Below are 101096 nucleotides of genomic sequence, written 5' to 3'. Positions count from 1 at the left end.
ATAAGAATATCCTGTCACCCCTTTGTTCTGCAGTTTAAAGTTGAGTATCATCTGCAAACATGATGACAGAACAAGCGTGAACACCCAATCCTCTCACAGCTGAAAAGCTCGGCAGTAGAAATGTCAAACGTCCGGAGCATCGTCGTGACACATTTGATGCTTTTCAGAGGAAATGTAACCTGACGTTTTCAAATGTTACTCACCTGACATGTCTAAATGATAATCTGAGATGTATGTTTGTCTTGACCGTGGTTATCTCGTGTATCCCGTTTTAGGTGTGAAATGTAATGTGTCATCATCATAATATGCAATTATTGCCATAGCTATATGCTGTTTTGTACTGAGCGACTGGTCTCTGTTTGTGGCACTTTGTGAACCTCACGCTGTCCCGCGAGCACCGACACCGGTTGTCGACACTGATGCACTTTTTTTGGTCGTCTGTCGCCTCTGCATGACGCTGCTGTCTGACACTTGTTTCTTTGTTCAAAGGAAAGACTGAAACCGAGCTGACTTTGCCTTGCTTCTTGAATATCTCTGAGGACTTTGAGGTTTTGGTTCTCTCTAAACTTTTACTACCTTCTGCTGTCGGTCACATGTATGTAACGACCGCCGGCGTCCGTGCATGAAGAGCACCTCAGTGTTAAAATGGTACAAAGTCTTTATTAATATCATGTATGCACTGTTTTGGAGATTTCACAATTCTGAGGAAAAAGCTTGAGAGAAACCTTGTAGTAACCACAGATATACACATGTTCTTAATTTGTTCTACACTTATTGTCAGGAATGAAAATTGTATCAGCACAAAGAGTATTTATAAAAAAAAAAATCACATCAAATGTCAAAAATAAATTATTTTATACTTTGTACCTCTTGTAGTTTTGTTCGGTTTGTTTGGTTTTCTAGTTTCATTGAACTCATTTTGACAACTGACCATCAAAGACAAGACGTAACTCACAGAGACAAGATATAAACAGAACATATAACTGTGGATACAGCAGTTTAATGTGTAAAAAAAAAAAGTTACATTTGATTATGCAAAATGTAAACTTACATTTTCTGAGTGATCTAATAAAAGAAAACAGAGCAGATTTTAGAATAAAACACTCAGAGAAACCAAATCCTGCAAGTTGTTGGATGGTGGGTCCAGGTGGTGAGGGGGCGGGGCTTAGTTGTGACATCACAAAGTGACAGGAAGTCCTGACGGCTGGTTTTAAGGCTCAGTTTCTGAATACAGGCTGTGTGCATTTCTCTGTGGACTGAGGCTTTGATACTTTCACAGTATTAATATAGAACCTAGAGCTGCTTTATAATCACACTACACATGGACATCTACCTTTATACTGTATGGAGCTTTAACACAAACATCTACCTTTATACTGTATGGAGCTTTAACACAAACATCTACCTTTATACTGTATGGAGCTTTAACACAAACATCTACCTTTATACTGTATGGAGCTTTAACACAAACATCTACCTTTATACTGTATGAAGCTTTAACACAAACATCTACCTTTATACTGTATGGAGCTTTAATACAAACATCTACCTTTATACTGTATGGAGCTTTAACACAAACATCTACCTTTATACTGTATGGAGCTTTAATACAAACATCTACCTTTATACCGTATGGAGCTTTAATACAAACATCTACCTTTATACCGTATGGAGCTTTAACACAAACATCTACCTTTATACCGTATGGAGCTTTAATACAAACATCTACCTTTATACCGTATGGAGCTTTAACACAAACATCTACCTTTATACCGTATGGAGCTTTAACACAAACATCTACCTTTATACTGTATGGAGCTTTAATACAAACATCTACCTTTATACTGTATGGAGCTTTAACACAAACATCTACCTTTATACTGTATGGAGCTTTAATACAAACATCTACCTTTATACTGTATGGAGCTTTAATACAAACATCTACCTTTATACTGTATGGAGCTTTAATACAAACATCTACCTTTATACTGTATGGAGCTTTAACACAAACATCTACCTTTATACTGTATGGAGCTTTAATACAAACATCTACCTTTATACTGTATGGAGCTTTAACACAAACATCTACCTTTATTTTAAAGGAGCTTTAACACAAATAACAAAGATTTAAAGGCTTTTACAAATATATATAATATTGTTCATGTGAACTTGGGGTCGAAAATAAATAAATAATGAAAAACACGAATTCCAGGAAATGAATAAATGAATCGCAGCAGGTGAAAAAAACCAAAACAAAAAAAACACCTTTGATTCTGTGATCACATCTAATTTCACCTCACGGTTAATTAATCAACTGTGTTGCTATGGTTACTTGCAGTTAAACTTCCTAATCACAAGCTCTGATTTGGTGAAACTATTTTTGATTTGTCCAATTAGAGAGCAGTTTTGTGTTTGTGTGGTCATGGTTTAATTGTCAGTCATTGTTTCTAATGTGACTGACTGTGTTTCTGCAGCAGCACTGGAAGCTTCAATCTCAAGGTTATTGTGTGTTTTTTTTCTTTTTTCTTTCTTTTCTTCTTTTTTCTTCTGTGTTTTTAACCGTGGACCTGTTTCCTGTCTCCATCTGTCTCTGCTCCTGAGCTCATCTCCTCTCCTCCTTCTGGATCTTTTCCAAACCAACAGGGAATCCCTGAACCTGGAAAAAAAAAGCTGCTTTCTGCAGAGCCGGCAGCTCCCTCCCTCCCTCCTCTCCTCCTCTCCATCCTCTCCTCCTCCCTCCCTCCCTCTTTTCTTCCTCCTCCTCCTCATTTGATGATCTGCATTGCAGTGCCAGCCGTCCTCCCCCTTCCTCCTCCTCCTCCTCCTCCTCCTCCTCCAGGTTGATCTCTGCAGCAGCGAGTGAACAGCAGGGTGATCCTCATCCTCTCAGCCTGGGACTCAACATGCCTCCTCTCCTCTCCTCTCCTCTCCTCTCCTCTCCTCCCGTCTTCCTCCTCCTCCTCCTCCTCTCTGCTCTGCATCATCCTGAGGCCACAGCGCCCTCTGCTGACGCGGCAGCCGACACTGCAGGTTTCACCCTCACACACACACACACACACAAAATCAGACAAAATCAATGTGACGTTAATGAACAGAGGAAAAAGTTTCTGGACTTTAATAATGAAACTTTAATGAACTCACTCACTGACCATTAAATCACAAAGTTCACAGGATCATAATAATGATGCAACTGGACTCAAATGACCTTCAGGATAAAAAAAAAACAAAGCGATGGCTTTTTTACATCCCCCCCCAAAAGGTCAAAGGTCAACTGAAAATGGCCTGATTGATCCTGGCAGTTTGACTGAGTTTGAAAAATCCACATGTGCAAGAAAACAAAGAGCTGAAGCTCATGATATACTATGAATACATAAAAAACAGTAGAATATAAAGCTGCCGGAAGAAAAAAAAAATGAAATGACATAAAATGAAAATAATCAAGTAAAGAACAAGTTCCTCAAAACTTCATCCAAAAGTTCTGGAGAGTTTTGCAAATGTTACCTGATGATTTCATTTCATTTCATTTCGATTTATTCCGTTTCATGGTTTACATACTTCACATGATTGCACAGGAGCAGAATGGAGCAGGATGAAGAAAAACATATAGTACCTGTCCCTTTCTGTAGTTATAAATGCATTGGCTTAGTATCAAAACCAATATTATACACTATTTAAAAAAAAAAAAATTCAAGATGATGAAACATATAATAATAACAAGAAAACAAAAAACAAGCAAAATGTGGCGCTGGAGACAAAGCCGGAGGACTGATGAGGTCATCCTGAGGGGAACATGAAGAAGTGCATCATGGGAAACCGACCCGAAGAAGACTTTATGAGCAGGAAACAAGATTGATTTCAAAATAAAAGTTGCACCCACCCCACATACAGCTTTAAGTTCCTTCTGAATGTGTTGGGGGTCAGGATGTGACAGAGCCCCCTGGTGGTGGAGGAGGAGTCTAGTTCTTTCACTGCAGCTACACAACAACAACATCTCTTTACTTTTTATTTTGTGTGTTTTTTTCTGTTCTTACTTCAGTAAATTGACCTAAACACAGACGTCACACAGATTTTACTCGAACGAACAACCTGGATGTTCACAGTCTATGATAAACTTGAATTATCTATCCTTTAACATCAACACTACAATAAGTCGCGTTTTTAACTCTGCTTCCTCTTTGTAGATGATGTTCAGCAAAAAACCTCAAAACTTCACTTAGGAAAATGAAAATGGCCGTCGATCGGGCCCCAAAGAAGAGCTCATCACCACAGCTCAGAGGAGGAGGAGGAGGAGGAGGAGGAGGAGGAGGAGGAGGAGGAGGATGGATGGTAAGAAGATCAAATTAACATTCAGTGTAATAATATGAAGCTTTAATCATCACAGAGAGATATGAGCTCAGATCCTTCAACAGCTGAATCTTCATCCGACGGTTCATTAGTTTCATTAGCGTCGCACTCGTCTGCTCCATTGGCTCATTAAACAGTCTCATTAAAACGTCAGCGCCATGTTATTCCTATTACATAACATTGTACAGAACTCTTTGAACTAACGTATTCATTCCCAGACCAATCAAACGGTTTCAGACTATTAAAGAAGGAAACAAAATTACATTTATTTTGAAAAATCAGTGTAGTTGGCGTCACATTTTGATTAAAAAGAAAAAGTTAAAAAGCAACTGTTATTACATGAATTCTCTCAGAACCACAACACCTGGACACCTTTATAACATCTACCTTTATGCCGTATGGAGCTTTAAAGTGATACGCCAACATTTTTTTTTTCGTGTCTTGCCTCACTCCCGAGTCCATGACCAGCAGATAGACACCATCCTTTCAACTGTGTGTGCAATAACAAGGGAGATAGAGCCGTATCGCCCGTAATTAGCTTAGCTCAAACACTGGAAGTGTATAGGTAGTGTTAGCCTGCCTCCACCTAAAGTCGCTAATTAGCTTAGCTCAAATGCTGGAAGTGTATAGGTAGTGTTAGCAGGCGCTCCTGCTGAAAATTAAATGTCCTTGCTCTGTGCTTTGGTTGGGTTTAGGCAATGTAGAAAGGAGTTGGTTAAGTTTAGTAAAAAGATCAGGTAGAGGCCAAGACAGTCTCTGCTAATATGCAGCTCCTCCGGGAGTTGAACCCTAATCTACCACGCTGGAGGTGCATGCTCTAACCACTGTACTACCAAAGCATTCACTGCAATGTGTGTACCCAGTGCCTTAAACCTTTTAATGGCGGACTTTTTTCAGGTTCGGAATGGCAGCTCTTTTCCATAAATAGTTAAGGGCCGGCATTCCGACAAATTAAAGTAAACGTTCGGAAAGGCGGCCCTTCGGAATGGCACCCTGGAACCCTCGGGAGTGAGGCAAGACATGAAAAGAATGTTGGCGTATCCCTTTAACACAAACATCTACCTTTATACTTTAATAATATATGACCTTGGGAAACTAGGTCCAATTAAAATCCTTGACAATATTAAGAATTTCTAAGGAACTCCAAACCATATTCGTACAAGATTAAACTAATTAACAGGACAAAACTTAAAGCTATCAGTAAGCGATCCGGTGGTTTTAGCTAACTTCCTGTCAGCCGATGGAGTTAGGGTTCTACCGCCCTCTATGTAAGTGATTGCTGTCGGAAGATATAATTATTTAAGACTTATATTAACACAAACATTCCGCTTACTTCTGCTTTAAACTGAGTCCGGAGAAAATTTTTAAAAACTTCATAGAATATCTTTTTTTTTTCACACAACATTTATACAAATGTCTTGTTCTTCTTGTTTAAATGATGATGATCACGATCTCATCTGTATCTGCACTGAGCAGACAGGATGCTGCTGTGTGAGACTTGTTGCAGCCTTCAGGCCATAACCTCCTTCTTCACTCCCCAACAACCCCCTCCCTCTCCTCCCCCCTCCCTCCCTCTCTCCCCAACATCTTTTTATTATACCGGTCACTGCCGGGCGTCATGGCAACAGGTGAAGTCTGCTCCCTGATTGGCCGTATACACCCGTTTTGCCGTTCGCAGTCAGAAGTGCTGAGTGGACCCTCCTTTTTAAAGCCCCCCCGACCCCCCCCACCCCCTGCCCCACCCCACCCCGCCCCCTTGCCCCCTCCCTCTCCCTCCCTCTCTCTCTCTCTCTCCCCACCCTCTCTCCCAGTTCACGGCCTCCCATTATTTAGCAGATTTTGTTTTTGCATCCTGGCTGAACCTTCTAGTGTGGGAGGAAAAAACTGCAGCGGGATCATATATGTGCCTCTGCAGGGACGCCGGGGGCATAACCTAACAAATGTGTGGGGTCAATTGGTAAGGACTGCTTTCTGTTGTGTTCCTTGTGCTGCAGAGGTTAGGGAGCGGAGGTAGAGTTACTGCTAAGTTGTTACTGCTCAGGAGGAGGAGGAGGAGGAGGAGTGGAGGTGATGGAGAGCTCGGATGTGGAGCACGTCGACGGGGACTCCACGTTCCACCTGTAGATCGTTTTCTCTCTTTCGAAAAACTCGGTGAATTTCACGGCCTCACGGTCACAGTGAGAACTTTGGGAACTCCTGATGAATTTAAGGCAAGTGTTTCGGTTTTACTCGTCGTTGACGTTGACGCCGCAAAAGTTGTTGTTAAGAGATCTGAAAAAACAACTTAGTAGTACCTCTATTCTCTCTGCCACGTAGTACAACGTGTGAGTGAGTGTTTGTGAAAATAAACTTCTCACCTGGATCACTAAGTTTTGGGGATGAATGGTTCTTTTCATGCTGGAACAGACAGAAGGGAGCGATTGTGACGTTGCTGATGATGATCTGTCAGCTTGTTTGTTAGGTGACTCAGATATTAAGAGTGAGCTCCTCTTGCTCGCTGCTACAGGCCGGACGGACGAGGAGAATGTCAAAGTTACCTGGTTCCTCTGACTCTAAGGACGTCGGCGACCGGTCAGTAACAGAAAACAACAAAGATGTCTGCTGTGGAGGAGGAGGAGGAGGAGGAGGAGGAGGAGGAGGAGGAGGAGGAGGAGGAGGAGGAGGAGGAGGAGGAGGAGGAGGAGAGAGGTTTGGTACAACTTGACCAGAAGGAAAGAAGAGCTACAAAATGGATTTGTTTGGATTTGATTTGGATTTGTTTTTAACTTAAGAGCTGCAAGAAGGTAAGGAAGGTAGAGAACCTGCTTTTACTAGATGGATCTACAGAGGAGAGGAAAACTACCAAGGAAAGAGAAAACATACAAGATAAAGGTGGTTGTTGTTTCTTTTTCTTTTTCTTTTTTTTAAAAGAGACAAGAACAAGAGAAAATGAAACGAGAGAAAACAATAGAAGAAAAAAACAAAAACAAGAGGAGACAAAAGGAACAAGAGAAGACTAAAGAGTGAAAGGTAAAGACGAGGTCAGCAAGAGAGCACAGGAACAACGCTGCATCGTGAACTTCCATTCATCCTGAAGAGGAGGTGAAGAGAAGATGGCCGCCGCCGCCATCGACCACAACTCAGTTAAATGTCAAGAAGTCAAGAAGACAGTTTCTCCTCTTCCTCCTCGAAGACGAAGCTAAAAACCGGAGCTAATTCATGAGGATAATGAGGGATAAAGGGTAGAGGGGGGGGGGGGGGGGGGGTTAGAGGGGGGGGGGGGGGTAGAGGAGGGGAGGGGGGCACGGGGTCAGCTACACAAACAATGTTACCCTCGCTACATTTAACGTCAAGCCCTCATGCAGGCCACAACAATGGCGTCAGCGCGGCCCGTCCACGTCTGAACGTTGCTAGATTTCTCTCTGGCTGGTTTCAACGTGCTCGAACAGCAAAGTGCAAACAATTGAGAGGAGAGGAGGGTTTTTTTTTTTTTTTCTGTTTTCCATCGCGCTCAGCAGCCTCGCCATACTCGTATAAAAACACAAAGGTCCGTCGCAGCAGCAGCTGCCGTGGCAAACAAACAAACAGACCAGACAGACAAAGAAAGAAAGAAAGAAAGGATTCAGTTTGTTATTTCTCAGAGAATGTGAAGCCGAAGGAGCTCGGAGTCTGAAGGAGGTTGAGACCTGGTGGCCATGAGGCTCCGGTGAGGAGAGCAGCTGGGTGAGACGCTCTAATCCAGGGCTTTACCACGTAGGGAGGAGAGGAGGCGACTGGCCGGTCCGTTGGTCCGTTGGGTCTTGGACCACAAGGCGCCAAATCTTGGATTGAAAGTTTAACAAAAAGGTCACAGGGTCGGGGTCAGGCAGGAAGTCGGCTTTCTGTGCAGCAGGAAGAACGGACCGATTGATTGACAGTTTCTGCAACTCTAGAGAGTCGGTTCATTCTTTATCATCTTAATGCACTTGGTTCCCAACCTTTTTTTGGCTCGTGACCCCATTTTGACATCACAGATTTCTGGCGACCCCCCCGGCCGCCAATCATGTGTCAGCTCAGATATTTGTATATGCTGCATTTTATATGAACTCGATTTATATTTGAGAAAGTGAAAGTATAGAATACAGTTGTTTAAGATTGTGTGTGGCGTTTTTAATCATAATTTTAAAAGGAATAATAATTGGTTAAAAGAATATTTTTTATCAATTAGTAGACATTTTAGGCGACCCCATGTGAAAACACTGTCTTAATGTGATAGTGAATGAAATGGGGGGTTTGGAGACATTTCACTTCTTTTTATTTATAGATTCTTAAGTGTAAAAACTGCAAACTTAACAATTTTAGGTGTTTTGGCTCTTGGCTGCAACATCTTCATCAGCTGCAAAATTAAAAGAAGTGTCAGATGCTACTTCACATATACTTCCTGTCAGGCCAAGTGGCGTTCAAGGATACATCAGGTTTATTACAAGTCGGGTCTGAACTTTGCTGCTTTTTTGCTTCATATTTCTGACCCATGTTGTTGCAGAGAAGGTCGAGTCTGAGTTTCTGAGCTGAAGGTTGATCGTTGTTGATGCTGACGTTCTGCAGCTTAACGTAGAAGTATCGTACAGGACGTAAAGTTGTTTAGTTGGTGTTGAAACTGCTGCTGATGTCGACGGATGTTTATGTTTCCACATCGACATTATGCTGAGTTGTTTTCCACTGGTTTCTGTTCAACACACAAAAAAGAATCTAGAGACTGATTTGAGAGAAGCATCAAAAACACAATTTCCCATTAATGTGACTGGGATTCAGCATTTTCTGTTTGTTTCCCATCTTCTCTCAGTGTTCTTGATCATAGCAGAAACTCACCCTTTAGTTTAGAGCCACAGTTAAAAGCTGAACGTGTCAGATCTTTGGAGTCTCTGCAGCTGGGCTGTTACTGAACCACAGAGTATTATGTATCTGCTCAAATTCATCTGTAAAATCTGCTGATTAGACGTAAACACAAAGTACAACAAAGGCTGATGGGAATGTCATTAGTTTTGCTCGAATTTGTCCTTTTGACCCACAACTGGTCAAATTAAAAATCATCATCAATGTTTAAACCAAATTTCGTCCATTAGCTGTCGAGATATTTCATTATCGTGGCCTTAGACTCAAACATTGAACGTGAACGTGCTTGAAGTTGTGTTTGACTCTAAAGGTCCAGGAGGGTTTCCTGTTGTCTTTGTGATTTCATGAACCAGCACCAAGTAGAACACGAGTGATACGTGTACGTGGATGTGAGCCGAGCTCCTGGTTGTAACTGTCCGCTGTGCTTCCCGCAGGTTTCCCAAGGGGACGCTACTGAGAAGCTGGCTCACCAAGTCGCGGCCCAGGTTGCTGCTGCTGATCGCAGGGTTGAAGAGGCCTCAGGTGACCCTCATGAGGAGGAAAAGGATGAAGCGCACAAAAGTAGCAAAGGCCACGTAAGCGGTAAATATGGCTTATGTTGCATGGAGGAATGCTGAACCCCACCATCAACGAAAAACACAGGAGTTCGGTAGAAAAAAGGAGGAAAACGCGACGTTTTACGCAGCAAAACCAGGTTTACGCCAACTCAACAACTGGATTAAGTAGAGTCGGTTGAGCCTGGTGGAAGTTCACGATAGGAACTAGGACGACTGTGGAGACTCGTTGGGTTGAGGTTTCACTCAGAGGTTTTCTGATAGTGTCGTGTCGTGCTCAGACTGATGCACCTTGATGTCAAAACTACTCCAATTAACGCCAGTTAACGAGATCTTTCCGTCGCTGTAACCTCCAACAGCCACACCGGAGATACAGCCTGAAGACTACCGGCCTTTAACACCATCTCTGATTGGTGCATTAGTGGATAAACTCAGATTAGGACTTGACAGACCGGCTCTAACCGGTCAAACCTGCAGATATGGTTAATATGGTGTCTAATATGAGGACCATGAGAAAGTTGCATTATGACTCGTTTGAAGCTTTACTTTTGGTTAATCAACAGCTTCAAGTTACACAACTCTGAGTAAAAACCCTCTTGTAATGTCTTAAAAATGGAAAGAAAGGATTGAAATATTCTTAATGCCAGAGAAAGTTTCACTTTTACCCCAGAAAAAGCTGCTGCACTGCAAAAACTCAAATATCTTACCAAGAATATTTGTCTTATTTCTAGTCAGAATGTCATTTCTAGTCAAAACAAATCTCATTCTACTTAAAATAAGACTCATGACATAAAAAGCAGCTTGTTTTTAGACACTTTTTACTTCTTTCAAGCATATTTTCACTTGAAATAAATAGAAAAATCTGACAGTGGAGTAAGTTTTTCTTCCTTCACTGGCAGATTTTTCTACTTATTTAAAGTGAAAATTTGTTTGAAACAAGTGAAAATGATCTAAAAACAAGTATATTTTTAGGTGATGAGTCTTATTTTAAGTGGAAAGAGATCAGTTTTGACTAGAAATGAGACAGATATTTTTGGAAAGATTCCAAGTTTTTGCATGAAGCCTCTTTTCTTCTTCTTCTTGGATGGGTATCACAGGGTAACTTTCCAAACAGCGGTCTGTCCATGTGTTTCCTGTTCAAAAGTCTCAACTAGAAAGAAGTTTGAAACAGGATTCACTGACTTTCTCAACATGCAAAACCAAAAAGCAGCATTAAATCTAATCTGACCTCTTTGAAAGAACCAGATAGAAGACCTGAGGTACCATTGTTCTTCGAAGGACTTTCATTGGTTTTAATGGGGTTTTGTGTTCGGCTTGTGGTGCTTTAATAGACTAGTGTCCAGTTGTTAGAATCACTGAAGACTTCCCACAGAAGTACGTAGAGTTTCTGTGTTCCCTGTGTCTGTCCGTTTGGGTTTTCTTGCTTGTCGTCAGTATGAAAACGAGATAAACGATGATGTGGTCCATTAAAAAACCAATCCTGCTTCCTGTTTCCTGTCTTGTCCCAGAACCTGCAGCCGAATGCCCCACTTCACCTGAGTCCTTAGCGGAGAGGATCTCCTCGTTAGATATGGAAGACTTAGAAAAGGAAGACCTGTGTGTTGGATCTTTTCCCCGGCAACGAACTAAAATCCACCAGGAACCACAAAACAGAGTGAAGCCAGAGAACAAACCACAGAGACCGAGACCTCCAGACTAATCCGGATTACACCAGACCTGGACCGCCAGCTTCACCCCCCCACCTTCTCCAAATGCACATCTGTTTTGGCTCATTAGACTGTAATGACTGTGGCCTGTACATCATTCCTCTCCAAAGGGAAACTGCTGCTAGCCTATAGCACACGCCCAGCTTGTCCCCCGTGTTCTTTAGTTCAGACTCTTCCAGGTTTCCAGGTTGATGTGTTTGAGTCTCAGAGGAGTAAAAAAACAAACAAAAAAAAAAACAACAGCTGCTGATTAAACTCTTAAATCTGATGGGACGCCAACTCCTGCCTCACATTCTTCTGTCAGACCAAAACTTGTCAAGCTGCTCACTTCCACGCGACACCAAAGCTTTATCACATTTCACCAAGGAAAGAAAAACCTTTCCACATCCAACACTCGATGATACTCAGATGCTAATAGGCTGCTAATCATGGCATAGTTTGAATATAGAAATTTGCTTAATTATCTGTACTGTTGCTGCAGGATATGAACTTGAAGTAGTCTGAAGAGGTTTTTTTTTTCTTTTCTTTAAGTTTTCCCCCCCATTTTATTTTTCATGAAGTGGGTAGAACAAGTTTTGGAAGAAGAAGAAATCACTTCATTTTCATTGTGTTTGTCTGTACATGACTGTATAACACAACTGGCTCAACCGGTGCAGTGTCTGGAGAAATTTTTGCTTCATGTGGGATGATTGGATTTCTTAAAGCCAGGGACGTCGGTGACTGATCCTAATATTATCTTATATATACAAGCCTCAGGAAATGTGGGGATTGTGATGTTTGTCTTCCAACAACAGCTGCCTTGTTGTTGATGGTACCACTCAGATTTAAAACAACAACGACATCTAGCTGAAGATATACTTTCATTAAAAACTGAATTGGTCGAGGAGGGTCCCAGTCAGAACTATCAGATATTGGAAAGTCAGAGATCTGTGTAACGATCTTACTAAAACTGTGACGTAATGGTGTGCTTGAAAACTAGTTTGATTTATTTGAAGCATTATATGGAGGAAAGAAAGTATTAAATAAAATGCAAACAAAATTTTCTTTTGTCCAAGTGAAGCCTTCAGCGTCTCATTTTTGTTGTTTTAGCTTCAGTGCTGCAGACACGATGGAAACGCATAGATGTAGCTTGTCAACTGTTTTTAGGCTAGCTTCATCTTCTTTGAGTCCGCATCGTGCTGTGATGAGGTCAAAAGTGAATGAAAAACATCAAAGTGATCATAGTAACACACTCTAACGGTGCGACACTGATTACTTGTGTTTTGACTTGTTGCTAAGCAGCTATGTTGCTACATCTTGTTAAAAACCAAGCGTTTCTATCAGGGAAGTAGCTTCCTAGCATGAAACTAACCGCTAACAAGTTAGCTTTTTCACCACAGTGTTAACGTACATTAGCTTTATAGTCATAATTACAGTCATAACTAAAACTGAAACATCTGGCAAGTTAGCATAAACACCGTGTTTTAATGGTTCACTGATGTTTAGGTAGCGAGCTTAGCAAAGAAGGTCCCAAATAGTCCAGGCAAAATAGCGTTTTCCGACAGACTAATTGTAACAGAATGTTTTTCACCATACATCATTTCTTTGAGGTGTCCAGAACAACATACTAAAATTCCTAAGAAATCCTAGTTGGGGAAATATGTTTAATTCTCATCGATCCAACATTGATTTACTGTATAAAGTCTATGGTGCCAATAAGGCCAGACAACAATACACCCCAATGGGGATATTTATTTCCTTTACTCCTATCACAATGAAACTTTACACAATGAAAGTATCTATGAAATGTAACATTTTTTGTATTACAAGTTTCTTTGAAAATGAATTTGATACTAAATAATTTGATACTAAATAGACCGTTGTTCTGGACACCTCAAAGAAATGATGTATGGTCAAAAACATTCTGTTACAATTAGTTCTATTTTTGGGGTCCAAAATGAGCTAGATTGCCTGGACTAAAAGATTAATATTCAAATTACACACACTTGGTATTGAGTTATGTTATTCTACTGTTATCTAACTACAGAAACATACACATTTTTTGTGTTTTAAACTAACTCAGTGTTCAGACCTTTGGCTACAGTGAGCTAGCCGTAACTAGCTTTATTGCTCACACCCACGAATGAGGTTAAATATGCGTTCCTGTTAACTGATTTATTTGTGTGGAAACAGGCACATGAACCCATAACTGTTCTTGATAAATATTTGATTTTTTTTAAAAAAAAACTTCATATTTTATATAATAGTTTCTATACAACATTGTTTAGTTTTATAAGAACTGCAGTGAAAACTGTTTTTTTTTTAAAGAAATGTGTTGATTTTTTTTTTTACGATGCCACGAGTTGTTATACTTTTAATACTTTTATGGCATTTCAGTTTTTGTGAGAAGATAAATGATAAATCTCAGTGTCATCAATTGAGATCTGACGACCTGATAATCAACACACACACACACACACACACACACACACACACACACACACACACACACACACACACACACACACACACACACACACACACACACACACACACACACACACACACACACACACACACACAGTGAAATCACGTTTTCATTAGCATTGGTAGTAATTTATTACATTTCACAATTTTATAAATTAATTTACATGGTTAATTTACAGTATTATACACAGAATGATAATTACATTACTGTTTCTACTTGACGGAGAGTTTCTGTCGGATGTTTGCGTATCGCTGCAGCTCCTGCTCCGACACCGACGGACTGAAGTTTTCCAGAGCTGTGGAGAAATCCTGAGCTGAGAGGAGGACGGGGGATTCCTCCGAGTCCAGACCTGAGACAGAGACAGAGAGAGAGAGAGAGAGAGACAGTGAGACTGGACAACTATGGTCACTGTGAATTCAAGGGATAGTTCAACATTTTGATACACAATCCAACAACTCCACAACGCTCTGGTGGACAAGTTGTGAGCTGCACATTCACCACGCTATGAGATAATAACACAACGTTACCACACAGAGTTGTTTTAGAGGGAAATTCATGCAAAACCACTGATGCACGTTGCCTTCAGGGACAGTTTTTCATCAACAGTCTCTGTATTTCCCTCTAAAACAACTCTGTGTGGTAACGTTGTGTTATTATCTCATAGCGTGGTGAATGTGCAGCTCACAACTTGTCCACCAGAGCGTTGTGGAGTTGTTGGAAACCAAGAAATCCCATAATGACCCTCCGTAGCGTAGCTCTGAGCAGCTCACGGCTCTGCTCCGCCGTTCTAAAAACAGCTTGCACCGACAATTAAAGGTAACGAACCTACTGCTATGACTATAGGGATTATGGCAATGGGCCGATTTGACAAAATGTTGAACTATCCCTTTAATGATATGATATTAATAATATGTAAGAAACATAAAGTGGCACAGCATGAAGAAGATTCAACATCTGGCTTCTTTGTGATAATTATAAACAGGTGTGTGTGTACATACATACCAAATATCTTTCATATATACAATATTATCCCCCTATACACTGACTCATAATTCCTTAAAAATATGTATACCGGTATTATAATATGGGGTATGTGATATAATAATTAAATATAATGTATATTTTATTTTTTCTAACCCAATACTTCAAAATATAATACTGCTACTAATACTACTAATAATAAAGCTTGTCCATCTCCTATCTAGTTTCTCAGCTCTAGGGATGTCACGATTACAAATTTTCTTAATTTCACAACACTAATGAATGTGTAAAATCAAATATAGTTAAAATATAATTACATTATTCATTGTTTACACAAAATATTTCAATTATATATTAATATATGACCAATTATTAACCCCCCATGGGAAGCGTTTGAAATATTCAGGTCATAAATTGTCATCTATACCAAATCTTATCGTTAATTTTAATTGTTTTTTGTTTTATCACGCTAACATTTAAATTCCTACCAATTCAATGTAACGTTAGTTAAATGGACCAGTATCTGTGCATTCACCTTTACTTTAGTGCACATCTGCCAATACGGTTCCAACATCATCTTCTTTGGAAAGTGACGGTATTTATGAATCTTTACGATTAATTAATTGTGGCTTTTAATACCACGATTAATTGTGAAAACAAGTAATGGTGACGACATCCCCACTCTGCTCTGTTGAGTTCTGACTCTCTTTGTTTTCTCACCGTCGTCGATCAGAGAGATCTTCCTCTTGATGGCCGTCGTCATGGCGTCGGAGCAGAGGGCGTAGAGGTCGGCCCCGGTCATCTGGGCCGGACACAGATCCACCACCTGCTGCAGGTTCAGGGCCGGGTCCAGCTGGAACCTGCAGTCCACATCACAACAGGGTTTTGTCTCGTTGTTCACAAACAATTATAAAACGGAAAGGTGGAATCCGGCGATCTGATTGGTTGTTAACCGTGGTATAGACCGAATTGCCTTGTTGTTTACATTCTACTTCCGGGTAGAAAACCAGCACGTAATTTGAATGAGATCAATAGTAACGAACGAGAGTTTAGCTATATATCATATTTTTCACGCCCTATCACCGTTTAGACAAATCTGAAATGATTGAAGAAACATTACTATTTCTGTGTGTGTGTTTTGTGTTGCTATGTGTTGTATTTATTCAGTTTGGGGGAATCACGGTGTCTAGAAAGCATCAGTGGCTCAGCTGACAGGGACAGCTAACGGTAGCTAAGCTAACGGCGGTAGCTAAGCTAACAGCGGTAGCTAAACTAACGGCGGTAGCTAAGCTAACAGCGGTAGCTAAACTAACGGCGGTAGCTAAGCTAACAGCGGTAGCTAAGCTAACAGCGGTAGCTAAGCTAACAGCAGGACGTCAGCTGTTAAAACCCTCCCATTGTGGGACACGACATGAAACTACTCCAGTTAGCTCAGTCATGTTGGAACTCAGATATCCGCTGGAGAAAATATTTTTTCATGGAGCGTTTATTGAGTCACTGAGTTATTAAAGTTAAACAGGTAGCTAACCGTTAGCCCAGCTAATCTATGCTAACCATGACTAATTACAAAAATGTGCACACAGAAATAGTAATGTTTGTCCAATCATTGGTTTTATAAACTTTACAAACATCAGATTAGTCTAAACGGTGATATAGTGACATGAAAAAGTAGATATAGGCTATATAGCGAAACTCTCGTCCGTCACTATTGTTCTCATGCTGGTTTTCTACCAGGAAGTAGTTGTAAACAACAAGGAGATTCGTCCTATAATGAGCATATAGACTGTTTCAGAGAGTATAAACAAACACAGGTGTTACCAAGGATACTAATTAAGGCTCCATTCCATTTAGTGTACCAGAGCGTTTTCTAATGAGCCACACCTGTCTTTGTTTATACTCTCTGAAAGGGTCTATACCACGGCTACTATTCTAAAGCCTTATCACAGCGTAGGCTATCACTCCGCCTCAGGCACGTATGACTGGTATGAATGGAAGTTGTTGTCATGTATCCATGACAACGGACTGTTGCAGTCCGTAGCAACAGACAGTTGATGTTTTTACGATGTTAAAAATGTAGTAAAGTAGTGTAATTGACATGTTGGAGGTGAACTTTGACCTCCAGAGGGTTAACAATGGTAGAGGGGACTGAGACCAGATGCAGAGCTACTTAGAGCTAACGTCTGGACAGCTGGGAACAGCTTTTTATTGGATAATATGTATTTGAATAAAACTACATTTGATTGCGTATCCCTCTTTCATATTGTCATTATTGGTAACCGTTTTATAAAATATATCACTCCAGTCCGTGGTATAGACTAAGTCGGGCTGAACAACACATTAGCCGTGGTATAATGAGCATTGACCACGGCCTGTCGTGATATATTGCTTAAATAAAAACTGAGTCAGTGACGAGTTTCTGTTTTTGTTTGTACTTTCTTTCTTTCTTCTTTTTTTGTTTCTAATTTCTTTTCTTTTTTTTTCTTGATTGTTATAATGTATTCTATAAATGGTGATCATAATAATGATGAAAAAGAGACTTGGTGGATAATAATAGTGACTAGTAAATGTCTAGTGAATAGTGAATAGTTGTCATAATAACAGTATTGGGGGAAAAAAATAGTAATAAAGATTGAAAAAATAAATTAAAGCAGATATCAGCTTCACGGCCGTTTCGGCTAATGCTGCGTTCAAGGCAGGCTTTTGAAACCGTAAGTTACAGCTTCAAGTCACAACTACGACTTGGTAGCGTTCCAGGTAACCCGTAGCTCGTGTTTTTACCATCCTGTTGTCTGTGAAAGTTCCCTATAACGGCCACTCGTAACTTCCGACCCGTGAACTCGTACCAGATCGAACTGGTATGACTTCACAGGAAGGAAAAACACAAAGTACGAGTTTCTTTGAACGCACCATGAGTTAGCAGCCCCCGCCCTTGTCAGGCATCAATTGGTCCTCGTGCTACGTCACCACATTCACGCGCATCCCTTGGCTGCACACACAGCCCTTCATGCCGTTCTCTCTCCTCATTGGATAACACTTGTATCCCACAAGGAAAATTTTCTCCTCGGGTTACAGCAGAGCAGAGTGACGGAGAGACTCGTGTTTAGGCTGAAATACTTCATGTAAGTGATTGCTGACGGAAAATAGGACTATTTAGGACTTATATTAACAAAAACATTCCACTGATATCTGCTTTAACAATAATAATAGAAAATAAATAAATAACAATTGTGACAGCAATTGTGACTGTTCGTACTTCCTGAGGACGGCCTGAAGAACCTGCAGCTGAGACGCTCGGTCCTCGCTCACGCCCACGTAAACCAGTTTGTCGAACCTGTGGACGACACAGAGACGTTGCAAACACTTCACCTGTGTGTGTAAGTGTATGTGTATGTGTGTGTGTGTGTGTGTGTAAGTGTGTGTGTGTCTGTGTGCGTGTGTGTGTGTGTGTTTGTGCGTGTGTGTCCTCTGACCTGCCGGGCCTCAGCAGCGACTGGTCCAACAGGTCCGGACGGTTCGTGGCTCCGATCACAAAGACGCCGACAGACGAGCTGAGAGCGTCGAGTTCGGCCAAGAGCTGAGACACCACTCTGCAGAGATTCAATACAACTTTATTCATATTCATTACAACCCAGAGTATGTAAATAAACTGCAGGTGTGAACAGGTGAACTCACCTGTCCATCACTCCTCCTGAGTCTCCACTGCGCCCCCTGCTGGGAGCCAGAGAGTCCAGCTCATCGAAGAAGACGACACAGGGAGCGGCAGAACGCGCTCGGCTGAACACTGCAAATACAAGAAGAAGAAGACATATATAAATACAGTCTGATTTAACCAATATAACGAGGTATAAATACTTCATTCATTCATTACTGTACTTTTTCTGTAACTGAACTTTGTCTCTGACACGTTTCACATGTATGAATTTAATTTTTTGGTGAACTACTCCTTTAACTTTAACTTGAGTTTAAGTCGTTTTCTGGTCATGTGTGTAACATTAATACATGTGTGTAACATTAGTACATGTGTGTAACATGTGTGTAACATTAGTACATGTGTGTAACATGTGTGTAACATTAGTACATGTGTGTAACATTAGTACATGTGTGTAACATGTGTGCAACATTAGTACATGTGTGTAACATGTGTGTAACATTAGTACATGTGTGTAACATTAGTACATGTGTGTAACATGTGTGTAACATGTGTGTAACATGTGTGTAACATGTGTGTAACATTAGTACATGTGTGTAACATGTGTGTAACATGTGTGTAACATGTGTGTAACATGTGTGTAACATGTGTGTAACATGTGTGTAACATGTGTGTAACATGTCTGACCTTCTCTGACGTTCTCTTCGCTCTGACCCACGTACATGTTGATGAGCTCTGGACCTTTGACACTAAAACCAGAACAAACTGAGAGTCACCAAACAAACAAACAAACAAACAAACAAACAAACAAACAAACAAACAAACAAACAAACAGGAGTGGGAGGGGGGTGAGGAGGAAGAGGAGGGTAAACCCACCTGAGGAAGGTCATGCAGCACTCTGTGAGGAGGAAGAGGAGGAGGAAGAGGAGGAGGAAGAGGAGGAGGAAGAGGAGGAAGAGGAGTGAAGCCCACCTGAGGAAGGTCATGCAGCACTCCGTGGCCACGGCCTTGGCCAGCAGCGTCTTGCCGGTGCCCGGCGGTCCGTACAGCAGCAGCCCGGTCCGGTTCAGGCCCAGACTCAGCAGCTCCGGACGCTGCAGAGGAAGCTGCACCGTGTCCAGGATCTCAGCCCGGACCTGCTGCAGGCCGCCCACGTCCTGCCAGCGCACCGCCGGGATCTGGGGGGGGTTAGAGTGACGGACTGATGACATCACTACACCTCTGTGGGACATTGGACCTCATTCACCGAACTCGTATTTTCTTAAATCCTTTCTTAAAGTTCTTAATTCACAAACATGTTCCCAGCTGTGTTCTTTAAATTATTATTATTATGAAATTATTCTTAGTTAAAGGGACAACGAGGAGTTTCTCCATCAGCAGAACGAAAAATTCTGCGACAATAAAAAAGTCTCATATTAATGTGGATGAATCTCCGTTACCACTTGTTAATGGTCCATTTTAGATAAATCTATGGTTTTGTCTCTATGGTTATTTTGTTATTATTAGTGGTGGTGGAAATGCTGGGCGAGCCGACCAGCGTTTCTTTACTTTCGGTTTCGTGGCGAGTCATGAGAATAACGCCGCCGAATCTCCGTTTATGGTGGGAACTACGACGGTATGTGATCGTCTTCCAACCTCTGACTTTAATTCTTGATGAATGAAAACATGAGTCTGTCTTGCACCGGTCAAAGAATTTCATGGTGCGGAGGCTCATAAATGTAGTGTGGAAACACTTCGCTTTCCAAAATTCCTCGTTGTCCATTTAAATTATTTTATTCCCGTTCTAGTTAGCCCAGAGCTAAAGCGGAAGTTAGCCGGCTAGCTCGGCGTAGCACTGGCTCAGTTGAAGTCAGTGCGCCCACTTCCGGTTATTTCCTGAATACGAATCCGAATCCAAGGTTTTTTTAAAAAGCCCGAATCTGAATCCGAATTCAAATAGAGCACTGGCTGTACACCCCTAGAACTGATGACATCACTACAGCTCTGTGTGTGTGTGTGTGTGTGTGTGTGTGTGTTCACCTTCGGGGCTCCGGCGGCCTTGGACTGAGCGTCCTGCAGCGTCTCCAGGGCCGAGGTGAAGTCCTGGTTCTGGACGGTCACTCCGCTGGAGCAGAGGTCCTCCTCCTCCCGACCGCCACTAGACACACACACACACACATCCTTGTAATGCTATCTTCGTGAGGACACTCGTTGACATAATGTATTCCCTAGTCCCGTACCCTAACCTGAACCATTACTCTTAAACCAACTTAAACCTAGTTATAACCTAAAGACTTAACACTCAAAACAGCCTTTGGAAGTGAGGACCGGCCAAAATGTCCTCACTTACAAAACATGTCCTCACTTGGCTGGTAAAAAAACTCTTAATGGTCCTCACAACGTAGGAAGTGCAAGAACACACACACACACAGAGGAGGTGAACTATGGCCCTATTAGTCCAGGCAATCTACCTCATTTTGGACCCAAAAATAGAACTAATTGTAACAGAATGTTTTTCACCATACATCATTTCTATGAGGTGTCCAGAACAACATACTAAAAGTCCTAAGAAATCCTAGTTGGGGAAATATGTTTAATTCTCATTGATTTACTGTATAAAGTCTATGGTGCCAATAAGGCCAGACAGCCATACACCCCAATGGGGCTATTTTTTTCCTTTACTGCTATCACAATGAAACTTTACACAATGAAAGTATCTATGAAATGTAACATTTTTTGTACTACAAGTTTCTTTGAAAATGAATTTGAATATGCAAATGACCAATACACTAATGGAATATGCCCAAAATATACCCGAATGGGCTTGTTTTTTTCCTTTACTCTCACCACAATGAAACTTCACACAATGAAAGTATACATGAAAAGTAACATTTTTTGTATTACAAGTGTCTTGGAAAATGAATTTGAATATGCAAATATTCAATATATATATATATATATATATATGGTCAAGAAGCCATAAAGCCGCAAGCAGCAAAAACAGGGGCCAAGTTCTTAGTCCCGCTCATATGTTGTTGAACATAACAGCATATTTAACATAACATCACACACATTAATGTATTCTGACTTTCTTCTGATGTTCTCTGCAAATTGGGGGGAAAGACATTAAAGCAGAAGTGAGTGATATATTTGTGTTAATATAAGTCTTAAATAGTTGTATCTTCCGACAGCAATCACTTACATAGAGTGTTTGGACCGAAACACGGGTCTGTCAGTCCCTCTGCTCTGCTCTGAGCCGAAGAGAAAACATTTATCGTATCCTACAGTTTTTATCCAATGAGGAGAGAGAACGGCATGCAGGGCTGTGTGTGCAGCCAAGGAACGCCGTGAATGTGGTGACGTAGGGACGAGGACTGTTATGGTGCGTTCAAGGAAACTCGTGTTTTTCCGACCTGTGAAGTGGTACCAGTTCGATCTGGTACGAGTTCACGGGTCGGAAGTTACGAGTGGCCGTTATAGTGACTTTCACCGGTAAAACAGGTCGGAAAAACACGAGTGGGTTGCCTGGAACGCTACAAAGTCGTAAGTTGTGACTTGAAGCTGTAATTTACGATTTCAAAAGCCTGCCTGGAACGCAGCATTAGCGAAAACGACCGGACCACTCACTTCTGCTTTAAGTAAGGCTTGTTTACTAATAAAATTAGGGTGTATTGTTGTCTGGTCTTATTGGCACCATAGACTTTATACAGTAAATCAATGAGCATTAAACATATTTCTCCAACTAGGATTTCTTAGGACTTTTAGTATGTTGTTCTGGACACCTCATAGAAATGATTTATGGTGAAAAACATTCTGTTACAATTAGTCTGTCGGAAAACACTATTTTGCCGGGACTATATAGCAGAACCAGTCCGGTCCGGTCCGGTCCGGTCCTCTGGTCTCACCTGGTCTGGATCAGCCTCCTGCAGGCGGCCCGGCCGGCCTCCGTCACCAGAGCCTGGAGGTCTCCCAGGACCAGACCCTGAGAGGAGAGAAACCATCACTGTACTGGTTTATACTGGTTTATACTGGTCTCCCAGGACCAGACCCTGAGAGGAGAGAAACCATCACTATACTGGTTTTAACTGGTTTTAACTGGTCTAACTGTACTGGTCTGACTGGTTTTAACTGGTTTTAACTGGTCTCCCAGGACCAGACCCTGAGAGGAGAGAAACCATCACTGTACTGGTTTATACTGGTTTTAACTGGTTTTAACTGGTTTTAACTGGTTTTAACTGGTCTCCCAGGACCAGACCCTGAGAGGAGAGAAACCATCACTATACTGGTTTATACTGGTTTTAACTGGTCTCCCAGGACCAGACCCTGAGAGGAGAGAAACCATCACTGGACTGGTTTATACTGGTTTTAACTGGTCTCCCAGGACCAGACCCTGAGAGGAGAGAAACCATCACTATACTGGTTTTAACTGGTTTATACTGGTCTGACTGGTTTTAACTGGTTTTAACTGGTTCTAACCGGTCTAACCAGTCTAACTGGTTTTAACTGGTCTAACTGGTTTTAACAGGTCTAGCTGGTCTAACTGGTCCAACTGGTCTAACTGGTTGTAACCGGTCTAACTGGTTTTAACAGGTCTAACTGGTTGTAATCGGTTTAACCGGGCTAACTGGTCTGGGTCTAGCTGGTCTAACCAGTCTAACCGGTTCTAACTGGTCTAACTGGTTTGAACCGGTTCTAACCGGTTCTAACCGGTCTGCCGTACCGCGGTGACCCTAGCCAGTCTCTCCAGGTCCATGTCGACCCCCAGCTGCAGCTCTCGGCTCAGACCGGCCAGGGTCTAACTGGTCTAACTGGTCTAACCAGTCAAACTGGTTCTAACTGGTCTAACCGGTCTACCCGGTCTAACTGGTTTGAACCGGTCTAACTGGTCTGGGTCTAACCGGTCTAACTGGTTCTAACCGGTTCTAACCGGTCTAACTGGTTTGAACCGGTCTAACTGGTTTGAACCGGTTCTAACCGGTCTGCCGTACCGCGGTGACCCTAGCCAGTCTCTCCAGGTCCACGTCGGCCCCCAGCTGCAGCTCTCGGCTCAGACCGGTCAGGACGGAGCGGCGCTGCTCCTCACTCAGACTCTCCACCTCCACCTGGTGGACGAAGGCGGCCATGACGGCGGCCGACAGCGCCCGCGCTCTGCAGACGGTCGCCAAGACAACCACCCTGCACCAGAGAGAGCGAGGGAGTTAGATCACTGTAACACCTCGTCATCATATACACAAACAGTCTAATCTAAAATATATTATTAGGTACAAAGAATACATCATACATCACATTACAGTACCACAACAGTTAAACCCACAAATAAATTCCTATAATAAATTATTATACGTAATATATTTCTTACTCATTGATTTCAATTTATTTAAAAAGTCTATTACTACCTTTTTAAAAGTGTGTTTTGAGTTAATATTTTTGATGTTATTAGGTAATGTGTTCCATCCTATAATGGCTCTGTATATTACAGTACGTTTTAAAAAGTTTGTTCTTGGTGTAGGTGCCAGTAAATTATCATATCTTGTAGGGCTGGGACGATACGCTTTTCTCCCGATTCAATTCTTCTACGATTTTTTGGATGGCGATTCGACTTAAATTGCAATTCTACGATATTGCCGATTCTCTCGATTTTTAGTCTGCACTTTTAACATTTATCTGCACACAAATACTGTAGGAGCCTATAAATGAACATACTCCATTATAAAGTGAAAGTGCTATATAAAGTGCTTTTAAAACCTGTACTCTCTTTATGTAAAAAAAAAAAAAAGGCTAACAAATGCACATTGCACAATATTTTAAAAAATTCAAAAAAAAAAAATCAATTTAAAAATCGTCAAAAAAGATATTGCGATAATTATGTGAATCGATTTTTTCTCCCAGCCCTAATATCTTGATTGTCTGGTTGGATATTTATTGACATTTCTGGTGAACACGATCTATTGTGTGATATTGTGTTTTTTTTTACTGTTAATCAAATTCCTGACATTGACTTTGTATGTAATATTATGGGCTGGTGTTTAGCACTGTGAGACTCGGCGGCGGTCCCTGACCTGGTGGGGGCGCTGCTGAGCAGTTGGCAGAACGCGGCCCAGACCCTGGCGTCCTCCTCGGCGGCGCCGCCGCCTCGCGGCCGCAGCAGCAGCTGCAGGTTCCTGAGCAGCAGGACGCACGGCTGCAGCACGTCGGCCCGGTGGAACCACGACGTCAGCTTCACCTCACAGGCTGCAGCGGTGTCAGCACACACACTCACACAGTCCACCTGCACACACACACACACACACACACACACACAGGAAGTATTTTCAAAATAAAGGCAGATGACACATTTTTCTCTATCCTGTGAGCCCCACAACGCAGCATTCAGATTTTTCCGACTAATTTTTTCCCCGTTTTTCGCAGTCATTTTTTTTCTGACTTAACGAGATTTCAAAATCCTGTGAGAAGCTCCCACCTGCAAGTAACATTTAAAGGGATAGTTCAACATTTTGTCAAACTGGCCCATCACCATAATCCCTATAGTCATAGCAGTAGGTTCGTTACCTTTAATTGTCGGTGCAAGCTGCTTTTAGAACGGCGGAGCAGAGCCGTGAGCTGCTCAGAGCTACGCTACGGAGGCTCATTATGGGATTTCTTGGTTTCCCTCATCAAACTCATCAAATACACAATCCAACAACTCCACAACGCTCTGGTGGACAAGTTGTGACCTGCACATTCACCACGCTATGAGATAATAACACAACGTTGCCACACAGAGTTGTTTTAGAGGGAAATTAATGCAAAACCGCTGATGCACGTTGCCTTCAGGGACAGTTTTTCATCAACAGTCTCTGTATTTCCCTCTACAACAACTCTGTGTGGTAACGTTGTGTTATTATCTCATAGCGTGGTGAATGTGCAGCTCACAACTTGTCCACCAGAGCGTTGTGGAGTTGTTGGATTGTGTATTTGATGAGTTTGATGAGGGAAACCAAGAAATCCCATAATGAGCCTCCGTAGCGTAGCTCTGAGCAGCTCACGGCTCTGCTCCGCCGTTCTAAAAACAGCTTGCACCGACAATTAAAGGTAACGAACCTACTGCTATGACTATAGGGATTATGGTGATGGGCCAGTTTGACTAAATGTTGAACTATCCCTTGAAGACATTACATTTACACATGTAATAACAACCATTTCATATATGTGTGTGTGTGTGTGTGTGTGTGTGTGTGTGTGTGTGTGTGTGTGTGTGTGTGTGTGTGTGTGTGTGGGCTGTGGTACCTTCAGCAGGTGGAGGTTCAGTCTGCGAGTCGCCGCCTTCACCGCCGTCACCTTCCCACTCCCTGCGGGGCCGTGCAGCAGGATGGTGCAGCTGGACAGAGAGCTGCTGCAACACACAGACACACACAGAACGCTGATGTCACTCAACACATCTCCCATCATGGTTGCAAACTTTGTGCAATATTGGACACACATCTGCATGTGCAATCGTGTGCTATGGGATAGTGCAATTTAAGTCGATCCTGCACTTTATTGGGGCATCGTGCAGTCAGATTAAATTCAATCTTGCACCTATACACTCGTCACTTTAGCACATAGCACTTTAACTAGCACTGTAGCTCTTTATAATTTCTCAGTAATCTATTACCCACTCTTTTAACCGTCTTTGGTCAGTTAACTGGTGGTTTATGTATGTCCTTCATATACTGTATGTTTTGTGTAAGATGTCAAGGTGTTTTATTGTCCTAGTCCTGCCTCTTGTACTTTTTACTTTTTGTACTTTTTATCGTCATTGTTTTCTATGTCTAACATCAACCTGCCAATGGGACTGGGGATGGAAATAAGCCACTTGGCTACAATCCCACATATTTACATGTCAATGTCCATCAATATGTACTGTTCCCATTAAAAAAAAAAAAAAATTCTGAAATCTGAAATCTGAAATGCCTCCGTCTCAGGTGTGCAGTTACCTGTGGTGCAGGTGCGGCAGGACGATGCTGCTGATCAGCTCCACCGTCCTGCTGAGGCCCGGAGGAGACAGACTGGTCCACAGAGACGCTCCGTCCACCGGGCAGCCGGGGACGGCGCTGCTGGTGGACGCTCCCTAAAAGGAGACACAACACAGACAGATGACATCACCGTCTCCATGGCGACAGACGAGCTGTGGAATCGGCCGTTTCATCCTCTGACACAACAACGTCGTTTTATCCTCAGTTCAACATCTGGACTTTTCCACTGCAATGTGAAACATCTGGTTTTTATCTCACACACTTTATGTTCATATTTATGTTTCTAATGTTTCATCATGTCACAGTCAGTAGAGACTTGATCACATCTGATTTAATATGCATCTCATTTGACCTTTAGGAAAAAGTCAGTCAAGTGGGTGAAAAAGTCAGTTAAGTGGGCGGTCCTGCAGAAAAAGTCAGTAAAGTGGGCGGTCCTGTAGAAAAAGTCGGATAAGTGGGTAGAAAAAGTCAGTAAAGTGGGCAATCCTGTAGAAAAATTAAGTGAAGTGTGTGGTCCTTCAGAAAAAGTCAGTAGAGGGGGCGGTCCTGTAGAAAAAGTCAGTAAAGTGGGCGGTCCTGTAGAAAAAGTCGGTAAAGTGGGCGGTCCTGTAGAAAAAGTCGGTAAAGTGGGCGGCCCTGTAGAAAAAATCTGTAAAGTGGGCGGCCCTTTAGAAAAAGTCAGTAAAGGTGGCGATCCTGTAGAAAAAGTCGGTAAAGTGGGTAGGAAAAGTCGGTAAAGTGGGCGGCCCTGTAGAAAAAGTCGGTAAAGTGGGCGGCCCTTTAGAAAAAGTCAGTAAAGGTGGCGATCCTGTAGAAAAAGTCGGTAAAGGGGGCGGTCCTGTAGAAAAAGTCAGTAAAGGGGGCGGTCCTGTAGAAAAAGTCAGTAAAGGGGGCGGTACTGTAGAAAAAGTCTGTAAAGTGGGCGGTCCTGTAGAAAAAGTCTGTAAAGTGGGCGGTCCTGTAGAAAAAGTCAGTAAAGTGGGCGGTCCTGTAGAAAAAGTCAGTAAAGTGGGCAGTCCTGTAGTAAAAGTTGGTAAAGTGGGCAGTCCTTTAGAAAAAGTCGGTAAAGGGGGCGGTCCTGTAGAAAAAGTCTGTAAAGTGGGCGGTCCTGTAGAAAAAGTCAGTAAAGTGGGCAGTCCTGTAGTAAAAGTTGGTAAAGTGGGCAGTCCTTAAGAAAAAGTCGGTAAAGGGGGCGGTCCTTTAGTAAAAGTCGGTAAAGCGGGCGGTCCTGTAGTAAAAGTCAGTAAAATGGGCGGTCCTTTAGAAGAAGTCAGTAAAATGGGCGGTCCTGTAGAAAAAGTCGGTAAAGTGGGCGGCCCTGTAGAAAAAATCTGTAAAGTGGGCGGCCCTTTAGAAAAAGTCAGTAAAGGTGGCGATCCTGTAGAAAAAGTCGGTAAAGTGGGTAGGAAAAGTCGGTAAAGTGGGCGACCCTGTAGAAAAAGTCGGTAAAGTGGGCGGCCCTTTAGAAAAAGTCAGTAAAGGTGGCGATCCTGTAGAAAAAGTCGGTAAAGGGGGCGGTCCTGTAGAAAAAGTCAGTAAAGGGGGCGGTCCTGTAGAAAAAGTCAGTAAAGGGGGCGGTACTGTAGAAAAAGTCTGTAAAGTGAGCGGTCCTGTAGAAAAAGTCTGTAAAGTGGGCGGTCCTGTAGAAAAAGTCAGTAAAGTGGGCGGTCCTGTAGAAAAAGTCAGTAAAGTGGGCAGTCCTGTAGTAAAAGTTGGTAAAGTGGGCAGTCCTTTAGAAAAAGTCGGTAAAGGGGGCGGTCCTGTAGAAAAAGTCTGTAAAGTGGGCGGTCCTGTAGAAAAAGTCAGTAAAGTGGGCAGTCCTGTAGTAAAAGTTGGTAAAGTGGGCAGTCCTTTAGAATAAGTCGGTAAAGTGGGCGGTCCTTTAGTAAAAGTCGGTAAAGCGGGCGGTCCTGTAGTAAAAGTCAGTAAAATGGGCGGTCCTTTAGAAGAAGTCAGTAAAATGGGCGGTCCTTTAGAAGAAGTCAGTAAAGTGGGCGGTCCTTTAGAAGAAGTCGGTAAAGATTAGATTAGATAGATTTATTGTCATTGTATGGTTGATACAACGAAATTACATTGCACTCAATATACTGAGCTCAGTAGCAACAAATAAAAACAATTAATTACTCTAGTAAAATTAAAAAGTATACTCATCCATACATCGTCTCATCCATTCAGTCACATTCACGTCATCGTACATCACACCATTTACTCAATACCTTGTATGCATTAAAAACGAGACAGTGAAAGTGCATATGCTGTGTAAAGTGGGCAGTCCTACGCAAATATTTGTTCTGAGACTGAATAACGTTACTTTTTTTGTCAATGTACATTCAAATTAGGGCCAATGGTCTGAATTTTTGGAAATATTGTAGAGAAATTTCTGGAAAAAAGTAGTACAAGGGTTAGGCTAACCTCCTAACCGTTTTAAACACTTTTTCTACATGAAAACAAAATAAACTGTGATGAATGATTTTCTCTTAAACATCAGATTCAATCCTGATAAACAAAGTTCATAAGGTCAAAGGTGAAAGGTCAAAGATCACCATGTAGAGTGAGGTGTGATGTCTGTCAGCCAGGTAAGCTCCTCCTCCTCCTCCTCCTCCTCCTCCTTCCTCCTCTTCTCTCTCTGCAGACGAACAAACCTTCTGCACCTTGAAGAACAGCACTGGACACCTGGCAGAGGACAGAGGTCAAAGGTCACAGAGGGGACAAACCTGCATCATGTGGATCAGAGACGACGAGGACGTGGCTGAGGACGGACGGACGCGTGTTACCTGTGGACGCCGTCACAGTTGTCCTCCAGCAGGTCCGGATGCTGCTCAGCTGGAACAGAGAAGACGTCGCCCAGGGCAACCAGTCTGCACAGAGAGGACGGACTAGGTGAGACTGGTGAAGACAGAGGGACAGAGGGACAAAATTTTCCCTCCGGGGACATTAAAGTTTATTTTGATTTGGTTTGATTGAAAGACAGAGACAGAGGGACAGAGTCATAACCTGTGTTTCCATTACAGATTTTCGCAAAATAAAAGCGATATTTCTGAAACTGGCAGTGGCCACAAATAAGGGCGCACTCACACTAGGGCCAGTTGTTCTGTGCCTCCGTTGATAGAGGGATTATTTGTTTACCAACACGGCGGATGTGCGCTTTAACCTGACTGCAGAAAGAACGGAGCCTTTTAAACACCAGGGGTGATGAGGTGGTTGTGTCCACACACCCGTACTTGTTTATGTGACTAAATTGGACATGTTCCACACACCCGTACTTGTTTATGTGACTAAAGGGGACATGTTCCACACACCTGTACTTGTTTATGTGACTAAAGGGGACATGTTCCACACACCTGTACTGGTTTATGTGACTAAAGGGGACATATTCCACACACCCGTTCTTGTTTATGTGACTAAAGGGGACATGTTCCACACACCCGTACTGGTTTATGTGACTAAAGGGGACATGTTCCACACACCTGTACTTGTTTATGTGACTAAAGGGGACATGTTCCACACACCTGTACTGGTTTATGTGACTAAAGGGGACATGTTCCACACACCCGTACTTGTTTATGTGACTAAAGGGGACATGTTCCACACACCTGTACTTGTTTATGTGACTAAAGGGGACATGTTCCACACACCTGTCCTGGTTTATGTGACTAAAGGGGACATGTTCCACACACCTTTACTTGTTTATGTGACTAAAGGAGACATTTCGGCGCAGGAGGGAGTGGGAGTGTGGATGCGAGCCAATCTCCTTCAACCATGCACGGAAAAGGGGAATGATAGGAAAGGTTTTTCTAATTTAATGAGAAACAATGCCCAGCAGGTCAGCAGCATGACAATAAACATGTGGTTCATTTGTCCCCTCAAGTTACATAAACCAACACAGCGTGGACACACACAACTCCGCTGACGCCGGTGACGTGTAGAAAAGCGAAAAAAGTGTTTCCATTACACTTTTGCGATACATGTTTGTATCGATACGTCTCAAAAACCACCTCATGAGAGCATAAAAACTTTTTTGCGATATTTGAGAGTTTTTTCGAAATGTAGGTGTTTCAATTACCAGTTTTTGATTTCGATATTTAGGTTTTGCGCATTTCAAGGGGTAATGGAAACGCACCTATAGACAGAAGGACAGAGACAGAGGACAGAGACAAGGGACAGACTGGACCTGGAGGTGGAGAAGTGCTGGGACAGCAGGGAGTCGTAGCAGCCGACGTTGTTGGACAGCGGAGACGTCACCGGTTGGACGTGGAGTTCAGTGGCGAACGGAGGAGAAGCCGAGCGACAGAAGCTGTCGGAGCGACCGCTCGTCTCCGAGGGCGACGGTCTCCACCTCTGAGACGGAGACAGAGACAGAGACAGAATGACCAACCAGAGACATTTCATCTCTCTTTGCCAATAATAAAACTCACTATTAAGATCATTGATCACTGCAAAAACTCAAAATCTTACCAAGAATATTTGTCTCATTTCTAGTCAAAACAAATCTAATTCTACTTAAAATAAGACTCATCACATAAAAAGCAGCTTGTTTTTAGACACTTTTTACTCCTTTTAAGCAGATTTTCACTTGAAATAAGTAGAAAAATCTGATAGTGGAGCAACTTTTTCTTCCTTATTACAAACACAAAAAACTTACTTTCACTGGCAGATTTTTCTACTTATTTCAAATAAAAATGAGTTTGAAATGAGAGTGAAACCAGTGAAAATGATCTAAAAACAAGTTAATTTTTAGGCAGTGAGTCTTATTTAAAGTGGAAAGAGATTAGTTTTGACTAGAAATAAGACAAATATTCTTGTAAAGATTTTGAGTTTTTGCAGTGATTAATTGTTTCTGTTCCCACTCACACCCTGTGACACGGAGTTTTTACTCTGATGTAATAATAATCAACTAGAAAATTTCCTCTGGGAAATTTTGAATGGGCCACGGGGCTACTGCCGGTTTTACCATCTCTGTCAACATGGGAATCAAACCCACGATCTTAAGGTCAAGACAGAGCTGATCAGACAGACACATGATCATCTTTCTGGAGCTGAAGCTGGTTCTGGAGTCTGTGTGTGCGTGTGTGTGTGTGTGTGTGTGTGTGTGTGTGTTATGAGCTGCATCCTGTGTCAGTCTGATTTAGCTGTGTCGGTGTTTATAAACATTTAAACGAGCGCCAGGTGGATTGTTTATGAAGTTAACGAGCTCTGGCCTGAGGATCAAAGAGGTTACCACGGCGATAGGGGCCCCCCAGGCTGAGACAGACAGAAACGTGGAGAAAAAGAGCGATTTTCTGCCTCTGCACCGGTCTCACATTTAGGCTTAGGGTGACAAAACGGTAACTCCTATCAGAACAAAACACAGATCAACGTTGCTCTAAGGACTTCCTGAAAAATGTGGTACGATTTGGTGTTTCTACAGTAAATATTTTGGCGACGCTGGCAGTTTTAAAACATCAGGCCGTTCTGCTTCTCTCAGAAAATATTTGTATTGGAGTCTATGAGGAGCAGAGACAGACGTGGCCGCACTAAGAGGCTTGTTCTGTAAATTCTGTAAGTCTCTCTGATATTTTGAGCACATGGTGAGAGACAGAACAAGTTTGTCTTACAAATTTTGAAAAAATTATGTGTGTAGAGTGTAAATTGTGGCCGGGCCGAGTGTGGGAAGAGAAAAAATCTGGAGTTTTTCTGGCCTCTCTCCCACTCTAACCGATGATGTCACGCACTCTGACACGAACATTCCGTGCAATACACACCCTTTATAATCTCATAATTTCTCCAAAAATGATCATGGTCATTGATCAGGGATTGATCAAAAACTATACGACCTATCAAAACGTGGAGTAATACGCCAATACACAAGACTTGTGTCTACTGTTTAAAGTTTAAATGGAGTCTCTAGGTGAAAGTATGCCTGAGCAGTAGACGTTTCCAATGATTGGTCTTTTTCGCTCTTTTTTTCCGTCCGTCCCATTGACTTCAATGCAAAATTTTGCGCAGTTTTACGTAAACTGTTGAGAAAAGTAATAGCATACCGATCCCAATCAAGATGCACGTTTTGATATATAATTTGCTAGTGGTGAATCGAAATTTGGTACGGAAGAGGAATAAGAAGAAAAAAAAAAAATCCACACAATAACAGTAGTGCCTACTGGTCCCATAGCTGTGGGGACCAGTGCCCGGTGCGATGGCCCGTGGCCCTAATAACGGTGTGGTCACCTTCATCCTCAGCGTGCAGCTGTTCACTGGGATCATTTCTCCTTCCGTCATGTTGAACCACAGAGTCGCTGATATGAACCCGGCCTCGTCCTGGTTCTGCAGGTCTGGACTCTGAGCCAGATCCACCACCACCACAGAGACCGGCCGCTCCCCGCCGCCGGCCGCCCGGGAGGCTCCGCCCCCCACCCGGGAAGCTCCGCCCCCCACCCGGGAGGCTCCGCCCAGCCGCCACAGCTTCACCCACTCCCGGTTGAAGAGGCCGAGCCGCAGCAGCAGCTGTTTGCTGACGAACACGCAGCTGTCCACGTCCACGGCCGCGTCCTGCTGACCTCTGACCTCTAGGGGTGGGCGATATGGCAAAAATATCATATCACGATTAAAAACAAAATAAAATAACAATCTCGATTTTATCACAATCTTAAATCGAAAATTTAAAAACAGACAATTTAGGTCAAAGAGCCTTTCTGAACAGATTTTAATGGGTTCTTTGCACAGCTCCACTACTTCCTGAACTTAAGCCAGCTCCTTTATTTCCTGTCTTACATTATTGGACAAACTGATTAATCCAGGTGTGTCTGACCATTGTGACTACCCAGACACACCTGGATTAATCAGTTTGTCCAATAATGTAAAACAGGAAATTAAAGGAATAAATCTGACCGGGGGGGGGGGGGATCGTAGCAGAAATAATGAAAGTAATGGCAAACAAACACTGCACACTGCTTTTTTTTGTAAAAGTAACATTATAGTGACATTATGCAAATAGTTAAAGTTATAGCTACATACTGACTTATTTTTCACAGAGTTATGAATCCAGGCACGTGCACACATAGGGCCCAAAGGGTGCTTGAGCCCCTGCCCTTTTTGCCTCGTATTAAAAAGTGCCCTTTTTTTAATGTTTTATTTTCAATAAATGCATTCCTGTTGTGCATGAGGATGTAAACAACCGCGCTGTAAAAATGCCACGGTTATCTACCGTACGCTTTTCCTTGTAATATACACGGTATTGTGTACGTTGGTGTGTGTGTTGTCCGCTGCTGCTCCGCTCTGTCTCTCACTGAGGGGCGGGGTGGGGGTGGGGGGCTGCCCCGCGGTGCGCGCTCCCTCACATGCACGTCCAGAGAGAGAGAGAGAGAAGTAGAAGCTGCTGCCTCATTGATAACTCTGTGTGTGCCGCACGTATGAGACGTGACAGTGGAGCGACTTGTGTCGAATCTCGTGAGTTATAAATCCACCAACATCACTTCCTTGTCGGTTCTGACAAGTCGCCGTCCACTTATTCAACGAGCTTATGAGTCATATTTCAGAAAAGCGCCCATTTGTGTTTGTTTAGCTGACTGCTTGTTAAGAGTTAAGCCCCACCCCGTCCTCTGTCTAACATCACCTGAATGTAGTGTAACAACAACAGCAACAGGAGGAATCACTCACTCAGCTTGATTTCACTGACTATTTGTTTCCAGATATTGAGTTACTGGTAATTGTGACTTTGCTGTTGGTAAATATTGCTGCTGTTCTGAAATATGCACAGTAGCAGTCACAGTAGTCATTTCTTGGTTTTGTGTGTGTAGCCTGTAGGCTTAGCCTACTTCTATTTTGCACTTGCACTCACATGATTTTTTTTCTGCAATGTTAATGTGCCCCCAATACCCTATTGGCCTTAGCCACCAGTTCAGAAGTCATGACTCTGCTTCGGGAAGTTGGGAAATTGGTCCAGCATGTTGACTGCAGTCCTGAAGGCGTGCAGGCTTTCTCTACCAACTAAATAGTAAATGTAATTTATTTTTATTTATTTATTTTGATATTAAGGCCTGAAAGAATTGTAGATACTGCCCTTTTCTGATGTTGAGCCCCTGCCCCTCTATAGTCATGTGCACGTCCCTGTATGAATCGTTGTTTTAGTGAAGATGACTGGATCACCATCTACTGCACTGGAACTGCAGCAGAGTCAGAGCAATTTGCCCGTTCCAATATGGCCGACTGTGAGCTACGCCTGCGTGTAGTCCCACCCACCCCCTTGGTCATATGGCCCAGCCCTACCTGTGACGGCGGCCCAGCGGCGGGCCTCCACCACCCGGACCTCCAGCCGACACTCCAGCGCCTGCAGGACCTCAGAGAGACCGGGTCCCAGCAGCCGCCGGCCGTCCAGCAGCGAGCGGCCTCCTCCCAGCCCGTCGGCGTAGTGGGCGAAGTCCGACACGCTCAGTCTGAAGGGTCTGCAGGCCGGGGGTCCGCCGGGTCCGCCGGGGGGGTCCGCCGGCTCCCAGCAGTCCGTCAGAACCACCGCGGTGTCGGCCGTGATCCGGCCCTGAGTCACAGGACTGCAGTCCAGCACCAGCAGGTCCAGGAGCTGCTGCTGCACCGACACACAGAGAGAAACACCTTAAAGACCAGAACCAGAACCAGAACCAGAACCAGGTCCTGGTTTCTGCAGCTTCAACAGTTAACAGTACTGACCAGTATGTATGGATAAACATTACTATTTTTATTGTTATGATTATTGCTTGTGCTTACTTGGAGACATAAACGCAAGAATTCCTAAGTGCCTGTACTGTGATGTAGGCTACTTGTACGATTGGCAATAAACTCTATCTATAATTCAGATTTTAAAACAGTAACTTCTTTAGGCAAAGCAAGGCAATTTTATTTGTATAGCCCGTTTTTACAAACAGTTTGTCTCAAATAGTAATAAGGCAATAATAATTATTATTATTGTAAATAAAGTATGTATGTATGAATGTGTTTGTTGTATGTATGAATGTGTTTGTATATGTTTTTATATGTATATGACTATATAGAGAGATAAAGATTAGTAATCATATGTTAGAATAAATCTATATGTGTATAAATCTAATAATATATTAGAATAAATCTCATATATTAATTTATTGTATAGACTATAATGACTAGATAACTTGATAGATAATTTATGAATAAGGGGTGGGAGTAAATAAGTTTTACTTCTTCCCACTCCTTTTATGTTTTATTTCTTTTAACATGTCCGAAATAAACTAAACTAAAAAAAGTTAAAAAAATAAATAAAAAATAAAAAAAATAAAAAGTTATATTTCACTAATTAGTGGTTAACTTAGCCTACAGTTAAAACAATAAAAAGGCCTAAAATTTTATTACTAATTAATTATTAATGAGATGTGGCTTGTGGGAGTGTACAGTTGTAGCTACTCTGTATAACAGTGTATTTGGCTTTGAGCCTGACCTGGCCCTGCTCCTCCCCCAGTCCCGGCAGCAGCAGCGGCTCTCCCCGCCGGGCCAGCAGCCACTGTCCCGGGCTGCAGAGCTCCAGCAGTCCGCCTCTCAACCGCTCCTGGTCCGCTGCGGCCACACGGAGGAGGTTCTGTCTGCTGCTGCTGCGGGCTCCCAGCACCACCCGGTCCAGGCGCAGCGGCTCCATGGCCCGCACCAAGCCGGAGCTACTGAGCCGGTCCAGCCCGTGGAGCCGCAGGAAGAGGCGGCTGGTGAAGAGCCGCAGCCGGTCGCTGCTCCCGCCGCTCCCCGCCGCCTCCTCCTCGGTGGTCGGGTGGACGCGCAGTAAGATGCCCGGCGGTCCCCCGGAGCCGTGAGGCCGCTGCTGCTGCTGCTGCTGCGGGACGAAGAGGACGGTCGGTGGGTCCGAGTCCGGGTCCTGGAAGACCGCGTCCAGCTGAGAGCGCAGCACCAGGACGTCCAGAGGACTCAGGTGAGAGGGGAAACTGTCCAGACAGCACAGGTCCACCTGCACCGCCATCTTGGAGCTGCGTTTGTTTTCCTCCTTGTTCTTCTTCTTTTCGTTTTACGGCGGTTTGCATCCAGCTGTTTGGTGCATCACCGCCACCTTCTGTCCTGGAGTGTGAGCCAGACAAGACTTAGCTACATCTACCCCATAGCATACATAGAAAATAAATAGGATAAATCTATGCAAAAAAAAAAAAAAAAACACCCTCATCCTGCACTCCCTACAGCTGTGATCAATACCCTACCTTCTATTCCTGCCTGTCCATCAGATTCTATAAAACACCCCTGCACCTTAGATTTAATATTGAATTAAATGAATGTAGCTACATTTTGTAAAAATGAAATTGAAACACAAGAACATCTTTTCTTCTCTTGTAATGTTTCTATGTTATTCTGGGATGCATTTTGTCATTGTTTTCTGAATAACAACCTGTCTTTGTCAAAATTAACGTACAGTAACATAAGGTTTGGTGTTTTTCTGAAAGACTCGAAGCTGGAATTTCTCTTAAATAACCTCATAATATTGGCAAAATATTTTATTCATAAATGTAAATTTCTAAATGTAACCCCATTGTTTTCTATTTTCTTAAAAGAGCTCTCTATTTTCTGTGACTCACTCAAAAACATTAAGTCCAAGAATGCACAATATCAACATTTATTTGATCTCTCCCTTCATCAGACCCCAGAAAACTAATGTGAGGTATATGATCCTAATTTTCTATTTTTGTAAATTTTCATTTATGTTCTTTGTATCAAATATCTATTTATTTGAATTTTTACCTCAAATTATAATATATATATATATATATATATATATATATATATATATATATATATATATATATATATATATATATATATATATATATATATATATATATTTTTTTTTTTTTTTAATTGATTTCATGGCTTTCCTGTTCCATCTGTTACTGTGTTAAACCTTTATTGAAATGCTGACATGTTAAGCTCATTTTCAAAATGTATTTTATATTGAAATTTGCTGCTTGTAAGATTTGTATTTCTAATAAAAATATATATATATATATATAAAAAAAAACATTCTACCCCATATCATACATAGAAAATAAATAGGATAAATATATACGAAAAACAAAACAAAAAACACCCTCAACCTGCACTCCCTACAGCTGTCATCAATATCCTACCTTCTATTCCTGCCTGTCCATCAAATTCTATAAAACACCCCTGTTTCCTTTAAATAGCCTAACAGAACAAAACTCTAACCTGCAGCCCTAACTCCCTGATCCTGCTCTTCATCACCTCCCTCTGCCTCCCAGACCTTCTACCTGCTCCACTGACTCCTCCTCCTCCTGACACCTTCACATAAACCTGTCTGATGCCTCCTCATCACTTTCAATGTTGTATTCAACAAGCTGCGTTTGTACATACATTCTCAAACAGGAAACTGTTGCATTCTTTTTTTTTTCCAATCCAAAGAAATTACTTTTCTTACAATAAAAATAGAAAATTAAGGCTTAGTACTGAATAAGTAAATAGCTATTTTAAATGTGTGAAAATAAATAAATAAATAAAATAAAAGATATAACACAAGTTGAAGGCATTGTACTTATTGGGACTCTTCATAAATAGCCTAAACAAATTACACCGTATTGCAATTTCCATCATACCATTAATTTTTTCATTTCCATCTGCCAGTACATTTAAGGAACTAAAATATTTGTTTAGTTAATTTTTAAAACAGATTATTGACGGGGATTTATGTTTCCATTTACAGCAGTGTAGTATATGGTATTTGCCCAAAAGTAATACTATATTTAACAAATTTTACATTTTTGAGGGAGCATCATCTTTGATGTTGGAGCTGCGTCATCAGCGCTTCTGCTGCTTCTGCTGCTTTAGTTTCCGGTGCTTTACTGCCTCCTAGTGGTTGAGCAGCGGAACTACAGCACACCAAACTCATCCTTTGCTGCCACAGTGCTTTTAAACTCTGACTACAGTTAGCCCATTAGTGTTGTAGAAAAGTAAAAAAGATAATTCAATATCAAATCTAAACCATATTTAAAGCAGAAGTAAGCGATCCGGTCGTTTTGGCTAATGCTGCGTTCCAGGCAGGCTTTTGAAACCGTAAATTACAGCTTCAAGTCACAACTTACGATTTTGTAGCGTTCCAGGCAACCCACTCGTGTTTCTCCGACCTGTTTTACCGGTGAAAGTCACTATAACGGCCACTCATAACTTCTGACCCGTGAACTCGTACCAGATCGAACTGGTACGACTTCACAGGTCGGAAAAACACGAGTTACGAGTTGCCTTGAACGCACCATAACAGTCCTCGTCCCTACGTCACCACATTCACGCCGTCCCTTGGCTGCACACACAGCCCTGCATGCCGTTCTCTCTCCTCATTGGATAAAGGTTGTAGGATACAAGAAATGTTTTCTCCTGGGCTCAGAGCAGAGCAGAGTGACTGACAGACCCATGTTTCGGTCCAAACACTCTATAGAAGTGATTGCTGTCGGAAGATACAACTATTTAAGACTTATATTAACACAAATATATCACTTACTTCTGCTCTAATGTAAACTAAATATGGATTGAACAGAAGAACACAGCATAGAACCTGCTGAAGTCTCCTCCCACTGTTGACAGTGGTGACACCACATTGTTCAGGTGGTTACACAACTTTAGTACAACTATTTTAATTATCTTAAAGTTATTGAATTACATCGAGTGAGTGACCGAGAGACATTTGCAGTTAAAAAAAAGATGTCGCTGCAGCTTGTGGTCTTGACTGGTCTAAACAAAAAATCCCAAATCCAGCTTGACCAAGACTGAGACAAGACCAAGACCTTGAAAATGAGTTGGTACTACAACACTACATGACATCCTGAACAGTATTTAGAAAAGATAAAACAATGGATTTACACTGTGTCAAAAGCTCAATTATAAATAACGTTTACATTTATTAAAGGCGTATTAAAGCAACACAGTGTAAGATTTAGGCTAATATACTCTGGTTGAGAAGGGCAACTGTCTGCTACCTGTGTTGTTAATTCTGTATGCTTTATCCCTAGAGATACATAGTTGTCCATGTGAATTTGGTGCCTGAGCTCTGGAAGGGAGGCTGGCCGGCCGTACATCTTTAATGCAGATGCGACATTTAAAAATGCACAGTGACATGACAGTTCAACCGACTTCAGCCTGTAGCCTTACTATAGTGTTGTCATTAAACTTGTACAGTAAACTCAACTTTGCTGTTCTTTGTTTCTATGACGTTTTGATTTAACTTTTGCTCAGCTACATTGTAATACTGAGTTAAAATAAAGTTTGAATGAATGAATGAGGTTACTAAGGCCATTTAATGGGGCAGTGCTACAGTCTCATTCTTCTGTACTCTTACCATAATGAATGAACATTAATAAGAACACCAGACATTAACAGCATTTTATCCACTTTGTTTCACTGTTCAGCATAAGTTCCTGTCAACAGTCTGGGTGTGTTTTTATTTTATTTTATATATTTTATGATTTATATTAGGGTAAATATGCTTAAATTAAGTGTCCTAACTAGTTTGGCCATGTTGTATCTTGTTCCACTCTATCAACGTTAGTTTCCTTAGAGACCAAACATCAGTTACACAAGTAGAATCTGGAATAACAAAGCTATACGACTCATTGAAAATAAGATAACTCCTAATGTCACACCCACATTACAGTTCTCTAAATCAGACACAATCTTGATCTTTTGAGTCATATGAGTGTGGACCATCTGTACCTGGGGGGACAAAGGTATCAGTCACAGCCCAGGCCATGGAAATACAACCTTAAAGAGGGTATGTCTGAAAATGTTAACGAGTCAGGAGTCATACTGATTTCTGTAAAATGTGAATAGTAGCGGGATTAGAAGGATAAAGAAGCTTCAACGAAACACCCAAAGCAGAAGTACTTAGAAATGAAAATGCTTGACTTGTTGTCTTAGGTCCTGTCAAAAGTTGGACTTGTACAGTAAATATTCTGATCTGGGCTTCAATCATTGTTGAGTCTGGATCCAGACCAGGTCAGATCTTTGGGTTTTACTGCAAACCAGTGAGAAAAAATAACGACAAGAAACCCTTCCACATGATCAAGACTTTACTTCACAGCTCAGTGCCCTTCAACCCTTTACAAACACAACATGGGCTCCAATATCCAGCGGTCCTTTTGCACTGTCAGCAGAATCCAAGCAGGTATAACTTCCTCTCATGGTTAACCCTGTTTTTCTCATGCGTTAAAAAACAGGCATAGTGCCAACACATTGGAACAGAAGGTTAAAGACTTGAAATTTACACTTTGCTTGGCAAGATAAAAAATAAAGATGTCTTTATGGGAAATGATTCTATTATATACAATTCAGAGCATAAACAAAATAAAAACACCCAGAAAATAGAATGATTAAAGCATGCCCATTGTCACACCATGAGGAGGAGGCGAGGCCGAGCGATTTAGTTTGTGTTCACATCCAACTTTTCTCATCATCCAAGACTATAATGAGTACAGGATATACCTAGGTATCTCTTGCCATTTTATAATTATTCGGGCATTCAAACCAGTCCAATTTGGTCTTTTTTGGCCAATAGGAAGGGGAGAACTATATCAAAGAATTTAAAGGTACAGATTTTCGTACACATTGTTTTCCCGTCTACAGATTCAATGTATTTGTGATATACTTCACCATGCAATGTGAACCAAGCAGGGTACTGTCGATAGAAGAGTAGTATAGCTGTGGACAAGCTGGGAGTACTGTGTAAGGTGAGTGTCTCTGAAACTGGACTTGATGGAGGGCCATGATTCTCAGCTCCAGAAACCAGTTTAATCAGGGATTGACCAGGGAGCAGCAGATGTATCCATAGCACCATGGCAGCAACGCTCTTGTACGACAGTCAGTCAAGATTACTGGAAGCCCATGAAGATTGTTCAGTAAGCTGTCCTTGGAAAAAATTAAGAGGTCCGTTTACATTAATGAATTGAAGAGGTCATTGTAACATCACAGTCTAATATGGAATCAGGTGAGAACCTTTGAGGCGTAGCTTGTCCGAAGACTGATTATACACAAACATGTCTCAGTGATGAGTCTCTTTGTATTATCTAGCGGGCACTGACTTCTCCCTGGTATTCGGTTTCCCCTTAGTAGTTGTGCCAGCTGGTTTTGGCCTGGTCCTGGTGGGCATGGTGCCAGAGGAGGTCTGAGCGGTGGCTTCCTGTGAGGCGCTGCGCCGCATGGTTGTGGTAGTCCTGGGCGGTAGCATAGGGACAGTTGGGGCTCGAACCGAGAGGGGCTGCCTGGACGGACAGACTCTCTGAGGGGAGGGGCTGTCAGTCCTGCAGTGGGTGGAGCTAAGGCTGCGGCGGGTACCAAACAGAACTCGCAGGGGCATTCGAGGGCTGCCTGATGGGGCGGGGCCGGTGGAGGGACGGGGGCATGAGGAGGAGGACCTGGCTGAGACAGGTTTGGCTTTTCGTTGGGAGCTGAGAGTGCTTAGTCCGATTTTCTGATTCCTGTGGACAGAAGAGTAAATTGAACATGTTATTTCTATACATTCTCTGGAAAAAAAAAGTATGCAGAATGAAAACCAAAGGGAGAAAGAGATTCATACCCATTGGAGAAGGAGGGAGCTCCTTTGGGTGTGCTGGACTCTGGCAATGAAAGAGGAGAAGGAGCGGCGGCGGCAATCCCCACTGAAGGTCTCTTTATTGGGGTGACGGGCCTGGGGATCCTGCTCCTGCACTCTTTGGAGCCCTGCTCCTCGGTGGGTTTGAGACGTGAGCTTCTTCTGGACTCGTCCGAGGTATGCGTGTCCTCTTCCGAGCCAGTGGTCGACAAAGTTTCAGAAGCTCTGCGACGTTCATCATCCCCAGAGGACAACGATGACGATGTCCCAGAGAGCATCCTCCTCCTCATCCAACGACCCTGTTGCTTCTGGACCAACAGACGGGCCAAGTCCAGCTGCTTGGCCCGCTGCTGAAGCCGAGCCCGAGCCGAGAGTGACGAGGACTGCTCTGAGCCTGAGTCCTCTTCGGAAATGAGCACTGGGATTCGGCTTCTGATTCTGGGCTTTATGGCAGCCGGTAGATCCGATCCAGTTGTCTCAGGCTTGGCAGCTTCTTCACTGGACGATGGCTGTTTCTGAGGTTCCTGTGACAGATCTTTATATTCATGAGCTGGTGACATCGCTTCTTGCACAGGCTCCAAAGCCTGGGCCAGTGCAGTTGACAGACCGTTCTCAGTTTTGTGGTCCTTGTCAATTGGTGCTGTTTGGTCTGGCACCTCTAGAGACTCTTCTACCACTGGCGCTGCCCCCTGCTCATGGGTGTCTTCCTCGCCAGCTGAGTCTTTCATGATGGCAAGAACTTCCCGGTCACTGTCCCTGGCAGAGTGACCATTGGAAGACATGACATTGAGGTGCGATGTCTCTGCAATGTGGATGAAAGTGCGCTCAACTTTGGTGAATGGCGGTGATGCGGGAGCAATGGGAGTGGAAGGCCTCAGGTCTGACCTGAGCGCCGGGGACAGACGGCCAGTTTCAGAAGTTTCAGGCTGAATTGCTTCCCCACCCAGGAGACGGTCGTTGCGAGAAATGGGGGCAGAGGGTGTGGCCAACTCACCCTCTAGCACGTGATCCCCACCAGAGGGAGACTTGCGAGTGTCTCCAGGTGAGAAGAGGACGAGGGTTTTGGATGCGTCCTCCAAGTCGGGGTCTGCATCAGCAGCTGAGGCGTGCTCCCGCTGTGCCCTCTGGTCCTCAGCCATGAGTGTTGAAGGTGCTGCTTCCTGGCTGCGTTCGGTGCTTTTCTGGCTGGCCTCACTGTTGGACTCGCTCTTTGTGACGTCGTCATCCTTTGGTCCTGAAGGTTCAGGAACTTCTTCTTCATCTGGCGTCGTGAAAGTCCTCCGCTGAGGCAAGGTACCGGTCAACATGACGGTGAGGAAGTCGGCCCTCTTGACCTGCAGCTGAGGAAGGATGTGGAAATGCTCCTTCTCATCACTCTGACCCTTTGTTCGGTAGTCTGGGGAGGGTGGCGATGGGGTGCTCTGCTCCGTGGGCGACAACACCTGGGAACAGTTTAACAACACTTTTTGTTACTGAATTACTGAATCAAAGACAGGACAGCAGTAAACATCACAGCCGTTTACAGAAGGAGTTTGTCATCACAATGCAAAAAACAGGAAAAGCACTGACCAACTGAAAAGTCTACCAGCCTTGTTTCCCTGGTAATGAACAATGAAATTCATATTGGTTCCGCTTTTAAGCATGGTGATTGAAGTTGTGTTAAGACAAAAAGAAAAAGACTGTTACTGATTTTTAAGAAGCTAATGTGTGTAGGATTCCTTTGTGCTCATGGTCTTTCCCAGCAAGAACAACCAGAGGAACGGATGTTATTTCCCCCCAAAACCATTTTAATGTCATTTTGGTTGTACACAAGCTTTTCAAGATTGTCTAGATTACATACATTGATATAAAAGGCACAAAAAAATGCATTGCAGAGTTTATCCTTAGACAGCACGCAGTCTGATATCAGGTGATTTTCAAGTGTTTCCCTTCGTAAAGATTTAACATACAGCCTGTACATACTAAACCCCGCTAATTATCATGCTATTAGAGATTAACTGCAAACCTAATTGCTTTCTACATTTCTGTATATATGTACACTGTAATCATTTGGATTTACAAAAAGTTTAAAATACATGCTTTACCTGTAAATTATACAAGCAGTACTGTACAATCATATAGTGATAGAAAAAAAATGCTTACATGTATTATACACGTGAAAGACACTCACGGATCATCACACAGAACTAACACTGTGAGCTCTTCAATCCTCTTTACCTCGACTATCTGCTTTTATTGCAAAAACTTTAAAGGAACATTCAGACATTTTGTGAAAATCTCGTCCTTAGAGTCTAATGGGAGCTAGTACAGACATAGGTCCAGGAAGTGTTTAGCCTAGCTTAACACAAAGACCGGAAGCAAGGCAAACATTGTAGATTGCAGAATGTCATGGGTTAAAATAGTTGCCTTGCTAAATTAAAGCTAACATTAAGACAGAGTCCACTGTCCAACCACTCTGTCCAATTCTCATGTGGTATGTTGTTTTATGAAGAAACTGAAAGAGCATGTGTTGAACTGGAACCACTCATTGTGGGACCGTTGGTTTGCTGTTCTTTCTGGACCTGTCTCTGGACACTGGACACACAGACATGAACCTGACATCCATCTTCTCTGAGGAAAACTAACTTCAAAGGATTTCCAACAATACCCGAATGTCCCTTTGTGAATCAACTACTAGTGACACGAGTGACTTTATGTGGCGGCTTTGACTGGTGATGAGTTCACTAGTGAATGTGGAGTAAAGTCTAAACAAAGCTAACATGGACACGAGTGTTCACCTCTAGAGAAACAATGTCTGTATGTAATCTGTACAATATCACCCTGTTATTTCATAAAGTTCAGCAATATCAAATATGCAATGAAATGTCTGCTGGGGGAGGAGCATAATACTTTTTTTTGTTATATTAAATATAACATAAAGTTTAATCCTAGTGTGAGAGTCATGAGGTATACATTTTTCAGGGACAGTTTCTGATAAATGAAAATCTAAAGATAAAGGATTCAAATTTGCAGTTATGTGGATGTGATGGATACATATTCTATTACAGAAAACCATTTCATTCAGGGGCTGAGAAATACAGCCCAATTCCTAGTCTGACCACAGAGCAAAGCTTCTGTTCACCATCACATTAAATACTGCACTTATTACACTACATATCAGGGACTTCTAATCAATAGAACTGGAATACATTTCTCTAGTTTCTTCAAAGTCACTGTACAAGTTACAGTTGTAGGTTTAATATCTTCCTGCTGAAATCAAACAAACATATACAGTATATTTTTCAGTTTTAACATGAGTAGCAGCGGGTCGACTAACGTGACACTCCAAACAAAACCTTAATTTTCTTATGGCCATAAAAAGGTTTGCAACACAGCACGATGGGTTGCTGAAATTTTTGGCCATGTACTCTTGTTGCTGAGATTTTGGACTTCATTTAATGAATAGTTGAAGTCACGGTATTATCATGCTCACAGCACCATATGGAGAAGCAGTTAAAAAGCCTTACGAGCACCTTTTGTTTGGAGTGTGCTGCTAGCCTTGGACATACTTCCCAACTTGTTCTACACAAGTTTGAAACACAGGGTCTTATTTTTGTTGTTTTGGCCATAGTTCCCATACACCGCAACAAATGCCTTTTGAATGGTCATCTGACCCTTCAATCCTGCTTGAAGTCTAGCATTAATTAGCTTAATATTTGCAGTGGACAGTTCGTATTGGTTTTGCTGATGCAGAACTGTGCTTCAAACTCTGTCAGGACTGTTGGGGATTTTGTCCAAAACAGCAAAAGTGAGACCTAAAAGTTGTTAAAACAACTGGTAAACTACGATGTTTTAACAGCATCATGACCTACTCCACTTCAAACAGAATAAGAAACACGATGAAAGTCGATGGATTCTGTAACTATCAGGACTAAAAAAGGCTCCTGCTGCTTCTTGACATTTTAAAGTCAGCGACGAACTCGACAGCTCTGATCCGTGAGTATCCTCTCTTATAACGGTGTGAATTATTTACAAAAAACATCACAGACGTTTTTTTTTTTCAGTCAGAGGTGTATATTCACTGCTTTTGTTGTAAGTACAGTACAGTGCTGTTTTTAGTCATTTTACAGTCAGAGGTGCGTGTCGTACAAACAGTAGATCTCATGCAAAGAGTGGCGACAGTCGGTAAACAGTCTTTGGGTACGGCAAACTGTTGTTAATGCTGCAGATCGTTGTTTTTTTTGTGTGTTTCTCAGCAGAATGAGCACGCTGAGCTTCCTACTGCCTGTTTTTACGTGGATGTGGCACTGCGTTCATGGTGACACAGGACAAAACATGTATCAGTGACAATCTTGTACGGTAGGTGAATCATTTTGCAGGCGTGCAAAATAAAGTTCAGAGATAGCAGCTGATCCACTTCATACATTCTCTAAGTGGTTGTACTCTAATGCTAAGCTAAATATATAAAACGGGCAGGACGTCCTGAAATCAGCATGAAGCAGCATGAAAACAAACTCAGGTCGTGTCCACATCAGGCCGGAGCCGTAACGAGCCTCAGCACTGATGGGCATCTCCTGATCAGGCTAAGCAAATGCTAACGCCTCAGATAGAAGCTCAATGAAACAGCGAGTGGTGCATATTTAGTTAATGTAGCCCTTTAACACATTTAGAAAGCAATAATAGTTTGGCTTTCATTGCACAAAATGGCCGCCCCAGCTCGTCTCATGTGGCGAGGTTTGAAAAAAATGTTGAACAAATTGAGGAGACGAAGCTCAGACTTAAAAAGCAAGTTGTTCTGATGACGTTCAAAGCAAAAAGCGTAACCACACACGGCTGCTTTGGTTTGACGGTAGCAGCGTTCGATTATTGTTTTTACAACTCAACACTCAACCATGACAACGGCTCATTGATCCTATAGGAACATCGTGGAAACTACAAACCGACCAATCATCTCGAGCACTGATTTCTCTCGTTTCTGTAGCACAAAACATCTCATTTATTGAATTAATCAATCAAATCTATTGATGAACGAAACTGAACGTGACAAGTTTCTTCAAACCTCTCGATTTAGATTTGGATTAAAACACTCTCTGCTTTTCCTGCTATTTGTTTTAATGGCTTCTCTGCTGGGCCAATCAAAAGCACATAGGAGGTAATCTCACATTGAGCCCGTCTCTTTTCTCTCACTCGTTTCCAGATCAGTGTTAGGACGTCCCGAAAAGACCAGAACCCAAACATCATAAAATTCAGATTTTCACAGTTTGGTCGATGTGATGGAAGATGTTTTGTGTGTTTACTCTGGACTGTTTGTTGGATGTTGGTTGTTCACGCACTCCCACAGTTTTCTTTTCAGAATCACTCACAAAATGACAAACTTTTACTAAAACCAACAAACGACACTCCTGTGTTTTCCCACCGGCCGACACGGCACTGAAACAACAGACAGGCTACATTTACTACGCGTGCCCTTACAATAGAACTGGTACTGACTGTAAACTCATTGTGAGATGGAGAGAGTGGCGATTAGCGTGGTGAAATGAGAAGCCCCTCCCTCTGCTCTAATGGGAAACATCATTTAATCATTCTGTTGTTTTCCCTTTATATTATCCTCTTCATTAGTTTTGGTTCCTGCTCATCAGTTTTTAATAAAAATCTTTATTCACATTGTTTTTTTTCCTTCTTTCTTTCTTTCTTTCTTTCTTTCTTTCTTTCTTTCTTTCTTTCTTTCTTTCAGCCATAGGTTCAACAATCGCCTTGTAGAGACCTGGAGATTAAACTTTACTTTATTTGTTTATTTAGTCGAGACAATGCATATTAATGGACTAGTGCTAGAGTACCCACAGTAAATACACCGGATTTAGCACATATGCTAAATTACATCCGTAGTCCCCAAAACAATACAACAATTAACATAAACCATCACATCCTCCTCATTATCTCGGTCGATGGTGAGTTCAAGTCTCTGCAAGTTGGTTGAACTGGAACCAAAACCTAACGATAGGATTCGAGATCATGCAAACCACCATTTAAATAAGTCTCCCTTTTTTCTTTTTTTTTTGCTTCAACATCGCCCATTTCACTTATTGCATCTATGTTTTGCATCCATGTAACGAGACCCTCGGCCCGGCCTTAACCCCCCACCCCCCACCCCCCCTCCTCCTCCTCGGTTATAACTCAGTGATAAAGTGCAACAGTAAAGTCCAGCGGTCGGACACTGGTGATGGAAGAGGAAGCACAATGGAGATAAGACTTTGACTTTGAGACAGATGACGTTTGAACCACCATGTGACCATGTGAATATCCAATGAAGCTCAAGAGTTGAACTGCCCCTTTACAAAACCAAACATCTCAGACGAGACGGCCAAGAGAGCAGATGATGATGATGATGATGATCTTCACTGGAGCAGCAACACGACTACATCTACATTCTGCTGAGACGCTTCAGAGATCTCCACCAATAAAAACTGAAATCTTCTTGATTGCATTTTTTTTTTTTTTACAGGTAGCCTAGTGCTCGTGAATGAAACGAAGAAGAATCAACCTTGTCCTCTGGAAGAACTGGATTTAACTCCAACACAACGGCCAACATATTTCAACGGTAAGAGATTAAATCACCACGACAACCGGCTGTGGTTTCTGAAAGATTATGGCTTCATCATTTCATTATGTTGAGACAATAAAGTGCCTCTGACAGTTACTGTACTGTGTGACGTGTCGGCCTCTCGTCGGGTCTCCAGACTGAACCAAACAGGAAGTAGCCTCGAGATAATCACCGTGACGACACATTTAACTCCTGATCGATAATAAACTATCTATACATAAATAAATCTCTGAGTAGCAGTTGTTTACAGCCACGCTCAGACAGTGAGCTGCTGTTAGCTAAATGCTAATTCTAAATTGTCCACAATGACAATGCTAACATGCTAACAAGTTCAGCCGGTATAATGTGTATCACCGTGTCTAGTGTGTTAGTTAGCACAGTACAGCTATTGACCTGAGGATGGCACCAGAGGAAAACTCAGATGGTCATTTTGATTATTATTATCATTATTAATAACGTATTTGGATACTTTCCTCTATGAAAATGTGGATATCTGCACTAAGTCTCGTCACAATCGGTGCAGCAGCTTCACCGCATTGTGAACGACTGAAGCGGATCTCATGTTGGATCGTCTTAAAATAATGAAAGAAACTGAGCCATAATCTGAAAAGATACAGATCGGATAATGATAATAATAATAATCATCATAATCATTATCCTTAGTATGATTGACAGCAGTTCAAACAAAAGATGCAACAATCAGATGAAAAACTGATGGAAGGACCAAAAAAACAAACCAAAAAAACAGATCTGTGTGTATGACCAACAACAGCCAATCACACTGTGACGTTTCCCAATTTAGAAAATTAGATTTAAACAAACGGAGCAGGCTCAGGGTGAGACGAGGCAGGTGAGCACCCGCTTGTTGCCTTTGCAAAATAAAACATTTCAGTTTTGATAAAGAATTCTCGACCTTCCAGCAAATAAAAACTGGTAATTTGCGACATTCCGCTAAAAGTTTTTTAGTTTTCTTTTTGTTCCTTAACGTGTTTTTGAAGAACTGTGCCTGTTGTTTTGATTTCTATAGGGTTGAATGTGTTTGTGTGTGTTGAATCTATTACTGTCACTAATGTTTTTCATACCTTTTTGAAACATTTATATAAACATTTAACATTTATATAAAATTAATACTGTGATGTCCTTAAGTTTGTTTTATTTCTGCTCTACTGTCACGTTTTGCTTTTTGTGAATTTATTTAGTGAAATTATTATTTTGTCTTTTTTATGTGTGATTTCGTTTTGTAAAAATGTTGCCACGTTGTTGTTTTCTTTTCTTTTTTTGCGAATTTTTTTTTTCTTATTTAATATTTGCACCTTCGGGCCACCGTACTTCCACCCAGAGACCCAGCACAGTAACAGTTTTTGTCAGACCAAAGCGATAGATCGATCAATCGACCTTCAGATAAATCTTTAAACGACGCCTTCACGCACAACGTTTTACACCGCGAGAATCGGAGCGAGGCGTTCAGGTCACTGGTTTTATGTCGGTGAAGACGAGATGTGAAGCGGCGGCGGTGAGTCGGCGTATTGCGATCGAGGGGGTTGAACGCCAAACGTCTCCAAAGTCTCGGTGCAAAAACTGGATCGCCGTGGACGACCTGCATTCCTCGACGATCAGCGGGAAAAGCGGGAAAAACGACACAAAAAAAAACAAAATACATAAATAAATAAATAAATGCACAGATACTGTAAAGCTTAACAGTCTGTTAGCAGCCCCACTCTGTTCACGCTCCTCCTCCTCCTCCTCTTCCTCCTCCTCCTCCTCCTCTTCCTCTTCCTCCTCTTCTTCACAGAAACAAGAAGGAAATATTCAGTTTCACATTATTTCCAGCAGTTTGCCAGATGTGTGGCAGGTTTGCAGGAGGCTTCGTAGAGTTTATTGCATGGAAAATATTTCCTGTCGTCAGCACTTTAATCCTCTTCTTCTGTTCCTCTGCTTGAAGTTGGTAGAGCTACGTGTGTGTGTGTGTGTGTGTGTGTGTGTGTGTGTGTGTGTGTGTGTGTGTGTGTGTGTGTGTGTGTGTGTGTGTGTGTGTGTGTGTGTGTGACAGTAATATGGCTTGCTGTGTTTGACTAAAGTGTTGTTATCTGGCTCTCAGTGTCTGTTTTAATGTGTGTGGTCATATGTGTGTGAATTTTGGGTGAACTATCCCTTTAATGTGTGTGTGCAGAGTCACCAGGGGCTCAAAACCAGCAAATAAACATATGAAATCAATCATTTCTTTGACATTGTGTCCACATTGTGACACTTCCAACACTTCCGCACTGGTTGCCATTTCAAAATAATGGCATTAAAGGGATAGTTTCCCTCATAATCTCCTCCCCCTCGTGTGGACTAAGGGCTGGGAGAAGTTTCAGAGTCTTCTCTGAGTTACAGGGGGTCTCGGCGTAGCAGTGCATGTCCATATAACGGTTGCAAATGGATACCAACTGTCTTCGTAACAAAAAGACACACCAAAAAACATCCAAATACCTCCATGCTGCTCGTATGTAATGTCCGTCTTGTATTGAAGCCCCAAAATGCAAAATTGTTCCGAAAAAAATTATACAAGTCTATATTTCAAGAAGCTTCCGCTACAAACAAGCTTGAAATATAGACTTATTTAATTTTTTTCAGGACAATTTCTCATGTCGGGGCTTCAATACAAGACGGACATTACATACGAGCAGCATGGAGGTATCTGGATGTTTTTTGGTGTGTCTTTTTGTTACGAAGACAGTTGGTATCCATTTGCAACCGTCATATGGACATGCACTGCTACGCCGAGACCGAGACGGAGGACTCTGAAACTTCTCCCAGCCCTTAGTCCACATGAGAAATTTCAATTTTGGGTGAACTATCCCTTTAAAACTAATAAATGACTTTATATTTCATGAGCAGCTTAACTAAATGAGGACATGAATTTTCAAGTGTTTCCTCAATTTCATAGATTAACACTGATAATTATTTATGAATTAATTATCAGTAAATATTTCTTGCATTTCTTTTTACTTCATCTTATTTTTTTTTTCAAATGTCATTATTAATTCATAAATAAAACTTTGTATTTGTAAATATTTTTATTTTTTTAAATATCTATTTAAACATGAAATTAAGTAAGTGCTTTTTTTTTTTTTTTTTTTTTTAACTTTTCCTGTGGCATCCCTGGTCCTCCACATACTTTATGACCATTTCTGACAATAAAACAAATTTAAAGTTTTGCAAATGGATCAATAATTAAATTATTACCGTCGTCAACTGATGCCATTAATTACAGTGGATCAGTAGGTGATCAACACTCTACACACTGCAAAAACTCAAATATCTCACCAAGAATATTTGTCTAATTTCTAGTCAAAACAAATCTAATTCTATTTAAAATAAGACTCATCACATAAAAAGCAGCTTGTTTTTAGACACTTTTTACTTCTTTCAAGCAGATTTTCACTTGAAATAAGTAGAAAAATCTGATAGTGGAGCAAGTTTTTCTTTCTTATTACAAGCACAAAAAACTTGCTTTCACTGGCAGATTTTTCTACTTATTTTAAGTAAAAATTAATTTGAAACAAGTGAAAATGATCTAAAAACAAGTTCATATTTAGGTGAAGTCTCATTTTAAATGAAAAGAGTTTAGTTTCTGTAAAAAATTTGGTAAAAAAATTTAAAATGAGTGAACGGAAAATGTTAATTTAAGAAGGGTAGGCAAAATAAGCTGATGCTTCAGCCTCTTACACCTTTTCGGTCAAAGTGAATTGTTTTGCTTGTTGTGTTTTTGTTCTGATTTGTTTTGTTTTGTATTTATACCTTTATATTTGTCTATTGTATTTGTTTTTATAAGACCGAAATAAACACACTAAACTAAACTAAAACTAGTTTTGACTAGAAATGAGACATTTTGACAAGAAATAAGACAAATATTTTTGGACAGATTTTGAGTTTTTGCAGTGTAAATGTACGGGGACAAAGAGTTCCCTGGGCCACAGCAATGGTTTGATGCACCCTGCATGTGTGTGTGTGTGTGTGTGTGTCAGTCAGTGTGTATTTCACATGTGTGTGTAGGTCACGTGACTGAGTCCGTGTCTCTCAGTTCTCTCAGCTGTTGTTGTTCTTGTTCATGAGCTTGGCTAACATCTGCTGCAGATGTGTCCGCGAGGCGTTCAGGTACGAGTGTCTGCTGCGCGGGCTGCCGGGCGTCGGCAGCGTGCCGTGCCGCCGCCGCGCCGAGTTGGCGGCGCCGGCGGCGGTGATGATGTGGGCGGGGCTGCTCTCGGCGGAGCGGCTCCTCTGGATGAAGCTGCCTGCTGCTCCTCCGTGGGGATACTGCTCCGTCTCCAGCGTGGAGGAGGAGAAGACGTAGGAGGCCAGCCGCCGCAGCTGATTGGGCCGCGCCGCGTGGTGCCGCTCCTCCTCCAACTGCAAACACACCAATCACAGAGAGGGAAAAGAAGGGAGGGGCGGGGTTAATATAAGCAGGAAACAGACCTGTGTGTACAAAAAAAATCAATGCTATGTTGTTTTCCTACTACGGCTACTTCTTCCCAACACTCTGGTTTGACTTCCTGCCCCTCTCACTGCAAAAACTCAAAGTCTTTCCAAGAATATTTGTCTTATTTCTTGTCCAAATGTCTCATTTCTAGTCAAAACTAATCTCTTTCCACTTAAAATAAGACTTATCACCTAAAAATTAACTTGTTTTTAGATCATTTTCACTTGTTTCAAACTAATTTTCACTTGAAATAAGTAGAAAAATCTGCCAGTGAAAGCAAGTTTTTTGTGCTTGTAATAAGAAAGAAAAACTTGCTCCACTATCAGATTATTCTACTTATTTCAAGTGAAAATTGGTTTGAAAGAAGTAAAAAGTGTCTAAAAACAAGTTAATTTTTAGGTGATGAGTCTTATTGTAAGTATAACGAGATTAGTTTTGACTAGAAATGAGACATTTTGACTAGAAATAAGACAAATATTCTTGGTAAAATTTTTGGAGTTTTTGCAGTGCTCCCGCATCTAAAGCCTTCAGCTGATTGGTGCTCTCACTGTAAAAACTCAAAATCTTTCCAATAATATTTGTCTTATTTCTTGTCAAAATGTCTCATTTCTAGTCAAAACAAATCTTATTCTACTTAAAATAAGACTCATCACCTAAAAATTAACTTGTTTTTAGATCATTTTCACTTGTTTCAAACAAATTTTCACTTGAAATAAGTAGAAAAATCTGATAGTGGAGCAAGTTTTTCTTTCTTATTACGAGCACAAAAAACTTTTTCTACTTATTTCAAAATAAAAATTAGTTTGAAACAAGTGAAAATGATCTAAAAACAAGTTCATTTTTAGGTGGTGAGTCTTATTTTAAGTGGAAAGAGATTAGTTTAGACTAGAAATGAGACATTTTGACAAGAAATAAGACAAATATTCTTGGTAAGATATTTGAGTTTTTGCAGTGCTCCCGCATCTAAAGCCTTCAGCTGATTGGTCAAAGATGGCGAGGGGGGGCGGGGCCTGGGGAGAGTGTTGGTGTAATATCTGGCACCCTGTCTACAGCTACACATGATATCACAGACTAGATACAGATACAGATACAGATACAGATACAGGAGGAGGTTAACGGGAGCTAATAGACTGCGTTCGTTAGCTGCTGGGTGGGTTGCCAGATTGGTCAGACTAGCATCCCCCTATCTGGAAAAATGATGATGACAATATTTCTCCCCCACAAAGAAAGAAGCACTTTAAAAAGACACAAAGTCACCAGCACGAGCACTGCACATACTGAATCATCACTAGTCTACAACAACAACAGTCTGAGCCTGGACAACTGACAGAGTGAGCGTTTGATTTCTGAAGGAAAACTAAACAAAACAAAACAAAACCAAACAAAAAAATAATAGAAATCTACCATTGGAGATGCAAAAAAGAAAACAGGGAACACAAAAGAAGAGATGGAGTCATCAAGCACACACAACACAGACACACAACGGAGGAAAAATAAAGGGAGGAGAATGTCTGAACAGAAGGAAAAAGGAAGAGGAGGAACAGAAACTGAGTGAGAGAACAGAGGTAAAGGACTATTCCTAAACTGTGCTTACCCCGAAACATCACTTTATTTCTTCTCGTGTTGTCCCAATGGCACCCTCGCACCTTTTCTCTGTCTCCTCAGGTGAGTCAAACTCGACATACTGTGTACTTTTAAAGCGATAAAGTTGGGGGGGCAAAGGCGTCAGTAGTTATGTGGAAGGGGGGAGGGGTGGGGGGAAGAATTGGAGAGGAGTAAAAAAGAGAATGGCAGCCAGCCGTCGCTCCGAAGTTGTTAACGGTGGTGACAATTTCCGACAACGGAAAATAAATAAAAAGGAAGGAGAAAAAAAAATAGAGAATCGAAGCAGAGCTGGACTAGTGTCGCTAACAGAGAAGACGTTACTCTGCAGGTAAAGTGAAATATCAGTGATGATGGAATAATAATAATAAGAATACAGCAGCCACCAGTATGGAGGATCAAACCTGACTTAACCATAAGTGCATGAATAAAAAATCAAATGGTCACATACATGTATTTAAAACAAACAAACAAACAAAAAGAAAAGAAAGAAAAGCAGAAATGGATAAAAGGAAATAATAAATCACACTCATGAAGAAAATTCCTGCAGAGGGAGAATTCAATAGAATCTGAAAACATAAAACGTCAAATAAATGTGAAATTCAAACAATTCCACATTCATTTCACCAGCTGTGGTCGAATCCTAACGACTCCCACGACCCCTGACCTTTCCTCCGGGACAACGCCTCCAGAAAATATACACAAGTGCACACACACATACACACATTACAAAAAAAAAAAAAAAAAAAACACAAAGAACAAAGCAAAAGTTCAAAATCTAAATGTCATGAAAAATGTCCAAGATGAAGCTTTAACAACTCTCTAGCGCCACCTTCAGGACAAACGCTAAAGACACTCATCAGGATGTTGTTTGTTCATATTGTTGTTGTTGTCATCAATTTTTCATTTATTCATTTATTTCACTTTTTTTTATTTTTTTTTACATGTAGTCAGTTTTGATCCTCCATAGAAAATAGCTCATGTTTTATTTGTTTTTTAAGCTGCTTCGCTTTCAACTTTTTAAAGTAACTATTTTGAATTCTATGATTTAGATGACCTGTTTATGTATTTACCCCATTATTTAATATTTATAGATATTAGTTTTTCCATAAACTCTTTTCTTTCTTTTTTGTGTTCACCTTTATTTTATGGAAGCCCAGAAAGTCCTGAAAGATTTGATTTAAAAATATATATTTAATATTAGTTGTTACCTTTCAGGACCTTCTAAGGCCTCCGTATTAGTTTGAAACAAATGATGAAAGATTCAAATGTTTTCTAAGTTTTTCAGAGAAGATTTGTGGAGTGTTTATTTGGACAGATGTTATTGTCGCTGTTGCAGGTTTTCATCAGAACAACATGAGTTTCTGGTTTTCATTTCTAAACCATGCTCATAACGCAAAGTTCGTGTTGATGCAAAGACCCAAACATTAACGTCAACATCACAGAGACCAACGGATCGAGCACATGAACCATGAAGAACCATCAGGAGGTTGTTCATCTACAACTGGTTGACACGTCTGACGATAACAATAAGGACCGGTCCAGTCGTCGGTTCAACAAACACTCGGCTGCGAAGAAAGTGACTCAACATGAAGAAATAACACGGTTTGTGTTTGTAAAACCTTCTCATGACCTCTAACACCTTCAGCTCCTTCTACATGATGCAAACATGTTGTAGTGGTGACAAAGAAACTGGCTGAAATCTCAGCACTGCGTGTGTTTAAACTGTGACCAGTCCAGCAGACAGCAGCATCTCACATCCGGCCACGACTAAAACCTGAGAAAGATCTCTCGTCTTATTCTGTTGTGTCTGTAACTGACTGAACGGACTCTAATGGATCATGACGACGAAGATGTTGTTGAAACCGGTCTGTGTGTGTGTTAAGCGCCGACGCAGTTTGCAATAAAAAACAATGAGAAGGACACGAGTGCTGCTGGCCTTTCTTCTTTTTCTTTAAGTGCAACTTTTGGCCATGCACCTCTTCAGTTTGTTCCTGAAAGTTTTTTGGAGAGTGCGTGTTTTTCTTTGTTTTTAAAAGAAACTGGCCCCCCCAGCACTGCATGTGTTTAAACGGTGACCAGTCCAGCAGACAGCAGCATCTCACATCCAGCCATGACTAAAAAAACCTGAGAAAGACCTATCGTCTTATTCTGTTGTGTCTGTAACTGAGAACTGAACATGACGACATCAAACCATCTTTATTTAAACTGCTGAATCTGAGCTGAACTGTTGTGGGTGTAATATAATAGTAGGAATCCACGGCTTTGTTAGAAGAAGACGGAGGTGGAGTTCACACAGAAGTTCAGGGAAAATAAGACTCAAGTCTAAAAGCAGGAAATCTTATGGGAGGATTATTGAAAACAAAGACTTGCAGCACAGTGGGAGAAATCTTTTCAATGAGATCAGGATGGGTGAATTAAAAAAACATCAACTGCTATGACCAGGCGATGTCAGACAAGCCAGTTTAAAGTCTCCTTTTCAAACTGCCCACTGCCTAATGTCACCTTTTACAACGTTGTTTCTTTATTGTAAATCTGTGTGTGTTTTATATTCTTACTTTTAATTTCCTTCATCTGTTAAATGAGCTGCACAAACACATCAAACATACTCTTATCCACCAACACCGTTACTTCTCTAAATCAACTTAAAGCCCCAGTATGTAGGAATTCCTCCCATCTAGCGGTGCGGTTGCATATCTGAACGTATTCTTGATGTTGCATTCAGGTGAAATGTGGCAGACGTCAGACAGACAACAGACACTGCATGTAACAGGATAAACAAGTGGTCCGCCAGCACGAGGCCAAACAATACAGGCCTGACAACATGTTGTCATGGTGATGTGGTATTGTTTTACCGTCTTTCTCTGGTGGAGTAAAATGACATCCGGTTGGTTTGCCGACGGCCGTCTGCCTGACTGCACCTGAATGCAACACCAGTGCCTCCGTCCTTCATCACACTACACAGTGGTGACAGTTTTAACAGGCCGAGCCCACAGCTCCGTTCAGTTTCCGTGGTTACCTACGGTCACAATGCAACATGGCCGCCTCGGTTCGGTGCGTCGCCCACATTTGTAACGACTTGTAACAACTCATTCTAAGGTACCAGAAAGCTTTCATTTGTATTCGACTTCAGTGAAATACGTATTTATGAAAGGCATGTTTGATTTTTGATAATAAAAAGACAAATAAGTTACACACTGGGGCTTTAAGAGGACTGGTCAAATCTTTTGAAGATGCTGAACTTAAGTGTTGAAGCTCCAACGCTTTCAGAAAAAGGCTTTTCAGCTTCTACATCACGGTCATGGAAAATAAACTGATTAAACCACTTGGTTAAGAAATTCTGGTCGTGGTTGAGAAGCTTCAGGTCTGAGATGGAGTCAACACCAACAAACGCCAATGTTTTCATTACCTTTTTATGGTAAACTGTGTGTGTGTGTGTGTGTGTGTGTGTGTGTGTGTGTGTGTGTGTGTGTGTGTGTGTGTGTGTGTGGTGTGTGTGTGTGTTTGTTAGTGTTGACTCTAATGTGTCAGAGAACATGGGAGAACATAGCAGAACCACAAAGGATGAGAGCGTCATCAACACATCGGGTCTTCCTCATCCACTCCTTCAAAATAAAACAATGGTCCAAAGCAAAAAAAAAAAGTCATGGAAAAAATAAAATAGAAAAACAAAGAAATGGAAAAAAAGATTTTAAACTCAGCTCCAATGACAAAGGAGGAGGAGACGGCAGCAGCGTCCCCACAGCTGGACGGAGGACAGATGTTGACGTGTCACAGGCAGTCGCGGGACAGATCCAGATGTTTCAGCTTCTTTTTTATTGACTCAAACTGAAACATCTGGATCTGAATCTGAAGGAGTCTGATCAGCTTCAGATCGTTAGCGGGTTTGCGTTTGTTGGACTGCGTGTGACACACGGTGCAGCTGCAGGACGACGCTGCCGTGAACCTGCAGACAAACTCCCGGGAGCAGGAGCCCGTCTGCCTTTAAAGGACACTTCCAGCCTGAATCCACATGCTCGCTGCTCGTCGCGCTCCTCAACCGGACCGTTGATGTCCAGGTGCTTTCACTAAACATTTATGGACTGTTTTATGTTGTTTTCTGTTTATAACACCGTATATAAGGGCCGTCAAAGTTAACACAATACTAACCACTATCTGTTATTGTGACCTCTAACCAGAGATGGACAGAGTACTCGACCCCAGTACTTGAGTAAGAGTACAAATACTACTGGTCAAAATTTACTCCGATACAAGTAAAAGTATCTCAGTCGACATGTTACTGCAGTAAGAGTAAAAAAGTACTTGCTTTTAAAGGTACTTAAGTATCCAAAAGTACATGCTTATAAATGTACTTTAAGTAAAAGTAAGAGTCAGAGTAAATGTCTTATTCTTCACATCAATGAGTGACTCTAATTGTTTGTAAATGAATGTAAGGAGCTTTTAACTCTTGTTAGTGAGAATGAACTCTTTGAAAGCAGCTGCACTGATGTGCTGCTTTTAGGGGTTAGGGTTTCCTTCTCTGACAAACACAGCTTGTGTCCAATAGGATTTTAGAAAAAGACCTGAAAGTAACCAGTACTTTTCAGCCTTCCTACTAATTAACTCCAGTAAAAGTACTAATATTTGTCTGGGAAATGTATTCAAGTAAGAGTAATAAGTACCAAAGAAATCTAATACTCAAGTAAAGTACAAATCCTCTGGATATGTACTTAAGTACAGTACTCAAGTAAATTTACTCCATTACTGTCCACCACTGGAGATAACCCACAGTTTAAATCCGTCGGTGGGAACCAATCAGCTTCAGTCTCAGTCTGTATCATCTCTGCTACAGTTTCCACTGATGGAGGCATCAAGGTTTTTATCAATGGAGCTTTGAAGCCATTGATGACATATTGACAATATTTGTCATTGGTTTATGTATAATAAAGTTGCATTTGCATAAAGCAGCATGTTTGTCCATTATTGACACTTGGAATATATGAAAAAGCATGTGATTTCCTAAAAGTAAAACAAGAAAATGTCAGGGTAAAAATAGATGCTCGACATTTAGCCTTCAGATATGATGTAGTTATACTAACTTATTCTTCCCTTTAAAGGATTGTAACAACTTCTATATTATTATACTTTTACTCTTCAGATATTGTTTCATCTATATTAGTAATGGTTCAACAATGTTTTCAAGCCACCAGTTTTAAACTTATTGGAGTAGACTCAAGCTTTTCAATTCATTCATACTATTCTTCGCTAATTCAAGTAATTACCACCCATTTCATACATCCTCCGTCTTTCATCTTCTACATTTACTCTTCAGATATTGTTTCATCTATATTAGTAATGGTTCAAAAATGTTTTCAAACTGTCAGTTTTAAATATATTTAAGTAGACTTCAGACCGTCAATTTCTTCATACTAATCCAAATCCAACAATTCAAGTAATTTCCAACCATTTCATACTCTTCATATCGTTTCATCTCTTCAAGATTGCTTCGGCAGTTTCTTCACTTAATTCAGCATTGTTTCAACAATTTATTCAGCTCATTCAGCTTCCAGCTTTCAGCATTCACCCGTATTTCCTTCAGGAAATGCATTCCCTATTTCTATTCCTGCCTAGTGACGTGTTTCTGTAGCTCCACTGCAGCAGCTGGCGGTGTGGTAGTGTACTAGTGCCTTGCTCAACAGCAGGAATCAGCAGAACGCTGCGATCAGGCTGGATTTGTCCTTTAAGCTACATGCTGACGGACGGATGAAGGAGGCGGAGCAGCTGCCCAGTTATAAATCATAACGTCGGAGCAGCGGCCGTCCGCTCGGCTCATCTGTCCACCAACATGCCGTCAGAGAGCTCAGCTCTCCTCTGATTGGCTGGCTGGTTCTCTTACCGGTCTTTGAGGTCCAATGGGCTCCGACTCTCTCCGGCGGGGTCGTCCTGACGGCAGCGAGTGACAGGGCGACTGGGCGGGGCTTCCGCCACTCCTCCTCGATGCCTCCTCCTCCGTTAGTGTTAGCATCCCTCGGCTGCTCTCCCTGTTGTGAGTCTTTGGACGAACCGCCAGCTCCCCGGCTTCAGGAAAACAAAAACATCAATACTTTTATGTGTATGGACTGGAAATGTACACAGCATGAATTACATCAAATAACATGGTCCAGATGGGTATCATGGTAAATAGCTACAACTTTTCAAACAGCATGGTCATCAATAAAGACTTTCTCCTAGCTAGCTAGCCCTGCAAGAGAGAAATAATCCGCCTTTGAATGACTCTGATTTTACATGTTGTAGTTGTTTGTCAAACAAGTGTGGAAATCAAAACAAAACAATGAGACCTTGTTGTTTTAGCAGCAGTTAGCCGGCTGGAGCTATCTGCTGACCAACGCCTTGGAGCTGAAGCTGATGGTTTGACCACTGTCCTAACAACCTAGCTCAGCTTACCATGTCCTGGATCAACTGAAAACGCGCTACACTTTATTCTGTCGTTATCGTATCATATAACCGTATTGTCTGCGACTGTCAAGGGACGACGGATGGAAATTAGCAGGCAGCTATGAGCTTCAAATAAAATTAAGAGTGATTGAAAATAGATAGAACAACAAGTTCTGTCTGACAAAACTGTATTTGGTGGACTAAAAACAGGTACAACTGGAGCTCCCTGCCCCCTCCCCCCACCAGAAGCTGCCTTCATCAACTCTTGTTAACATTTCCATGTTTCTCACATTCTGTGTCACAAACTATAAACTGTTTTCTTGTCTGTAACAACATCTCTGTCCCGTCTGTCCATCCTGGGTGAGGGATCCCTCCTCTGTTGCTCACCCTGAGCTTTCTCCTGGTTTTCCCTGTTAAAAGGGTTTTCCATGGAGTTTTTCCTCAGTGGATGTGAGGGTCTAAGGACAGAGGATGTTGTTATGATGGGATGTAAAGCCCTTTGAGACAAACTGTTTGTAAAAACGGGCTATACTAATAAAACTGCCTTGCCTTGCCTTAAACACTAATAACACTAGTCATGTAATAGCAGTTAAAACAAAGATGTGTACAGGAGCTCCTACCTCCAGCTCTGAGCCTCCTCCTCTCCTCCTGCTCCTCCAGCGGGCGGAGCTCCTCAGGCTCCTCATCAGTCGTTCCCGATGTGGTCGGCTGGAAGTCTCGCAACTCCGTCTCTTTGTCGATGATCACCCACTCTTTGCTGTCGAAGTCCTCCTCCTCGGCCAGCGGGACGGAGCGGATGAAGGCGTTGCTGTGCGCCTCCTGGTCAACGGACGCCACCGACACCTCCTGACGGCCGCTGATGTGTCGATCGCCACGGCAACCTGGATCGACGGACAGCATCTGAGCCGGCTGGGAGGAGTAGACGTGGCGAGACGGAGAACCCAGAATGTCCATCCTTGACCTGGAGGACACAAGTCCAGTCATGCATGCCATCAAGTGAAGACTCAAACAACACAAAGTCCAATCTTCAGTCTTTAAAGACAAGTTCAGATTATGTCTCAAATGAATGACAAAATCAGGTCTCAAGTCCCCCAAGACAAGTCCCAGTCAAGTCCAAGGTCTTAGAAGACAAAGAGGTTAAAGTCAAACGTTAGTCAACCCAAGTCCAAATTTGGTTTGGAAACCCTTAGAGCAAGTGTAAAGTTTTAGGTCACTGGAGCAAGTTTTGTCAAAAGGAATCTCAAGTCAAGACTCAAGTCGGTTCAGGTGAAATCCAAAGATCAAAAGTCAAAAGTCGTATGTACTTAAATCATGAACTAGTCAAGACACAAGTCTTCTCAGAAAATGAGTCGAATCTTTGGGCTATAACTTACCAAGTCACAAGTTTTGTCAAAAGAGTTTCAAATCAAGACTCAAGCCAGTTTTAAGTTGAATATTAAGTCTCAAGTCAGTTGAGACAAGTCCAAGTCAAGTCGGGTGACAAGTACACAACTTTGAGAACATGCCCAAGTCATTTTAAAGTCCTTCAGCTCAGCCATATCAAGTACTCAAGTCAAGTCCCAAATTCTGTGAGAGAAGTTAAACTCAAGCCAAATCAAGTAACACAAGTCATTGAGTGAAAGTCTGCATCAAGTTTCATCTTAATTAGCAGCATGGAAGTCTTCACTCTCCAAGTTCAAGTCTTTTCTTCCATCTGTACACCTTTATGTCATCAGGAGCCTTGTCGTTGTTGTTCCTTATCTCAACTACAATCTTCCTTCCTCTAATTGACACCTCTGTTTTAAGAAAGCAGTGTTTCCTGTAGGTTAACGTCACCTCTGTCCGTAGGCGTCGGCCCGGCCCTCTGCAGCAGACAGCCGGTCGGATTCGGGGCTGTTGACCCGGCGGTACCGCAGAGACCGACCCTGGCCTGTCGGCGACTCCGGCACTCCGCCTCGAACCGGCGACACCGGACACACCGACCGACCTCCTCCATCCTCCTCCTGAGCCCCCTGAGGGAGAACAAGAAGGAATGTCTTACTGTGCGTTCACACCAAAAGCTTCCAAAGCGTCAAAACGCTGGAAGTTAATTCATTTTCAATGAGAGCCCGGCGACACTGAGCGTCTGAAGCGTCAACAGGCGTCGCCGTGCTTCCAAAGCATCCAAAGCGTCCAAAGCTTCCAAAGCGTCACCAGATGAGAAGTTGAGCCACGGTTAACTTTAGGGTAATTAGCTATGACGCGGTTAAGCGGCAACCGGCGGCAACCTGTCAGAATAGAGAGGTCCGTCGGCTGCCTTTTTTTTCTTTTTTTTGTATTTCGGCTCCCCAATGACCACCGCGATCGAACTTTGATGTCAGTCACGTGACGAGCGGCCAAAGCGGCTGAAAATATTTGCCGTTTTGGAAGCTGTCTTGTCTGACGCCCAGCCTCGAGCGTTTTTGACTCTTTGGAAGCTTTTGGTGTGAACGCACAGTTATGGGTAGATTAAGATTTAAACCAACAGGGTCAGAACCTCCTAAAACTGTTCAGTCCAAACCTTGTTCAGGCTGATCCTGAGTCTGTTGCGATTGAAGTCCGTATCCTCCCAAGCCTCTCCTGTTTCTCCGGCCTGCTGGACACCCGTCTCCCCGGGCGGTCGACTGGGCGGCGCCGGCGGGGCGTTTTCTTGATCGCTGAGATGTTCGTCCTGCAGAACGTCATCGGTGTTCTCCCGCTGAAGATCTCCAGGAACTGGCGTCACGATGGCTCTGTGGACGGGAAACATCAGAGGGTTTCACTTCAGAACAGGCTGAGGATTAACCGAGTGTACCAGAGAATAAGGACACAGAAGGAGATTAGTTGTGTAAATGTCAGAACTGCATCTCATTAAAAAGATGCAACATTTTTTTTTTCGTGTCTTGCCTCACTCCCGAGTCCATGACCAGCAGACCACACCATCCTTTCGACTGTGCGTGCAAATAACAAGGGAGATAGAGCTGTATCGCTGTAATTATCTTAGCTCAAACACTGGAAGTGAATAGGTAGTGTTAGCCTGCCTCCACCTAAAGTCGCTAATTAGCTTAGCTCAAACACTGGAAGTGAATAGGTAGTGTTAGCCTGCCTCCACCTAAAGTCGCTAATTAGCTTAGCTCAAACGCTGGAAGTGTATGGGTAGTGTTAGCCTGCCTCCACCTAAAGTCATCAGAGAAACTCTTCAGCAACTCTAAACGGAAACCGGCGGGCCGATCTTCGTCTCAGAGCTGACAAAACTCTCCGGTAAGGCATCTTGAGCGGTCAAATGCCGGTAACGGGACCAGATCGGTCAAATCGGAGGGTTCAAGCAAAGACGCTTTATTTTGGTTCAAGCTAGCTACATCGAGGGTAGGTTAGCTTCCTATTTCAAAGTAAAAGCACAAATTCTATCGTCATGGTTTTCTGTATGTAAAGGGCAACGGGTGTTTTACTTTGTGAAAGTAACCGGAAGTGCGTTGGTCACAACGGCTAGCTTGAGTAGTGCCGACTTCGTCTTCAAAGTTGTAAACAGCTGGTATTTAGACAAATTAACGACACACTGCTGATCTAAACGGCTACTTTCTCACCTAAACATGTTTGAAATGTGGATAAAGTGATATATTTACAGAGTTTAGAGCTAAAATGAAATCAGCTTCTGACTGCTGATTTTGGCTCAGGTAGGAGGCAGGCTAATACACTTGTGTTTGAGCTAAGCTAATTAGCGACTTTAGGTAGGAGGCAGACTTACACTACCTATACACTTCCAGTGTTTGAGCTAAGCTAATTAGTGACTTTAGGTGGAGGCAGGCTAACACTACCCATACACTTCCAGTGTTTGAGCTAAGCTAATTAGCGACTTTAGATGGAGGCAGGCTAACACTACCTATACACTTCCAGTGTTTGAGCTAAGCTAATTAGTGACTTTAGGTGGAGGCAGGCTAACACTACCTATACACTTCCAGTGTTTGAGCTAAGCTAATTACGGGCGATACGGCTCTATCTCCCTTGTTACTGCACGCACAGTGGAAAGGATGGTGTCTATCTGCTGGTCATGGACTCGGGAGTGAGGCAAGACACGAAAAAAAAAAATGTTGGCGTATCCCTAACCCTTTCTCTACCACCAAGAGTTTGTTCAGTTTGGATTTATAAATGATCAACTCTGAGAACTCCTTCTCCTGTTTGCTTCCGGTTCACGAGGCGTTCAGGGTCTTGGTTCTGGTTCTTACCCCACCATGGCGGCGGTGGGTCTGGTGTTGTGCTGTGGTTGGGTGGAGGCACTGGTTGACAACGTGACATCACTTCCTCCCTTCTCCCAGTCAAAAGGCTCATTCTCGGTGATGATTCGCTCCTTCATGCTGTTCTCAAACACTGACATCAGCAGCTGAAACAACAAGGACAAGATGGAGTCAATGATCTGAAGCCGCAGACGTCCTGCAGACGGACGGATGGACGGACGGACAGGTGTGGTACCTGGTAGTCTGGTTTGGTGTAGTAATCGAGGGCCAGGACGTGGTCCAGGAAGATATTAAACTCTGCAGGCATGTGTTTGAGCAGCATTTTATGGTCATAACGCTCCTTAATCTGACCAACTTGTTCCTGCAAGACAAGAAAACAAACAAAAAAAACAACAGAAAAACACTTTGAGCTGCAGTGAATAAATGAGGATCCATCAAAGTGCTTCAATCTGTGACCATGCTATTAATTTTATCGCAAATGTAACTGGTTTACCAAAGGGCGGGGCATGAATATGTCTCACACAAACAAATAGTAATTAATCTAGTACAATGATTTCCACATGGCAGCAGAAAAACCTGTAATATTGATTCTTTTTAAACAACTTTGGAGCCACATGTGGCATCTACAAAATAATGTACTACTATAACCTACATATGTCTCTGTAGCATTTGTTATCTGTGCACGTTATGTCCATGATTAGTCTTTGTATGTAATAACATGTTTAATACAGTGTATGTTACTGTTATATATTCATATAGTTTAGAAAAACATCATACATAATGTGTAAATTATCCAGGCTTAATAAATGATTTTACTATGAAATTCTTATTGCAAACTGGTCTCATATTGTTTATAACATCAACATTATATAACAGGCAGTGGGATGGATTTATGTTTATGTAATACTGTACATGCAATATCAACAACTACATGTTAAACTATTGCAATTTCTAATGAATACAATTTAAAATAAATATTTATATTTTGTGTGTACATATGTTTCACACATGGAAATTGTATATGAGTACATATATAAGTGAAACTCTCTGACCTTATCTTTGATTTTTCGCCATGGCAACTGTCCGACAGCGAACTCCACCAACATGTAAAACAGTGACCACAGGTCGTCATGGCGACCCATTTCCTGGAGCGGGGGAGAGACACACATGGTTCAACACTGCAAAAACTCAAAATCTTTCCAAGAATATTTGTCTTATTTCTTGTCAAAATGTCTAATTTCTAATCAAAACAAATCTCATTATACTTAAAATAAGACTCATCACCTAAAAATTAACTTGTTTTTAGATCATTTTCACTTGTTTCAAACAAATTTTCACTTGAAATAAGTAGAAAAATCTGCCAGTGAAAGCAAGTTTTTCTCTCTTATTACAAGCACAAAAAACTTGCTTTCACTGGCAGATTTCTCTACTTATTTCAAAATAAAAATTTGTGTGAAACAAGTGAAAATGATCTAAAAACAAGTTCATTTTTAGGTGATGAGTCTTATTTTAAGTACAATTAGATTTGTTTTGACTAGAAATTAGACATTTTGACTAGAAATAAGACAAATATTCTTGGTAAGATATTTGAGTTTTGCAGTGAAATCACTGTAACTTTAAATTGAACAGTTAAGAGGCGATGAGCGACACTCACCTTGTTCTTGTGAGCGTTGACGGAGGCGTAACGAACTGTCCCTCTGAAACCCGCCACCGTCCTCGGCTGAGCAACGAGACAGAGCAAAGTTAGCGAGCGCTCACGTCAACGAGCATCACACAAACAAACGCACCAACACAAACAAACTGCTCCAACCACCCAAGGCTGGGTTTTAATGCTGCGTTCAAGACAACTCGGAAGTCGGAAAAAAACAAGCTCCGAGTTGTAAAAAATGAATTGAACGGCGTCGAACTCGGAAATTACAAGTCGGAAACTCGGGTATCATATCAGAGCTCCGACATCAAAACATGGCAGCCCTCTTCTTAAACGGTTAGAATTTAGACATTTTAATTTATTTGTTGAGGTTTGAATGCATATTTTTGTGTATTATTGCAGTATAACCTATGTGAAATACGTTTATATTAAGCTGTGATTGTTGTATGGTGTGAAATTGTGTTCCTCATATGTGATGGAAATAAGGTATAACTGTTATCAAGGCTGTAACATTATATGTGCACTCATCTGCAGCGTCTCCTCTCCTCCAGAATAAACATAATTTACTGCTGCATTGATTTTTCCTGTTCAGCGATGAGCCACAATACGCCAAACTTCCTTCAGGTATCCATGTGTTTTTTTTTTCTCCCGAGTTCCTGCAGCGTGAACGCAATTATGTCGGAAGTCGGAGATTTTCGAGTTGGGATTTCCGACCTCTGAGTTGTTTTGAACGCAGCATTAATCTACATCCTGTTCATCGCTACATGTCGTTCTGCTGCTCAACAACTTGAATGAAACGGCAGCAGAGGGTCACGCTGCGTCCACACAGCCACGAGTCCACACGGTCATGGAGGGGGAAGGGGAGCGGGGTGTGTAGGGGAGGGGTCAGTTAACACGTCACCATGGTGATACCGTTCATCTTCATGTGGCGAACGGGATGCTGTGACATGCCTGGGTTACCATAGCAACTGGGTTAGACGTGCCTTGAATTGAAAAGTGGACATACGGAGGATCCACTGTGTGTAAATTTAGATCCGTCTGCGTGACTCCGTCGGTGAGTCATGACACCACGTCGCTGCAGTCTGCCGCTTTGTTTTCATTTCAATCCTTTATTCAATATTTCATCTTTGAAATAATTAATTTAAAATCTGATAAATCTACTGGACAGGAAGCAGACCGTCTCTACTGTTTCTACTGGAGCCTCAGCTGCTTTCACACTGATGTCACCTCAGTCATACAGGGATAGTTCAACATTTAGTCAAATTGGCCCATTGCAATAATCCCTATAGTCATAGCAGTAGGTTCGTTACCTTTAATTGTCGGTGCAAGCTATTTTTAGAACAGTGGAGCAGAGCCGTGAGCTGCTCAGAGCTACGCTACGGAGGCTCATTATGGGATTTCTTGGTTTCCCTCATCAAACTCATCAAATACACAATCCAACAACTCCACAACGCTCTGGTGGACAAGTTGTGAGCTGCACATTCACCACGCTATGAGATAATAACACAACGTTACCACACAGAGTTGTTTTAGAGGGAAATACAGAGACTGTTGATGAAAAACTGTCCCTGAAGGCAACGAGCATCAGCGGTTTTGCATGAATTTCCCTCTAAAACAACTCTGTGTGGTAACGTTGTGTTATTATCTCATAGCGTGGTGAATGTGCAGCTCACAACTTGTCCACCAGAGCGTTGTGGAGTTGTTGGATTGTGTATTTGATGAGTTTGATGAGGGAAACCAAGAAATCCCATAATGAGCCTCTGTAGCGTAGCTCTGAGCAGCTCACGGCTCTGCTCCACCGTTCTAAAAATAGCTTGCACCGACAATTAAAGGTAACGAACCTACTGCTACGACTATAGGGATTATGGCAATGGGCCAATTTGACTAAATGTTGAACTATCCCTTTAAGGGAAATCTCATCATCGTAGTGTTATTTGAATATTATTAGGACTTTTCTGAGGAATCTGAGTGATTCAGCTCTGAAACACACGAAACTCGTAGGTTTGGACGTGGACGATGGGGACGTGTCTCCAATGTTTGAGTCAACTTGTTTGAATAAGTCGTATTAGATAACTCAGATGTTTCTTCTTGAAATGGAAGTGTTTCTGGGGACACAATAAAGCGAGGGACCGGTCTGGGGCCTTTAGTTGTTTGACAATAAGCTGAGTTTGTTTGGTTTATTAGAATGTCAATATCACATGGACTGTTAGCTTAGCATTACTAGCCTTTAGCCGGCTCCCTCACTTTTATCTCCCTAGAGACATTTCCCTTGAATTTTTGCAGCTCATGTGTTTTCAAACTGAAGAAGTTGTTTTTCTACTTTTCTGACCAGTGCGTTAGTTAGTTAATTAATAAAAATGTGTTGACGATCTGATAAGCATTATCACATTAGCCTCCGACGGCTCAGACGATTTTACGTTTTCTGCTTTGGTGGTCGTGCTGGCGATGCGGCTGTGACCCGTCTGTTGCTATAGAAACCACTCACATCCCTGGGTAACCATGGAGATGATGGAGAAACGGGAGGCATGCACGTCAAAATCATAAGTCCAAAGGAACTGCAAAGAAAAACAAAAAACAAAAAGACACTGAAACGGAAAAAAAGATGAAAATTATAAAACACATTAAACATTGAACATATTTAAAACAAGAAAAACAGAAACAGAACATAAATCATTGATCAAACAAGTGATGACAGGTGATCAATATAGACTGAACATCATGCAAACTCAAACTCAAACTCAAACTCAAACTCAAACTCAAACTCAAACTCAGGGAACGTTAATCCAAGCTAGGATGGATTTTATAAACTCCATAGCTTCTTCTCCCTCTGTCCTTTATTTTCTCTCTGGAGCTCGAGTTACAACCGGTCGGTTTCAGCCAATCAGAAGAGAGAAGGCTCTGCTCCTTTGAGAATAACTTTTGGGCTGAATTTATGGAACAATGTGAACAAATCATAGGAGGTGAAAGACAAATGGACAACAGCTCACTGACAACGAAACATCCTGATTGGTAGGAAATGTCTGACTTTTTAAACTGATCAATTGATTCAAAGATCAATTTCCTTAGTGAAGCTTCAATGACGTTGAAACTTCATAAACTAAACCTGAGCTAAACCTGAATTAAACCTGAATTAAACCTGAACTAAACCTGGGCTAAACCTGACTTAAACCTGGGCCAAACCTGAATTAAACCTGGACTAAACCTGGGCTAAACCTGGGCTAAACATGACTTAAACCTGGGCTAAACCTGTGCCAAACCTGAACTAAACCTGGGCTAAACATGACCTAAACCTGGGCTAAACCTGGGCCAAACCTGAACTAAACCTGGGCTAAACATGACCTAAACCTGGGCTAAACCTGACTTAAACCTGGGCTAAACCTGGGGGGCCAAACCTGACTTAAACCTGGACTAAATGTGACCTAAAAAACAAAAAACAAAAAACAAAGTAAAAAACAAAGCTAAATGTGACCTAAACCTGGACTAAACCTGACTTAAACCTGGGCTAAACCTGGGCTAAACGTGACCTAAACCTGACTTAAACCTGGACTAAACCTGAACTAAAGCTGGACTAAACCTGGACTAAACGTGATTTAAACCTGGGCTAAATCTGATTTAAACCTGAACTAAACCTGACTTAAACCTGAACTAAACCTGGACTAAACCTGACTTAAACCTGGACTAAAGCTGAACTAAACCTGACTTAAACCTGGACTAAAGCTAAACTAAACCTCACTTAAACCTGGACTAAACCTGACTTAAACCTGGACTAAAGCTGAACTAAACCTCACTTAAACCTGGGCTAAACCTGTTTTAAACCTGGGCTAAACCTGGACTAAACCTGTTTTAAACCTGGGCTAAACCTGGACTAAACCTGGGCTAAACCTGATTTAAACCTGGGCTAAACCTGGACTAAACCTGGGCTAAACCTGGACTAAACCTGGACTAAACCTGGACTAAACCTGGGCTAAACCTGGGCTAAACCTGGACTAAACCTGGACTAAACCCGGATGTCGCGGTCGTGTAATGAAGAGACAGAGAGGATGGAGTGAGCAGATGTTGGAGCGGGGAGGAGGGAGTGTTGCTGAGAGAAAGGATGGAGGGATGAGACAGAGGACGAAGCAGCAGGAGGAAGAGTGGGGGAGGGAGAGAAAAAGGGCGATCCGCTCAGATCACTGAAGCTGACTCAGCTGTAGAGAGAGAGAGAGAGAGAGAGAGAGAGAGAGAACAGGCAGAGAGCCTAAGGTCTCTCGCTCACTGACGCATGTAAGAGCATCAAATATTCATCTCACTGCTGCAACAGAAGCAACGCAACACTGCAGAAGGAGAGGAGGAGGAGGAGGAAAAGAGGAGGAGAGGAGAGGAAACAAGAGGAGAGGAAACAAGAGGAGAGGAGAGGAGAGGAAACAAGAGGAGAGGAAAGGAAACAAGAGGAGAGGAGAGGAAACGAGAGGAAACGAGAGGAGAGGAGAGGAGAGGAGAGGAGAGGAGAGGAGAGGAGAGGAGAGGAGAGGAGAGGAGAGGAGAGAAGGAGAAGAGAGGAGGGGAGGAGAGGAGAGGAGAGGAGAGGAAGGTTGGGGAGAGGAGGAGAGGGGAGGGGAGGAGGGGAGGGGAGAGGAGAGGGGGGGGGGAGGAGAGGAGATGAAAGGAGGAGAGGAGAGGACGGGAGAGGAGAGGAGAGGAGAGGAGAGGAGAGGAGAGGAGAGGAGAGGAGAGGAGGGGAGAGGAGGGGAGGGGAGGAGGAGAGGGGGGAGGAGAGGAGAGAAAGGAGAGGAGAGGAGAGGAGAGGAGAGGAGAGGAGAGGAGAGGAGAGGAGAGGAGTCTGACAGTAAATGGAGGCAGCTCACGTACTCACTGGTCTAAAAATAGCTCAGAGTTCAGTCTGATAGAGAGACACAGGAAATGAATGAGAGAGAGAGAGAGAGAGAGAGAGAGAGAGAGAGAGAGAGAGAGAGAGACTGACCAGACCTCGAACTGTTTCAGACTTTTCACAATAAAAGCCTTTTCAGACTTTTCACAATAAAAGCCTTTCAACCTAAAACACTGGATCTTTAAAACTCTGCTCTGTCACGTTTACTGACAATAGCTGATCAATGACGATGATTGATCACCAATCAGTGTGAATTACTGCACAGACAGGAAATGCAGCACACACACACACACACACACACACACACACACACACACACACACACACACACACTACTACTCAGTGTGTGATCTGTTGAACTAATGTGCTGCAATGCAGCAAACACACCCCGTCTCCGTCTCTTTTATCTCTTTACTATTCACTTTGTTATTTTTCCTCTGAAGCAGCTTCAGGAAACTGAACCAGAAACACAACAGAGGACAGTGAAGGTCACAGGGAACATGTGTGTACGGAAGACAATTTAAAACTAGTGAAAGAAATGTGCAAAAAATGAAGAATTGATAATAATTAAAAAAATAACATAAACTTCATTCCCATGGCCTTGAAATGTTACAATGAATTGGATTTAAAAGTCAAAATTACAATTCAGACGAAGCTCTGGAATAAACAAATAAAAAAAACAGTGAGTGAATTCCTGCTCAGCAGCGAAGACGAGGCGACATCGGCGTGGATACAGAGTCTTACCGGTCGGACCTCTCCGGTGGTGTTGGTGTACTGTCGCGCCAAACCAAAGTCCAGCATGTAGCACTTCCTGTAGGTGGAGGGAAGTCGTCCCATCGCGAAGTTGGACTGTTTGGACAGAAACAACAGGAACACATGAGCAAAACGTCATGAACACGTCATATTCTATTCTACTGTAGAGTGCTGCAGCAGCCTGTGCTCCAGTTACCCAGTGTCCTGGACGGAGACTCTGGTGGGAACTCAGAGTCCTCAGGGAGGTTTTTACAGGTTTTTAATTGATGTTTAAGTCGTCGGTTTGTGGCAGAAACTGTGGAGTAATTAACTCCATGATGAGTTCTGTGTGAACGATAACGTTCAAACTGACCACTGTGTGAAAAATCTCAGAAAAACTTCAACAGAACTTTGGTGCAAATTTGGACTTGCAGCTTTGGAGTAATTGTGATGGTTTAATAAATTGCTTGACTTGTTACGAGGGAGAATGGAGGCTCTCTGCCTTCCATGTGTGTGTCACTTAGTGTGTCTCTTGGCTGAAAATCAACCTTGCAAGATCAGTGACGCCACCCCGGTGTCCCAGCTCTCATCTCTGAACACGCCCCGTAACCCTTAAAGGGACAACGAGGAGTTTTGGAAAAGTGAAGTGTTTTCTCACTACATCTATGAGCCTCCGCACCGTGAAATTCTTTGACCGACGCAAGACAGACTCATGTTTTCACTCATCAAGAATTAAAGTCAGAGGTTGGAAGACGATCACATACCGTCGTAGTTCCCACCATAAACGGAGATTCGGCGGCGTTATTCTCATGACTCGCCACGAAACCGAAAGTAAAGAAACGCTGGTCGGCTCGCCCAGCATTTCCACCACCACTAATAATAACAAAATAACCATAGAGACAAAACCATAGATTTATCTAAAATGGACCATTAACAAGTGGTAACGTAGATTCATCCACATTAACTTGAGACTTTTTTATAACCAAATAGAAACTCCTCGTTGTCCCTTTAAAGAGCAACTAAGCAGGATTTCTACCATGGCTATGCTACATTTTTACCTTCATTAAAAAGTTCCTGAGTAATTGTGATCGTTAACTACATGACTTGTGACTTGTTACGAGTGACAACAGAGGCTCTCTGTCTTCACCTGGCGTCTCACGGCTGAAAACCAACCATGTAACATCAGTGTAGTTACTCAGCCGCTGCCCCGGTGTCCCAGCTCTCGTCTCTGCACCGCGACACAAACGCGCTCCGTAACCCGTAATCTTTTGTTCATGACGGTTAAGACTACACAAACACACACGCCGTAACATTGTTTATGTTATGTAACGTTATCCACCGCTCCATTTATTGATTTTTCGCCAGCTTCGTTGTAAACAAATGCACATGGAGGAGAGGAGCGTAACCAAAACAGCTGAAAAGCGAGCAGACTTGCATAGTTCCCCTTTAATCTCTTGTTTATGACAGATTAAACTACACAAATATACACTTTCTAACATGATATATGATAAATAACATTACTGCTCCATGAATTGATTTCTCGCTGGCTTTGTTGTAAATAAATGCACATGGAGGAGAGGAGGGTTAGCGACACAGAGGAAAAGCAACTAGACTTGCATAGTTCCTCTTCATAGATTAATTGATTAGATTTTAGTGACTAAATTTCAAAGGTCAAGGTCGTACTAGTGACCTCACAACATCTGGTCAACATCTTTATATTTGGTGCAAACATGGACTTGGACTTCAGAATGAATGGATTAGATTTCAGTGGCGAAAGCGACAACTACACACTACACTGGTTTGTATCACTTGTTCTCATGAATCCGTCACTGAAATGAATGAGAGTTTTTCACTGCTGTTGAAATGGTTGAAATCAAGTCCAGTTAGAGCAGAAAGACAAACTGAACATAGATGCACTGGGTTGTTTGATCTTCTACGTTTCATTTTTGATTTTAATGCACCACATTAAATATTTACTTCACAGTTGTTGTGTTTCTCATCAGAAAACAAGCAGCAGCTGTGAAGTGAAACTCTTCACCCTCAGCAACACTTCAGGGTTGATGAGAAACTGATGAAACTGATGAAACAATGGCGCCGACATCGTTAAAAAAACATTTAAATCTTTAGGTTGTTTTCTCCCTCAGGTCGACGCACACACATCACACAACTGAATCATTTAAATCACAGTAACAGCAGCAGAGAAGTAAACAAACTGTAAACGAGTACATGTTGGACTCCTGCAGCAACGAATAATCCAGCACTAAACCAGTCTTATTTCACAGAATCCTATTTATAGCACAGAGCAGGAAACCCACTCGTTCTGCTGGGTTCATCAGCAGCACATTCAGACTTCCCACCTCCCCACCCGGCCTCCCACTGTGCCACCGCGTCACCAAGATACCGAGGCGCTCGGTGAAAATCACCTCAGTGCGTCAACGGCAACGCCTTTCAGTTTTCACAGATTCAAGGTGACTTCATCTACGGCTGAAAAAAAACTCAACATGAGAGGAATAGATGAAAAGGGCAGAAACATCTGCAGCTCAAGGTCTGAATGAAGACACAGGAGCAAATATCTCCTTATTAAATCATCTCAATGGTTTGATGGACACAAGACCGTTAGGACAAATGAGACTTGAGGAAGAAAAGTCTTGGACACGGGACCTTCAGTAGAAACGAGACCTTGAGAAGAAACTAGAGATTCAGGACAAGCGAAACTTCCAGGACAAATGAGACCTTCAAGACACAAGAGCTTCTGGACACAAGAGCTTCTGGACAAATGAGACCTTTAGGACACAAGATCTTCTGGACAAATGAGACCTTCAAGATACAAGACCCTCAGGACAAATGAGACCTTCAAGATACAAGACCCTCAGGACAAACAAGACCTTCAGGACAAATGTGACCTTCAAGACACAAGACCTTCAGGACAAATGTGACCTTCAAGATACAAGACCCTCAGGACAAATGAGACCTTCAAGATACAAGACCCTCAGGACAAATGAGACCTTCAAGATACAAGACCCTCAGGACAAACAAGACCTTCAGGACAAATGTGACCTTCAAGACACAAGACCCTCAGGACAAATGTGACCTTCAAGACAAACAAGACCTTCAGGACACAAGACCTTCAAGACATAAGACCTTCGGGACACCGAGACTCTGAGCTGAACCTCTGTCAGCTGTGATTTGATCTGATGAAACCTGAACCAGTCAGATGTGATGTTCATGAACTGGATTAGATGAAAATCCACCGTCAGTGGGATTTGGGTCCTCGCTCGTCCTGATGCTCCTCACTGCTCTGTGTCTTTGTCCTGCAGCTTTTGTTCCACTTCAGCTCATTAATATGCAAATCTACTCATCCCCAGAAATCCTCTTAACTTCGACATGTCCACACTCTTTCTGCTCTGTCGCTCACACATTCTCATGTTTTGTCTGTTTCCTTTGTAGAAAAAAAAACAGAAACAGTTTTAAATTCTCCCTGTTCATGGTGCTCGTACCGGTTTGATGTCGCGGTGCAGGAAGCCCACGGAGTGGATCGCCTCGATGGACTCCAGGATCTGCTTCCCGAGCCGCAGCGTGGTGCTCATGGTGAAGGTCCCTCTGGGCTGACTCCTCCGCAGGTCGGCCAGGTTGCGACCCTGCAGCGACAACAAGGGAGAAACATTGCTCAGATACAGAGCACACTACAGACGAGTGCAGCTGTCACCATGGTAACGCATCTCTGTACAAAACATTTTGAATTTAAATCCCATATAGAGCCTGTTATAATTCTGCGTTTTTGTGCATTTCATAAGAAAATAACAAATAACAGGGAAAAAATATTCAAATTTAAATTCCTGATTTACAGCAATAGAGGGTATGCACGCGACGTCACGGTAGGCTACTTGGAAGTCGCTGTGGAACGTCCACTGAGCGGCAAAAAACAACGCAAGTAACGAAGCGATTTTCTCCGAGCCCATACAAGTCTGACATGTCTAGCTTCTAGCATGTAGAGCAGCATGACCTAACAGAGCTGCTAAAAATCTTGAGGATACGTCTCACTTTGACCGAGTTACATTCAAGAACCTGTTCTCAATGACGGAAAGTAAATTCACTGGAGCTGTAATCTTTTCTTCGATCGATCAGCTGTGTTTACAGTTTCAGGTGTCATAGTTATGATGGTTAGACAGATAAATTAGTCCTCTAACACATCCTACAGTTTGACTTGTTAGAGATTTTCAGAATAAAAGCAGCTAGTGTTTAAGTGTCGGGAGTCACGGTCAGGACGACAGTTTCAGCTGTAATCTCATCCCTCTGCACAATAACACTGAGCTTGTCTGTCACTCTGCAGGTACCGCGGTCACACTGTGTGTTACTATGGTTACAGGATTGTCAGTATGTGTTACCATGGTTACAGGATTGTCAGTGTCCGTGGAGCAGACGGTTTTGTGGAGCTGGTTGTCGACTCCTTTTGACATCAATTTGTTTTGATCTAAGATATTTTATCCAGGTTATGAGTCCACCGCTATCCGCCAGCACGTTGAGGGAGGTTTGTTTTGCCACTCAGTCCGAACCGAAGGGGCGTCGCCGAGGGCAACGTGACGTAAACGCATACCCTCTATAGTATGTGACATCACTGATTTTCTAGAGTTATCAATAGTTACATGTTTTATTTAAGATGACAATTAAACAATATCAATTAAGAGCTGCTACGATTTGTTTGTCCTACGACTGTGGACAGTAAAGGAGAAAATGTTGAAGCCCCGCCCACATGTCAAGTCAACAACTACAACCCCCATGAGTCTTTGCTGCAGTGCTGCAGTGTTACCCTTCACAATAAAAGCCTTGAGTCCATAGCGGCCATCACTCACCTGGAGCTGCATGACCACATAGTTGAATTTGTCGTTTCTCCCGCAGCCAATAAACTTACAGACGTGGTTTTTACCTGGAAAAGAGCGAGGAGAAGAGTCAGTGAAGGCAACTTGTCTTTTCTCAGTCAGTCAGTGTCAAGTTTCCACCTTCAGACTGAACTCATTACATTAAAGGACAATTCCGGGCAAATTCAACTCGGGGGTGTACGTTCCTAACATTTTAGGTCTAAAAGAAGGAATCTGAAGATTTTCAGTTTAATTGCTCCTGTTTTGCGATAGTTGTGTCTGTCCCTGCGTGTTCCATCCCTCAAAGCCACAGACAGCGTCAGATGGAGACTCAAACATGCACCCAGAAGTTTATTTACTTCAACAAGCCGACATGTTTGTAAAACTAGATCTAATTCAAAGTTTTGCGTGACACCCAAGTTGATGCTCGGTGTGTTCAGGTGCAGTCGGAAGCTCCCGTTTGTGTCATAAACACAGGAATATCAACTCTTGACTTGATTCAAGTGTACATTTCTTTCCAGACAGCGTCAGGTGGCTACTCAAACATGCGACAAGAAGTTTTTTTTACTTGAAGCAAGTCAAGAGTTGATATTCCTGTGTTTATGACACAAACGGGAGCTTCCAACTGCACCTGAACACACCGAGCGTCAACTTGGGTCTCGACTCCGCCAGACTTTGAATTAGATCTAGTTTTACAAACATGTCGGCTTGTTGAAGTAAATAAACTTCTGGCTGCATGTTTGAGTCTCCATCTGACGCTGTCTGTGGCTTTGAGGGATGGAAACAACCTAAGCAGCAGAACTTCAATCCGCTCCCATTCATTGCTGCCGTGGCGATGCGGGGACAGACACAACTACCGCAAAACAGTTGACATTAAACTGAAAATCTTCAGATTCCTTCTTTTAGACCTAAAATGTTAGGAACATACAGCCCCGAGTTGAATTCGCCTGGAATTGTCCTTTAAGAAACGGGCTAATGTTTGTAAAGCTTGTTTAAAAGCTTTAAATAGCTTTAAACCTGGACCTGGACCAAACTCTCCATTTCAGCTGAACCAGTTTATGTCGTTAACATTTTATTTATGTTCCAGCTGAGTGTTTTTCTACAGTGCATCATGTTGGTGAGTGACTGCTGGACCGGAGCTGATGGCGCTCGTCAGCTGGAAACTCGATGCTGCTGTGACTCAGCTGCTCTGATTAGTAATGAACTGACCAATCACGTGCTGCTGTGACACACACACATGAAACACAATCTCTGCTTTAGATCAACTGTGACATAACAAAGTTACACAACCGCAACCGTCGTCATCATCGTTTATCTCAAGCATTAAATTCAATATGTGAAAGAGCTGCTGTTCATTTTTACCGTCCTGACCTTGAACGACCCCTAATTATGCGTTCAAGTTCCATGAAGGTAGATGTTTGTGTTAAAGCTCCATACAGTATAAAAGTAGATGTTTTTATTAAAACTCCTTAAGAATAAAGGTAGATGTTTGTGTTAACGCTCCTTCAAAATAAAGGTAGATGTTTGTGTTAAAGCTCCATACAGTATAAAGGTAGATGTTTGTGTTAAAGCTCCTTCAAAATAAAGGTAGATGTTTGTGTTAAAGCTCCTTCAAAATAAAGGTAGATGTTTGTGTTAAAGCTCCATACAGTATAAAGGTAGATGTTTGTATTAAAGCTCCATACAGTATAAAGGTAGATGTTTGTATTAAAGCTCCATACAGTATAAAGGTAGATGTTTGTGTTAAAGCTCCTTCAAAATAAAGGTAGATGTTTGTGTTAAAGCTCCTTCAAAATAAAGGTAGATGTTTGTGTTAAAGCTCCATACAGTATAAAGGTAGATGTTTGTATTAAAGCTCCATACAGTATAAAGGTAGATGTTTGTATTAAAGCTCCATACAGTATAAAGGTAGATGTTTGTGTTAAAGCTCCATACAGTATAAAGGTAGATGTTTGTATTAAAGCTCCATACAGTATAAAGGTAGATGTTTGTGTTAAAGCTCCATACAGTATAAAGGTAGATGTCCATGTGTAGTGTGATTATAAAGCAGCTCTAGGTTCTATATTAATACTGTGAAAGCCTCAGTCCACAGAGAAATGCACACAGCCTATATTCAGAAACTGAGCCTTAAAACCAGCTGTCACTTTGTGATGTCACAACTAAGCCCCGCCCCCTCACCACCTGGACCCACCATCCAACAACAACGTGCAGGATTTGGTTATGGAGTTTTTATCCCTGAATTTACCAGAATTCTTTTAACTTGTACAAATAAATAAATCAAACAATTAGCTAATTAATAAGAAAAAAGATGAAACTAGATTTAAGGATCTAGTCGAGGTTTCCGTGTGGATGTTCTCACCCTGCAGCTTCTTCAGCACCGCCACCTCCATCTTCAGCACCTGTTTGGGCTGCTGGGCCGACTCCACCTTCAGCGCCACGTTCTCCCGCGTCAGCAGGTCCAAGGCCTCGTAGATCTCCCCGAAGCCGCCTCCACCGATCTTCTTCAGCTGAGGGAGGAGCACAGGAGAGAGCCATGGTCAGTTTGGTCTGTTAATGTCAGAGCTGCTTTAAAGGGATAGTTCACCCAAGATTGAAATTTTCTCAATTATCTCCTCCATCATTATCTCCTCCCCCTCATGTGGACTAAGGGCTGGGAGAAGTTTCAGAGTCCTCCTTCTCTGAGTTACAGGGGGTCTCGGCGTAGCAGTGCATGTCCATATAACGGTTGCAAATGGATACCAACTGTCATCGTAACAAAAAGACACACCAAAAAACATCCAAATACCTCCATGCTGCTTGTATGTAATGTCCGTCTTGTATCAAAGCCCCGAAATGCGAAATTGTCCCGAAAAAAAATGAAATAAGTCTATATTTCAAGCTTGTTTGTAGCGGAAGCTTCTCTTCCTGGTTCGTCCAAATTTGATGAACCAGGAAGAGGAGCTTCGAGAAGCTTCCGCTACAAAACAAGCTTGAAATATAGACTTATTTCTCATGTTGGGGCTTCAATACAAGACGGACATTACATACGAGCAGCATGGAGGTGTTTGGATGTTTTTTGGTGTGTCTTTTTGTTACGAAGACAGTTGGTATCCATTTGCAACCATTATATGGACATGCACTGCTACGCCGAGACCCCCTGTAACTCAGAGAAGCCACGGAGGACTCTGAAACTTCTCCCAGCCCTTAGTGCACATGAGGGGGAGTAGATAATGAATTTCACATTGACATTTCAATTTTGGGTGAACTATCCCTTTAAGATGGAGCCACAAGAGCCCCGCCAAAATAAAAGATCACCATCGATACAACAGAAAATTAGAGATTGAAAAGCTGCCTTTTTGGCCCAATATCCTCCAACTTGTTCCTGTTTTTGTCTTTTCTTTATACATTTATTTATCTGTGTGTGTGTGTGTGTGTGTGTGTGTGTGTGTGTGTGTGTGTGTGTGTGTGTGTGTGTGTGTGTGTGTGTGTGTGTGTGTGTGTGTGTGTGTGTGTGTGTGTGTGTTGGACTTCAGTTCCGTGAAAACAGTAAATTGATCACTGAAGTGCAAACAGCCTGCAGGCTCCACGCTGCGATCTGATTGGCTGAGACAGGAGCTGTGTTATGTAAGAAACCAGAGGAAACTCAAAGAACCACAGCCATGTTTTTTTTTCTTTTTTTTTTCATGCATTAGCCATTTAACTACTGGTCACATGGACTTCACTAATTCAGTCTGAGTCATTTTTTATTTTTTATTATTAAAGAAAAAAAATCAATGTTTTGATGTTTCAGTCAAAAACACTGAACGTCTATTAGCACCGATTGTTGAAATCATAATTAATATAAAAGGAAATGGCACGACATAAAATTACAATTTTAGGGAATTTTGAAGAATTTATTAAAGGGACAATGAGGAGTTTGTATTTGGTTATAAAAAGTCTCATATTAATGTGGATGAATCTACGTTACCACTTGTTAATGGTCCATTTTAGATAAATCTATGGTTTTGTCTCTATGGTTATTTTGTTATTATTAGTGGTGGTGGAAATGCTGGGCGAGCCGACCAGCGTTTCTTTACTTTCGATTTCGTGGCGAGTCATGAGAATAACGCCGCCGAATCTCCGTTTATAGTGGGAACTACGACGGTATGTGATCGTCTTCCAACCTCTGACTTTAATTCTTGATGAATGAAAACATGAGTCTGTCTTGCGCCGGTCAAAGAATTTCACGGTGCGGAGGCTCATAAATGTAGTGTGGAAACACTTCGCTTTTCCAAAACTCCTCGTTGTCCCTTTAAAGTCAAGGCTCTTAAAGCTCCACAGTCTTCCTGACTCACCACTTTCCATCGGTCTTTGACCATGCAGTTTGGCGGCAGGATGTCGGCCTGCTCGGACGTCCCGTTCATGTTGGCGTTGTCCTGGAGGCTGGGCACTAGGCACTGCATCTGCCAGCCAGACAGAACACGAGCAGCTCCCAGCTTAAAAGAGCCATTTATCTGTGAGGAGAGGGGGAGGAAGGAAGGAAGGGGGGAGGAGAGGAGGAGAGGAGGAGAGGAAGGAAGGAAGGAAGGAAGGGGGAGAGCAGGGCAGAGAAATTAGAGATTTTAACGCGGGTCGTCTCGGTGCCGGGAGGCTCCGGAGCTGAGCCAATCACAGCAGTCCAGTATAATAATAATAACAACAGGCACTACAGATGGCTGGCGGCCATTAGAAGCCATTCTTCAGCTGGATCAGGCTACAGGCCGGTGAGGGTGGGGGGAGGGGGGGCGGGGGTCAGGGTTGGGGTGTGTGATGGTATTTGCAGTAACTTGAGCAAATATCATGTCTGCAGAGGAAGCAGTCGGACGCTCTGCGCTGCTCGTCCCGACTGCAGCAGCCGCCCGCAGGTTCGATTGCCGCGTGACGGCCGTCGACCCGACCGAATCGTCAGAGATCAGAACAGGCCGGTTTTCAGTTTTCAAGTCAATCGTCTGAACTAACAACCAACCATCAGCAGCAGCAGCAGCAGCAGCATGGCACAGAGGCTCGTCCTTCTGAACTAGACGACGCTGCTCTGAGTCCATTAGAAACCTCGGCTCTTTTCACAGTAAAGGAACAGTCTGACATTCATGAGAAAACAGACTTCACGTTTTTCTTGCTGAGAGTCAGAAGTTCAGATAGACACCACTCTCATATCTGCAAATATGATGCTACAGCTAGCCGGTTAGCTTAGCTTAGCTTAGCATAGCATAAAGACTGGAAACAGATGAAAACAACTTAGCCTCGTAAACCAGCCTCTCCCGGATATGCATTATTTCATTTCTGAGGGAGAGTCCGGCCTAATTCCCCCTGTAAGCGTTTGGGAGCTGGGCGGGAGCTGAGCGGGAGTAGTAGCGTTAACAGACAACCCCATTCAGCCAATCAGCAAGTTGGTGTATCAAACTTTTGCCGAATCCAGTTGGAAGAACAGCGAAAACGTCTTTTCCTTCAGGAAACTCAACAAGCGCCGACTCTTGCTCTTGTCTAACTGCTGTAACAGATGGTATTTCAGTAAGAACTTCCCTTGTTGCTGTTTCTAGGCTGCTACTGCTAGATCGCTCCACCGTGGTGAGAGGCCCATTCCCCTTGCAAGCGTTTGGCCTGAAACCCTCAGAAGGCCGAGCCAATGAGCGTCGCCGCTCAGATTTCTGTGATTGACACAGCACGTTGGCCAATCAGGGACCGACTGGTGCAAAGCCCCGTCACTACACTGCGCGACTCTCACCACAGCGGAGCTACGTATCTAGCAGTAGCAGCCTAGAAACAGCAACAAGGGAAGTTCTTACTACATCCATTACAGCAATTAAACAAGAGCAAGAGTCGGCGCTTGTTGAGTTTCTTGAAGGAAGACGAGGACGAAGTTTTCGCTGTTCTTCCAACTGGATTCGGCAAAAGTTTGATCTACCAACTTGCTGATTGGCTGAATGCAGTTGTCTGTCAACGCTACTACTCCCGCCCAGCTCCCGCCCACCCCAAACGCTTACAGGAGGAATGAGGCCAGACTCTCTGAGAAATGAAATGAAATGCATTTCCAGGAGAGGCTGGTTTACGAGGCTAAAAACAACTAGCCTGAAATGAAGAATTTCCGTTCTCAGTCTTTATGCTAAGCTAAGATAAGATAACCGGCTGCTAGCAGTACGCTACATATGACACACCTTGACAGTGGTACGAATCTGAACATCTAGAGCCAGAAAAAGAACAAGCTTATTTCACAAAATGTTAAACCATTCCTTTAAAAATGCAGTTCAGAGGAAAAAAGAAAAAAAAAAGATTAATACTGATAAGGGCTGAAGAACTGAACCTCAATACTTTGGGCTGAAAGAAAACAAATGCTGAAATCTGCGGTTAAATCTGTGTTCATTTACTTAGATTGAGTTCTGAATAATTTATCAGAACGGGTACTGTATGGTTGAACAAAGAGGAAAAATATCTGTTATCTTGGATCAACACAAGTATTGAACGTGTTCTGACTCCAAGCCCTTATAATAAAAGCAAAACATTAGTACTTGACAAATAACTCGTCTTGTTATTGAGGTGCAAAAGGGCTTGTTTAGTCACAGAAGCTCAATGTGTGTGGTTTACGTAGGAATTATGGGTAATCTGGCCTGGCAGGCAGCGCATGCTCCCACACTCAATGAGTTTACACCGTTTATATTTTCATTGAGGTTTCTGGTGCTGAACATAAACTTTTGTCTGGATTGTGGAGTTGGTCAAACATCTGGAGGGGGGGGGGGGAGCTCTGCCTGCAGGACGACTTCAGGGGAAAGAAAAGTCCCAGTGTTTTTTGTTTTTTTTGTTGTTTTTTTAGTTTTTTTTTTATGTGGTTAAATCTTTGGTGTTATTTGAACGAAAGTTGAATATTTTATTCCGAAATTTGTATATTTGTTCAAATTCTTAAGGTCACGGTGAAAACTGTCCAAACTTCTGCAAATAATGTGGGCATTGGATGGATTTGGGTTAGTGTTTGCATTGACTAATAAACAAATAGAATATTGATTTAAATAATAAACCAGTGAAGATCCAAAATTACAATATTAAAAAAAGAAAGAAAAAATAAATCAATAAAATCTACATAACAGGAAATTATGAAGTTTCACAATTTCCTGTAATTTCTTTTAATGAGTTAATGAACAAAATGTACCTATAAAAAAATATTAAAATTCCAAATTTGATAAAACATAAGAAATTTAAAGAAACAAGATTATAAAATGATGATGATTAATCAATTTCTATTACAAACGTTGTCATTTGTTTAATTTATGCAAAGAATCAAAACAATAAACCAAAAACTAATAATTAATAATTTATATAAATTGAGATTATGCATTCAATATGAAAATCTTATAATTTGTTTGCTTTTGACCTGTGCAAATAATAAATATATAGAAAGAAATGAAATTTAAAAATAAAAAGGAAATTTTAAATTGGAAAAATTCTAAAAAAAAAAAAGAAAAAAAAAAGTAATAACTAAAATTAGTATCGAGTAATACGCATGGCTGTTTAAAGGACAATTCCAGGCGAATTCAACTCTGGGCTGTATGTTCCTAACATTTTAGGTCTAACAGAAGGAATCTGAAGGTTTTCAGTTTAATGTCTCCTGTTTTGCGGTAGTTGTGTCTGTCCCCGCGTCGCCACGGCAGCGATGAATGGGAGCGGATTGAAGTTCTGCTGCTTAGGCTGTTTCCATCCCTCAAAGCCACAGACAGCGTCAGATGGAGACTCAAACATGCACCAGAAGTTTATTTACTTCAACAAGCCGACATGTTTGTAAAACTAGATCTAATTCAAAGTCTGGCGGAGTCGAGACCCAAGTTGACGCTCGGTGTGTTCAGGTGCAGTGGGAAGCTCCCGTTTGTGTCATAAACACAGGAATATCAACTCTGGACTTGATTCAAGTGTACATTTCTTTCCACAGACAGCGTCAGGTGGCTACTCAAACATGCGCCGAGAAGTTTTTTTTACTTCAAGCAAGTCCAGAGTTGATATTCCTGTGTTTATGACACAAACGGGAGCTTCCCACTGCACCTGAACACACCGAGCGTCAACTTGGGTCTCGCGCGAGACTCAAGACTCCGGGAGACTTTGAATTAGATCTAGTTTTACAAACATGTCGGCTTGTTGAAGTAAATAAACTTCTGGGTGCATGTTTGAGTCTCCATCTGACGCTGTCTGAGGCTTTGAGGGATGGAAACAGCCTAAGCAGCAGAACTTCAATCCGCTCCCATTCATCGCTGCCGTGGCGATGCGGGGACAGACACAACTACCGCAAAACAGGAGAGATTAAACTGAAAACCTTCAGATTCCTTCTGTTAGACCTAAAATGATAGACACATAAACCCCCGAGTTGAATTCGCCTGGAATTGTCCTTTAACACAGAGAGTGGGTTAGTAGTTGGGTTTTAGTGGTTTCCCTGTTCCAGACTCAGACTCTGAGCATCATCACACCCTGACGCTCTGGTTTTCTCTCTCTCTCTCTGAGTCGGCCGGAGCAACATGACAACATGTCTGCCATCATGAATGGTTCTCAGTTCTCAGTGGATTCGTGGGGGGGAAAACTTTTGAAGTTCAAAGTGATGCATGTCAGTCCCCAAACCATGCTGTTGTTGTGCATGCAATGCCACGGGCCGTCATCGGTGCATGCAGAGCTCAGGCCGACTGCAGATACAATGGAGAGTGTGAATCCGTCCGCTGCGTTTCCAGTCAGACCAGCTCCGACAGAGGACTGGACGGACTGGGAGAGGAGGAGAGGAGGAGAGGAGGAGAGGAGGAGGAGGAGGGGAGGAGGAGGCTTCTCTGCACCTGCAGTGATACAGCTCTGTGAAACACCAGCATCATCATCATCACCAACATCATCATCAGCAGCAGCATCATCAGCATCGGGAGCCGCTGTAACACTGGAGATGTAGTGAAACCTGCTGCTGAGCCGCCGCTCGCTGCAGCGGGCCGAGCCACAGAGTGTCCCTGAACGCACCGCGACAGTCCTACACAACAACAACACAACCGGCCAATCACGGCTGCTGCTATCCAACAGGTGCAGTATAATAGAGTTAATACTAATCAGTGTTGATGGTATGATAATACTCGTTTTCCTCTCTGTGTGCATCATTCTCTCTCTCCATATTATTTGCTTCTTTAAATACATTATTGAAACTGATGTAACATAATAATAAAGGATTGTAAACTATATAAAAACTATATTTGTGTTTGCTTGATTTTGAAATGTGCAAATAAATAATCGTATTGATCATTAATGAAAGAAATAGAAAATAAAAGAATAATTGCTATAAAACAAAATTACACAATTATTACAACAAACGTTTGTGTAATGTTTGAATTTGAACTTATGTAAAAATGCATTAAGTCATAAATTAATAAAGAATAATAATCAAAACATATATTTTCTAAAATTTAAAACCAAGTACAGATTTGAAACTTGGGAAAAATAACAAAAAACAATATCAATTTTCATAACAATTATAATTATGAGAATAATAAACATGTTGTTGCTGCTGCTTAGTTTAGTTACACTTCATGTAGTTTTTATACTCAGTATTGTAAAATGCACTATAATATCACATAGTATTACATAGTATATTATAATCATTATATTATGTTTCATACAATGTATCACACCCTGAATTGTAATATTTTATATCCTTATCCTGTTACGCTAAATCCTGTTTTATAGATTCTTGCAGCTTCCTATCTCGTGGTATTGTGCAGTACCGTTCAGCGTGGTGTTGTGCATCTTAAGGATTGTTAATATGTGGAAATAAATAATCAAATTGCTCATTAATGAAAGAAATAGAAAATAAAAGAATAATTATTATAAAACAAAATTACACAATTTTTACAACAAACTTTTTGAATTTGAACTTGTATAAAAAAATCCATTAATTCATGAATTAATAAAGAATAATAATCAAAACATATATATTTTAAAATTTAAAACCAAGGACAGATTGGAAATTTGGGAAAATTACTATAATATTACATAGTATATTATAATAATTATATTATGTTTTATACAATCTATCACACCCTGAATTGTAATGTTTTATATCCTTATCCTGTTACGCTAAATCTTGTTGTATTGATTGTTGCAGCGTCATATCTTGTGGTATTGTGCAGCACCGTTCAGTGTGGTGTTGTGCGTATTAAACAATACGACTGTGGTGTAAATAAGAGAAACTCTGTGGTTCTGCATCACTGCGTCGTCGTGGTGCATCGGAGCGTCTCAGCAGCAGCTCGGAGTGAAACATCCTCACAGACACTTTCTCTACCTTCACACCGCAGTCTGCTCTTCTTCATCTTCTCGTCTTCTTCTCCTTCACCTACAAATCTACCAATCTTGTTTTTCTAGTGGGGAGGGGGAAGGGGAGTAGGAGGGAGGGGGGGGGGCAAGGGGGTGCTCTGCCAGAAGCCGGGTTTTTTTTGCATCATTCCAGTTTTTTTTTTTATCATCAGTCAGTCAGAGCTCACCATAGTTCTGAACTCCCGGAAAACCTGACGGCTTACAACAAATCCTGAGCGGGACAAAGCCCTTCCTGTTCCTGTGTTAGCCTACAAGCCAAAACAGAGGGCACAGTTAACCAATGAGAGGAGAAGGACGACGACCGACCGCTGCAGCCGTCCGACCTGCACGCACGGGCTCACACAGTGACATCACAGGGGGGCGGAGCATGGAGGGGCAACGCCTTCAGACCCTCCAACAGCAAAACTAGATTCATTCACCATTTTATTTTTGTTTCCATGTGATGCCAGATCTGTATCAGTGTTGGCAGCATTAGGAAACACTTTAGCAGATAAATGCACAACAACACTAATTCCAGCAGTTCAGCTGTTGCTAAATCAGTTAGCCTTGAAGCTCGGCAATGGTGTGGCCTATCACAGCTATATCTACCGTGACACTCAAGGCTGTATTCGAAACCACATATATACTGCTAGTACGTACTGATTTGGCCAAAATGCAGTATGCCGTATGCAACAAAAGCAAAATCTGCAGTATGCGAAAAAATTCCCGGATGTCGTACTGATTCAGGAAATATCTCCAGCATCTGACCAGTCTACATGTACGTACTGTATCCCACAATGCAATGCTCCCCTGACGTCTAACCGGCGTAGAAGTTATCTGCCATAACCAAAGCCGTGTTAAAAAAACAACAACAACAAAGCTGTGTACCGTAACTATGTTATAAAGTTTAATTAATAAAATAAACCTTAATGCAGACTGATGTGTTGATTGTAAAACATGTATTTCTTGATGTAAATGTGGTGGTTTGTGTCCGTAGGCTCCAGAGCCCCGAGGCAGCGCTGCTCTTCTATCCAATACACACATGAAGCTTCACTTTTAATTCAAACAAACTAATGCTACTGCCACAATTGTCAGATTTCATCAATGAGACCAACATTTATCTCCTAAAAATAACTTAACCAGCCGGTGGTAAACCTCTAAAAACCTGCGGGTAAGTTAATTAGCGACCGTTTTCTCCCCCGGGATGACGACGGAGGTTGGCCGGCCGAGCAGCTCTGCAGAGCAGCTGCTGTCTCTGTGATTCACTTCTCCGAAAAACATCGGAGCAAACTTCTAACCAGCCGTCGTTTTGATAAACTGGCTACATTCAGTATGTAGTAAACAGTACATACTAACGCTGTATGTAGTAGGCAGTACGGTAGTATGCGGTTTCGAAAACAGCCTCATTCTGCCTGGATGACACCATGGTAAACGCACACGCAATATGATAATAACACTTGATTTTCACCCCAGATACGACACCACTGGTTTTGGAACAAAATGCATTTTCAGATTAGATGCTAACATCCTGAGCTAATATCTTAGCATCAGATTTTAAAACAAAATTCAGATATTCATCAAAACCTAGCATCCTTCAGCTCTACTTAATACAGTGACACCTTTGCGACAATGCTAATGTTGCTAGCCACATATCGCTAACAGTTTGTTGTTATCTTAGCTTTGTCATGTTGATATTTCACTGAGAAAATATATATTTCTTGTCAAGTTTTAAATTAACGTCAGTTTAGTTTTGTTTGTTTGCAACTACAGAGTTTGGCGCTGTGAAACCCCGGCGCCACCGAACACTGTTTACAAAGTTCAACGTGGATCTGACACCACACGGAAAATGAGAACAACCGCAGAACAGATCCACTGCAGAGTTAAAAGACAACCAATCGAAAGAAGAAAAAAATACCAGCGGACGCACATTCTAATGCAAAAAAAGTTGAAATGTGCAATGTGTGTGTGATTAAATCAAACGACAATGTCACAATCCCAAAAAAAAAAAACAATAGCCTACCATCAATTTTTTTTATCTATTATAGAAATATTGATCTTGAAATTCTCATTAAATGATCAAATCAGGAATAGATTAAATATTGATATCAAAATTAACAAATTACCTCTGATAAATGACCAAATTAAGAAAAAATGAGTGAATGAATGAAAAATGAAATTACCAGATTAACACAAAAATGTTCAATGAACCTTCTAATTACTGCTAATATTTGTAAAACTCCCTCATTTGTCTAAAGTCGAATTATGTCTTGAATTAAAGTCTTGTCTACACATATTTCATGTCATTGTCACTGTTTTAGCAACATATATATTAATTAAATCCTGTCATGCTCAAAAATATACAAAACTACAATAGAGATAAAATAAATTATGTAAAGGTGCACTCATTTATTATGAATATAAAAACCAACATGACAAATAAATTCAGTCATTTCATGGGGATTATCTCATTATTTTTCCGCTCAGGCAACATTTTAATTAGATTTTTGAAATTATTTATAATATCATATGAGATTTAAATACTAATTGGACTTACAATTTTTAAAACAGCATGTCAAAAAAAATGACAATACTTCAATGTCAAAGTTGAATCCTGCTCTTTGCGTGTTTGAATTGAAGTGAAATGTTTTTCTATTGTTTAATTGTGGTTTTTATTTTGAAAATCTGCACATCATCATCTTTTGTTAAGTCTTTGTCATTAAACTGCATTATTTAAAAATAGGGTCCATTCATACATCTTGAACCTTTGTTACATAATATTATTCTTTAACTATTCATGCACAGTTTTCTGTTATTTTTTTCTTTTCTTGAATATTCATGTTGCTCTCAATCCTCCTTTTCACCTTAATGTTCTTCTGAATCATTTTATTTACAATAATTGTATGATAAATATAGAGATATAATGTTTACCATTAAAGCAACACAACTGAATTGTAATTAAATTAAACTCTTCATTTCTACTGAATCAACATGTTTAAATGTTTATTTAAATTTTATGTCTTTAATCCTCTACGATGTTTGGGCGCAGAAGTTCTTCCGTGCATGAGGCTCCATCTGCTTCAGCCTTAGTTAGTTACATGTTAGTGATGATGATGTTGCTATGACAACAGATTTGGGTTCATATTTGCAGTGATGAAAATAGCTGAGGTGATTTTCTTTCTTTTTTTTTTTTTTTGCAGGGTTGGATGATGGGTCCAGGTGACGGCTTTATTGTGACATCATAAAGTTACAGGAAGTCCCGACAGCTGGTTTTAAGGCTCCATTTCTAAATATACAAGTCATGTTCATTTCTGTGTCAACTGGAGCTTTGATACTTTCATAGTGTTTAATATAAAACCTATAGACCTGCTGTTCAAAAACACATGGACATCTACCCTATACCCTCATACACTACAAGACCTTTAATATTCACTAATGCTGGGTTGTTTTTTCAACCCAACCACTATAGCTTGAGCTTGTTGGTTCATTTAATTGGGTTGTTTGTGTGTTCTGTCCAATATTTAACCAGTGCTGGGCTGTGAAACTACCCACATTGGGCTGTTTTTAACCCAACATTTTTAAGAGTGTAGGTTTGATCTAGTCACATATACAGTGGCCTATAGGCACCGCTGGTCAAAACCTCCGCCCATATGATGGATGAAATTATCTCCAAAAGGCACAGGAGATCATGTCTTTCTTCTTTTTTTTTTTTTAAATAAATGAATGAAATGAAGGTGAAATGGATGTTTCGGTGACACACTTCCGGTCTACCCCCTCCTCCTCCCCCCTCCCTCTCTCCCTCTGCATCACTCTGCAGTGCACAGTCATGGGTCTCCTCTGCGCATGCGCAACCAGCACCATCGCATCCTGCTGATCGATAAATCTGGCCCGGACTGACCCGAGTTATGAATTAAAGATCACCATGGCGACACCGCCTTGGCCCGGCTCGGCTCGGCTCGGCTCGGCTCGGATCTGAACTGAATCAAACGCGGATCAATACATAAATAAATTCCCTTCCGTTAGCGCATCATCATCACTGCAGGACACACACACATAAACACACATTAACACACGCACACACCCACTGCACTGTCTGATCGGATGCCTCTATATCTATAGCTCTATAGTCCGGGCCAGATCTGATCTGGTCCGGGTCAGGCCTATAATAGTCCACCTACCTGGCGCACCGTCCGCTCCTTTTCCGCCTTTTGGGAATCTTCATCTGGGATTTTATTTCGGCACAAAACGGCCTGGTCCAGAAAACCCACCGTTCCTCTGAAGGGGTTCGGGCCTCACTAGACTAGACCCCCACCGGACTAAAAAAAAACCACCATCTAGTCTAGTTCTCCTCTAACAGAACAGAGTCCCAGTCCGGATTATTATCAAACCAGACCACCAAAAAAAAAAAAAGACAGTTTTTATTCCCTTATTAGTCCTGGTCCTGGTCCTGGTCCTGGTCCTCCTTCCTCCGGTTCTCCGCCGCTGCAGCTGAAGGAGAGGGAGGAGGAGGAGAGGGAGGATGGAGGGAGGATGGAGGACTCGTGGATGCGGACTCGCGGTCCTCTCCTCCTGCTTGGACCGGGTCCAGGAGTCGGAACCAGAACCAGGATCAGGATTAGGGGGGAAAACCAGACCCAGGTCCAGAACCAGAACCCCAGAGGAGGAGGAGAAGAGGAGAGTCTCGGTGTGTCTGTGGGTGTCGGGTTCTCCGGCTGCAGCCTGTTCTGTTTGTCCGCACTGCAGCTCTGGATCCACGAGCGTCAAGACCGCGTCACTGCGCTACAACCACAACATCCGGCCGCCCCTTCAGAATAAAACCCCCTCCTCGACAAGGAACAATTAAAGTGGAACTGCATGTGTTTTATTTAATTTTTTCGACTTTTGTTTGTAAATAAGTGTTTAATTTATTAGTTATTTTATATTTTAATCTTATTCACTACATTTTTATTACATGCATTAGCCTACATACATACATTTCCATGTTTCCCACATTCTGTGTCATAAACTATAAACTGTTTTCTTGTCTGTAACAACATCTATGTCACGTCTGTCCGTCCTGGGTGAGGGATCCCTCCTCTGTTGCTCACCCTGAGCTTTCTCCTGGTTTTCCCTGTTAAAAGGGTTTTCCATGGAGTTTTTCCTCAGTGGATGTGAGGGTTTAAGGACAGAGGATGTTGTTATGATGGGATGTAAAGCCCTTTGAGACAAACCGGTGGTAAAAACGGGCTATACTAATAAAATTGCCTTGCCTTGCCCTTATTGCATTATGTTGATCTGACTGTTTAAATAAAACACACTGTGGGACTGAATCATTAATTGTATGTAATTAGTTAATCACATCAGTCTTGCACTAATACATTGTTTATTATTAGCACATTGTGTGAAGTTCAGACTGGACGACCTTTGTTACATAATATTACTAAGCTGATGAATTACAATCATGTCAAAAACTATTGATGTTTTTGTTTTTTTGTTGAACAAAAATCTGATTTATTCTATTTTACATTGCACGTTTAATATTAACTTGTCATCCTTCAGTAAATATTGGATCATATTAATGCGTTTGAGACAAATTTATATGTATACATCAAGAGTTAAATCTGTTGAAAACACAAGTGATGTAATTTCATCTTTTATCTAAATTAATTTAACTGTAGTCTACATGTTACTGGGCTGAATGGGATAAATGCTGACACTGAATGCACCAGTGAGACGTTCACAGACACAGGACAGTCCAGCCTCCAGCAGAATGATGCTAACGGCGTCTCAGTCCAGAGGCTTCGTCCTTCAGAGGACACGTTTAAAGGTCGATGACGTCACAGCATCGCGACAACAAGGCCTTAAGGTGCAGCCACACTATAACCGACCAAATCGCGGAGCATCGCGTCGCTCCCATTGAGATTACATTGGGTGGCGCATGCTCGGATACCTGACGACACGACCCAATGTATTCTCAATGGGAGCGACGCGATTTGGTCGGTTATAGTGTGGCTGCACCTTTACCCAGTAAATGCAGCCTTCTCTCACCGCGGCGTCCCCGTATCCCATGATTCTTTGCGTGCCGTTAATTATTAGGCACCTAGCATGCTAGCTGTCTGAACGTTGAGGCGGTGTAGCTTACAGATGACACGCATTATGACAAGTCTCTGATTGGTTGTAACATGGAAAGTTTGCTGAAACATGAATATGTATTTATTATTATTATTATTTATATTATTATTATTGTTGTTTTATTGCTTTATTCATAATATAGCCTACAGGGCATTACTGTTTTAGCTTTTAGGTAATCCACCACTTTCCGGAGAATGCCGCTGGGTGTCGCCATGACACTCCATTCCACCGTTACTGTATTGTTGATAGCATAGACTGGTTGATAGACATTGGCCGTGATGACTTTATTTAAGGTTATATATTATTATTAAGTCTATAAAACGAATTGTTGAACAAACATTTTAGATTAGCTGGGCTAACAACGGCTGTTAGCTGTTAGCAGTGTCAATAAACAATAACTCAATAAACGGCCCATGAAAAAAATGTTTTCTCCAGCGGATATCCTAAGTTCCAACATGACTGAGCTAACTGGAGTAGTTTCATGTCGTGTCCCACAACGGGAGGGTTTTAACAGCTGACGTCCTGCTGTTAGCTTAGCTGCTGCTGTTAGCTGTCAGCAGCAGCAAAGCTAACAACTACGACAACCATGACTAATTACAAAAAGTAATGTTTGTTCAATAATTCGTTTTATAGACTTAACAAACATCAGATTTAGTCAAAACGGTTTTGGCAGCCCGGAGCCCCCACATTTGGTACCTACATCAGTGGCTAACGCTACCAGTTAGCCGCTCGCTAGAATGTTACTAAAACCCACTTCCATTGTGGTGTGACGCAATGGATCATGGGAAAATAAAGTGGTGGATATATGTATATGAATGATTATACACAAAGAAGTGTGTGTGTGTCGGTGTGGGGGCTGTGTGGGGCTTTGCAAAAAACGCTCTCTGACCACGAGCCAAATGTTTCTAACTTAATTGAACATTGTTCATCTGTAGGCTACAAGCGCTTGTTCGTGTTTCCATGGTTTCCTCCAGTTACAAAAAAGTAGAAAGGTCACGCACATCCAATTAAAAAAGGTGCTGGCCTCAAAAGAGCAGTACGCTCGAAACATTACTGTTTTTTTGTTGGATGTGCTAAAATAAAGCAGCACATAAAGGGGGCTTAAATCAGAAGTAAGTGATATATTTGTGTTAATATAAGTGTTAAATAGTTATATCTTCCGACAGCAATCACTTACATAGAGTGTTTGGTCTGAAACACGGGTCTGTCAGTCACTCTGCTCTGCTCTGAGCCGAGGAGAAAACTTTCCTTGTATCCTACAACCTTTATCCAATGAGGAGAGAGAACGGCATAAAGGGGCAGTCCTCTCTGTGTGTGCAGCCAAGGGATGCGCCTGAATGTGGTGACGTAGGGACGAGGACCAATAGATCCATGACGAGGGCGGGGGCTGCTAACTCCATCGGCTGACAAGACGTTATGGTGCGTTCAAGGAAACTCGTAACTCGTGTTTTTCCGACCTGTGAAGTGGTACCAGTTTGATCTGGTACGAGTTCACGGGTCAGAAGTTGCGAGTGGCCGTTATAGTGACTTTCACAGGTAAAACAGGTCGGAGAAACACGAGTGGGTTGCCTGGAACGCTACAAAGTCGTGAGTTGTGACTCGAAGCTGTAATTTACGGTTTCAAAAGCCTGCCTGGAACGCAGCATTAGCCAAAACCACCGGATCGCTGACTTCTGCTTTAAAGGAGAATTCCGGTCATTTTTGACCCCTAAATCGTTGTCCTGATGTTGGTGGGAGCAAAAAACGCGACTAAAATTAATGCAGGCAAACCAGAGTTACCATGGCTACCCGGCGCTAGGGATAGCCACAACGCTTAAGTATGAGGGCAATTCTTTCAACCACAACAAACACAATCAAATATCTCTGGTACATGACTGGAATCCTTATGACACACCACTGAACTCATATAGTGTAGAGTAGAAACAGTAGAAACTTTGTGTTTTTGCAGATAGCCGAACTCTGAAACATCCCAGAAAGACATTACTATCCCATCACAGAGCGCCTGCTCTCCCCGCCACAGAAACTAACACTTTGTCCTTGTTGTGATGATTTCTTTACTAAAATAAACGGTGGAGCAGTGCAGTGGTAATGTCCAAAATATCTCTAACGGTTTGCCTGCATCAATTTTAGTTGCGTTTTTTGCTCCAACCAACACTGGGTTGACAACGATTTAGGGGTCAAAAATGACCGGAATTCTCCTTTAAGTGTGCGGTCTCCTCTTTTCTTTTCTTTTTTTTGCATGAAATTTTGCATGAATTTCCCTCTAAAACAACTCTGTCTGGTAACGTTGTGTTATTATCTCATAGCGTGGTGAATGTGCAGCTCACAGATGCTTTTAAGAAACATTTGTTTAAGTGGTCTCTTATTTTTTTCCCGAAACAAATAAGAGAGCACTTTCACAAAATGTTTCTTAAAAGTATCTCTACATGTATGACAGTCATTCTTTTATTTTCTCATTCTTACTGTGTTGTTTAGGAATAAATATCAACATGTTTTCTTTGCATTATTATTATTATTCAAGGTCTGTAAAGACTTGATATTTTTTGTTATTTAGACTAGTTTAGTCATTAACCAATAAAAGCTCTAAATGACAATTTTTTTTTTCAATTTTGGGAGAAATGTTGTCGGTAGTTGATAGAATATAACAAAACAAAAAACCTTTAAATAGTAAAACCAGAGAAACTGATCATTTTGGGAGTGGTCTCTTCATTTTTTTTCCAGAGCTGTAGCCTACTTCTGCCCATAGAAACATCCCACCATTGCAAACAACCAGCACTATTACTACATGTAGCCTATTTAAAATTATATATAGGCTTATATATAAAGGCTATGGAGTAGTGGTGGTTTTATTCTGAAAGCACCGACCGGACATTGACATTGTCTGTGTTTATCGTCTCCACCTTGACGGTGACTCCCTCATTTATAACGAGTCTGTAGCAGCTCAGTGAGGCCGCGGCGGCGCTGTGCAGTCCCACCCTCTGGGCTGCACCTGAACGCCTCATCACCACCACCATCATCATCATCATCATCATCATCCCTTCCCTCAGCGCGAGGCCTTCATCTCCACTGTTGTTCTACCGAGCTGCTACTGTCCAGCCCTCCCGGTGTCACGACACAACGAGGCTTTTATTGTCTTAATTCAACACAATAAAGGCGATAGACGGTGTTTGTAGTGAACCAACATCTCACACACACACACACACACACACACACACACACACACACACACACACACACACACACACACACACACACGGAGCTCGACTCCTCAGCATCAGCAGCATCACGTCGCTTCGGTTCGGTTCGTTTCTCTACGTCCGACGCGACTTGTGTTTGTTTATTTAAATTTGTTTGTTTGTGTGTTTGTTTGTGTGTTTTTCTCACCTGAATGTTGTTGTTTTCCGTCCGGACGGAGAGCCGAGCAGGATCCACTCCCTCTGCTCCATCTCTACAGCATCAGCATCAGCACCACACACTACACACACACACACACACACACACACACACACACACACACACACACACACACACTTGCTCTGTTCTCCCGTGTTGCGGCTGCAGCTCGTCACTGCTCTCTGCTGGTCTGGAGTCAGTTCATACAGTTTCACAGTGTCAGTAATAGAGATAAGCAGGGATGGGCAGAGTACTCAACCCCAGTACTTGAAATGTACTCTATTAAAATTAAAAGTAGCTCAGTCGACATGTTACTCCAGTAAAAGTAAAAAATTACTTGCTTTTAAAGGTACTTAAGTATCCAAAAGTACATGCTTTTGAATTTATTTAAAGTGACAACGAGGAGTTTCTCCATCGACAGAACGAAAAATTCAATAAAAAAAGTCTCATATTAATGTGGATGAATCTATAGGGCCGTTGCTAGGAATTCTGGGCCCCCTTAAAGAATACTAAAGTGGGCCCCTCCCCCTAACTTTTCCTTTTTTTTTCTCTTAGACTACGTATGTATTATCATTTTTTATTTAGCCTTCTTTGTTTTGATGCTAATGCAGCATTACACTGCAAAAACTCAAGTATCTTAGCAAGAATATTTGTCTTATTTCTAGTCAAAACAAATCTCATTCTACTTAAAATACTAGAAATGAGACATTTGGACAAGAAATAAGACAAATATTCTTGGAAAGATGTTGAGTTTTTACAGTGTACTATGAGTATTAGTCAGGGTCTTACACAGAATAAATCAGTCATACAAAGATCAGACTACTGGGGTTTTTTATGGGCCCAACTGGGCGCTGGGCCCCTAGAGTTATCATCACCTTTCTCCCCTATACAACGGCCCTGTGAATCTACGTTACCACTTGTTAATGGTCCATTTTAGATAAATCTATGGTTTTGTCTCTATGGTTATTTTGTTATTATTAGTGGTGGTGGAAATGCTGGGCGAGCCGACCAGCGTTTCTTTACTTTCGGTTTCGTGGCGAGTCATGAGAATAACGCCGCCGAATCTCCGTTTATGGTGGGAACTACGACGGTATGTGATCGTCTTCCAACCTCTGACTTTAATTCTTGATGAATGAAAACATGAGTCTGTCTTGCACCGGTCAAAGAATTTCACGGTGCGGAGGCTCATAAATGTAGTGAGAAAACACTTTGCTTTGAGAAAACTCCTCCTTGTCCCTTTAAGTAACAGTAAGAGTAAGAGTAAATGTCTTATTTTTCACATCAATGAATGACTCTAATTGTTTCTAAATGAATGTAAGGAGCTTTTAACTCTTGTTAGTGAGAATGAACTCTTTGAAAGCAGCTGCACTGATGTGCTGCTTTTACTGTAGAACCACAATGTTATAGGCTATAAAGCTGCAGAATAAAACACCTAGAAAAACAAAGAAAATGAATGGGATCATAAGAGGACAGTAGTTGTCATTTTCACGACTCGCGGTATAGTTTTGAGTTGACAAACGCAGTCGAGAGCGTGGCGACTTTGGCGGTTTCCTTATGGGGCGGGAAGACGTAGATCCCAGTGGAGAGCTGCACTGTGATTGGTTTCCTTCTTTGACAAACACAGCTTGTGTCCAATAGGATTTTAGAAGAAAAAAAAAAGAGCAGACCTGAAAGTAACGAGTACTTTTCAGCCTTCCTAGAAATTAACTTGAGTAAAAGTAAAAAAAATTTGTCTTGGAAATGTATTCAAGTAAGAGTAATAAGTACCAGAGAAATCTAATACTCAAAATGTCAAATCCTCTGGATATGTACAGTAATATTTATCAGAGAACAGTTGGAGTATTATTTTGGCTTTGAGTCAATGTGCAGAGGTTAACAGTGGTAATAAAACTCAATATCTCAGTGTGAGACAAGAAGAATGGAACTATTTGCAATAAAAAAATAAAAAAAAACTTTTATAAACATGTGCTCTACTTTTGGATGATTTATTCACTGTATGACATCAAATAAATTTACCTTTCTCCAATTTTCATAGGAAAATATATGTGGCTACTTTTGTCCCATAGAATAAGATACAACTAGGCTATGGCATATTTCATTATAGGAAGTTATCTAGGGAATTATTTTGTTTATCTTAAGCGTCTCATGGTTTACTATAATATAACTGGCTGTTCTGTTCATCATGAGGAATAAACGTAACTATTTTGTGCCTATTTTAAGCTAAAAATGTTCCATTTTATACATTTGCATTTAGGTTCCATATTCAAATGGCAGTTGTTGCAACCGTCCCCGGTCTCCCCTACCTGCAGTGAAGATACCACGTACTGCATGTAGCTACAGTATCTGTGGTAAAAGTACTTCCTCCTGCACTAATAGTTTCCTGTGTGTCCTCACATCATTAAATATTCAGCTGCTGTTGACAGCTAAAGGCTCCATCCAGCAGAAAGGTCACGACATTCAGAAGGTCAGAGGTCAAATGTGGCGAGTTGAGAGAAGCATTTTATAAAATGTATAATGTGAAAAAAATATATTAAATAAGGTTGGAAATTTGAGAATAAAATCTAAATATCTAAGGCATCATTTAGTAGCGGTGTGCCAAAAAATCGATTCACATAAGAATCGGTATTCTCCTTTAATACGATTCAAAAAATTAATTCAAAAAATAAAAAGATGAAACAAATCTGCTGCTGTCGGCCTCCATTTCCTTAGGATTTAAAAGGCAGCATGTTTAACTGCACTATTTGTTTTAATAAAGAGGCACTTTTCATTTTGTTACTTAAGCAATATGTGATATTGCTTTTATGCAACAGTTTCAACAATCCCATCTAAGCATGGATAAATGTTTAAAACTCAATAAATGTGAAAAAGACACTTTAGTCGTTCTGTCTTGTAAAGCAGACTGGAGTAGATCATGAGGATCCTCTGCACCGATAGACTGAAGCACAAATCATTAGGAATCAAATCGTTTTGAATCGAAAATCGATTTTGAATCGAATTGTAGCCCCAAAAATTGGAATCAAATCGAATCGTGAGATAATAAAAGATTCCCACCGCTATCATTTAGCTCAGCAGGTTGAGCAGGCGTCTTTGCCACAGACGGGGCCGTTGCTAGGAATTCTGGGCCCCCTTAAAGAATACTAAAGTGGGCCCCTCCCCCTAACTTTTCCTTTTTTCTTCTTAGACTACGTATGTATTATCGTTTTTTATTTAGCCTTCTTTGTTTTGATGCTAATGCAGCATTACACTGCAAAAACTCAAGTATCTCAGCAAAAATATTTGTCTTATTTCTAGTCAAAATGTCATTTCTAGTCAAAACAAATCTCATTCTACTTAAAATAAGACTCATCATATTAAAAGCAGCTTGTTTTTAGACACTTTTTTTACTTCTTTCAAGCAGATTTTCACTTGGAATAAGTAGAAAAAATCTGATAGTGGAGCAAGTTTTTCTTTCTTATTACAAGCACAAAAAACTTACTTTCACTGGCAGATTTTTCTATTTATTGTGAATTTAAGTGAAAATGATCTAAAAACAAGTTAATTTTTAGGTGATGAGTCTTATTTTAAGTGGAAAGAGATTAGTTTTGACTAGAAATGAGACATTTGGACAAGAAATAAGACAAATATTCTTGGAAAGATGTTGAGTTTTTACAGTGTACTATAAGTATTAGTCAGGGTCTTACGCAGAATAAATCAGTCATACAAAGATTAGACTACTGGGGTTTTTTATGGGCCCCACTGGGCACTGGGCCCCTAGAGTTATCATCACCTTTCTCCCCTATACAACGGCCCTGGCCACAGGAGCCACTGCCCCATCAATTAAAGACCTAAAACCCCCAAATTATACTAAAA

The 101096-nt window shown here is 41.8% G+C and overlaps 2 protein-coding genes across 4 annotated transcripts; both read right to left on the bottom strand.

The window, feature by feature from the left end:
* Nucleotides 1–14034: 14034 nt before the first annotated feature.
* pex6 (peroxisomal biogenesis factor 6) lies at nucleotides 14035–36485 on the bottom strand. Of its 3 annotated transcripts, none has more exons than XM_083969917.1 (19): nucleotides 35944–36485; nucleotides 34767–35082; nucleotides 32730–33067; nucleotides 30697–30863; nucleotides 29300–29383; nucleotides 29069–29198; nucleotides 26487–26620; nucleotides 25798–25903; nucleotides 24591–24799; nucleotides 23520–23706; nucleotides 22437–22513; nucleotides 20572–20689; nucleotides 19525–19730; nucleotides 19240–19301; nucleotides 18576–18684; nucleotides 18374–18490; nucleotides 18157–18234; nucleotides 15624–15763; nucleotides 14035–14271 (listed from the first exon to the last, which is right to left on the bottom strand). In XM_083969917.1, the coding sequence occupies exons 1-19, from the start codon at nucleotides 36469–36471 to the stop codon at nucleotides 14135–14137; spliced, it is 3243 nt and encodes a 1080-aa protein (XP_083826043.1). In that variant the 5' UTR covers nucleotides 36472–36485; the 3' UTR covers nucleotides 14035–14134. The 3 variants fall into 3 exon arrangements, with proteins under 3 accessions (XP_083826043.1, XP_083826044.1, XP_083826045.1); XM_083969918.1 differs by having other exon boundaries at nucleotides 25798–25900; XM_083969919.1 differs by having other exon boundaries at nucleotides 34767–35079.
* Nucleotides 36486–41559: 5074 nt separating this feature from the next.
* ttbk1a (tau tubulin kinase 1a) lies at nucleotides 41560–81895 on the bottom strand (the record flags this gene model as incomplete). Its single annotated transcript, XM_083969969.1, has 15 exons — nucleotides 81773–81895; nucleotides 79819–79966; nucleotides 77454–77527; nucleotides 76101–76241; nucleotides 72616–72720; nucleotides 67011–67076; nucleotides 66409–66501; nucleotides 65592–65717; nucleotides 65348–65502; nucleotides 63667–63877; nucleotides 62964–63139; nucleotides 61769–62109; nucleotides 60610–60791; nucleotides 42073–43529; nucleotides 41560–41974 (listed from the first exon to the last, which is right to left on the bottom strand). The coding sequence occupies exons 1-15, from the start codon at nucleotides 81878–81880 to the stop codon at nucleotides 41560–41562; spliced, it is 3798 nt and encodes a 1265-aa protein (XP_083826095.1). The 5' UTR covers nucleotides 81881–81895.
* Nucleotides 81896–101096: the final 19201 nt, after the last annotated feature.

Source organism: Trachurus trachurus, assembly GCF_905171665.1.
Source record: "Trachurus trachurus genome assembly, chromosome: 1".
NCBI classification, from domain to species: domain Eukaryota; kingdom Metazoa; phylum Chordata; class Actinopteri; order Carangiformes; family Carangidae; genus Trachurus; species Trachurus trachurus.
The sequence above is the reverse complement of the archived record's forward strand: the minus strand, read 5'-3'. Positions and strand labels throughout refer to the sequence as shown.

Coding starts and splice junctions, on each gene's coding strand:
- pex6 (XM_083969917.1), bottom strand. CDS start 36,471: ATGGCGGTGCAGGTGGACCTGTGCTGTCTGGACAGTTTCCCCTCTCAC. Junction 22,514..23,519: donor GACTGGCTAGGGTCACCGCG/GTACGGCAGACC, acceptor CTCTCCTCTCAG/GGTCTGGTCCTGGGAGACCT. Junction 18,685..19,239: donor CGAAGAGAACGTCAGAGAAG/GTCAGACATGTT, acceptor TTGTATTTGCAG/TGTTCAGCCGAGCGCGTTCT.